Below are 115,310 nucleotides of genomic sequence, written 5' to 3'. Positions count from 1 at the left end.
CCCCAGCACTGCATGTGCCAATCATTAATCAGTGCTAGTGCAGCCTCTACAGCTCAGTGAGTGAATTCTAGAGGTTTTGAATCATGATCTGTACATATACTGAGAATGAAAAAAAACTTGTATGTGTCCCCCAGATATAGGACACATAGGTTGTGATTGTTTTTAAAGCAGTAAGAGTGCGAGGTACATATTGTTAAATAAGACCTTTTTTCTACTACTGTGTAAAAATATATAATAGATCATTATTTTGCATTGCATATTTTTATTCTCTGTAAAACACAAAATTGACCTTAAACAGGTCCATTGACTTCCTGTTGAAATAAGCAGAACTGATAGGCCTTGCATTTCACCATAGCAAGTAGCAGATTTTCTTTTTTATGTTTTTATTGTTGAAAATTGGCTACACGACATTTTTTAAACTTGTGTGTATGACCTGGTGACTATTTATTTCATTTTTATATAATCACAAGTTAGTATAAGGAAGTGGGTGGGCTAACATGTATGAATCGAAATACAACTGTTATAATATGGCTAAAAGTTGCGTAATATGTTCGTTTACCTTAACATGTTAGTTTTACTGGGCTCCCTTTTTTAAACATTTTTGATGTGAAGTTGAATCTACAGTTCCAAATCTCCCCACCTGATGCCGCCAAAACCTAAATATACTTGCATATATACTGATCCCTTAGTGCTCCCCTGCTGGCCGGTGCAGTAACCACACCCTTTATCCCGTACACAGAGATGAGAGGTATTAGGAGAGAGGCTGACACTGCGGTTCTAAACAGAAGAACTGCAGAGTGGAGCGGCTCCATTGTCTTCTATGTGACTGTATACAACTGGAATGTGTCATTATGCACATGGAATACACATTAGGCTTTAGACTACAATGGACTAGATACTAACGACTTTGAACTAGGGCCAGACCAGGTTCAGAGAGGACTCACACACAGACTGAAAGACATTTGCTTGAGTTTATTTTATTTTAAGCTAAATTATCTATGTGTTTATTTGATTGATTTAGTTAATATTTAGTCAGTATTTGCAATTAGATTACACCAGTTTTACAAAGTATCTAATTATTTTAAGTTAATTTAGATTTTTTTTTAAAAATTTCTAATTCTTCTACTTAAAATTTCACTCAACATAAAATATTTTGAGATTATTAAAAGATTACAAGTCAGTTAAAGTTAAATGTAACTTTTCTGATGGCACTTGCTTGTCTCCATGGATTTATTATTTATTTATGTTTTGTTTTACCTGGATTGTTTAACAGTATGTCATGAAACTATACAGGGTTAGAGTCAGACGACATGGAAATAAGAAGGTGACGGCACCAGGCCAAGTTATAGGTCATATCTGTGAAGATGCGAGCTCACACACTGTTAACATGTGTTTTGTGTAGATGTTTTTGAGCAATAAAACCTATGCAAAACTGATAAAAAGTTACATAGTCTACCTTTAATGTCAACATATATATGCGTTTGTCTTTTATTATGAATCAGTTATAGACCCATGTCTTTTAAATCTTTGTTTTTCTTCTTTGTGAGTAGTATTACTTGCTACAGTATTTTTAAATCCAATGGTGACTACTCTGCATCCACCATATTAATCCCACTCAAATGAATAAGAACTTATGAACACATTTTGGCACTTCCTCTTCTTTGTACACCTGCTTCCCTGACAAAACGCACAGAACTAGGGCTGGAAAACCTGCAGCTTTTGTTCACTTTCAAGCTCAGAAAGTTCCTACTATAGACCCGGGTCTTTGAAGTGGTCCAAGTGTGCTCAGTGGAGTGGTCCGCGTGTCCAGCCCACAGAGGAGCAGAAGAAAACCACGGCAAAACGCAGGAATTTACAAATGAAAAGAGCAGCTTTTTCTCCTAATGCGATTAAATTTTTCCATCTCACTGCTTCCCCGGCAGAGCTGAAGGAGGCAAGGAGGCAAAACCAGGACTGTACAGAAAAAGGAGAGAGGAGGCATGGAGGGTGAAGAAGGGGGGAGAGAGAGGGGGAGGAGGGTTAAGAAGGTGAGAGTGCTAGGTAATGGGGGAGAGAGAAGGAGAGAGTGGAGAGGGGGTAAGGAGGAAAGAGAGACAAAGAGGGGGTGCAGAGAAGGAGAAAGAGAATGAAAAAAGAGTAGAGGGGTAAGACGGAGAGAGAGGGAGAGTAAACATGGGGAGAGAGAGGAAGAGGAGAGGCGGAGAGGGGTAGTGGAGGAGAGAGAAGAGAGAGGAAAGAGGGGGTAAGGAAAACAGAGAGAGACAGAGAGAACATGGCGAGAGAGAGGCAGACAGGAGAGAGGTAGTGGAGGAGAGAGGAGAGGGTGTAAGGAGAAGAGGGAGGGAGACAGAACATTGGGACAAAGTGGCAGGGAGGTAAGGGGGTAAGGAGGTGAAAGAGGGATAGAAAACATGGGGAGAGAGAAGCAGAGAGGAGAGGGGTAGTGGAGGAGAAGAGAGGAGGGGGAGATGGAGAAAGAAAGAAAAAAGGGGGAGGAGATGGGAAGAGAGAGAATAAAGAGAGAGGGGTAGAGAGAGGGGGTGGAGAGCGAAGGGGAGAGAAAGAGGAATTTGGTGAAAGACTTTGACAATGAACTTCCACTGAGCTCTGTCATGCTCCTTAAGGATTATAAAGTTGATGATTTCAAATAAAACACGCTCAGTGATTTAAACAGTGCCTCTTTAGGGAAAGATAGAGGCTTGCAGATGAGAGATACAGTTTTGCCTTTTTTTTAAATAAAGGTGTTTCCTCCTTTTTTATTGATTCATTTAGTAATCTTGTATTGTATTGCACTTGAGGCATGAGTGCTCCGAAAATTCCTGTTTTCACCTACCCACTATCCCCACCTACATAGCTGTACTTACTTTCAGTTCTATGAAAAAATCCATAATCCATAAGTACTTTATTATAGAAATCCTACAGAAATCCATTTACTGATTTTTTCACCCAAATGCCAGAGTCATGTGACATGTGGCAATGAGAATGCAGTGAGTAGTGTCTGACTCACTCTTAGAGTTCACTCGTGTGCCAAAGAGTGTAGCACTATAAAGTGTAATGTTGTAAGGATGCTAAAATTTCAAACTCTATTTCAATACTAAGGAACAGACTTGATACTCTCTTACTACTTTCTTTTATTTTACCATGTGGTCTTATATCTGTGCAATCTCTCAGCTCTTGGTTCCAAATTCACCCCTGTAGCCGCTAGCTTCAATAAGCTTCTAACTTTAACCGTAGCCGAACACTATGGGTGACGTCACACTCCCTTAGTCTACTTCTTTATATAGCCTGTGGTTCTGATACAGCTCAAGAAAGGTTCATTTCTGTGAATGTGAGTTTTTGTCTACTTTTCAAAACTAGTATCGATTAGTATCTGATTTTCTATACTTTGGCATGTAGCCACTATTCAAAACTAAATGGTAATTCACTGCTTGCTACAGTGAAATGCCACTTTGAAGAGGCAGGCTGTTTTAAATCAATATTGCAGTTTACAATGAACAATATGTAAAATTATGAACTACTGCTGCTGCATTTTGAGCTTTGGAGATGTAGACAGACTAATATTGCAGGATTACTCAAACATGTGTGAATGAAACAAAACAACTCCATGGTGTGTTAACAACATTCTAACATGGTTTAAAGATTTGCGTAATATAGGACCTTTAACTGTATTTCCACAGTCTTTACAACCCTACAACTTCACAACTCCTCACCAGTCCTCGCCCTTTGTGTCAAACCTCCATTAACTCCTCTCTCGCTCTCTCTCTCCTTCCTTTTGTCCCGACCTTGACTCCTTGACGACACGCGCCTCTCCGTCCCCCCGTGCACGACCTCTGACCTCCGACCCCTGTGACACATCCATCACGACCTTCAAAGGCCATTACTCAAACCCTCTTGAATGGACCACCCCTCTCTCAGCTCTCTCAGAATCTTTTATAATCAAAATCTACTGTCTTCCAATGGGCCTCAACTTTGAATGCATCTCAGATATATCATTGAATCATTTTCGGGGCCGAACCACCACGCGCGCCTCCCATTGTCTCGCCCGAAGGTTATGGTTGACAGATATTGTGCACCTGTCATGATAGATGCCGGAGTTCTTTCAAAAATCTGGAGATGTTTTTTTGGTGGAGAGGCGCCAGAAGAGAAGCCTGGGGTCCCTTTACTGTCCTAGCGTCAATGAGGGGGTAACAGTAAATGACTTTGTTTGGCACTTCTAGGCCACCATCCATCACAGCAGCAGACAGGCGGGTTGAAGAAGAGGAGGAGAAAGAGAAAGAGTGAGGGAAGTAAAGCGAGGATGTAAAAAAAGGGTGAGGAGGAGGTGATTAACTTTTGACCCGTGTGACCTGAACTCAAAATGAGGTACAGTGTCCTTTAAAGAAGGCTATACACAAGACAAAAAAATAAAAAATAATTATATATTTTTTCCCTTTATCACCTAGCCCTAGGGCAAATTAAGAAACAGTGGTACCATGTGACTTCAAATGAAGAGCAGCAAATTATAAGTAATTTGTGTATATGGTAAAAACAAGGAACACAAAATATTCCAGTATTGCAATAACAACAATAATGAAATAAGAGTTCTGAAAATGTGCTGCGGAACTTTTCTGATAAGAGTGTCTGCTTGTCTCCATGGAGATATTATTGCTTTGCCATGACAGTTCCACACAATGACACTTAAGTTAACACATCTATCTAACGTTTCATTTTGGGTGTTTTCATTGCTCAAAAGCATCCTAAAAAACATGCATTCTCACTATGAGCGGGCTTGCCTCTCCACAAAGCTGACCTGTGACTTGGCCTGGAGCATGTGCTTATTTCCCTGATAAGATTTTGTGTAGACACCTAAGAACAGATCTAATGTCACACAAAACTAGATTGAAATCTAGATTGTTTTAAAAACTCCACCCATCCTCGAATTCCACTTTCCTCACAACTGCCCTATTCAAAGTGACATTGACAGAGTTGTGGGTTGCAGCAAGAAACCAGGGAGAATTCTGATGTTTGACTTAAAATGCACCGCAGACAGGAGGTAGATGCTTGGGAAAGTAAACACGAAAAACAGACTAAACAAAAGGATAGGGCTGGAGGGGAGCTGACACAGGGACAGTGTTGGTAATCAATAGTCAGTAATCAGATTACTTTTGCAAAGTAATCTGATTATTGACTACTGGGGGAGTCAGTAATCACTACTACTAGTGAAATCTAATTACTACTCTGATTTCTTTATTATAAGTAAGTAATGTGAATACTGGTTGCTATAAATTACATTAAAAAAGGAAACATACAGCTCAGGAACCAACTTGTATAAAGCATGAATTCTTCACACTAATGACATTTTCTATTATAGAACCTGGTTTCAAGTAGAGACAACGTGCACGCTTCTCCTTAAAGCTACGTTTGTATTGTTTTGGTTCACAGCTGATCCGTGTCTGATACCAGAAGACACAGATCCTTATGACATAGATCTATAGATTACACACATTTTTGGCAGGTAAAAATGAAAAAAAAAATCTGTTGTAACCAGTTACATTACTGCATTACTAAAAAAAAGTAATCTGAATACAGTAATCCCTTACTTTGCAACTTGTTACTGCCCAATATAGCGCACAGAGGAGTGGAGTGGCGATAGCAAAAGACCAGAGCACATTAAAGGATAGAGGGGCTGAGACAGTTTGATGGGACGACCGAATGTGGTTAAAAATCTCAATTCCAAGACAAAAACCATGTGGAGCCCAACAACAGCTCCTGTCTACCAAGTTGTTGGATATATACTGTGGTAATTAGACTGCCACAAGTAGTATAGTAGTATCATTTTAATGGTGCATTATGCAACATTATAGATTAGGAGTCCGCCACCTTATTGTCTCCATAGAGATGCCCTTGCTTTGGCTGGAGTCTTACACAGCATGTTAGAAAATAGCCTGCAAGAACTGTTTTGTATACCAGTACAGCTAATTTGGTGTTAAGTAAACAAAGAACCAATTTGCATAATATAATTGACAACTGAAATAATCTCAAGTGGTAAAACAATGGCCTTCATAAGGTCACTTGGATGCTATGGTCTTGTAAGAAGCTGTTTTGTGAGGTAACATCAGTATCCACTCTTTAAGGGGACCACATGAGAATATATACTTTTACACAACTAAGGAAACTATATTTGTCTCAGATGAATAACAAAATATTCATGTATGTTCCCTGTCTGAGAAAATAACACATTAACTTTAAAATGCAAATAAAATAAGCATCATATTGAGTACACACTGAGTCATATCATTATTATGTTGAATTATATTATTCTTCTTTTCTGAGCAGACTACAGGCTAATAAATGATCCAAAGTCAAGATTTAAACTTGCTTGGTACAGCAAAGTAAGTATGAAGAATGGGGGTGTACATGCTTCACAGTTAAAAGGCTGTAAACTGCATGTTAAGTGATCTCATGGAAGACCTGAGGACTGTTACCATAGCAATTAACAATTTTAAACAAAATCTTTTGAATGGGGGAGTCTTCAAGATGTCACATACATGGACGCATGGATGAGAAGTGTCTTGCCAATGGACACAATGGCTCAAAGCATCTTAAACTGAAAGGCCAATGACTGAGCCACTGTGTAAACCAGCATCTTTAACTCCAAAAGTTAAAGATAGAAAGTAAATGCAGTCAATACATTGGGGCCCTTCTTTGAGAATTCCTAATCACTCTCACTAAACCTGCTTCGTTCTGTTGCCATTTTCTCAATGCTCACCAAATTTCCTCATAATTGCCTGAACACTCAAACCCTTGATGAAATTGTGGCTCCAAATTATCACTTTTATTTTTCGTCTGCTTCAACTAAATGAGTTTTATTCCCAAATCGCTCAGAACAAAGCATTTTAATATGTCCACTGGAGACATTATAAGAACTGATTCGCTCGCTGAATTGTTAATGTTTTCTTGTTTTATTGCTGATTTTATGGAAATTGACAAGAAATTGTAATTAGGACTTTTCTTACTTGAAAAGAGCGGGAATTATTTGAGAAACGACTTTTGACAAATGTAACAAATTCAAATTTATTTAGATTTTTAATCCAACTAATGATAATCTTATGATGGTTAATGTAGTTTTTATATTAAATGTCCTTTCATAAAGATCCTTCTGCATTTAAATGGGACAGACACAATGTTTACACTTAAAGGTGGACTATGTAACTTTTCTGATGGGGGGTTTGTTACTTGCTTGTCTCCGTGGGGATATTATTTTGCCTGAATTGGAATGTTCCTCACTATGGTATTAAACTTATCTTGAAGTTATTCAATTACACACACACTTATTGCTCAAAAATGTACCTTTAAAAACATGAATTCTTACTGTAAGTGGGGTCACCTCTCCACAGATCTTACTTGTAACTTGGCCCGGTGGTGCATCTGCTTGTTAAAATAGATACATTCCAGACATTAACATCTCCATAGAGACAAGCATGATGAAGTGTGATGTGTTCCTTCCACCAGAAATGTTACGTAGAACACCTTTAAATATATAGTCACAGTATATAACTGAAAAGCTGTAGTTTTGCCAGCAAGATGAATTTTCGGCTGAGTCGTTTGCATGTGGCCAATCACAGGGCAGGGTGGTTTGTAAGTACAACATACTTCAGACTATTTTGTTTCTGAAAATGTAGAAGCGATTTGTGCATTTGTGGACAGGTAAGATGTCTATGCTTCTCTCTCGACTGGATTTAACTAAAGTTAAATTTTTTGGCCTGTTCCGCTGTTGTTTCAGCCAATCACCATGGAGTTTTTATTTGAACACTCTGATCATTGCTTCTGATCGCTTTCAGCAAGAGCCAGTCCCCCAGTGGAAAATGTGTCCTCTGAATCTGATGACCAAAGTGTACCCCCAGGGACCCATCTTCAGATCTTGACCTGGATGTTCGGTCTGGAGTAGGCTTATAGCTGGAGGGTTTGTACTTTTTGGATTGATGTGAGAAGCTAGAATGAAAAAAAAATGCTAAGGGAAGTAGAGAAGTAATCTTCTCGAAGTTCTTGCTGCAGTAGATAGCACTACCCACTAAGGCGCTGTCATTTCAGCTTAATACTTTGCTAATTACAACAGGCGTATTGGTGGTTTTCAGATTCTACAATGTAACGGGGTCAAGAGCCACTTTTCCATATTCATTACATAGGAAATTAGCCAAGAAATGTCCAGGAAATATCCACAAATGTATTAGTTGCTGTTAGGGAAAATGCCAGCTCAGTCCTTGTCATCTTGGCCGACATCAGTGGTATAATACTCCCTACAACGGAAGCCTAGCCAGACTAAGACAGTGATTAGACCAGACTGTGACCAGACTGGACTAGACAGGAATGGACAACACTATTGCAGATGGTTGAGGGTTCATGTTTCCATGTCCTGGGTCCCGTACTGATGGCAATCTTCTCCTGCGTTAGAACTCCAACATCACATCTCTTCTCTTCAACAATCGGCCTAATACAGTTTATTATACAACGGCCCTTCAACTTGCTATACCGAAACAAAGAACTGAATATTAATAAAAGTGATTTTACCTGCTCCTCCATTTCTATTAGAGGAGCTGTAGCTATTAGATATTAAAAAAACAAAATGAATGTGTAAAAAACTAAAACTATTTTCAAACCCATTCCTTGCATTCACAGTTTTAATGAGTTTCTAAGCACAGGCCAAAGCACAGTTTTGGCCTCATGGGAAGTTTAACACTAGCCTGCTAACAGCGCACACGAACTAGCCTGCTTCTGGATTTGTGATTGTTTAAATAACTTTAAAACTAGATCCACTCCTATGTAGATTATCAGACAGGATCTAGTTTTGACTATATTTCAGCTGTTGAGCGAGTTTTTTTATCCATACAAAATTGCAAACACATGGGATTATGACTACAATTTGTACACATTGACTTTACACTGACAATTTTTTTCAGTTTATTATAAGACTTTATTTTTTCTTTTCTCTTCACCTCTATGGCCCCATGTTCTGTCAACCTCTCAAATAAGAAGAAAGGCGTCAGAAGAGCGGGGAACACAAACAGACACATTCCTCCTGCAGCAGCCGTGACCCGGGCACAAAGGCTCCTCCTACTTGGTAACCATGGAGAAAGGGAAGCAGCGTTACCATGGAGGTGACCTGTTCATGCCCCCGTCCCACAGAGAACACATACACATCAGCTCAGAAGACGTTGCAGGAAAATACAATCTGCACAAAAAATTTGATCATTTCAAATATTAGGAAATTCTGAACCAAATTTGTCCGATTTACTCAAAATGTCCTCCAATATATATTATATATATATAATTACATTTATTACATTTAGTAAGTTTTTGAGTAGTTTTCTGTGTTCTTCTAATTCTACTTTTAAAACTAATATTTTCTTTAAAATAACAGTACCATTTTTGGAACTTCATCTGATCAGATTAACTTCTTTCAACTCTCTACCTGGTCTGCAATCGCTTCCTTCACAATTACAGTATATCTATAAATGACAAAAGCATTATGTTGACAATATTAAATCATTTGAACATTGTCATTCATGCAGCTTACAGATTCATTGGGTCTCCTTTTGTTGTTGAAATGCCAGAATCTGTGCATTATTTAAAGTTTTATCTGTTTGATTTAAATTTTTTAACTTAAATATGAATCAGATGTTAGCCAAACGATTAGTTGCAGTGCTCAAGCCATATTTTCTGCAAACTAAGTCATTATTTTGGTTTGTATTTGTACTTAAGTAGTTCAGTAGTAAGTAGCATTACTCTCACTATTGGACACATTTAGTCTATTCCAGCCACCTCTGAACTTGTTCATTTTAAATCTCAATCTGAGATGACTCATGCTGAAAACGATCAGAAAACGCAAAACATCATGATGATTATTTGAATCTAATTGATTGAAGTGTCACAACAGTGTAGCAAAAAAATCTAATTTTTGTTCAATCTAGTTGAAAAAAAAGACATATTCCCTGTCCACAAATGTACAAAGCTCTTACTTTCTGCATGTTTTTCACAAACAAAATATTGTATCTGTATTTCACTAGAAGTTCATCTGTCTGCATCACCATGTTTGTTGCGGTTCATTTGGACACTTCCACACAAACCTCAATGCTGCTCAGTGACTGGTCTGCGCGCCTCTTAAACCTTACAGTGGGAGCACGCCAACATGGATTCTCGTGAGTTTGCAAACTCATATATATATTGGGAGGATCCATCTTACTGTGTGAGGTAATAAACCATTTGTGGTGATCCAAAGTTATTCCTCACTTACCTTATACATTCTGAACATGGTAATTGTTCACTGTACTGAGTTAACGAGTGCTTTTCAGAACGCTCAGAGACCAGAGTGGAGCTTTGCTGTGATCGTGAAGCTAACAACAACTAGTATGCTAACAGTGTACTTAGGCAAGGCAAGTTTATTGCACATCACAATTCGTACATAAGAAAGACATAACATACATAATCATTGTAAAATTACCATTAAAAGAGAAAAGTGCAAAATAAAAACCTTTCAGTCATATGCACAGCTAAACAGAACCGTTTTGAGTGTGGATTTAAACATTGTCTAAGTAGTGGCCTGAGTCCTGAGTTCCTGAAGTCCTCAGAGTGTGAGATGCTTCATAACATGTCAAAGATGCACTTTGGTGCTAGGCCATGGAAAGACAAGCAGAGCTGCTTTAAAGTCTATTCTCTAAGTCACAGGAGCCAGTGCAGAGACCTGAGCACAGGACTTATGTGCTCGTACTTCCTGGTTCTAGTCAGGACCCGAGCAGCAGTGTTCTGGATGTACTGCAGCTGTCTTAACGCTCTTTTGGAGAGGCCAGTGAGCAGGACGTTACAGTAGTCTAACCTACTGGAGGCAAATGCATGGATGTCTCTCCAAGTCTAGTTTACACATTATACCTTTGATTTTCACTATGGTTTTAGGTGGTAAAAAGCTGACTGAGTCTATTATTACTCTTAGATTTCTAGCCTGATTTGAATGTTTTAGAGAGAGAGACTGAAGGTGGCTGCTGACACTTTCTCTTTGTTTCTGTGGGTCAAAGACTATGACTCTTGTGCGAGTTTAACTGGATAAGTACTGGATTGTTTTGCATCCACACACTGATCTGCAGTGGCAGAGTGAATCCACTGGTCGTTATTCACCTGCTGCCAGTGAGACATAGATCTGAATGTCATCTGCATAGTTGTGGTAGGATATTATTATTACAGCATATTAACTGGCCTAATGTCAGCATGTGGAGGAAGGGTCAAATTAAAGGGGTCCCAGGATTGACCCACGGGTCAGGGCCATATGATTTGAAACACAATCTTAACAAAGCACATCCTGTCTTCTAAATAGAGAACAAGTTTAATGCAGTACCAGAGATGCCCATCCAATCCTCTAGTCTCTGTAAGAAGAGTCCATGATCGACAGTGTCAAAAGCAGCACTCAGATCTAACAGGATCAAAACTAAGACTTTTCCTGCATCAGTGTTCAGGCGGATGTCATTTGTCACCTTGATAAGAGCAGTCTCAGTGCTGTGGTGGGGTTTAAAACCTGACTGGAAAACATCAAAGAAGTTGTTCATTTGGAGAAAGTTAATAAGCTGTTGGTAAATAACTTTTTCAAGGACTTTACCTAAAAACATCAGATTTTGGATGGGTTGGAAATTGTTCAATACTGTAGCATCAAGACTGCTCTTTAGGAGAGGCTTGATAAGTGCAGTTTTCAAAGTCCAAAAAATACCTCTCCCTTGTTCTACATGAACTGTGGTTGTACCTGTACATCTTTTCTCTGTAAATCTCATAATGAACCTGAAGCTTTAACTTGTGCCATTTCCACTCGGCTTGTGCCTCTGAGTCATCATTCCTCCATGGAGCTTTCTGCTTATCTTTAACCATTTTAACCTTCAACGGAGCAATGATGTTCAGAACATTCAACACACTCGAAGTCACAAAGTTCAACAAATCATAGAACATGAGGCATTTTCAAAGTATATCATTTCTACGGAGAGTGCACCTGTGTTATCATTTATGTGTCTCCTTCAAACAACTTACTGATTATTAGACAACAACATGCTTTTTAATTAGATGCAGACAACACACAGCAGACTTATTTTGACGTCAAGAGTTATCTGTATTGGGGCACGACAGATTTTGCTCGAATACATGGTGGAAAAAATCAGGTACAGGGGTTTTAAGTAATGCAGACAGTTTGTTAAAGGGTTTATTAAATTTGCATAACATTTTTATGTTTGAAAAATGAAACAAACAACTAGATATCCCCATACAAAGCCACTCCTGCTCTGTTATAACCTTCGATGACTATAGTGGAAAAGAGGTCCTATAAAACCCAATGAAAAATACTTACTTAGAGAAATGGAAGCAGTAAAGTTATGACGTATTGTTCAAAAGTGTAATATATTTCTAGTTTTGGAGCAGACTCTGGGATGTGAAGACTCTCTCAGTTTGGTGAATGTGATTTGAAAGAGCTGCCCTCATCCATCTCCAAAGCAGCTGTCTCCACCAGTTTACCACAATATAAGTCTGAGAGCCGAGGAGGCAGAGGGTTCAGAGCAGAGGAGCGGCCCATCAGTCTGACAGAACAGGACTGTGCAGTGGAAGAGGCTCGAGAGATAAGGTTATTCAGACACAACTTTCAATAGTCACAATCATCAAATCCCAAAGGTTGTATTTATTTAGGTGATAGAATAGTAAATACGCTCTTTTTGTGCTAATCTAATTTAGACCTATACAGACACATTTAGCAGAATAAAAACCCAAATCTAATCGTAATTGCAAAGCTGAAATATCCCTGAAATATTGTCTGTAGTTTAAAATATCTCACTAATTTGTCAGTAATTATCCTCTTGTTGCCAGTTTTTTTTTATATACAAACAGCAGGGGGTGCAGGGCTGCATCTGCTGGAGCACTGAAAAATGAGACAATTTGCATCAAGTTAAGATTGCACACTAGAAGATTGTGAAAGCTTCCGCAATTTTAAAACGTGACATGAAGTGTAAAAACCAGAGCTCTGAAAAGCAAGCTTAACGAAATATACAGAATTACTGAAACAAAACTCAACTCCAGGTATGTTTTTGGTTATTCCTCTGCTTCTGTCCTCTACAGCCAAGTTCTTTCACTTTGATTCAGTTTGATCTTACATTTCTATAGTATATCTCTTAACCCAGAGTCAGCACAAGTGAACCCAACTTGGGTGAAATACTTGAAACTCCCTCGTACGTGGCATTCAGAGTGTGTTGGAGATTTGAATATTTCTAATTAAACCTTCTCACTCTGCAAAAGGTCATCACCATTAATCTCTGTGTGGGCCCAAAATATAACTCAAGAACAATGTATGGAGACATTTGGTGGCATATTCGACTCGTTCTGTCTATGAGAAGAGGGGGAAACTAATGATGGTGATGTTATTTAAATGGTTATTATGCATTCATTTTATAGCTTAACTTTTAATTTGAAAGGTTTTAACTGGGCCTGGTTTAAAGATCAACTGACCTTTTTGATTGTGCTGTGCAATGCAATAAATAAATAACTATGTGGGTAGAAATTGCAGCTGAGCAGAAATTTTTGCATATGTTTGGGTTTTCTGATTTTGATCCTACCTCCAACTGAGGACACAACCTGTGACTGAATGAGACAGTGCATGATCTTTTTTCAGTATGGAGTGATTCACCTTGTTATGCTATGTGAACTTTGTGTGGGTTAGGGAAAGGTAATGTATACTGACTGTATAGGTACTCATCATTGAGGCCCTTTTCAAATTGAACACTTTTCACAACACTTTTTTCTTTATAAAGCACCAAAGTGAATTTCTGTAGCAGCAATGGTCAAACTATTCATGAATTTAAAAAATATATATTAAAGAAGTTTTAATACATAAGGACTGACACCAAGTGGTTTGCATAGAATCTTTTTAGTGCCAGTTTAGATAATCCCAATATTTAGTTTTCTTCAAAATGCATGTAAGAATAGTAATGATGTTTTTGTTTTCTTTTTACTATGATATAACATTGTTCCCTCATCAAAAAATGCCTAAGGAGGTTTTAAATGTCATCCATGCATGTTTGAGTATTTTAGTGATCTCTCTAGCTATAAATCTTATGATGTCCTGTATTCTGATGGGTTTTAGATAGACAGATAGTATCTTAACAGCTCAATGCCCATTCACATGGTTGCCTGAAGTGGTTTTATTGTTAATGCCCCGCCACAGCACCGCCCCTGCTCCAGCACTCACTCACAGCCTTCATCCTTCTCCTTCACTCTGCCTCTGTGCTGTGGACAGAGGCTCCAAAACACTTCAGATCTCACATTTTTTTCCTCAGGACAAGGCTCACTTTATGTTTTACGTTGTAGGTCAATTTGTAACATTTTTGTAGCACTTCCATACATTGGCTGACAGGTCTAATTTCATTCATTCACTCACACTTGTCACACTTTTCTCTTAAAGAGCATTTTGTGGCTTGACACCAGTAGAAAAATTCTAGTAATTTCCTGGCCCTGATCTACAGAGCATGTCTTTTATCCTTTTAACCTCATCTGCAGCACGCTTCTTGCTGCCTGCACCCAGTAGTGATGCATGGGTCAGCTTTTTTCTGACCCGGGCTACTCAGCGTCAGAGTCAAAATTCAATGCGACCCACCTGGCCAGAAGAAATGGGTTCAAATGTTGTAACTCGATCCTACCCCATGCACAGTAAAACTAAAGTGTTGCGTGCCACTGCAGCTGGCCGTTGTTTCTGCAGGAACGCACCTCGCTAATGTGTGATTCTGTGGCCTATGCTACGTGTAATGTATTAAAATCACATTTCATTGTACAGTTTATAGTAAATGCACTATGTACTAGGACACATTTGAAATTGTTTATGCACACACAGGAAATATTGCAGGTAGAAGCTTTTGGGAGAGTGATGTGTATATACGAATCAATTGGGAGAAAATAAAAAAAGAGAAGTGGGGTTGGCCAGAATGCTGTCTGGATCTGATCTGTCATCCACGGATGACATAAATATTGGTCGATTCTGACCCCAGTCAGCTCAAAATTAGAGAGGACATGTCCACACCAGTCCTACATAAAGTTATATTTTTGCTCTTTACAGTTCTTTTACAGAGACTCAGAGCAACAAAAATGAAAGTGAAATGTTAATACATATTTTTTGACGAACATAGCATTTTCAAAACAATAAAAGGTAACATGATGATCAAAATATGTTGTGTTAGCAGTTAATAGCCCATAGACGTAAAATAACCCTTCTTTAACTTTAAAATAGTGTGGGTTACACGTATCAAACTTTGTAGAATCTTAAAGGTGCACTATGTAAGTATCTAGTGGAGGGTCTGCCACCTGTTTGTGTCATGGAGATATTATTGCTTATACAGTGTGATATTAAACTGAAAACATTTACAGGTAGTTTTAGTGTTCACAAATACAAAAACAACAATTGAAAATAAGCCAGGTTGCCTATAACTTGACTGCTTGTCTTAATTGAGATATATCTTAAACTAAACTAGCCCTATTCACCTGTAACACAGTTTTATCAAATCCAGTTCTTCCTGATGAAGTCTATATCGGGTGATTAGTCCCTAAATGAGAAGAGCAGTGAAGTTGGAGCAGCTGTGAACCTCTCCGTATCGCTCAGACAGAACATTAGGACGTCTGGCCCCACCCTCTCTCATTCTTAACACACTCATTCATTATTATCAATCCTACTCACATTCATCTGAGGACAGCCACAATCACCTCCAAGTGTCCAGAGACTGCTGTCTGGAGTCTGCAGGGGCGGGGGATGTAATTAAAAACATTGTGGATGATCTGATTATATTGGTTGAGTGTAAACATGTTTTTAGTTTCATTCATTAGTTTCAAGTACGTGTTTGAAAGAAATGTGTTTTTCACTAAAGCTGAATGTTATGTGTGTTTTTTTTTTTCTCTCAGTTCAACTCAAAGATTGAAAAATAGCGACCTGTAGATTTGTCTAACATTCAACTCATTCTTTTTTTTCAACATTTGAAAATTATGACATGCTGTAAAAAATTATAATATTTTTTCCACAAAATTTGAAAAATACTTATAGAGACATAAGTGTGCTGGTTTTGGGACTTCTCTCGTGTGATTTGCATATGAAATTTGAATTAGTCTTTAAAGGGGTCATATAGGAAATCAACTTTTATAAGCTAAATGTCTCCCTAAATTCCTCATCATTAGCTTACTCAGATTTTTATATAGATTGACTAATGCATGTTTTAGTAATCCTGTATTGTCCTGCATTTGAGGCCTGACTTCTCAAAAACATTTCTGTTTTCGCTTACCCCCTATCTCCACCCACATATCTGTAATGTGACCTGTAGTTGCGATTATTCAAACATTTCGGACTCTGGATCGTACATGTAACAGTTAAAAATGTTACATAACCATTTTTCAACATTAAAAGCATATGCAGTTTTCAGTGAACAAAACATAGGTTATAATTTCACACTAAATACGCCAAAAATATAATAAAATACAATTATCTTCAAATACCCTTACCACAGACAACGACCTTGAAATGAAATCTTATCCCCTGGTGGAATACAAACAAGCTGCAGACAACAGTGCTAATAGCAGACGGGCAGACCAATACAAAACTGCAGTCCCACCAGAAGAAGAGTCCGAAAGGTCAGAGGTGAAAGGTCTGCACCCGGAGGTATGAGACAGGAGACGCGACAGGGACGTTTAATGAGAGGGGATCACACAGATACATGAGAGGAATCAGGAGGAGTTTTGGAGGAGCAGAAGTCAGGGAGTTTGATGCCGACTTTTGATTGGGATAAATGCGGAATGTTTGGTGATTGGTGGAGGACAGGTGAGCTGGGATCACAGGAGACAGATGTGAAAAGGGGCAAATAGTTGTGCTAAAAAGTTTAGTTTGACTGTTTTTTTCTGGTGCTTGCTATAGTATTTATGAGTAGTCAAGCTTCAACGCAAGGAGGTTTGGGTTTGACTCTCCTGTCTTTCTGTGTGGAATTTGTATGTTACTTCCTGTGTCTGGGTTGCCTGATCCGCTAGTCCCTTCCATATTCTGTCTGAATCCAGAATGATCTTGAATCGAACCACAGAGTGTGAAAAACCTCTGTCCTGACGGTCCTGCTGATAATTTGTATCTTGTGTTTCTCAAATGTGGATGACATCTCCTCTCCAAAATTCTTGTATCATTCAGAACAAAATATTCAATACACAAAAACTCTCCTTTTTTACATCTAAGCCGGCATGTTTGTTTTGACACAAATGGAGCATGTGTCTCTATGACTGGTTCATCTGCCTGTCAATCACACCCTCTGAAATTGGGGAGACAGAATTTGGTTTCTGATCCACTCTTCTTTGAAAAGTTTTGTCAAAGTGTAGTTCTGGCTGGCCAGGTAAGTGTCTGGTCGGTTTCTTCCAGGAACTCCGGTTTACCCCATCAACTCAAAACTTGCACAACAGATAAAATCCCCCAGCTAAGGCCGTCCTGAACAAAACTAGCTCAAGATCTGGGTCCCCAAGTGCTGTATGGCAGTAGCCTACTGTTTCTGACAGGTTGCCCCAGCGGCACTACTTGAAAAATGGGTCAAATGCAAAGAAGGATTTTGCCATTTTAAAAGGTGAAAATCTAATGGCTGGGACATTCTTCATTTGCTATTGCACCAAAAGAAAAAAAGCAGAAAATAGAACAAAGTATGATGCAAACTGTATGTAATTCAGCAGTCATGTGACAAATGTATTAATCCACAATACTGAGAAGCTGTAGAAGGACAGGTTACTACACTAAAAAATAATAAATAATAAATAGTGTTTCAGGATTAATTTTAAGTTACATAAATGCATTACTGTTTCTTAAATGTCTTAATGGTGTTGGGCCTTCTTATCTTTCATAAGTGCTTTTATCCTACGACCTTCGCGGACCCTGTGCTCCTCCGGCAGCGGTCTCCTAGTCATTCTGAAAGTCAGGACTCACAGTCACAGCCAGGCGTCTTTCCATTACTACGGCCCTCGTCTATGGAATAGATGAGGGCTGTAGTAATGGGCCAAAATTGATGTTTTTAAGAGCAGGCTCAAGGCCCACCTTTTTAATTTAGGCTTACTATTTTATATTATGTTCTTGATACTATTTTATGTTCTAGTTCTTAGCTTTTAACTCATATAGTTTTATCGCTTTTAGGATCTCTAGTATTTCCACTGTTGGAGTCCTCTGTGCCAGGAGCAGTGGTTGGCTGCAGCTGTTGGGACCTGTCCTTTACACTCCAGGTGTAAGGTTGGTGTTTTTGCCTCATCTTTCCTTGGGCCCCGTGTCGGTGTCCTTGTGGCTGTGGGTGACTCTCTGCTCCTGACGTAGATGGCTCCTCTGTTAATTCTTCCTCAATTGGTTTGTCTGTACTAAGCCTCATTTATCTGTACATAGCCTTATGCATTTCATCTTGAGTGTGTGTGTATTTACTTTGCCCATCTAAATAAATGCCTATTCTCTTTCAGATCGTTACTTCTTATATACAGGCTTCAAATAGTATGGAGACATCAGTAAGATCCCTAGTTTATGTCGGCATTGTGTTGTTGTATACCTCTCTTTCTGTACAGATGAAAAAGAGTCAGTTCAAGGTCAAGGCTGAGAATAAAGAATAAGAAATCCCTGTGAAGAGGAGAGGACGCTGAAGGACGTCGCATCTGGAGAGGAGCTGGTGTGAGTGTAGTACACACTTATACAGGACAAAGATAAACACTAGTGAGACAGACAGAAGGACAGAGGTAGAATGGAGACAATAGACACAGAGCATCCATTCACTCTGCAGATAACACTGTGATGAACTGCACAGCTGCGACACTCAGGCAAACCGATATAAAATCTAATTAAAGTGAAATCCATAACCATATAACCTCTGACAGTTTTGTTATTCACTAACTATACTTACTTAAAGGCGTTGTACCTGATTTTTATTGTCTAAAAAACACAATGAACAAAACTAGATTATTTGAAACAGTATTCACAAGGCCAGAGAAGGGTTCATCACAATAAAGCTAAAAACAACTAATATTAATAATGCCTTACACTAGTGATTATATCAACTCTATACCCAGTGGTTGTAAGCTGCTACCTCTGTCGTCACAGCTGCCCTGGGGTAGACTGATGGAAGCAAGGCTGCCAATCTGCACCCTTGGCCCTACTAACCACCCCCATTCACTCACACACATACCACATTCATACTGGGCAACTTGGGTGAAGTGTCTTACCTTTGGACAATAAAGCGCACATCGATGCAGCAAGTCCAAGAGCGAATCGATCGTCCGACCTTTGTGTTTTGGAGACTACTGATCTAACCACTGAGCCACTGTCACTCCTTGAGGCACAACTAGTTAAGAGTTAACAGTGCACTTCCTGATTCTCAGACAATAAAAGGCTTTATCATGATCTCATTTTGATCCAAAGAGCTTTTACATTATATCTGTCCTAGGACAAAATTGAATGTATCATTATTATTATTATCGTCTCCCTATACTTGCTGTATTGTATAGGACGCACTATTTAATGTTTGCTTGACAATGATTATAAGATTTATCAGATAAGATTACATTATCATGCAGAGATACATTTTTCTGTCATATTAATAGACTCCGGGAGCGTTATTCTGGGTGATACATCTTATGCTGCCGTAGCTTCAGAGCTTATAGCGCGTTATATAGGCTACAGACGGCATTATTCACAAGGCACCGAGCGCTCATTATCTTCAGACAGGGCTCATCAATGCACAGAAACCCACACAAGTCGAAGCCTAATCACATATATATCCATGCATTAGACCCGGCTTTTGATCAAGACTGCACCAAATTATCGTCCTCATACCTCCATCTCCTTTGACGGCTCGGAATGACTGTCGGGAAGCATGGGGTAACATCAAAAACCAACAGACCCTTGATTCTTTCATTAAAATTCTCAGTCTATCTCCACAGTTTGCTCTGCACTATCAAACTGTGAGTTCAGATCGATAAATTTGTCACGGGAATCCTACGTCGTCTTTGATAGCGTTGGTTGGGAGCCCAGACTCTGAGTTTCAGAGCCAGATTTGAAGGCGGAGGTTACATTTACAAGCAGTGAGTCTTATATCTGCGCCCCGGCCTTGGATAGAGGAGACGTCATAAAGAATACGGGAGTCTGGTTGTAAACTGTGTGTGAGTGAGTGGAGATGGGATAGAAGGGTCTGAAAAGGAGGAGGAGGAGAGGAGAAAATCTGATTGAAAGTTTGGCGGTGAATGAAAAGTAGTTTGTAAAATATTTGAGGTGTGAGATTGAGAAATGTGGCAAGAGATTCTAGTGCAAAGACTAAATCGTAAAAAAAAATTCAATAATAATAATAACAATAACAATAACAATAATAGTAATTGTAATGCCCTACACTGCTAAAATTAATATCCTATTTTTATTTAGAAATTTCAATGGACTCTACCTGAATTCTATGACAATTTAAAGGTCTTATATTGCACAAAATTGACTCTTTTGATCTTTAAGTCAGGTTATAATACTGTTTCCTCCCCAAATCATTCACACATGTTTGAGTAATCATTTATTATTATTCTGTCTACATGTCCAAATCTCTAAATTCTCTGTTCCACCTTGTGATGTCATGTAGTGGTAGCTTTCAACTACTTTTTTTTTTTACCTTTAATTGGCAATTCCAGTGAGCTTAACAACACACTGGAGAGCTTCTTGTATTACCACATGACATCACAAGGTGGAACAGAGTGTTTTCTGTTTGAGAGAAGAACTCAGCCTAAATATACAGGATTTGAGTGTTAAACGTGTGAATGAAACAAAACACAACTGAAGGTATGTTTGTGATGAGGAAACAACATTATGACATAGATCAGAAAATAGCTCAATATGGGCCCTTTAAGTTAAAATTTGTTTTGCCCCAGTGCAAAAGCAACTGTTAGGATCAAAGTGAGCCACTGTAAGAATTATAGGCTTGATTGGTTCGATCCCAACTCCAACCAGTGATAATGTTGTTATGCCCTTGAGCAAGACACGTCACCCACCATTAATAAATGTTAATGAGTTTTGTGACTAGATCATTGGTGGTGGTTGGGAGACTGCAGACAGATCTTTGACAGTGAACCCCAGGGTGGAAGTGGCTACAGATGGCAGAGTGACTGGATAATGCCAAGTAAAGCAAAAAAAAAAAAAAAAACCCAAACTGATTTCAATGCTAAAGACTCAATACTCAGTACTGATTCTGTTATAATAAAAACACTCTTTGTTTAGACAATAAAATGTTCTTTGTAATCCCTCAGTCATCCAGGTAGGTTAGTGGTCCATGGGCATATATTAGTTTATGTGGTTCATTTCTGTCTCGTTAATGTGGGTTTTTTTGTTGTTGTTTTTTTTTGGGGGGGGTTTTTTGGTTTTTTTTTATCAATACCTGCTCAAATGAGTATAGTTTTGATACAAATTTTAGTGTTGATTATCTGAATTGTGCTACTTTTGACAGCTTTATTTATTCCCTGCAGCCTGTGATGCTGTACCTTTACTTCACTACCTACACCTATACCTGTCACCAATCACTCACACTCACAGAATGATATTACAGCCAAAAAGCTCCAAAAACCCAGTTCCAACCCCAGACAAATGTATTTATATTCAAACTCCTATCTTTGAAAATTGCGGTGTTGCATTTGATCAATTCTCACCTTATCATTATTGCGATAAACTGGACTCCGAAATAACAACCCGAATCACGTTTCATTTTCACATTCATTGTCTGTCCATCTCTGCAGGCTCTCATCTCTCTCCATTAAACTCCTATTAATACTGGGTCCTATCTCTGGAGCCATTACCACCGGAGCTGGAGAGGGGCCGTGCTGCTGATTGCACCCAGGCCTCGCAGCTCGTTTCTGGGCTTCTATACCTGGACAAGTGCCTCTCTGGGTGGGGGCCACACTTAGCCACCTGCCACAGTGCTACGCGCCGCTGGGATTCTGGCTTTAGTCATTAATTGAGCTTTTAATGTGCTGTTGTTTAATTGTGTGAGACTGAGATAATGATTAGGGGAACATCTGGTGGCTATAAATGAACTGGTTGCAGACTCCTGGTTTCAACTGATATGACTTTGAGATGAAGGATTAAAATACTGCGTAATAACTCTTTCTGATACAAGGGAATCATTGCTGCTAAGTATTTTGGGGAATTAAAGGTGCACTATATAACTTTTCTGGTGAGGGCTTTCATTGTTTGTATGGGATGTTCCACAGAGTCATTTAACTGTTTATTTGATTACGATGTCTTTTTATTGATTATAAATACATGCATGTTTAGTGGAGTCACCCCACCACAGAACTAACTTGTGTCTACAGAGATAGTTAATTTAATGCCATACTGTGGAACAATCCAGTCAAAGCAATACCATCTTTATGGAGAAAATAGTACATTTCTAATCGAACATTAGCCAGACCCATTGCATTACAAAAAGAAATGTTAAAATGCAGTGCAGAGTAAAATAAATGCAGTAAAAGCTGCAGTAGTGTCTTGTTTATTCTAGCTTTAGCCACGGCTCACCGCACCACAAACCACTAAAAGTCTTTTTGAGAATTGCTAAGATTGGCCTTATAATTAAAAAGTATAATCCCCTTTTCTCTCTCTCTCTCTTTTTTTCTTTTTGTAATGAAAGAAAACATTGGTTATGTTTGGTTGACTTCAGTTGCGCAGCCCTGCCCTGGACCCATAGCCTTGCCTGGAGTATGGAGACAGCTCATTTGGACGTGTAAATGTTGTTAATAAAAAATAATAAAATCTGAAAGGTGAACCCAAGATGGTGTTGTATTGTTTTCAGTGGCCTGTGCTCATTGGTGCATGGCCCCAACAATAATTTTCTCTTCCGCATTACTTCCTACCTCAGTATGGGCCATTTGGTAGGTGCCTCCACAATGTGACATCAGAATCAGAGCAATAGCTGCTAGAGCAGTGCTCAAAGAGGGACTAGACTAAATCTTACAAAGCAAACATTATGCACTTTAAGGATTTAAAAAATGCAAATGTTCATGTTGTGAAAATAGAGAAGAATCCCTATAAGTTTGATCATTGTGAAAGCTGTGGATGCCCTGTCAGCCAAACACGGACAGTCTGAAGTCCTAAAAAAATGCATTGTGCTCTATAGGAATTCTTACTAGACCCGAGCTGCAGTAAGAGAGAAGTCACTAGTCGATCTCACTCCTAGACAGACGGGGTATGTCTTGTCCAGTTCTTATTATAGATCCATGGACCAGACTCAGTTTATTATTGGTGACATCAAAATCCAGACTTTCCCAGATAAAAGCACATGAACGTAAACATCCGGGGACCTCATGAACGAGGTATTAGCAAGTGGAAGCACATCAGCCCATCTTTTGCTAACGACTAGCAGTTATTTCTTTAGCCTTATCTTAATGGCACACTGTCAGCTGACCACAAAAATGTGCGAAAAATCATAATCACAGGTCCGCAGTGTTAAAACAAGAAATTTAAATACTTTATATAGACCTAATACTGCAGTACCATGTTCTCACAAAGTGCTGCTTTTACACTTTACTGTTTGGGTGAAAACACAAAATTTACTCATTAAAAAAAGTCAGGTACCCCAGCTTTAAGTCAGAAGAAGTATTACGCAAAAACCTATTAAGAAATCCTGTTTAGAGGTGATCATGACACATAAAAGCCTAACACAGTCCCTTGAATAAACCCTTCGTCAGTTCAAACACATTTCCCTGTATTTCTCCATAACCAGTCATGTGAGGTGGTGGTTTCTGATTGATCGGGTTTAGCCTGCTGTGCTTGTGTGCCGTGTGGAGGATCCTCTCAAACCTCAGCGTGTAATGAGATAGACCCAGGTGAGCAGCGGCAGCACACTTAAACAATCCCACTGGGAGAGAAATAACACCAAATAGGTCAATCTAAGGATCTCCCGTATGTGTGACAGAAACAACTGGTTAGACATGGATGACACAGCTAACTAAATTCATATTGCAATTTACATGAAGCTTATATGGAGCGTTTTCCCATTACATTTTCCCATATGGTTTCCAAAATGCTATGTAACTAAACACCACAAGATCTATAGCCTATTTAAAAATCTTACTCTTGAACTTTTTAAAACACCAAGTTATTAGAACATTACAGCAAGTTTTAGATTTAAACTTAATTTTTTTGAAAGGTCTGTGGAAAGTTTACTTCACTGTTGAGCTCCACAGGCCACACCTTGATCACAATGCATGTAGTGTACACATTGCTTTATTTAGATGAGCCAAAATCAAAAGCTATTGAGACTTCACTATAATTGGTTAAATCCTCATGTCACTCACTCAGAATGACATGAGAGAGGCAGACAAGAATGAGGAGTGAGTGGGGAAAAATGTCTATGAGCATAGGTAAAAGCACTGAGTAATCATGTAACCACTGCTGCAGAAAAGCAGATTGTCACAGGATCAAATCACAGTTTTTGTCATCATCTGTTAAACTATATGACCCTTATACTACAATCAGACCACAGCGTCAAAATCTTGTCAAATGCCTCGTGGACGATTTATATTTGAAGGCAGATACTTGAAACCATGCAAATTTGGTCAAATGTTCTCCAAAGTTTTTCCAAGTCTGGCATTTGATGCAGGACGGGTGAATGCTCCAGACACGCCACGTCAAACGCTTGACATGAGCTGCAGAAGAGTTCAAACTTTGCTCGTAAACAAGACACCAGCATTAGTCGTCCAAACTGTCGAATTACAGTTGTCATAACTTTACTTAAGCTTATCAAAAAAATGAATTGGGATGGAAACCAACAGTAGTGTAAAGTTTTGTTTTCAATCTCCAAAAGTGATTGTATTTCAGAACACCTTTAAGAGATCAATCATTCTAAATACAAAAGCTTAATATTTATCCTTAATGAATTTGTGAATGTCAAACTCTCTGAGCACTGCATGCAGCATTAGCCCTCTGTGGGCTCAAAATAGATTCCAGCACACACCTGTGACTAAAGACTCATAAGGACATTTGGATGAGAGAGAAATGGTAGATTATACAGACAGAATCTTCTCTGAGCAGACCCTTTGAAACTGCTCCAGCCCCAGAGCAGATCATCATCCACATTTGGAACTGAAAGCCTGGGCAGCAGTCCACCTAGAGACTGTTCAACCCCGGGAGGGAGGGTGGATGGATAGTATGGAGCAACAGTCATGCTCAGGCTCTTGCTTCCAGTCTCCCGTTGTTGACCACCACGCTCAAGTAGTATGCAAGATTCAATGGTAAGTACAAGATTCAGTAGTAGTTGTAGTGCTGACAAAGTCTATTCAAGTAGCGCTTGCTGCCATGGGCCCATGCTGTTTGATGTGACGCTCGTGTTGCATACCGCCTGAACTAGTTCTGTTTTTGACATTTTTAAGACAGTAAAAATCAGGTACACTGCCTTTAATATGCATTCAGTAGAAACAAAAGTGTTACCACTGTTTTTGCCAGTGCAGTTTTTTGGTAACTTGGCCAACAAGATTCATTTTCACAATATTTATGAGTTCACAAACTCACGAGAATCAATCTGACCAGGCTCTCGCCGGTGCAATTGGGCTCGGGTCACCAGTTCTTCAGACCAATCACAGAGCCACACTGTCATTTGGGTGGAGGCCAAAGGTGAAGTGTCCAAAACAAACATGGCAATGCCAATGGACACTGGGCATTTTCTGGATTAAAAGTTTGATTTATGATTGTTCCACTGTTGTTGATGCTTCAATCAGATTAATTCCTGATCGTGTTAGACAGGTTAGCTCTGGACATTTTGCCAGCTTGCAACAAAGATGGAAGACTTTTTCCATAACATTTGATTTTACACTAAATGTTTTTGTATATTTTGCTATTTTTAGTTGCGTTGGGGAGATTATTGGTCCATGAGTGAGTCCACTGGGTCTGACCTGGTATGTGTTGATTGCAGTACTAGTACTTGTGGTGCAGGTTTCTTCCGTTTTGGGCGTAGTTTCTGTGTCTGTCAGAGTCTGTCACACTGGCTCTGATCAAAGCCTCAGCAGGAGCCGCTCTGATCCACTCCACTGGACATGGGGCAGGCACGCATTAAAACCTATGCACACGCACACACACAACACACTCACAGATAACACACACAGCTCACCACCACGCATCACAACCTCTGCACGCGCACACATAACACACTCACAGATAACACACACAGCTCACCACCACGCATCACAACCTCTGCACGCGCACACATAACACACTCACAGATAACACACTCACGGATAACACACTCACAGATAACACACTCACACATAACACACTCACAGATAACACACTCACAGATAACACACACGCACACCACCATGCATCACAACCTCTGCACAAGCACACACATAACACACTCACACATAACACACTCACAGATAACACACACACAGATAACACACTCACACCACCACGCATCACAACCTCTGCACACACACACACATAACACACTCACAGACAACACACATGCACATCACCATGCATCACAACATTTGCACACACAGATAACACACACGCATACCACCAAGCATCACAACCTCTGTACACACGTACACACACATAACACACTCACAGATAACACACACTGATAACACACACGCACACCACCACACATCACAACCTTTGCACACACACACACACACTCACACATATACACAGATAACACACAGATAACACACATGCACATAAACACATGCACAAATCCACACATCACCACCTCTACACACCCAAACACACATAACACACACAAAAAAACACACACATGCACACATTCACACATCAAAGCCTGCACACACATGTAACGCACACACAGAGATCAAACACATGTACAACACCGCGCATCACAACATCTGCACACACATGGACAAATCTAGACATCACCACCTGTACATACCCAAACACACATAACACACATAATAACACACACATGCACACATCAGACCTCTGCACACACACACACACACACACACATAACACACACACCACACTCTACTAACGTTCAGCTAAACCACTAAAAAGATCTGAATTTCATAACACAGCACACTGACCAACTCCCTGATTCCAAAGTTCTCTTGATTTTTTCCTGTTTCGTCCTCTACACTTCCTTTTACAAGCCTCACACTTACATTCTGAATAGCATTAGCTTTGGTACAAACTTTAAACTTAATCACTAAAACAAAAAATATGGCCTAACCAGTGACGTAGCGATGGAATTGACTTTTTCTTAGTGAAGTTTTAGAGGCACAATCCAACACACAGCCCTGTATTCTGAATGATAATTTATGAGAACTGCTCCCATCCCACTGCAGGGAGCGAGCAGGCACCCCACGGAGGGTTTAGACTTTTCATTTTATCTTTTTACTCTTTCAATTCGCACATTCACTTGACTTCTAAAAGAGATTGGAGTGGAAAGTAGGACTCCAGTTTCCAAAATAGCATTACAGGGCCAGTGATTCAGTCTCGGTGAATGTTATTGTATAAATACGTCTGCAGAAAAAAAACAAAAAACGAAAGGTGCTGCGGATTAAGGGAGTCAAGCTGGGAATATTACAAAATGGATTCTCCTCCTCTGACTTGGGGTTTTTATTATTTACTTTTTTGTTTTTTTGTTTTTTGTTTTGGTGAGGGGGAATTTTTGGGGGTGGAATGAATTGGCAGAATAAAACATGGGGAATTTTGAAGAGGAGCAAAGAATCAAACACAACTTCACATTCACATTGTTTGAATATTGTTGACTGTAGATTTTACTACTATAGGCCTATCTATCAAAATAAATAAAACATAAAATTAAATAATAATAATAATAATAATAATAATAATAATAATAATAATAATAATAATAATAATAATAATAATAATAATACACAAGACCTCGTTCTCTGATCCAAAGTTTGCCGGTTCAAATCCCGCTCTAAACATAAACATCATTGGTAGAGCGGTCAGATCCACTGACTCAGAGGTTGGTGGTGCAATCTCAACCACAGATGAATACTGGTGTTGTGTCCTTGGGCAAGACATTATTACACCCACCTCACTCACAGTACCGGGTGTGTCTGAATGGTGAGAGTGGCTCGTGGATAAAAATCGCTACGCAAATGTGTCAATTTACCATTTTTACCATTTAACGGGGCAGAGTGGCAAATATAACCATCAGCCTCTCCAGACAGACAAATTAATTAATGCAACAAATAGTAAAAGAAAAAAAACAAAATAGGATTAACTTTGATGCTTGGACCTTGACAGAAAGATTTCTCAAATGATGAAATAACGAAGGGAGAGATTGAAATATATTGTAATGTTTTAAAGCGGTTGTACTTGATTTTTTCACGTAATAAAGTAGGCATCTAATTGATAAGCCCCCAAACCAGGAAGTAAGGCTGGTGCACTGTTTGCATGCTAGTTGTTGTCAGCAGTATGGCGTCTGAAAGTTGAAAATCACTTATAAACTCATTGAGTGAATAACAAGGGTGTTCAGAATGCGTAAGGTAAGTGAGGAGTAACTTTGGACTACTGCCAAAAAATGAACTTGTTGTGTTTTTCATGTTTTTGAGATTGTAAAAATTGCGTATAGCACCAGGATTTTTTTAGTTTAAAGCCCCGTTTTTATCATGTTGTTGTTTTAGGTACAATATATTTCAAACACTATCGTACATCTTTATTTCTTTTTATGTACTACCTCTTGAAATCGTGTCTGTCCTCTGCCTGTCCTTTCTCCTTTAGAGCATTTGTCTCACTTCAACACCTCCTGACCAAACCACACACCCCACCATCCTCCCTCCTCCTTTTTTTTCTCTCTCTCTATCACTTCCTCCTATCTCTCCATCCATCCCCTCTCCTTCTTTCACTCCCGCTCTTTTCTTCCCACCTCCACAAGAGCCCATTTCACAGACCCGGTCCCCCCTGTATCCCCGCATCTCCCACACCTCTGCCTCCCCCTCCTCTCTCTCCATCCCTCCCCTACTTTCTCCTCTCTCCGTCTTCCACTCTCTTCTCTCCATCTTTTTGACCATTCTGGAGGTTTCACATGAGGCAAAACTTGTATGTGTTCAGCGCTGACAACCTGCAGATACAGTCTCATTCAACACAGTTACATTATACTAACATTCAACACAGTTTCTTCTGAACTCCTCCACCCCTCTCCTCCTCCTCCTCTCCTCCTCATCCCTCCCTCCCTCCTCCTGTCTGTACCCTCCACTTGTGTAGCCGTTGATCTGCAGTGGACCTGTTGAAGCGGCTGTTGCCAGGAGCTGAGCGGAGGAATGCAGCCCCAGCAGAGAGAGAAAGGAGGGGAGGGAACGGGACATGGGCACTGAGCTAAGCAAATGCTAACTTTAACTGTACTAACGCTCACCAAAACACCTTTTCTACACACAAAAACACTCTGCATATGAATACTCTCGGAATTCAAAAGGAGAAAACCAAATATTTGACAATTGGTATTTCAAAATATATGGAAATGTGAGGTGAACTTAACTGAAATAAATGTAATAAATACAAATTTGAGTCATGTTATGCGAGTCTCATCACACTAAAAACAAAAAAAAAATAAACCACATGTTGCGCAATACTTCAGACAAATACTATTACTTTTACTAATATAATTTTGAAGTAACAGTGTATTCTTACTAGTAACATTTCTGGCGACTTTTTGTGCCGTTTTCTTTGCTCTCTTTCCATATATTTGCAACCAAAGTAAATGCCATTGTTTCCCCACGTTTGTGCAGTCCCCTCTCCCTCCCTCCCTCCCTCCCTCCCTCCCTCAATCTTTCTTTTTTTTTATCTCTCTCGCACTTTCTGTATATCCCTTTCCTCTCTCTCTATACCCCCCTCTCTGTGTTGAAATGCCCTCTCTGCACTCTCCCTCTCCCCACCCTCTCTCTCCCTTTCTCTCTCTCCGCTCTCCCTCTTCTCCCCACCCTGTCTCTCTCTCTGCTCTTCCCCACACCTCCTCTTCTCCCCTTCCCTCCCTCTATACTCTTTTTCTCACCCCTTATCTCTATATTACCCCCTCACTCTTCCCGTATGCCCTCCCTTCCCTACCTCTATGCTCACTCTCTCCCCCTCCTTCTCTCCCCCTATCCCCCCTTCTCCTCTCCTCTCCTCTCCCCTCCCTTCCCCCTCCCTCTTTTTCTCTGTCTCTCCATTCTGAATGAAAGTGCTGGGCGGTGCTGTCTGCTCTGGTCTGGTCTGTGAGCGCAACAAACGCCCGGCTCAGCTCTGCTTTTATTAACACGGGCCCGCTCTAAAGCCCACTTTAGCCCCCTCCTCACCCCCCATCCCCCTCGCCTCTCCACTGTCCGCTCTACACACCGGAACTAAAGGGACACCACCACATAATGAAATATTTTATCGGCACAAAAGTCAATTTAGAAGTGATCTTTATATGCTCCGGGGATGGCATTTAAAAGCACTCGACGCTCTGTAATATTTGCAAGACGCTGCGTTTTCTTTGCTGTTGATACAAGTTTATGAATTCAGGTTAAAAGTACTGCTGGTGTATTTTGACTATTCATGTTTTTCAGCCAAATGATTCTTTCCTCGTTTGAAAGACTTTGTAAGGACCCATAGAAGACCTTTCCTCATTCAAAAGATATAATATTTTCACCCTAATTGCTTTATTGCTACGACAACGGAGGATGGTTGCCACAGCTTGAAACCCATGAATAGTTGTCTTAGTCTTTTTGAACAATTTGTGAGATTGAATGCCATATATACTATCTGTACTTAATATATTAGTTGTAATAATGTAGTAGTGGAGGAAGTTCTCAATTTTGGTACTTAAGCACAAGTAGTTAAGTACCCGTTTAACAAAGTACTTCAATAGTAAAAAGTAAAAGTATTTCACACAAGTGTTGTTAATTTGTCTTTGTAGTGGTAGTGATTGAAAATGATACAGATTTTGGTTAACAGTAGCATTACGAAACAGTTTCTTATGAATTTTGTGTATTTATTTTTGTTTGCCTAAAGTCAACTTGAACTACAAAACCCTCAGTCAGGATGTTACCACGAACATGGTGAAAATAGCCCCTCAAAACATAGAAACTTTTCAGTCAGTTAAAAAATGTAGTGGAGTAGAAAGTACAGATACATGCGCTCAAATGTAGTGAAATAAAAGTAAAACGTATTCACTATAAAACATACTTAAGTAAAGAACAGATACTTAAGATTTGTACTTAAGTAAAGTAAGAATGCACAAACAAGTACAAGTAAAAGTCAAGGTTTGTAATTTATGAATTCAAAATACTTCAGTTATGTTTTTTTTACTTATAATAAAATACAGAAACAATTTAGATTAATTATATTATAGTATATAAAAACATCTATATTTATTTATTGTTATTTTTGTTGAACTTATGCAGTCTGGGATTAATCAAAATTATGTCTCAAAAAAATCTGTAGAAGTAAAAGGTAAAAGTATCACATGAACAAATCTACTTGAGTAAAATTATTAAAGTACAGTTTAAAATGTACTTAAAGAGAAAAAGTAAAAGTATTTCATGCAGATTTTGAGATCTTATGAGGCTTCAAATGTAATAATTTTGATAAAGATGTGTCCTGAATTTTGTTCAACAGAAACAACTCAATTGAATATTTTTCCTTGCAGTTTTTACTTTTATATTTTTCTTTGCTCAGATCATGAACATGTTAAAAAACTGCCTCTCAGTCTTTTCAGCAGATCTCAAATAATAATAAAAAATGCTTTTACTTTTCAGTCCTGTCACAGTACAGTACAGATACCTGCTATAGTAAATAAAAAGAATCCACTTTAAAATGTACTTAAGTAAAGTACAGATACATAAAATTTGTATTTAAGTACAGTACTTTACTATAGTACTAACGCTCCGCCACTGCATGGAGGCATATAGAGCACAGATATTTGACTAGGATCAAATATAGTCTGTGTTCTGCAGAATAAACAGGAGCATCATTTGTACTACAGGTGTGCATTTGAAGAGCTGCACAGCGCCTTCAAGCTATACTAAAATTGAATTCTTCACAAAACTAGTTCTTCTGTCTTCTTCCCCCCTCCAGTCTCCCCCTCCACGATCGATCCTTTCATTTTTCTCCCTCCCTCTTTCCCTTCTTCCCCCTCTCCCCTAACTTCTCTTTCCCTCTTCTCCTCCCCCCTCTCTCATCTCTTTCTTTTTTCTCTTCTTCCTCTCTCTACCCCCCTCTCTCATGCCCCCTCCTCTCTTTCGCTCTCTCTCTCTTCCCCTCTCTCCTGCCCCTCTCCCTCGCTCTCTCTCCTGCACCCCCTCACTCCTCTCTTTCTCTCTCTCTCTTCTCCTCTCTCCTGCCCCCCTTCCTCCATTTCGTCACATTGAACAGTAGCCGGAACCCCTTTCTCTCTCTCTCTCTCTCCCCTCTCTCTCTCTCTCATTCTCTCCTCTCTCTCTCCTCTCTCACATTCCCACATGCACCTCTCCTCGTGCCCATCTCCTCTCTGCGCCGCGCTCCGGATTTTCTCATTCAACTCCCAGAACCGTGGAGAACTGACCAGCCAACCACACATCCAACCAGACCCAGAGGGAGGGGGGGGGGGCACCTGTCCGCGTCCGCATTCCAGCTCTCGCTCCTGGGTTGAACTGCAGCAACGTCCCCCCGGGCTCCCTCAGCTCCCCGGATGATCTTCTCTCAACAGATTTGTTTTTCTAACCAGCTCTGAACATTTCCAAATTCTTCTAAGGACAACGTTTATATTTTTTTCCTGAATTTTTAATCACTTTTCCCTTTTTTTGCCAAAATCTCCGGGAGTTGCTCTAATTAGGAGCCTGACTGACAGCTCAGTAATTGGATTTATTTTATATCCTTTGCCTTGAAGTTGAAGGAATGTTTTTTTCCCTCCACTTTTCAAAGCTTCTGCCCTGGTTCAATATATTTCAATAATCTCAAAAACCAGATTATGAATTGTTTAATTTGAATTCCTGCTTATTAATCTTAACTTGAAAGGAAGAATTATATAAAAGATTAGTCTTGTTATAAATGGCTATACTTTTATGAAATATTAACACTGTTGGGGTAATAAGAGCAATGTCAAGATTAGATCCCCAATAACTGAACTTTATAAAGTCAGAATTTTCAATTGATGGATATATAGATTACTACTGTCAGTCTTTGCATGTAACAAAATAAGGTAAGTTCAATATTTATGTCTAAAAGTCCAAATTTGTAACATAGTGCTAAATAATATACTCAGTAATTACCACCTCATGAATTGGTTTAGCCCTGGTTTGTCAAATGTACCACATACTTACTACTTTTTTAAGTATAGTACATCTTATTCAATGGAAAGAAGCAAAATCCGTGTTGTATTTTTTTCTGTAGTCTAAAAATATCGACAAAATCAGCTATACCTAACAGCGCCTCGACCAAAACCTCTCAAATAAAATTTTATCTTATTCCCAATTGGCCTCAAAGTATCCAGACTTCTGTTTGCTAATTTAACATGCAAGAACAGAACTCAGTTTGAGCAAAGTCTTAAAAACACCCCTTGTGGTTTCCGACTTAGTTCTGGTGGATTAATTTTGCTTTAATCCAGGTTTAACTGTGGATTAGTTCAAGCTATAGTTTTGATTCTTGTTCAGTGTTTAGTCTTTTATTGCTTTTTGTCCAAACAGTGAGACAACGGGATTTATTCTCAACTATATTATATTTTTATCTTCAAAACGGTTCCAGAGACCTGCCTTTTTTTTTTTTCTTCCTTTGCACCAGATGCCCTTCCATGTCACAACCAGCAACTTAAATGTGATTCTAGGTTAAATGGGTGGAGTGTCTTGCTCAAGGACACAGTAACAGTATGCACTTGGTCAAAATTATTAATGAGGTTTTACATAGTCATTGCATTACATTGAAATTAATTGCTTAAAGACGCAGTATGTAACTTTTCTGATGAAGGTCCACAACCTGCTTTTTGTCTCCATGGAGATGTTATTGCTTTGTCTGGAATACTCCATAGTATGGCTTTAAACATATCTACCTCCACAGAGACAAGAAGGTGACACCACTAGAGAAAGTTCCAAGTGTTTTTGAGCAATAAAAATACTTGCAAACTGGATTGATTTAATGCCATACTCTGGAGGTAAATCACCATCTTCACTGAGAAAGGCAGGTGGCAGACCCCGCACCACAGAAGTTACATAGTGTACCTTTAAGCACATGTGTTTGTATTGAACCCCATTGTAGACATATTGTTCTCTATTGTGGTGTTATTTTTAACCTGTAATGATGTAGTGTGACCTATAGGGGAGTGAGTGGGCGGTCTCAGGTGTGACTTTGCTGTGAAGATAGAACAATCTACACCAGATAACAATGTTTTTCAATGAAGCGCAATCTAATTTTCAATTATACGCAGACGCACAGGGAGTGAACTAATATAGAAACACCATAATAGAAGAAGGGTGGGTTTGAAGCTAAGTGTCGGAGCCATAAAGGTATTGAAGGATGGGTCAAATGCAGAGGAGAAAATGTACTATGTAGGTATTACAGGGTACTTATATCTGGTCACATTCAAAGTTACACAATTACAATGTACAATTTGCTACATTTTATTTGAAAATATCAGGTTTTATTTTATTTTATTTTATTAAAAAAGAGTTTGAAAACTAAGATCTGGAGAACTAGAGCCACTTAAGAATGGGTCAAATGCAGAAGAGACCATTTGCTATGTGGACATTAAAGTGTACTTATATATGCCACATTCACTGTTCTATAATTAACTACACTTTTATTCTATGTTTGGTTTACAAAAAGTTACGGTTGAACACTAAACCCTAGAGCCCAAAAGGTATTAAAAGATGGGTCAAATGCAGAGGACAAAATTTCCTACATGGACAGTATAACATGCTTATATCTCACATTCACAATTCTACAATTTACAATTTAAACATTTTATCTAAAAAATCTGGTTGTATTTTAAAATTGATTTTCAAAACGTTAGGTTACAAGCAAAGATCTGGAGCCCCAAAGGTATTGAAGGATGGGTCAAATGTAAATGGTTATTAATGTGTTTTGGCTATAATCTTTTCTTTTAAACTGTAATCATTATGTCAATTATCCAAAAGTTTTAAAAAGATATGGATAGGAACACCCTACAACTTTGAGAGTGCCAAAGTTGCTTCAAATCCCTTATACTTCCCAAAATCCACTTTTACATGGTATTGTGCTATCCCTGGGCAAGACATCTTTCCTATATGAATATGTGAATGATGCCATTTGTAAAACAATGTTTTATCCATATTAATTACAATTTTGGTCCATGTTGGTATTTTGTGAGTGAAATACTTTAAATGTCAAATGCTAATTTAAATTGTTTTTCTGGCTGATGAAATCCACCAGAGTGAAGCCCCAGTGCTGTGTATGGCTTTTTATTCCTATCTGATTGTATGAGGTTCATATAGGGATGGAAGCCATGCACAGAGCTGGGGATATAGCGCCACCTGTGGGAAGCAATCTCTGATATGAATTTTGTTGTATTTCACTACATTGTAGTATACTGACAGAACAAATATGCATTTAATGTTACTAAAGACGACATGTTGAGTGTTGGAAAGTGAATCCAGTTTGTGCCAGTTCCAGGCCAGGATAAATTGTGAGTTTTGGTATTGCATGATGTGGTATAACGCAAGAAAAATAACTACTATACAATGAGAGGTAAATCCCACATAAAGTATTTTAATAGACATTGAAATACACCCAACCAAAGGTTGCTGGTTCAATTCTACATGCTGGCATTGCACTATTCTCTTTGGAGATGTTATTACTTAGCCTGGGATGTTCCACCTTATAACATTCAACTCCTTGCTATGGAGATAAGTAGGTGATGCCACCAGACCAAGTTACAGACCAAATCTGTGAAATCTGTGACAACACTGCTCATAGTTTGAAAACATGTTTTTAGCAATATCACGTGTAATGTAAGAGAAATAGGTTTAATGTCAGACAAGACATCACTATGAAAACAACCAGCTAATATGCCCTCTACTGGAAAAGTTACATAGTAAGATATTTGGGTTTTTTTTCATTTTGTGTTAATATCAAATTCAGTCAAAATTATTAACAAATTCAAGCAAAAATTACCAATTCAGAGCAAGTCACCACCAGAGGTGAAACAGAATGAATGGATAATCTTCAGATCTTCTTGAAAACCACATCATAATACACTTGAACAATGCAATATCAATCCCAGCTCTTGTTTCTCTGAGTATTTTGGAGTGTGGAGGACCTCCAGAGACAGTACTGTTAATGTGAAGTGTTCTGTGAATGACAGCGTAGCAGAGGGGACATGGCTGGGAGCAGATGGATCAATGGGTGCTGATTCGGAGTTAGATTGGACTGAAATGATGTGATTTGAAGAACCCCGAGCTCTCAGCCTGCGCCCTGATGAGATTCATGGTTTTAGACCGAGAGCTTGGGCATGAGACAGAGCGGGGGACGCAATACAATGTACAGATCCAATCATGTTTGCTAGTTCTCATTCTGCAATAAAATACATCTGAAAGTGGGCTTTGTTGGTGTCGATTTCAAATGTTGTGAAGAATATTGGGGTTTTGAGAGTGGAAAAATAGAAATGTATTGCATTTGTACGAGTTGGATTTTGAAAATAAAATTAACTTGTTACAAAGTTCAAAATGTTTCTCTTTTTTTTTTTAAGTGGACAAGGTGTTTTCCTGTGATGTCCAAAAATGTTGACCTGGTCTATGGTTAATATATCCTAAGTATATCCCTATTGACATGACAAGACATGAAACACAATATGCCAATTATTATATTATCTGCCAAATAGGTCTGTTAAAGGTGCACTTATAGGTGTAACTTTTCTATTTCCATGGAGACAAGCATGTAACCACACCAGACAAAGTTACAGGCAAGATCTGTGGAGAGGCGACCCTGCTCACAGTAATGTTTTTCAAGGTATTTCTGAGCAGTGAATCACCTGTAATTGAATAATTTACATTTATGGTTCAATGGTTTAATCCAGGGGTGGGCAAACGTTTTGACACATGGGCCACAATGGATTCTAAAATTTGACAGACAGGCCAGACCATGATATATATATGTATGTAATACATTAGAGCTTTCTCCTGTAACATGTAACAAAGCATGAATTTGCAAGGCTCATTGTACAAATTGTTTTCCAAATGCATTAATTAAATCAATAATTTATTTATTAAATTTCACCTAAATAAACACAGCAGAAAAACTTTGTACAAGGTTTACCGTTACCCATTTTAATATAATTTGGTCACATTCAGTGGGCTGGATTAATAAACCCAAAGGGGAATGTGTGGACCCCGGGCCGTGATTTGCCCATGTCTGGTTTAATCTCATACTATGGAACATTCCGGGTAAAACAATAACATCTCCAATGAGAAAAGCAGGTGACAGATGCGGAACCTTCACCAGCAAAGTTATGTAGTGTGCCTTTAAGCATATTTTGTACTGAAACCCTTTGTAGCCATTTTGTCCTCTATCACAGTAATAGTGATGATGTGTTCTCTGTCAGTAATGTATCTAAAATTATGGTATTATTCAATCAAACAGGAGCCTTTATAGGCCATTAACAGAACATTTTCAGACATAATTGAGTGAATACTGATGACAAATAATCAGGTTCAGCATTTGTGGACATTTTACAACTCCCTGCCAGCCATCTGAATTTTTGGAAAAGGTACTCTGACCCAAATGATATTTCAGGCTACCCCAATGGAAGCAATGTAAATGGTTTGAGTATAAGTAGACTCAGTGATTTCCACTCTTCACTGAGACTAGAATTACCCATCTCCTTTAGTCAACTCATATGAAGGACAAAACACTGCACTGCCCTTTAGTGGTTATATGATGCTATTGCACTGGTCTGGATTTTCCATTAGGACTGGATATGCTCCTGAAAATGCAAGTTGAAACTCTACATTAATATTATTATGTAAATTATTAAAACAGTCAAAGTCAAAGTAAAAAAACAAAAACAACAAAAAACAACAAAAAACAACGAATTATTTTCATCCCTTTAACTAAAATATTTGGCCTAATTATTAAGAATCAGTCGTAAAAAATAAAGAACCTAAATGTGTACAACATTGTAAGAATAGGCTAGTTTGTATTTATTAAAAATACAATTTTTAAAGGATTTCTGAAAACAAAAAGCGATAGACGGAAGTGACATCACAGCCCCTCCTGAAAACATCCGGCGCGCACTTGTTCTTCTTATGAAAGCTTCTGAATGGAATGTTAAGTAACTCTCGTTTTTTCGTTCTTACTAAACCTCCATGTGGATCCCTCTGCTCCTCTGCTGCCCTAGTGTGCATGTGTTTTAAACAGTAAAGTATAGATCTCAAGCAAACGAAATGGCTAAAAAGAAAGAATCAGAAGCTTCATGTAAGAAAGCTCCAAAGAAGAAATTGCAGCAGCCGCTAAAGGCGAGGAGAAAGAAAGAGACAGGTTTGGAAATCTCATCATTTATTGTTTTATGCATAACATTTAAACTTGACCCTAACCCTGAGTCTTATTTTGTTTTTACCCTAGCATATGCATACCCTTCTGCAAAGCCAAGTTGAAATCCTACCTCCTCATACTAAATCGCTCACTATTGTGCAAATTATTCCAAATCAAAGTATACTCTATCCAAGTTTGTTTGTTTTTTGTTTAATTAAAAATGCTTTAAAATATTTTACGAATCCATTTCAATTCTTATCTATTTTTCAATAGCTTTCCACACCATGGAAGACAGACAACAGTTCTGTGGAAAAACAAACACACACACACACACCTACACATATATATACACATACATACACACATACACGCACACCACCAACAACAAAAGCAACTAAAATACCAGTAAGTGAAAAGCAGAAAAGTAGTTGTTTGAAGTTCATTTTTAATGTCGCGCTCATTTGGCATGTGCTGCTATACTAAATTAATTAAAACCATATAATAGTCATTTGACACTGATAACTTAAAAGTCTTGGCGAATAAAGACTGGCAAATTAAAACACACACACACACTCACCCCCACACACACACACCCACACGTTTTTTTAAACGGTGTGTGTGTGTGTGTGTTTAAAAAAACATACACACAATGAAATTTATAAATGATTATTGTTTGTAAAATACAATAAAACATGAAAAAACATTGGACAAATAAAATATATTGTGTAATCAATTTGGCATTTAGGTATACAGATTAAGGATACAATCTAAATTATTCCCCTGTTTTCCAGTGAACAGTGTTGGAGATGTAGAAGAACCCATCAAGAGAAAAGTCCAGCCCAAATCACGCTCCTCTGCTGCTGCTAAAACTGATGCTGAGAATGCAAGTAAATACTTTAAGTCTCCAGTGAAGGAGATTTGTGAAGATATGGAGGTCCCACCCATCACACTCACTGGGTCTGGAGCAGAGGTGAAGGAGGAAGATGACGACAGTGAGGATGACTGGGAGGAGGTGGAAGGTCAGTGAATATTGGGGAATAGGAACATTACTGAATTGTACTTTAACTGCTTAATGATCAAATTGTAGTATCTTAAAATTGTGAGTTGTTGTTGGTGTTGTTTGTTAGTGTAAAGCAGTGTTTTTCAACCACTGTGCCATGGCACACTAGTGTGCCGTGAGATATTGTCTGGTGTGCCATAGGAAATTATCCAATTACACCTAACTGGTCTAAAAAATATCAGGTTTCACACTGAGTGAGTAGAAATATTTTATTTTATTATAAAATGCTTTTTTTGTGTGTTTATTTAATTCCTGTTCAAAATAATCTGATGAGAATTACTTTATATTGTAAATATAGGATGCAGAGTTTCATTTTTTTAACATTTTCTGCTTATCGTGTGCCTTGTGATTTTTTCAATGAAAAAAATGTGCCTTGGCTCAAAAAAGGTTGAAATACACTGGTGTAAAGAATGTTGAGGGAAATGCATAGAGAGTGATCCTTTGATATTATAGGTTTTTTATTATTCTTTTTGTCTTAATTTTTAAAATATGATGGCAGCGATTGAACGTTAGTCTCACTATAATATTGCAGTAAATTATTGTCATTGAAGAATCATCAGCATGTTAATATGTCAAATCAGACTTAAAAAAATAATAGTCATTTGAATACTATTTATGCAAATTATTGCTGTAAAGGAGCTTAGCAGTAATTTGTCCCTTGTTTTGTTTATATTGTTCAGAGCTGGAGGAGCCTCTTGGTCCAGTGGAGCCCTCTGCTGCAACTCTCGCCATCCCTGAGTCTGTAGAAATAGAGATCGAGACTCCAGAAGTCAGGAAGAGGTGAATGCTGACATTACAAAGTTTTATTACTAAGTGCTCATCCCTCTCATAAAGTAGAATAATCTAAACATAGTTATGATTATGCAATGGACTTCCTCAAGGTTTTTGTTGTTACAAATAACAATTGTTACAATTTGGTTCAATATAGCTGCAATCATACCAAAATTACTACTAATAATAATTATAATATAGTCTTAAATAGCATCTTTCTAGATTCTCAAATTTGCTTCATAATTTCAGGCATTTTTCATTCACTTCATATTTGGTGCTTTAAAAGCCAATTGACAGAAGTGAAGTTGCCACTCTGTGCCACCCGCTCTCTCCACCATTAATCACTCACACACACACCCAACATTATTCTGCATTTCTTGTACAATTCCCTGATCATAACATTTGTAATTAACAATATCTCTTGAATATGTGCTTTCTTCTTTTTTCACAGAAAGAAACAGCAGGCCGAGCTGGATGCATACCTGCGGCGAATGGTGAACCGATACAAGAAGGACCTACTCATAGACACTCATAAGGTTTAATACATTTACATTTTCAATTCCATCCTATTTTAGCCCTCCAACTCAATTAGAGATTATATTATGTTTTGGATATTGTATAAACCCAACCTAATTGTTTACAGGGCTAACAGATCTTAAATCTTGAATTTTCTCTATTCATTGTTATTCTGTCTAGGTGCACCTGTTGTGTCTGGTGGCCAATGCGCAGTTCCGTAACTCTCTGTGCAGTGACCCGGATCTGTTGGCCATCAGTCTGTCTTTACTTCCTGCTCATTTTGGAAATGTGCCCAAAGAACGCATAGACCAGAACTACATTTCCGGACTACACAAATGGTACTTCACCTTCAATAGTATTATGTTCTATACTACAACCCCAATTTCAATGAAGTTCAGACCCTGTGTAAAACTTAAAAAATACAATACAGAATACAATGATTTGCAAATCCTTTTCAACCTATACTGAACTGAATAAACTACAAAGACATGATATTTATTTTTCAAACTGATAAACTTAATGTTTTTATGCAAATATTCACTCATTTTCAATTTGATGTCTGCAACACGTTCCAATAAAGGAGCATGTTTACCACTGTGTTACAACACCTTTCCTTTTAACAACAATCAATAAGCGTTTGGGAACTGAGGACACTAATTGTTGAAGCTTTGCAGGAGGAATCCTTTCCCATTCTTGCTGAATGTACAACTTCAGTTGCTCAGCAGTCCGGGGTCTCTGTTGTCATATTTTGCGCTTCATAATGTGCAACACATTTTCAATGGGAGACAGGTCTGGACTGCAGGCAGGCCAGTCTAGTACCCGAACTCTTTTACTACGAAGCCACGCTGTTGTAACACACGCAGACTGTGGCTTGGCATTGTCTTGCTGAAATAAACAGGGATGTCCCTGAAAAAGACGTTGCTTGGATGGCAGCATATGTTGCTCCTAAACCTGTATGTACCTTTCAGCATTAATGGTGTCATCACAGATGTGCAAGTTCCCCATGGGCACTAACACACCCCCAGACCATCACAGATGCTTTTGAACTTTGCACTGATAACAATCAGGATGGTCCTTTTCCTCTTTGGCCCGCAAGACACGACGTCCATGATTCCCAAAAAACAACTTGAAATGTGGGCTCGTCAGACCACAGCTCACTTTTCCACTTTGCGTCAGTCCATCTCAGGTGAACTCAGAAAAGCCAGCAGTGTTTCTGGGTGTTGTTGATATATGGTTTTCGCTTTGAATTGTGCAGTTTTTATTTGCACTTGGAGATGTAGCGACGAACTGTGTTAACTGACAATGGTTTCCTGAAGTATTCCTGAGCCCATGTGGTAATATCCTTTACACATTCATGTCTGTTTTTAATGCAGTACCGCCAGAGGGGTCGAAGGTCACGGGCATTCAGTGGCCTTTCCTCTTACATGCAGAGATTTCTCCAAATTCTCTGAATCTTTTGATGATATTATGGACCGTAGATGATGAAATCCCTAAATTCCTTGCAATTGTATGTTGAGAAACGTTGTTCTTAGACTGTTGGACTATTTGCTCACACAGTTGTTCACAAAGTGGTGAACCTCACCCCATCCTCGCTTCTGAATGACTGAGCCCTGCCATGATGCTCCTTTTATATCCAATCATGACATTCACCTGTTTCCAATTATCATGTTTACCTGTGGAATGTATTTCAAGCATTCCTCAACTTTCCCATTCTTTTGTTGCCCCTGTCTCAGATTTATTGGAAAATGTTGCAGACATCAAATTGAAAATAAGTGAACATTTGCACAAAACAATAAAGTTTATTAGTTTGAACATTAAATATTATGTCTTTGTAGTTTATTCAGTTCAATATAGGTTAAACATGATTTGCATTTTGTATTTTTTTAAGTTTTACACAGCATCCCAACTTCATTAGAATTGGGGTTGTACTTCTCTTTGTGCTCCTGAGATCTCTGGGCATATTATGCATATTAGTTTCACAAAAGATCTTAGTATATAGTTTGCAGTCACACTCGGCAGGGACTTCTTATTTCTTAATTGATACTGTGTCCTACACATAAAAATGCTTTTACGATCTTGAAAATTGTCATTAATGAAGTTATTAGTGATTCTCAGTACCAGTATCAACACAATATTTACCCTTCTGAGCATTACTAAATCTAAACCCAGTTTAAAACAAGATTACACAATTACTATACTAGTTCTTACTGCTATAGATTTTACTTTGATTGAAAAAAGGTCTTAAACTGTTCAGTTTTGTATCAAAATATGTAGGGCATTACTTGCACACACCCAGAGACTTAAGAATTTTTCTTTTTTTCTTTTTTTTTATCAGGTTCAAAGCAACCTTCACTCTAAACCCCAGTCTCCCCTATGAAGAGTGTCCCATCTCCAGGTCTTTACTGGAGAGGAGACTGGCCAGTCTGTCAGCTAGGAACCACCAAGAAATGACCCATGTGAGAGACTTTATTTAATTTGTCTTTTTTCTCTTGAATTTTAACATATTAATGATATGATAATGATTGGGATCTGATTCCTGATATTGCAGTTGTTCCTACTGATGCTCAGGTCCCTGCAGCTTTTCTGTCGACTTGTTTTGTCTCTACAACCTGTACCTTTTAAACCTCCATCCACAGCAAAGGTAGGACTCAAAGTATAGATATAAAAATACTTGTTTAGTTATCATATTGTCACAGTCTTTATACATAAAAAATGAATGTCCATTGTTGGGTCTATCACAAATCCTATTCATTCTATTCAGCTTCTTGTTTATAGGTAATATTTAGTAAACAGCAAGATGGATTTTCGCAATATTTGTGAATTCGCAAAATCATGAGATTCCATCTTGGGATACTCCCGTTAAAATTCACCCAGCCAACCCAATGACAGAGCAGCACTGAGGTTTTGAACCAAAACAAACATAATATGACAGGCGTACTACAGCCTATTTTAGAGAAAATATGGTAAATTATTATGTGAAAAATGTGCAGAAGGTAAGCACTTTGTGCATTTGTAGACAGGGAAGATGTCTGTGCTTTTCACTCAACTGGAGGTAACAAAAGTTTGATTTCTCAGCTTGTTTCACTGTTCTGAATCTTCAAAGAATTCAATTCAAATATTCATCATGACGTTCTGCCTTTTCCCGATGGTTTTCAGTGGGAGCTGTTCCAGATAGATATATATGTAGAACCTAATTTAGAGAACAACACATACAAATCTATCAATCAATCTAGCATGAGCCAGGTTAGATATTTGCAGGATTTTTGCCCATTCAAAATAAAATATTTAATATAATGTAATATTTTATTTAGGTTAAGTTTCTATATGTTTAAATTTTTATTTCTTCTAGAAAATATTTTCTTCTAAAAATACCATGTACTGTATTTTCCGGACTATACGTTGCTCCAGAGTGTTAGTCGCACCAGCAAAAAAAGGCGTAATTTATTTTACAAAATCTGAGAACAAGAACAGACATTTTATCTTTAAAGGCAAGTTGTGATAAAAACAATAAAATAGAGAACAACAGGATGAATAGCAGTACAGTACGCTAAAGTCACACATTTATATTTATTCAGCTACATGAAGCATAGACAATGACCTGAATACGTGTCTGGTATCTTAACGTAAGATATTAACAGTTAATCAGATATGCTATGCTAACGTAACATATGCTGGTTTGTCCACAAACACCAGAGACAGGACTAGACTTATGATAAACTAAACATTTACAATATTGTTCCAAATAAAAATGTATCACCTTTATGGTCTTACAAATGAAGGGGAAATAAATAAGGGGAAATTAAATATTAGTATAAACGAAAACAAGTAAATTTTCTTACAGGTATTACAAATATACCACCACCATCTAGTGGTCAAACAAGTGAACTGTAGCATGGATAATCAACCGTTACATAACATATATTTATTCAGCTAGATGAGGCATAGACAGCAACCTGAGTATGTGTCTGGTATGTTAACATAGATATTAACAGTTCATCAGATAACTAAAGCATAAAAAACAAGCTATCTCACTCCAAATCACTATATCCTTTGAATTCCTCATCCTCGGTGTCACTTCTGAAAACTCTGCCTGCTCCGGAAGTAGATGAAGCACCATTTGCATGGCTGCCATACTGTTACACAAGCCTAGAGTGCCCTCACGCAATCGTCAATGTGACAATAACGAAGGTGTGAAATTCTATCTGAGTATAAGTCTCACTGGAAAATGCGGTAATCATTAAGGGAACAAAGGCTTCAGCCTGTTGATGACCAGTTTTATTCTTTCTCCAGGGCAAAGGGAGTAAAAGGCAGAGCAAACCCAACTCCAAACAGAACTCCTCGGTCGAGTCTAGTCCCACTGAACCTCAAGTCTCCCCGGGATCTAAGAGACCATCATCAGGGGAGAAAAAGGAAAGAGGAGGTAAAAAAGCCAGGAAGAAGTTAGTCAAGGAGGAAGAGGAAGAGGAGAAGAGAGCAAAGCCTGTGCAGAGACCTAAGAACAACAAACGCAGAAGTGTGGCCTCAAAAGTGAGCTACAAAGAGGAGAGTGCCAGTGATGGAGGGACAGATGGGAGCGAAGAGGAGTTCAGAGCTGTGAGTGAGGAGGACAGCGAGGAAGAAGAAGATGAGCAAAAGGCTAAGAAGGTGAGATCAACATAAAAAAAAAAAGTTTGGTTACTTTGTTGTGAGTACACTTAGCTCTGAAATTGCTCATCTCTACTGAACTAAAGGTAAAAGGAGCTGTTAAATTGAAAACTACAGCTTCATGACATCACAAGGTGGAACAGAGGATTTTGAGCTTTGGAGATATAGACAGATTAATTATGCAGGATTGATTAAACATGTGTGAATGAAACAAAACACAACTCCAGGTAATTTTAAAAAAATTTTTTTATGAGGTAACTGCAGTTTAACATGGCTTAAAGCTCAGATTGTGTCTTTGAGATTATTTTATTACATTTTAGTCAGAATAAAAAACAGAAATATGTTGATTGAATTAAAGATTTTTCATCAAAATGTATAATTCATATTTCATTCTCATGAAATGTGTGTGTACAATCCCCATAACATTAATTGATTTGATTAAGTTATTGGTGATTAATCTGTGAGTTTTTATTTAATTTTTTTCCAAATTTGATTCATTGTTGCCACCTAACTTTACTGTCACTACTTATGTGACCCTACAAAAGAATAACAGAATGTTAACTAAATGTTTATTATAATAGAAATTATTAGATTAGATTAACAGTGGGAAATGGAGAATTAGTTGATAGCATAGGGAGTATTTAAGCCTGTAATAAAATTTGCAGCAATATTTAATTTCAAATCCATGTGTTTTATAAAGTTATTTGCATCATTGTTGTTCTCTAGATTTCATTGGACAGCTCATTTGGAATCACTGTTTTTTTTTATTTGTCTAAAGGGCAAGAAACCTGCAAAAGCCAAAACTCCACTTCCAAAAAGACGAAGCGGTGGCAAGAAACAAGACAAAGAGCATGAAGAGAGCGATGAAGAAGTGACTGTGAATGAGCCTAAAAAGAGGAGAGAGAAGGACAGTCCTGGAGTCGATGAGTGGTTGGAGGTGTACTTGGACAAAACCCAGTCTTGGGTCTGTGTGGAGGTGGATGTGGGGGTGGCGTCTCCTCAGGTCATATCCCAGAATGCATCACAGCCGCTGACATATGTGATATCTGTGAACGGAGACGGGTTCCTGAAGGACTTAGGCTCCAAGTATGACCCCACATGGATGACATTGTCCAGGAAGAGGAGGGTGGATGACGAGTGGTGGGAGGACTCACTGGAGCCATTCTTTGGACCTGAGGATGAACGGGACCAACAGGAGGACAAGGAGGTTTGATTCAGTTAATGATTATATCAATAGTAGCAGTTATTAACAAATACTTAGTAACTCCAATGCAGAAATTGGTAGTAATGATATACATTTACTCTGTTACATTCACTTGAGTAAGAGTCCTTTTCTTAGACCCTGCATTACTTCTTATTGAGTAATATTGAGTAAAAGCTCTGCTATCTGGTTACTGGCTGTGTCTGTAAGTGACAAAATGTTAAGATTCAAATATTTTTGTTTGTGCTTACTATCTGAAATTACTGTTTTGTCTCTTTTACTGTATATTTTATATGTTTAAGAAACTGGAGAACATTTTTGCCACCATAGTCTACAAGAAATTGGTAAAACTAATTATTATGCCTGTAGTATTATCACAGACATAGTAACAATATTTTATCTGTATTTATTTTTTTCAGCAGAACCAAAAAGTCTCATTTATTCTCCCATATTTTAATCATTTTATTCAATACAAAATATAAACGCTTGTGCCACCACAGTCTCGGTATTAACTTGTGGGAAACACTGCTATGCATATAAATGAAAACTAAAACAGAGCTAAATGTGCCAGATTATAGCCCTTTGTTCATCTGCAGACCTCCTGACAGGTTGATGGCTCAAAAAATAAAATCTTGTATATACGCATACTATTTTCAATCCACTTTTATTTTACATGCACATAGTGTAGCAATGTAGAGATCATTACTAGCTTAATTTTGTTTGTTTCTTCCCTCAGCTGCAATCAAAACTGAGGAATAAGCCTCTGCCTGTGTCAATCACAGAGTATAAGAACCACCCTCTGTACGCCCTGAAGAGACACCTGCTTAAATATGAGGCCATCTACCCAGAGAGTGCCGCTGTGCTGGGCTACTGCCGAGGAGAACCAGTCTACTCCAGGTATGTGTGTGGAGATACTCAATGGTTCACGCACCAAGTACCACCTAAGACAATAATAAAATAAACCAGGTCTAAAACAGGACTATTCAGGTCAAACAATTTCTGTACTGGTTCTAAACAAAGACCTGGTCTCACGTGCCAAAGTTTGAGAACCATTGTACTTGACAATAAAGCCAGTATGGTTCAACAACAATTAAACACAAATAGTAAGCATGTTTTTGGTCAACAGATTTTTTATTATCTTCTAGGGATTGTGTGCACACTCTTCACTCCAGAGACACATGGCTGAAAGAGGCTCGAACAGTCAGACTGGGAGAAGAACCATATAAGGTGCCAATCAATGACTTTTTACAACTTTTTTTTTGATTGAACTATTGCTTGTGCTAAACCACTATTACAATGTACAAATATGTGCTTTTGTCCTCCTAAGATGGTGAAAGGTTTCTCCAATCGCTCACGTAAAGCCAGAATGATGTCTGATAACAAAGATGAAAACGACCTGGCCCTGTTTGGAGAGTGGCAGACAGAGGATTACCAGCCACCCATTGCTGTAGATGGAAAGGTATAATATAATATAGGACACATAGAGCTGAATTAATCCATTATTAAAATAATCAAAATTGTATTTTGATAATCATAACTGCTATCTGAACTATACATACTCATGCCAATAGACAGTGGCATAATTAAATCAAAATTACAACCTCTGATTTTCATCAATAATACACAAATTTTCTCTATTTTAAAACCTTCAGTCATCATATTTCAAACTTTATTTGATTGAAAATTGTATTTTTTTTTTTAATTCCGTATACAACAGAAATAATTGTCCCACTAGTTCACTACTAAAATAATAAACTACAGTTTGCACTAGAGCCACTGCTGCCCCACTGTGGCATTTGGTAATCCCAGCGGTGTTCTAGCCAAGTATTAACCCTATACTAGTGCCTCATTTGTAGATTTTATACTGACTTAGTATACATCCCAAACACAGTGTCAGTGCTCCTGCCTGCTTACTCCAAGCTCATATTTATTTTATCTATCTGTTTCTCTCTTGTGTAGGTTCCCCGGAATGACTATGGAAACGTGTACCTGTTTAAGCCTTGCATGTTACCGGTGGGCTGTGTTCATCTGAAGTTGTCAAATCTTAACCGCGTCGCACGAAAACTTGACCTAGACGCCGCTCCGGCTGTCACTGGCTTTGACTTCCATGGAGGATACTCACATGCTGTGTAAGAGAAGATCACTGTATTTTTCATTTTACACTTTTTAAGTAAATTGTATATAAGATTAAAAATTATTATTAAATGAGTCAAGTATTTACTGTATATTTTTTTTAGGACGGATGGGTACATTGTGTGTGAGGAACATGAGGAGATTCTGAGAGCGGCCTGGGTCGAAGAACAGGAGCTCTACAAACAAAAGGAGAAGGAGGTAAGACACATAATTTGGATCACAAAGAAAGACAATAATGATAATAACACAGTGGTTTATGTTATTCTGTCTAATACAATTAAGAGGGAAGAAAATATAATCAAAATTACAACCTCTGACCAGTACATAATCATGAATACAGGTTCAGTTTCGTTACAGTATTTTTTTTCTTCTTACAAATTGTGTTTTACAATCTAAGGTGTATGATGCAATTTTGTGTTTTGAAATAAGTTATTGAATTGACAAGGGCTCTTCTTGGAGATGAAAGAGCTTTATCTGTTTTCACAGAAGCGTGAAAAGAAAGCGATTTCCAACTGGACTCTGCTGACCAAAGGCCTGCTAATCCGGGAGCGCCTAAAACAGCGCTACGGTCCTAAATCTGTAGCTGATGGATCTAAGGATGGGGCTGAGAGGGAGACAGGGGGCTTCTCATCTGACGAAGACCAGGACCACGATGAGCTCAGTCCGAAAGGAAAGACTGCCTCTGAAACTCTGGCTCTGTCCTGGCCACAGAACAGACAGACCAAGGAAACCAGCAAAACAAAACTGAAACGCAACAAAAAAGGACAAGAGCAGCATTTGTTTCCATTTGAGAAAGTGTAATTTAGAAATAGTCTAAGAAGCCTATGTATTTCAGTATTTCCAACTGAATACTTATGTGGCTCAGTACACACAAATATTTTAATTTTAATTTGACATCAATCTGGATGACAATGGAAAATCACATAATTAAAAAAGGTTTATTAATAAACAACAATTTTGATAACTTGTAAATGTGCAAATAATACTCTAGCACATTAACATTTACACAAACAAGGGCCTTTCATTTCAAATTTATTTTTCTGTGATTCTGCTGAATGTTTAAGCAAGTAATGACTTGTCAGCTATTGTCATACTGTCAAAATTGTTCTAATGTCACTATGAATGTATTGTGTGTTATAAATAGAGCTGTGTTCATCATGTTTTTGTACAAAGTATTTTTGTAAGAAACTAAAAACAAATATAAAGAGCAGTTGTTTCCATACGTTTCTTTCTTTAAAAAAACATATATTCAATTATTCTTACATGCAATGTAAGATAGTTGCTCATTTCAACTGTATTATTGTCATTTTAATGCCAGGTAATCATTCTGAAATACTGAATGTTCATTTTATTAGTTTTGACCATGAAAAGCTCTGTGTGTTCTACGTAGTCTCAGGGGCTTCAATTGGGCATTTACTTTTCTTGACAAGGGCCCAGTTTCATGAAGGAACTTAAGTTAACTCTGGGCTTAAGAGTGAACTCCGGGTTAATCTCCCAGAGACAGACAACTCAAAGTTTTCTGTTTCATCAAACAGAATTAGAAAACTCAGATAGTAAACCTTGCAGAAGATACAAGACTTTATCAGTGGAACCAAGAAAAGAGCCCTCCATCCAGTGGGACATGTCCAGACAACTTCCCCAGGGAGGTGTCCAGGAGGCATCCGGAAAGGATGCCTGAACCACCTCAGCTGCTTCTCTCCACGTGGAGGAGAAGTGGCTCTACTCCAATCTCCTACCATGTGACTGAGCTCCTCACCCTATCTCTAAGCCACCCTATGGCGGAAACTCATTTCGACCACCTGTATCTACAATTTTGTCCTTTCAGTCATTACCCAAAGCTCGTGACCATAGCTGAGGGTAGGAATGTATATTGACCGATAAATCAAGAGCATTGTATCCTACATAAATCAAAATTTAAAAGTGTACATGATTTAAATTGAATGCTTTGATTTCCACTTCTGAAGACAATTGCAGAAGGGGATGAAAGATCATGCTTGTAAGTCATTTGAGTAAAATAAACTCCTGTTAAGTCTTATTATGTGTACCTGAACCATCTGTGACTGACCAATCAGCACTCTCCTTCAGGAGCAGACTCTTGTTAAACTCAGCGTTACAGGAATAAAAGCTGTTCTAGCCCTGGTTAGGCTCACAGAGCGATTTAATATGGTGACTTACCCAGGTTTTAGGTCAGCTGTCTCTGTGAAACAGAAACCTCTGAGTTGACCTCTTTTCAGGGTTAACAAATTCTGAGTTTGGCCCAAACCTACTTCTAGAAAGAGGGTCAAGGTCAATGCTCTGGAAACACTGGAGTAACATCAGCTTGTTACTCCAGCTTGTTACATCAGCTATGCATTGTGCACTCTGCTGAGAAGGTGATTGGCTGCAGCCTTCCATCGATACAGGACCTGTACGTCTCCAGGACTCGGGGGTGAGCAGGCCGCATAGCAGCTTCTCACCCTGGACATGGACTATTTGAGCCACTTCCCTCTGGCAGGAGGCTACGGTCCATTGGGACCAGAACCTCTCGCCATAAGAACAGTTTCTTCCCCTCTGCCGTTTGTCTCATGAACACTTTATAATATCTGCACTAAACTGGACACTTAATAACACCGGTCACTTTAATAAGCCATGTTGCACTGTTGTTCTGATGCTGCTGTTGTATATATTTTCTCCCTTTAAGTATTTAATTTGATTTTTTAAGCATATCTTTTTAACTTTGTGCATGCCCTTATTTGTATTTGTATTTATTCAGTGTGTTTATGTTGCACTTTTTCACCGAAGCAAGTTCCTAGTTTGTGAACTGTGTTCACAGACTATGGCAATAAAGGTCTTCTGATTCTGATTCTGATTGTTAAAAGTGAGTGCCTATGATTTAGTTTTACAATACATTATCAGTACAGCACGGCAGCAGTCCTTGTACTTGTTAGCCACTTGTTGTTTTTTTGGGGGGGGGTTTAAACAAATTTTTAGTACTCTTTCTTCCAGTGACAGCAGCTGGACATGAGAATTTAAAAAAGTGCGCTAAAACAATGGGACAGATAACTTAAAAATAATAATAATAATAATAAGCCCCTAATACTAATAAAAAGATTAAATGGAAGAAGAAATAAACTAATTGTGTTTACATAACTTTCCATTAATAATAATTTTCTCCAGGACCTTTGATTTGATTGACAGGGGAAAGCCGGATGTGACGTAGTGCATAAGTCTGTGTAACCGTGTAACTTCCAGGTTCCAGCCCCGCGGACTGAGTAAAAATCGCTCTTTCCTCACGTTTCTCCGCCAAACTAAGCTACTTTGGGTGTCATCGCGGGTCGGACCAGAGGTGCGGAGCCAGGTAAACCTCACACTTTCAACCCCGTACCCACTTACCCCTCCGCTGCTCCCCCCGGATCCTCCAGCACTCAGCCGCAGCGGGCCTTGTTTACATCGCCATCCCCGGGCTCGAGTGGCCGAGAGGCGGAGGCACAGCGGGAGGCAGACGCGCTAGGAGACGGCTGGAGGACCTCATGTACACTTATTTATTATTACTCTTTGTGGAATAATGCAAATCTGACAACTATATTAGCTCAAGTCTTTAAAAATATTGATTTGTCTCTTTTGATTCGCTGCCAGATTATAGAATACAGCAAGTTAGCACACGAGCTAATCCTGCTAACGCTTTTAGCCAAACGATCAGTGACACAGCGGTGAAAATTGATAAAGTTTTAAAGAGATTATGTGACAATGTTATGAGTATGACAGAGATTGGCCTGTTTATTTTTTGTAGGTTAATGTCTGAAATTTCCTGAAAAGAAACAATTTTCGTCAATTTTAGTCTTATTGGATCTTGCATGATGTTGTATTGATTACATCCAGGTTTGTCAATAATATGTGGTTACAGAAGGTTGCAGGCACATACCTGCCAATTAAAGTTTCTTAATTGAATCATTATCTTGTTGCGTTTTACATAATTTGAGGATGCTGATGTGCTTTGCTTCACTTTACCCTACATTATAAATAATTTTTCGTCATGTCAGCAACTATTTCTACTACTCCTTTCTCCAATTTCTTGCATTTTGACTAAGAAAATAACACGATTGCAATGAATAGACAAATCATGTATATCTGGTCAATACAGTATTATGCAAACTGTTTAATCATAATAACAGTAATGTGTCGAATAGCATCTTTTTACCACTTAGTCAACTTTATAATGGCTTACAATTGCATCTGTAGACAGTAAAAGTAATACTACTGTACAAACATACCAAGAAGCTTGGGGGAATAAAACAAGAAAATTAAAATGTTGAAAATGTAGGTTCTGCAATTATCTGAAAGTTCACCATTGTCCATTTTCCCTAGAAACTTGATGCAATGCTGATGTAAACGGTTCAATGTTGAAATATTGCCCAAACCATGCTTCCTCACATGATTTACTGAACCTAGCCAAACAGTTTATAGTGAATAGTTAAAATTTTTGTTTTCTTTAATTTTTTACTCTACTTTTTGCTAATTTGTCTTCTGTCACTCAGGTTAGTCCTTCAGATGTGGCAAAAATTTGTTTGTAGGGATGTAATGTTATCCAATGTTCTCTGCTTTTTTGATATAAAATAGGACACATTCATTTCAGTTATCCAGCTAATTATGTTGAATGTGGTTCGATGATTTATGCAATAGATGTTCAAAAATCCAAAGTCTTCAGCTAAGTAATTATCTTCTGAGCATCCAAATTATTCAACAAAAAAATCCTTTTATCCTTTTTGACGTACTTTAGTGATATTCAAATTGTGTTCTTACTGGTGTTAAGCCAGAATTTTAGATGTTGCTCGGGTTCTCCTTTAGTTTAGTTGTATGTACTTAAGGAATGGATCATGTTATCCAAAATTGGAGTCTCAATAGTTGTTACATTATCTCGCTGACAATATTCAGAACATATTTTCTCATTGTGCCAGGAGTGTGCTGAAATTTGCCTGTAAATTTCTTGATTGTGGTTTCAAGTATCAACATGAACGTACCTCAAATTTAAAAACAAAATGTCACTTTTTTACTAAACACTTTCTTTATTTTGTAATAGTTTTAATTAAAGACAATATATTCTATTTTGGCATATCTTCAAAAAACAATTATGTTATTATACAATCACCAGTTTGTTTCTCATCTCTAGTTTAGTAAGTTTACTCTTTAGTACTGCAGTTTCCTACCCAAGTAATGAAATGGAAATCCAGTCATTACCCTATCAGTATTGAAATCTGACACTTAATAAAGGCCTTGCAGTCTTTTCCCCCAATCCTCCCCTCCTCCCCCTCCTCTGCTGGCTGTGCTCTTATCAAACCGCTGATGACTGTAATGTTTTAGCTGGATCTATGTCACTCTGTCTATATTTAGCCCTGGACCTTCCCTGAGCTATGTGTGAGCTATGGTTTGGGGCTTCTCTCCAAGATAAGCTCCCTTCTGGTTTGGGAAAAAATATCTTGGTTTGCAATTTATTTATTGAAATCAAGATTGTGTTCACGCCATGCACTTTTTATGCTACCTTATGTGGTCCCTGGGTGAGGTTCTAACTTGTGTTCATGTGCTCTTGTCTCAGAATGTCGGGATTTTGATGTCACTTATAATACAATAACCAAGTCCACTCATTAACATCGTAATAACACTAGCATCTAAAGAAGCTAATCAGTGGAGAGCTGTTGTAGTGGCCTTCTCAAAGGCTAAATGTTATTTGGTGTAAAAAATATCCATCCATTTTTGGTCTTTCTTGCGCAAATCTGTTGCTCTTATGCAACTGACAGTAAACCCTTAAATGTAATGTTTAGTGAAAGCCATAAAAGTTGCATGGTGCACCTTTTAACTTTTAAGATTAAAAGTTAGGGTATTCCTCTATCAACATTTCAAAAATGGTTGGTTTCAAAGAATTTCATGTTGGCTTTAAATTTTTATTTATTATTTACTCTCACAAATGTCACTTTATTTGACTTATTCTTTTCAAATGATAAGTTGGTATTTCATTATCTACATGCAAATACTTTTTAATATGATTTCCTTCCAAGGATCTTGTGTTATGTCTCTGTTTTCCCTGTTGTTGCTGGCTTGGTTTCTGTCCTCATGTGGACTGCAGCTTTAAGCCGGTCCAGTTAATCCTCTGAGCGGTGACCCTGAACTGTAGCACGTGTTGACTGGGATTAAAACCTGTGGGGAAACTCGTGGGAAACTCTTGCCTCTTTACAAATGACATTTCTGTAAACTAAAATTAATAATTGTGTTTATAGTCCTAAAAGGCAGAAAGAAGGTAGGACTGAATAATTTGGGAAAAATGTCTGTTTCTGACAAAAATTGTGGTTAGATTTGTGATTTTGTTCTTTTATAGGATTCTGTTCAGAGTTCACATTTTGCTAAGAATTGGCAAAGACTGAAATGTGAATTGACAAACTAATACAAGAATCACATCTCAGAACATGTTTGTACAGATCTAAACTACAAGGACAGCAGTTTTTATGCAGAATACAACCAACTGCAGCCTTTGCAATTTGCTAATTTGTGACCATTCAGATTGTGATTAATCTTGCAGCCCTAAAATAAGGTGATTTTGCTAATAAGTATGTCAGTAAAAACCTATTCATGGGTTTCAGCTTCTACTTTCAGTTATTGGCAATGATCCTAACGTTTCTTCATTCTGAAACCCATGGCTAGGTTGATACTACACCAAACATTATACTTTAAAGTTGGCATAAAAACCTTGGTGGATAAAAAGAGTGAACATGGATCATAGTGTACAAAGACCATGATTCTTTTTAGATATTCATTTTGTAAATATCACTCCGCTCCTAGTCCCAGGAGTAATTACATTTGGATTATAAGAATATATAGAGCAGTTTAGGAATATAATTATTAGCAGCTGTAGTAGTCATTAAATGAGTTGTAACTGAGAATGTCATTGGAGCTGGTACATTGTGTGTTGGCTGAGTCATTCAACTTGGAGCAGTTCACACATAACCTTATCTGACCACTCTGTTTACTGTCAGCTGTACTGATTACTGATCTAATGTAATCACAAGTAAGACCAGGTTTGGATTTGTCATTAGTCAGGCATCAGGCTCAGGCGTCAGTGTCTCAATTTACAAATATACCACAGAGTCTGTTGTTCTTATCCATTAACATGTTCTGCTTGCATTTTTTGGCTAATGCTCAGCTGGATGAAACTAGAATGCAAAGTAAGCACATTTTCCAACTTTTTTTGTATAAAGAAGTAAATGGTGTTGTGCCAAATATTGTGGACAAAATCCTTAATTTGGTCTGTAATTGACACAATGCAAGCCTAAATTCTAAGTGGGGCCAGCGAGTCAAACTTTGCCATCCATAGGTTCTAATTTGGTCCGCGATTGGGTGTTGAGATTTGTAAAAACTATTCATTTTGATAATTTTTTTGTGATGACGAAAGGGTACCTCAGTATACCCTCCTTCGCATACCAACTTTTTACATGAAAATCATGAATGGATTTGGAATTCTGCTCACTATTTATTTTTGCCTCAGCACCACTCTTAGGTGATTGAAATGCATGTTACCACGTTAGATTAAGACTGGTCACTAAATATAGAACATGCATATTTGCACTATGCACTATTTTGTTTTATAATTGTTCCCATTAGTTACATTTCTCTTTTCTCCCCAGAGTCCCATTTTGTCCTGGATTGAGGCCACTATAAAACTTTCCAAATGAGCGACGGGGAGTGCGACTTCTTCTGCTTCTTCCGCTGCTGCTGAGGAAGAGTCTTCGGACAGGAAGGGAAACATTTCAGCCAATTGGAGAGGGGCGTGCGGGCGGGTAGGCGAACCGTCTACCTGTCTGGGCCAATTGGAGCGTGGATGTCTGTGGACATGAACAGCCAGGCGTCAGACAGCAATGAGGAAGACTTCGGGGTGAACTCGGAGGAAGAGGAGGAAGATGGCGGCGAGGAGGAGGAGGCGGGGGACATGGAGGGCTATTATGATGATGTAGCGAGTGATGTGGAACAGCAGGGGGCAGACTCATTTGACCCGGAGGAGTACCTATTCACCTGTCTCACCTATAAGGAGAGCCAGAGGGTACTGACGGAGGAGGTCAACACTGTGGCGGCCGCGCTCAAGGTGGGTTTATGTTAGACATGTGAGACAGCGCAAAACAATACAGTATGTAATAAAGGGCTTAGGATTTATAGTTTTCAGTTTCATGTTAAATTTGAAACCAGAAGTTTACATACACACATACAATTTTTCATTTCTTCAAAATCAGATCTTTACATGTATTTCATTCATATTTGGTACCATTGCCTTTTAAACTCTATGATTTGGCCAAACATTTTGGATATCCTTCCACAAGTTTCTCATAATAGTTGGCTCAGTTACATCAGTTCTCTCAAGGGCCAAAATTCCTGCCAAGTTTGCAGGCCACCTTGCTCGCACATGCCTTTTCAGGTCTGCCCATAAATATTCAATAGGATTGAGATCAGGGCTTTGTGATGGCCGCTCTAAAACATTGACTTTGTTATCCTTAAGCCCTTGTCAATACAGTACTCGTTTCACTGTGGATAATGGCTTTACCTTTTGAAGATGCTGGCTGAAGCTGGTAATTTTGTTTTGTTCTTGGGTTGATATACACATTTTGAACCAGACCAAAGTCTCCTTCTTGAGCGGTATGATGACTGGTGTTTATACTTGTATATAATTGTTGGAGCAGATGAACATGGTACTTGCAGGCATCTGGAAGTTGCCCCCAAGGATGAACCAGACTTGTGCAAGACCACTATTCTCTTCCTAATATTTTGACAAATTTCTTTTGATGAACTCAACTGTTGCCAATAAACCTATCAGAAGCTTCCAAAGACATGACATCAGTAGCTGGGTTTTCCCAAATTGTTTAAATTAATAGTAATCTTGCTGTATGTAAACTTCTGACTTTGAAGAAATGAACAATTGTCTAAAAAAATCCTCATTATTCTGACATTTAGCAATTAGGATTACCAAAATTATTTCTAACTGGAAACAGGAAAAGTTTAGTCTGATTTCATGCCAGTGAGGAAAAAAGAGCATACTTGACTTTTTATATAGTGTATCCAAACTTCTGGTTTTAACTGTATATGTAACATATTGGGGACATCTTTGTTCCATTCGAAAGATGTAATATTTAGTTTTAAATTGTTCATTTTTGGGGATGGCTGATGTATCAGTTCCAGTATCAATGGTCTTTTATCATTATCGGACGATATCTGTGAGACAATGTGTCATTCCTTGTCCTTACTGCATCAGATGTCTTTTTGAACAGATTAGTTTAACTGATAAAAAATATGTTTTCAGTTAGTTTAGTTTTATAGGTAGGCTTTGTTTGAGACTTGTAACAACTGGACTAAATAATTGTACCGCCATTCACTCTTTTCTTGTAGGTTTTACCGTCTGAAGCAAAGCTAATCCTGGTGCATTTCCACTGGCAGGTTTCACAGATAATAGACAGGTATGTTAGGTACAGTTAAGTAAAACATGCATTTACTGTTACCACATATTAAAATTGCTTATTTGACTGCCTCTTTTGCTGACTATGCCTGTTTCTTTTTCTCTCAGATACAAGTCGAACTCATCATTGGTGCTTTCAGACGCTTTGGTTCAGCCCAGCAGCAGCAGCAGATCAGTATCTGTGAGTGACACTCCACATGTTGTAACACAAGCACTACTTTACATACAGACAAATGCAGAGCCAAATTGAGCTGTTAGAGGTCAAACCTATTTTCTTACTTAAAAAAAAAAAAAATTATGTATATTTCGTAATGTTACGTTTTAACTTGCTAATCACTATGGCAATGGTCCAAATTTTTTTATAATTATGCAACTAGATATGGATACAGTGTAAACTCTGGACCAATGGCAGGGAACTCTATAAACATCAGTCTACAAGTTAAAAGTTTGTGCTGTTAAAGAGGGGTTATTATGCAAGGTTGACTCTTTGGAGCTTTCTGCAGTGTTATAACATTATTCTCACATTAATCATCCATTCATGTTTGAGTAATCTAGTGATCTCTCCCGGGTACTATTCGGACCCTCCTTACGGTTAGGAGTACGATCCTGCTCCCACACAACAATTTTCCTTAGTGAGGTGCACACTAATTGTGTTGTAATAGCCAAAAATGCACTTACTAAACATGTTAATATGGCATTTCGGCAAACATGGCATTTTTAAAACCATAAAAGGTGGTCACAGGTAAACATGGTGATCTAAATATGTAATGTGTTGGCAATTAACAATGAATGTTTGTCTTGAAAATGGTTGACTTTCTGAATGACATGTTTAAATTTCCTCGTGCAGAGCCTCCCTCCGCTGCAGTGTGGCGTGTGCCTACAGGTAGTTCGCAGAGACGCACTCCTGGCTCTGCCCTGTCAGCACTCCTTCTGCAAAGCATGCTGGGAGCAGCACTGCACCGTCCTGGTCAAAGATGGCATGGGAGTCGGTCAGTGTCTTTTCAGTGTCAGTTCACTTTACACAATTTAAAAACACAGAGCAGTGTTTCTCAAACTGTGGTACACAAGCTCCTTCAGGTGACACTTGGACAGCTCTTTATCATGTGCGTTTGCTGAATTTGAGCTCATTTTATCCACTTTTTGCCCTGATGTAGATCATTTCTTGTTTAGAAATTTAGTTTTCCTTGGAAATGATGTAGTCCACTTTTAGACCTGAAATAGTCCTGTTACTTACACTTTATTTAGATCTGGTGGAATTTGGAAAACCAAATCTTTTCTTTGGCGGTACTTGGTGTGAAAAGTTGGGATAGCCACTGGAATAGAGCATTAAAAGTTTCATGCGTGTAGTTTCATATAGCCAAGGGTTAACGGTAGGATATTGTCGGCAACCAACTGAACTTTAAACTTGTACATACATTACCTGGGTGCAAACGCATTATTTCAGTGGGCTAGCTATCGCAATGAAGGAAACAAGCCAAAAAGGAGAAAAATCATGTGGGGAAAAAAGTTGGAATAGTTTTAAGTGATGATGAAACAATTTGTTGTCCTTATAAAACAACCATTTCTAGTATATGATGCACCTCATCAAATAAAACATTCTGAATAAAAACTGAAATAAACTTCCAGCTATTTTTTTTATTAAAGTTACTGATCATCTATTATATTGTAGCATAAATAATAAATTGTATTGTGTTCCATGCCACAAAGCCTTGGGACTTTGCTAGCTGTACTTTAAATCCCTCAGCTGAACTATAATTGGGTCCTTAAGTGTGATAAGTGGCTGCTATCTGCTCCACATGACGGTGTTTACACAGGGTTTCTGGGTCAGTGTTACACAGCTGTACAATTCTGATCTTCACAGTGTACTGTGACAAGGCTGTAGTTGGCTTTACATGGGCTTTGGGTATGGTACATATTCATAATCTTAAATGTAAGCACATAACCTTAAAAACTACAGTAATATTAAAGTTAAATATGTGAGAGACTATGGCAGCATTTGCATTTGTCAGTGCTTACCATTTCCAAAAATAACTGTAGCGCTTTGAGAGGCTTTGAAAAGTGCATTACAAGTGTAAGCCATTATTATTATTATTATATTGTTCCAAAAATAACATCCAATAATGCCATGAAAGGCAAGTCATTTGTAAATACTAAATTACAATATCACATTATGCAAAGTAGATTGAAGTTGCATATGCTTATAACTGTTCAAGTACAACCCACCTCCTGACTTAAAGCAATTTGGCACTCATACTATTCAATAAGAAAATCATACAGTGACCATTTGAAAATAGCAGTAAGATTGCTTGTGTGATCTATTGACAAAGTGCTAGCTCTCGCCTCCACAGCAACAAGTTCCGGGTCTTGGTGCTCAGGCCTTTTTCTGTGGAGTTTGCTTCCGTCTTTCTGTGGAGTTTGCTTCTGGGATAGTTTCCTCTGGACTCTCCAAAAAATGGGCATAGGAAAAATCCTCCAGCAAGCAAATTGTCCTGGCCAAGACTAGCTTAAGATCTGGAGATAGGTCCACAGGTTTCCCCAATTGCTTTGAAGGATGAGTCAAATGCAGAGATTCAATTTCCCCTGAGGGACGATAAAGTGTACCTTAAATTAATACATTTTACAGGTAATCATATTGTGATTTTTATAAATCACCCATTTTTAACTTAAAATGAGTTTTGGAATGCAAATGGAAATAAAACTGTAGATTGGGGGGAAAAAGTATCTAAAAATGTATGTATATATAAATTGTCTTTGTGTGTATAGTGTATAATGTATGTATAATATGTGTGTATGCCTACTTTTTACAATGTAAAGATGTGACGATCTGACATGTGTTGGATTGTTCATGTTTTATGGTATTTTGCACATCTTTTTGCATGTGATTTTTACAGGTATCTCATGTATGGCTCAAGACTGCTCTCTGCGCATGCCTGAGGACTTTGTTTTGCCGCTGCTGCCCGGAGACGAGCTGAAAGAAAAATATAGACGCTACCTCTTCAGAGACTACGTAGAGGTGAGTCAACATCACTAAAGACCATGTGCAACACTGTTTGCTCTCTCCATACACTTTAATAATCTGTAGTAAGTAACTGGAGTGTGGTCTGAAAATAAACTTTGTGTTCTCAAACTGCCTTTTAGGCCTCATTGGTCTTTGGTTTTAAGTTTAGATACATTTTGATTCCTCTTTGTGGTCAACTCTAGAAAGTGAATGTGTTTCAATGTTGACGACGAATGGTATAGTCCAAGATTTGCCCTGGTAATCTTGTTACCAGGTTTATTTTATTTTTCTGGTTGGTGCATTGTTAAACCAGTTTTTGTAATAATCCTACTTTGTATTTTTTAAATAGTGTGTATATATTTTCAGACAATATTTCATAAACATTGCCTGTCATTTAAATTGGAAATAAAATGTAATGTTGATTTATTTATAATTATGAAAACTTTTTATGACATGATAGTCCAATCAGAAATGAGAATGAGTTTCTCACCTTAGGGCTGCTACATCCTGCAGCTTAAGTTAGCAGTATACAGTATATGATGTGTCCTCAGTGTGTGACAGAAGTTACACCTGGTTCAGTTATGCTTACTGATGTTTATAAGCATATGGATGCATATTCTTTTAAGAATCATTACAACATTAAACTGAATGCAAAGATGTCTATGCTAACAATAATGCTAAGTTGGCTGCTTTCTGGATGTTTGCTGTCTCGTGTGTGTGGTTGGTTATTTTCATAATAAAACCTTGCTTGTTTTTGTCCTTTTATGCAGAGTCACTTCCAGTTGCAGTTGTGTCCTGGAGCTGATTGTCCCATAGTGATCAAAGTCCAGGAACCCAGAGCACGCAGAGTGCAGTGCAGCCGCTGTTCTGAAGTATTCTGGTAACAATCATGGTTCTCATTTATTAAGAATAACAAAAATTTACATCCTGAGAAAATTCCTCCTACAGTGTTTAAAATCAGATATGTATTACTGTCCCAGGCCAACCCATTGCAAAGCACCTAAAGAGTGGAAAATTGTTGGGCAAATGAGCAACATATATTTCCGGAGTCTACTGTGCATCTACTGTATTTATCTGCATTCACAGTGTGGCTTTACTCAAAAATGTAAAGCAGCTTCATAGAGGAAAATTGGGTTGAAAATGGCTACGCTTGAATACTGTAGAATACCATATTAGTATTAAAGTGTTCTCTGTCCTCTCTCCTGTAGCTTTAAATGCCGTCAGATGTACCACGCGCCCACAGACTGTGCAACCATTAGGAAATGGCTGACCAAATGCGCAGACGACTCCGAGACTGCCAACTACATCAGCGCTCACACTAAAGATGTAAAATAATATTTACCATATTTACCAAATGCCATGTAGCTTATATGCATTTGCTGTCCAAATGGATAAGGATCATTGATTAAAAGTCAAACTTTCTTGGAATATTTGAAGACATATTACAAAAAAGTTTTAATAAAGGTTTTTACACAAATGTTATAAAATGTTTAAAAACCTTAGTAAGACTTTTCCTCTTCTTTTCCTCTGCTTCAGTGTCCTAAGTGCAATATCTGCATTGAGAAAAACGGCGGGTGCAATCACATGGTGAGTCATTGCCACACGTCCAACACAAACTGTACTGAGAACTTGAAATGTTGTTGTTCAACTGACAGAATCAGTAAGTCTGTGCTATAGAGCTTGTGATCTGCATGCTATAGTTTGTGAATTTTGTCCAAGTTTAGTGTGTTCACAGTATATATACAGACTTTCCATGATAAACATTAGCTCTACATCTAAAACATAGTGAAATACCAGAGGTAACAAGTATGACTTGTAAATTGTATCGGCAATGACTACTTTTATCAACATATCACATAGAAATCCAACAGTTTTTACTGTAATACAAGAGGCCTTATTAACTTTCCCTTCTTTTTCTTCTTTACAGCAATGCTCCAAGTGCAAACATGGTATGTACCTTTTCTACATTTTCAGAAGCTTGGCAGAACTTTGAGAAACTCTTTACTATATAAAATGAGCTATAGATATCCCTTTTTTCAAATAGTTTAACCATGTTGGTAGAAGCGATGTTTGATGTTTTGAACTGCACTATAGCTGTTGTTCATTTTTGTCCTATTTTTACTTTTCCATTCTAGACTTCTGCTGGATGTGTCTGGGCGACTGGAAGACTCATGGCAGTGAATATTATGAATGCAGCCGTTACAAAGAGAACCCCGACATAGTGAACCAGAGCCAACAGGCCCAGGCCCGAGAGGCCCTCAAGAAATACCTCTTCTACTTTGAGAGGGTGAGAAGAAGTCTTCTAAATGTAGAATTTAGAAGACTAAAACATGGTGAACATAACATATATTTAAGAATTTACAAAAATTACACTAATTGAGCATAAATTGTCTCTGCAATTTTGATGGAATTTTCTGTGTTGGACATTGGTAGAGGTATTAGATTTTAGAACTCACTGCTACTTTCTGTATTTTTGTATTTTTCTTCTCAGGCTTTCTTATCAGAATCATTACCTCAGGCCATTTTCCCACTGCACCAACAGACAAGGCGCAGAGAATCTGGGCAGGATCATGTCCCGACAATTTCATTCACACGTGCTGTTATAGCAGGCTGTTGGGCGTATACTGATACACACACCTGGGGAAATGAGCTGGGTGGGGCGGAGGCAAAGACCTAAAAGCTTTGCGCTGAAGGTAGCCTTCTGAGTGTTTTGTGGGCAGAGGTTTGTGTGGAAAACTCACTGACCCAGTTTGCGTTTTTACTATGATTTGGAGCTTTCACGCATCCTTAGAAAATCATGACAGCTGATCAAGGGCTCCACGTGGCTCACAGGAGGAGGCATGCCTGCTGCAGGCTGTAGATCACCTTTCCTCCTGTGCAGCGCTGATTCTAAACCTCCATCAGTGCACCCTTTTGTGTCCTGTTGTTCTGGTTCTGTTATCCTGATTCAGATTCTTCAAATTCTGCTTCATGTAGTCCATACTCTGTCCTGGACTCAGCAGTACTAGTTACTGTTGAAAGTTTAGCCTGATTTCCCCACACTTCTCCCAGGCTGTGCCTGCACTTCTGCTGAGGCAGTTTAGCTCTGGGTGACGCTGATGGTTATTAAATATGGGCTATACTTAGTGCTTATTGTGAATATGTAGGCCCTGTGTAAAGCGGCAGATTAAAAAGGGGGGGGGGGGGGGGAGTCCCAGAATTTGATGAAATTGCAGCTAGTTTATTAGGCCTATTAATTCAAATTTAAATTGTCAAAATTAAATTTTGTATTTGCCATGGTGGTGCAAGGAATAATAAATTAGGACACTAGTTACAACTTTCATTAGCCTATTAAACAGGCTAAATAAATACTCAAATCTGACCATCTATATAACTAGGCTAAATAAGTGAATCACGCATTCTCTCAAATGCCTGGTGATTGTTCACAGCATAACACACTGCTCAATGGATTTCAACATCAGGCACATCATCAACTCCAATGTCATGATCTGTCCACTTTGGTCAGGAGTTGCCGCTATATAATATATAATCCAGAGAGGACAAGGTTGGTGCACGCATTTACACCAGTGGGCTGTCAGGATAATGTCTGGAGAAGAGTCGTGTGGCATTGTGTGGGTTAAAATGGCCTTAACTGATGTAAAATTATGATAAATGCTTTCCACATGTACTATCTCACCAAAGAAAGTATTTATTAGAAAAACATGAAAACCTGTCATGTGCAGTTTAACTTTTTTACAGGGGTTTTGTTTTCCATTTCACATTTTGACTTGTGGTTTGATTGTTGTTCAGTGGGAGAATCACAACAAGTCTCTGCAGCTGGAGGCTCAGACGTATCAGAGGATTCAGGAGAAAATCCAGGAAAGAGTCATGAACAACCTGGGCACATGGATTGACTGGCAGTACCTGCATAATGCTGCCAAGCTGCTCGCCAAGGTACACAGCAGTCGAATCTGGGCCTTAGCCAAGTGCCTCTAAACCATAGTCTGGTGCCATCAGGCCAGCACCAAAGATCAGAAATTATTAGATCACTGTTTGACAATTTTGACAAGTAGTGTTTAATCTTGGTCTGTTTTTTAGTTTTAGTCAAGATTTGGTTAAATAATTGTAAGCCATCCTTTTCATTTATGTATGTTTTTAGTTTCTAGTTTCTAGAGCCAGATTTCCCTATTGATTACATTGTATTTCGCCATGAAATATCCAAAACTTTATTTCACAAATGTTGAACCTGATCATTTCTGTTATTGGCTACTAGACCCTACAACTCGCTGTATTATGACAAAAACCTGCAGTTTAACAATATTTATTAATAATATTGATGTTTTGTTTTTTCTCTAGTGTCGCTACACATTACAGTACACCTATCCATATGCTTATTACATGGAGTCTGGTCCCCGCAAAAAACTGGTGAGTTCAAATCAGACTTGTGTAATACTTTTTTGTGTACACACTGAAATATTTTTGTCTGTCCAGTTTGAGTACCAGCAGGCTCAGTTGGAGGCAGAGATCGAGAATTTGTCATGGAAGGTGGAGAGGGCCGACTCGTACGAGAGAGGAGTGGTGGGAGGAGAGGAGCTCAGTGCCAGTGACAGAGGGGTCAGTATAACCAGTGTACCTTATAACTCATTTGGCCAGAGAAACCTTGTGAATCAGTGTCGTCCGCTGGTCTAGAAGGCGCAGTACAGCTCTCTCATACATTTCACTTTATTATAATTAGGGATGCATGATAATATTGGTTACCGATAATGGCAATTATGGATTCGCAGTGATAATTCCACTAATAAAAAAAAAAGACCAATTAGAATCACAGGATTCTCTGATTCAGCTGCTTTTCCTTTGAGGTTCTCTCCATTCCATTATCGTGCATCATAAATTATAATCCTACTATTGAATGCCACAAGATCAAATAAATTATAGCCTGTACCACTTACCATCTGCTATTATATTTAAAATGTGCATATTTAACAGATGCTGTAGCTTGCTTCTTTCAAAACTATTCTCTCTCAGATGTGAGGAGCATATTTTTCCCTAGAATTTAAATATATTTGCTGTAGTAAAAATGAATTGGCATTTGAAGTAGAATGATGAAGTTCTATGACATTTGTCAGATTTGGTTAATATATTCTTCTTCCTGCAGTATAGAGCGCAGGGCTATTTGATTTATGGCAAAAATCAGTCACAATTATTGGCTCATTATTGAAATCACTATTATATCAAAACAATTACTTCTACATGATCCATATTATCCTAGAGAAAGTATAGACTTGACCCTGCTTTGTTCCAGGTTTTGGAGGTCAGAAATTGGCGTACATATCAGTCTGAAAATAAGTGAATTGTATTTTCAATTACATTATTTTGGAATGGTGTATATAGTAATATATGAAAAACATGTTTTTATTTTCTTGTTGAGTGGTAAATATTTGAGAGTGACCAAGAGTCTGGACTGAATTATATGTTTTCACAAGCTGCATTTCCATATTAATTGTATGACTAACTCGTATTTTGATGTCCTCTTCAGGACTTGGAGAACCAGATGCACATCGCAGAGCAGAGGAGACGCACACTGCTCAAAGATTTTCACGACACATAGACTCCTCCTTCATACCACCCCTTTCTATCTCTCCTCCTTCCTACTACCTACAGTGCTCTCCCTCCATCCCTTTTTCACTTCACCATTTCTTCTTTCATTATTCTTTTTTTTTTTTTCCTCTCACTCTCAAACAGCTGCAGGGTTCACTATGGCACGATTGTATCTTTTTATCCATCTTTTTATTTTGACATGTACAGTTACACTTATGGCTTCACTAAACATAACATGCCATTTTGCTTATCCAATAACCTATACTCTAAAGTTGAAAAAATAATCTGCAAGCTTCCGGAAAATCTTCATAAGACAAATGTAAACGGCCAGGTTTTATATCAGGGGTCCTCTATTTAAATGCTTTTAGGCTAAATAAATATGCACCAAATGAACTGTTATAATGGTGTTTTTACGAGGTTTGCATTGCACTTTATGTACCTGCAGTGCTACCATTATCAATGACAAAGAGCAGTTGCCAAGTACAAAACATGTGGATTTTTGTCATTTTGTTTCTTCCTAGAGGTAGGTAATATGGTGATGCAAGAAAATAAGTTATATTAATTTTTTAACCATTTCAAGTTTAGCATGATGTACACTTAGTATTTTTCTATTGCCTTTAGAGGTGAAGTCACTTGCTTCTTCTGAAACTTCCAATCTCACTGGGATTGCTTGTTCTCACTGGGTGGGGAAAAGGGTGTATGTTTGAGCAGAGAAGATGGAAAATTTGTTCACATTATGTATACTTTTGGGATTTGTAACACAAAATCTCACTGCATCTTGTACTCATTTTGTTTTGGGGTTTTTTGGTTTGTTTTTTTTTTTGTTTTTTTTTTTCAAAATTAGAGGCTGATGATTTGGGCAATGATTTCTAATTTAAATGTTTTGGACAAGGTCTTAACTTTGAATAGAGGACCCTTACTGTATTAACTGTAACAACATTTCATAATATTGCAGCTTCTTTCTGGCAGTGAGTTGCTTCTGAACTGGTCTGCAAATATCTTGACTTTACTTTCCTCCATATTCTTTCCGATGTTTATTTTTAAATATTAAACATCTACTTAGCCTCTACAGCTTCTACAACAATGACAGATGACCTCGAATGTTGTTACTGCTGTAGCTAAACTCGCTTAAAAAACATAATTTAAGAGTTAATTGTGAAATGGTGTTCCCCATATAAACACTAGATATGGGAATGACAGTATTTTCCTACTTAATTTGCATGCCCATGTATAATACTTAAATGTATGTGTATAAAGAACCTTTTTTAAATATATTTTGCCACTATTTCACAATTAACACGTTTCTCATTTGCTCTTTAGACCATTTGACGAGCTCCACTGCTAAGAATGAAGTTGTAATTTTGAAATTAGTCTAGAATATATATGGCATTTTGGATGAATTTCTGGAAAAGTTGATTAATAAAGCTATGATAATTTTTTTTCTTATTACAGAAACAAAATTGAGATTTATTTTGACGCTAGCTTCAGTGTCCCAGTACCCCCAAATAGTCTGTGTTCATGTGACATCAAAACGATAGTTAAAAATTGAGCTGGAGGACAGGTCTGAATTCTATGGTGGAATTTGCTGTTTAACTGTCAGATTGCAGGTTTGTAATCACTGGGTTATGCACATGAAACAAAAACTGGCACAAAGTTCAACATCTTCTGTCAGTATAATAAACTAAAGTGAAATTTTTTTTATCACAATAGTTTCTAAAAGTGGTGCTGCCACTCTCCAAAGACGTGATTGTTGTCAGTTGAAAAGACTTTAAGCCACAAGATTAATATGGTTACATTTTTTTAGCCAATCGCAAACAAATGATAAGGTTCAACCTTTGTGGATCATGAGTAAATCTCTTGTAGAGTTATACCTGCCCCTGCCCTCCAACTGAAATTATGGCATCAAATTGTGTTTCTTATACCAGAAATTCAAAATCTTGCAAATAAACTTAAAAATAGCCTTGTTAAGTATTCAAGCTCTGTTCATAAGTTTGATATTCACCATTTTACATAATCGACTTTCATGTGATGTTTCTGAAGCCTCAAGTGTAACTCAAGCCTTTGTCACACACTACAGAGCCCCCTACTGACATGGCATGCACAAACACTCCGCAGCAGCCTACATCTCTCTTCACTCACTTCTAATTTACATTACACACAATGTCCCGCCTCTCTTTGTTTTGTTCTTCTTGCTCACCCATCTTTCACTTCTGGAAAATGGCTGTTGATAGATAGATCGTTTAAAAAAAAATTTAAAAGTAAAAAATACGAAAAAATGGCTGTAATTTTCAACGGTTGTACATTAATACAGAAATAGAGTTACTGAGAGAGTTTTTAAAACCGGTACCTGGCTTTTGTGTCTTCTTTCACACAATTCCCTTACTTTGATAATTGCATATGTTAAAGGCCTCCACCAAGGCACTGAGTGAATGGGTTCCCAGAAGATGAATATCTGGGCTATTGTTCATAGAATTCCTCCAAGCATTCATTTATTTTCCATTACTGACCCCTTGTGGTTGTAGTTGGTTTATTTGAAATCTTTGGGATACAATTAACAGATCAGAACCAATAACAAATGCTCACTGGCCTCTCCAATAAGGGTAGAGTTTAGTTTTTTTATTATCTTTTTGTACATAGTTTATTTCCATCATGTTGCATTTAAATTTGTTGGTCTGAGCTTGCTGGTTGTTGTGTCCTGGAGCAAAACACTTCTCTTATACTTGCTTGTACAAAGAGGCCATAGAAGCAGAATGGCAACCACAACTTTATCAGTCTGCCTGCATAGTGATGGGGACGTTTGATACAATTTCCCACGGCAAAAGAGTAAACAAAAAACTAAGCTCCCTCTTGAAACCAGGGTATTATTAGCTCAAGCAAATATTATCATAGCTTAAAAAAGTCCCATCTGACCCTTGGCCTTTGTGAATTAGCAGCTTGTTTTATATGTGGGTCAGAGAGTGGCAGCTGAAGATTGCATGACGTGGTGGTGGACTCAGGTCTGACCCAGTTTAAAGTTGGAATGCTTTTTAGAACACATGTCACTTATGTGTTTGTGAAGGATACTGCAAGGACGAAGCTGCAGTTTGACTCATCAACTGAAACTGGGGTTGGACTATTGTGCAACTGTTGTCAACATCTAATCAAAAATGAACATGTACAAATTTATTAAAAAGTAAACATGGTTAATACTTTAATATTTTGTAAAGAAATTATTTCCTAAAATAAATAACTATATATTAAAAGAAGAATCATTAGCATCCTTCAGAAAAGTATGATTTTGGCTGGTCAAGCAAAAACGTAGCTAATTTGTAAACATCTTGACTAATTTGTGTATGCATAAAATAATCAAATATGTATAAGTGTAAAAAAAAAAAAAAAAAAAAAAGCATGTGTTGAACTCATTTGCTGCAGTGTAAATTTGACTTAAAATGGTCGAGGCTCTGAAAAGTCCTTTACATCCAAGTGTACTGTATGCAGAGACCAGAGGCAAGGTGAGTTAAGTGTCTTGCTTAAGGACACAACAATGTATTCACCTGTGGGAGCTGGGACACAGCTGGAAATCTGAGAAACACCAATAGCTGACACATGGATTTCTTTTGCTTGGGGTATTTTTTTAAAGCTGTATTGGATATTGATTATTTTGATTTGACTGACATTTACCGCATGGTCAGTGGGCGTGTTGTTTCGGAAGTGACGTCACCTCTACCGGAAGCTGGTGTCAGGACCATAACGCCACACGTGTCTCCGCAACAGCAGTAGCCGAGGATCATGCGAGCTTTGCCCCAACGAACATCCAGACTGTGCACCGGAGAGAAACACGGAACGGGGGCGTTCACCAGATTTTAACCTTGAGGTTCACCACACGGACAGAGCGCGGGGCGAGGGCTTTTCGGACTGACGCAGGCTAACGTAGGTGTGAATCTGCAGACACGAGGAAAGTTCTGGCTCATTTGACCCTATCCGGCGTGCTTTAGAGGAGATCTCTGCTTTTACGTCGGCCCGGTTCTGCATAGAAGCGTGCCAGTTTGGGACTCAAGTGGGTTATCCCGGTAAAAAACGGACATTTCGGGGGCGTCATGGCGGAACTTCTGATCAGCGGGCAGACTGGCTACGTACCGGACGACGGGCTCACCGGACAGCAGCTGTTCAACGGAGGAGACGGCCTCACGTACAAGTAAAGCACCGGCCTCCTGCCAACAGATCATCCCAGTTTGGCTACAGCATTTACATAAATTATCCCTTATATCTAATGTAATCCCCACGAGAAATTAATGCAATAAAAATCTATCATTCATTCGCCATAATTTTGAAATCATAATAATTACTCCAGATTAGGTATGTTAATTGAAATGTGAAGAAACCAGTCAAATTTAATGGAACTAGTTTCTAAAATAAAGTCTCATATAATCTTAATAAAATAACTGCATTGGACCCTGGAGGCCACTTCCGTGATCTGGATTTTATGTCTGACTAAACTGTATTAAAATAGCAATAGTCTAATTTGTGCCATTTATGCTGAAGGTAAAGGTCCACACTGTAACTTTTCTGTGGAGGGAGGGCTTCCACCTGCTTGTCTCCATGGAGATTTTAGACAGCTGATGGATAAACTTTTTTGTTGCTTTGACTTGAACATTGCAGAATGATATTAAACTTTTCTTTTTTTTTAAGTTGTGCAAAAAATACCTAGAAAAATATATATTCTTACTGTAACTAGTCCTGATCCATAAGAAATAAATGTAATGCCATACTCTGGAACTTTCTAGTTAAAGTCTCCATGGAGACAGATGGCAGACCCACACCAGAAACGTTACATATTTCACCTTTTAATTGAAAGTGTTGGGGTACATTTTCACTGACCTCAACAAAAAAGTAATTTGTTGCTAGAAGGTGGTGAGCTTGTGAAGCGTCAGTGCACAGTGAAATATTTAACTTTTATGGAGATGCTGTCACTGTTTGACAGATGAACAATTCTCCACACACCAAACATGTGAGAGTCCCGAGTCACACGAGACTAAATGTGAATGGGTCTGGTACAGTTCATTTGACTTATATTAGTTTTGGTGGATGATCCCAGCTGACCTCTGATGTTGCCTGGCCTATAGTGGGACTGTAAATAATATACTACTACGAATACTAACACCACTAAACTACTACTACTGGTACTACTATATTGTTTTAATTTTATTTTTTGTTTCATTCATTTAAGATGGATATAAACTAATATTACATACATCAATGTGAATGACGGAAGTGTAAACATGTAATTTCTGCCCCCTTTTCACACAAAATGTATTAACGATTCCAACTTCTTGAATCTGCAACTGCGGCATTTACAAGAGACTTATTTAAGTGACATTACACCATATTAAGTACTCATTAATACAGAAGGACAGCTTCTTTTGAACACTTGAATACATTTTAAAGTAGTTTTATTTATTTTCTTTATCTAGACCCTTCCATATACTGACACGTCAGATTGAAACACATTTTTCCATTGTTCTAAACCTTTAAATTGTAATGACTTTCTTTCTTTGTAAACCTTTTTTTTTTCGATTGGTGTGCAAGATTGAAGCTGATTTGCTTTGTACATAGTTTTTAAAACATTAAGTTCTACCAATTTTTAAAATTTCACTGTCTTTAATTCTATTTCACTGACGATTCTTACAGCTGAATTACAAGCACTTTCCCATACTTCAATACAATAGGTCAGATATGGAACATGATCAGATATGTGAATTATACAACAAATACAGCGCACTCCTATTTTAAGATTTTTACCAGTAAAACAGCTATTACTTGCAATAATTTTAATTTTGACATAATCTATATGGGATTTCATGTCAGATATTGCCGATCATAATACCCAAAAACTTAAACTGATGCCCCTTTCAGTTTCTTCATCTCCAATGAATAATGAAGACTTGATACTTTTTTCCTACTACTAAATATCATAAATTTAGTTTTGCTGATATTTAAGGAATCTCTATATACTTCAAAAATGTTTTATTCTAATAATTATTGTATAGTATAGTAGCGTCATTGTAATGTTCATACCCAATAATTCAACTTTGGATTTCTTCAAAGCCACATTTACATTATACATACAAAACAAATAATAATTCAATTCTAGTATATAGTATAAATCTGACCTTGTATTCTGTGTATTGATCCTGAAGTAGTCCCAGATTTGCACCCATTTTGATTTGGCTTTAAAGGTCCTATATTATGATCTCTTATGAACTTGAATGTTATAATGCAGTTACCTCCTCAAAAACATACCTTGAGTTGTGTTTTGTTTCATTCACACATGTTTGAGTAGCTCATTATTATTAGTCTGTCCACATTTTCAAAGCTCAAAATGCTCTTGTGATATCATGTAGTGTTTTCAAGTAAAGTGCTTTCTTTTACCTTTAGTTCAGTAGAGACTGGCAATCCCATGGGTGAAATTATCCAGTTTGTTTGTGTGTTAAATATGTGTGAATGAAACAAAACACATCTACAGGTATGTTTTTGATGAAGAAACAACATAACATAGATGATTAGCAGCTTACAGTTTAGTTGAAAAAACATAATGATGTTGCATTGTTTGTGTAATATTAATGAATTACCACATTTTCTACACCAGCAGAGGTGTTAAAGGCAGGCTCAGGTGCAGACGTGACAGAGGAGGACTTGCACTTCCCTTTAACACGAATCCATAAATAGACCAGGATCACGGCCTGGCCTCTGCTACCCCAATATTTTTAGACTTCAAATCCCCCGAATATGAGGGTCGGGTGGACTCGGGTACATACTCTGAATACAGAACCTCAAAACATTGCCTTGTTGGGTGTACACACAGTTACTACACACATCAGATCATACATCAGACTTAATTGACTGACACATTTCTGTTCCTTTATCTAAATGTAATTAATATAAGTTTTTGCAAATCATGTTTCAAAATGCTGAATCCATTACAATTTTCTGTGTACTGTATTCCTGTGGTATCTCATTATTTGAGAACCATTATCACTAAATACTACTATACAGTATATACATTTCATATTCTACAATTCTGTTGTTCTGAATCAGCAGTCTGAGCTTGTGTCTCTCTGTCTTCAGTGACTTCTTGGTTCTTCCCGGGTACATCGACTTCACAGCAGACCAAGTGGTGAGAATTTAACTCATAACACATCTACTGACCGGGCACACCATCTGGTACTGTGGGGAAATTTATTTTTTGTAGAGACAATATTCTCCATATAATGTGTATGCAAATAATTTCAATACATTTTGAAGCACTTTTTTTTTTCTTGTAGACCATATACTACTCTGTGTGCCCATGTGTCATTCCAGTTTGTCTTCAGTGCTGGATATTTACACAAACATGTAGCAAACAATCTTATATCTTAGATATTGTTAGTTAATATTTTTTACCAAAGAGAAAAGTAAATTTGTGATCTTTACTTCAAATTAAGATACAGTTTTGGGCCTTGGTATGAATTTTAAAAGCTAAATCAAGGTATTGGCAATTATCAGTTATTGATCAATCAACAGACCAAATATTGGATATCTGTATCTGCTAAAAAATCCATATCAGCCCATTCCTAGAAAATAGATTGTATTTGAACCTGTGTTTTATGGATGGTTTAGGTATGGTGTCTTCAGATTGCAGTAGTGAACAATGGCTTTACGTTACCTGTCACTTTTTGACTGTTTAGCTGTGTAGGTTCTTGAAATAATATCCAAATATTTTTTTATTATTCAGGACCTGACATCAGCACTGACCAAACGCATCACAATGAAAACTCCTTTTGTGTCTTCTCCCATGGACACGGTCACAGAGGCCAGCATGGCGATCGCTATGGCAGTGAGTACAACAAACACTTTCTCTGTAATGTGTCCTCCTCCTGACAGCAGCAACACTGGACAGCTCTGACCGAGCCCTGTATATGAACTAGGAGGCTGTCAGTTCTGCAATATAGAGTAACACAATACATACACAATAGTAGACCCGTCATGATTTTCAAGTGTGATGTGTCACATTAAACAGTATTATAAGCCCTGGCCTGAAGCTGGATCACAGTAATCCTAGTAAACTATACAATATAATTTTATTATATATAATAAAACAAGCTGCAATAAGCATATTGGAGAATGAAACTCAGATCTTATCATATTAAAAAAAAAACACCATTAGTGCAAAGAAAAGGTTACACACAATAAGTATTAAGCCCCAAAATATATTGCTTCATATATACTTTATTGAACGATAAGATTATATAATAATAATAATAGTGAGGATAACACTCTCACCTCACGGCAAGAAGGTCCTGGGTTTAATTCTCAGACTAAATGATACTTTTCTATATGGTGTTTGCATTCCCCTGCATTCCCTCCTTCTCTATTATGCTCTGGATCCAATCACTGCTATCAGTATTTCTATTTGGCTTATGATTTCTAATACACAAATCTTTTTACTACTATTGTTTTGTACAGCTGACCGGTGGAATTGGCTTCATCCACCACAACTGCACTCCGGAGTTCCAGGCCAACGAAGTTCGCAAAGTCAAGGTACTGCTCTTATCACACAGGATCTGTGAAGCATCTGTCTGTGGGCACCATGTTGTTGATATCCCTAAAATTGTTTTTATTATTTTAACAATGAACTATTTTGTACCTTTTTTGTCCTTCTATTCCTTGCTATACCCGTAGCTTAGAAATAGCCAGTAGCATCCCGTGTAGCCTCATGTTTGTCCCTGTGCCCCTTGTACTTGTCCTACAGAGATACGAGCAGGGTTTTATCACTGACCCTGTGGTAATGAGCCCAAACGAACGTGTGAGGGACGTGTTCCAGGCCAAAGCTCGTCATGGATTCTGCGGCATTCCCATCACTGACAACGGGAAAATGGGAGGCAAACTGGTGGGAATCATCTCCTCCAGAGATATCGACTTTCTGAAGGAGGAGGACCATGACCTGCCACTCAACGAGGTGTGGAAGAGATGTAGCTATAGTTAAGCCTAAAGCCATTGTCATTACCAAATGACAGTATTTCTACTAAACCCAGATAATTGTTTATTTTTGTAATTAGTTTTTTGATTGTCATGTGGAATAGTCACAAAGAAATACAAGAAACAAACAATTCATAACACATTGGTTATTCTACAGACCAAAACAGTTTAGGCTGAAGTTTAACTCTTTTAACATTTTTATGCCTAACCCTTATTACATGTGTCAAGGCCATTATCTACCTATATGCTCACAAGCAAGTGACACCACAATAGAAGGTAAATGTTGGAAATAAAAACTGCTAAATCTATACATCTTGATTGCTAAATTATGATTAATTATTGATAATTGTATTAAGCTCTATCCTAAATTACTTCCAGAACCCGTCATTTACAATATATTGGAGCCAGCCACTCGATAAACAAAATAAATTTAACTTTAAAATGTTTATCATTTTTAGTTTAACATTAATCACATTGTTAAATCCAGGTGATGACAAAGAGGGAGGACCTGGTGGTGGCCCCAGCAGGAATCACACTAAAAGAGGCCAATGGGATCCTTCAAAGGAGTAAAAAAGGTAATGTATTTGAATGCTGTTCTAAAGGAAACCACAAATGTGACATAAAAGAATAATAATTGTGGTCTTTTTGTCCAGGGAAACTACCTATAGTGAATGAGGAGGGCAGCCTGGTGTCCATCATCGCCCGCACAGACCTGAAGAAGAACAGAGACTTCCCTTTGGCGTCGAAAGACCCCAGGAAGCAGCTACTGTGTGGAGCAGCCATTGGGACGCACAATGACGACAAGTACAGACTGGACCTGCTGGTGCAGAGCGGTGTGGATGTGGTGGTCCTGGTAAGAGGGGTGCAATGTGTTCAAACAATGTTCACTTTAGACATAAGTAGTCTGGATACCGTTCAAATGTGTTTAGTAACAAATGATACCAGTACCTGAACAGTATTTCTCTCTGGTATCTGTGTTGCGCTAATCACCACAAATACATTACACTATTAAAATTCAAAAAAAAAAAAAAAAAAAAAAAATATATATATATATATATATATATATATATATATATATATATATATATATATATATATAAAATCTCACACATACAGTTTCTTTGAGTAAAACTAGTAGTCTTCATTATTTAAATTTGTGCCTAGTGACATTCAAACTAAACTTTTTTTTTTCCCCTCATTTCCCACACTCCAATAGCACCCAGCCCTCCTATCATTTTGTATGTGTGTGTGTGTTTAATACGTATATACATTAAATAGATATATCAATTATAAATATGCTTTTCTCTCCCCAGGACTCATCTCAAGGAAACTCCATTTTCCAGATTAACATGATCAAATACATCAAGGAGAAGTATCCAGACCTGCAGGTGATCGGAGGAAACGGTCAGTACTCAGTCAGAACACCAGGGGGCAGAGTTTCTGTTTCTGTTTCTTTATAATGATCTCTTCTATTTATCTGCAGTGGTGACAGCTGCTCAGGCCAAGAACCTGATTGATGCCGGAGTGGACGCGCTCAGAGTCGGGATGGGCTCTGGCTCCATCTGTATCACACAGGAAGGTCGGTCTCACTCAACAAGTAATACTCAGTGGTAAAATTGTGTAAATTCTTTCTTCACATAACCAATATTTGCCCCAAGCCAACATTATAAATAAACTAAAATGTGTTCTTAATATTTTTCTGGGTAAAATAAAGGTTCAACAAATTACTACTAAGTCATGCTGCTTGAAAACATATAACTAAAACTATCGTATCTACTTTTTTTTGCGAGGACTGATGGCAAAATGGTATTGTACTTAAACAGTTCCTTTCACTGTAAGACCAGTACCTAATATTATGCTTCCCAAGTACCACTAAGGCAATATTAAAATGGAACTATGAACTTGGTTTAAACATACAAAAAAAAATGACAAATGCTCTACTAAAGCATACACAAAAAGATTGAAACCAGCAGGGGGCGACTCAAGGGAGCTTTATGTTCATAGTCTGAATGTCTGTCACTGTCTTTTATTAATTTCATTCCTTTTTTTTATTTCTCCCTGTCCATTCTGAAATTCTTCTTGTATTGTTTTATCCATGCCCCGTCCATGTTGTCCTTAGCACCTCCCTCTGTCCCTCCTGCCATAAAGCTCCACAGCCCCAAAACCCCAACCACTGTTACAGGATACTCCAGTAAGTCCCGCCCCCTCTGGCCTGCGCTGGGCTCCTACTGGCTGTACTTGCAGAGAGTGCCCGCCCACCTCATAGCCTGCTGCACTGATTGGTTAACAGCTTTGCATCGATAGTGGTTGTGTCAAGGGCCTTGCACACCAGACCCAAAGTCACAGTAAATGTGCTTGGTTTCCCTATATAACATAATCCATAAGTTGTGTAAACTGGTCCAAAAATTGTCTTTCTAAATAAAGAATATGATACAAATTTGCAGAAATTCAACAACCAGAAACATGATGAATCCACTTACTACAATAGAAGGTTACCCTCTGGTGTGTAAGGACTTGGAGGTTTTGGGGTTGTGCCTGTTCTGTTTTTAAACTAATGTCAGACCATCCAACTAGTCTCACTGACCCGTCCTATGACCAAATCCCAGTGTCCTCTAAAATAAAACTGCTGAGAATTTTTTTTAAATAGGAACTGGTAACTAACTTGGAGCACTTAACATATTTTGATTTGTGAACAGCAAAATAAACGTACTATATGGTAATATATTCTACTATATAACTGCATATTATAATGTATTACCATACAAAGTAACATAAAAATCCCTATGTTTTTTCAAACTTTTTTGGCATAACATGTGCATTTTAATTTCACATTTTATTTCTTACAGTAATGTATACAAAATGTACAACAATTTAAATGTTGACAACAATGTTTTGATCAGTTGGCAACATTGGGGAAAGGAGCTTGTCTAATTGATTTGATAACAACTCAGGTATTGTGATGCACAAATGTGTTGTATGGAAATCAATGATGAGTCAGGATGAGTTTGATGGTGGTGTGGACTTTCTGAGGGAGGCGGAGCAATTAGGTCAAATGCAATAAATCAAAGTACATACATCTATGTTACCAAATCTGACAGAAAAACTACTCCAAATATTATCCTTTTGAAGAATAAACTTAATTTTAGCATGATCAAAAAAAAAAATTTTTTTAGGACTCTTTCCACTGACTTAAATCCAGACGTTTGAAACGGTGGCTCAAATCAGAGTTGCACACATGATGATGCTGTCTGAAATGTAGGTTATCAATATTGTGCACTTAATTCAGTAATTTTTTATTTTTTTTTATACTGTTTGAACTGACCCAAAATTCCCCTATGGGCAGGTGTTGAAAATGAGCATTTTTGCTATAACACTTGAAAGAATGAACCTGGTTTGTATTTGCTATGTCCATATGTGATAAAAATCCTTCATCTTTCTCACCACTGCATTTCACCTCTCTTCTCTCTCCTTAGTGCTGGCATGTGGTCGTCCCCAGGCCACTGCAGTCTATAAGGTGTCAGAATACGCTCGCAGGTTTGGGGTTCCGGTGATCGCTGACGGAGGCATACAGACTGTAGGGCACATCGCCAAAGCACTGGCCCTGGGAGCATCCACTGGTAACACTTTAGTCAATATTAAGTTGGTTTAGCCAGGCTCTGCAATGTTTATAGTTTAACAGGTCTAATATTGTGGTATTTTCTGATCTATGTTATAATGTTTCCTCATCACAAACATACCTGGTGTTGTGTTTTGTTTCATTCACACATGTTTAACACATCAATCCTGCATATTTAGCCTGAGAAAACACTCTATTCCACCTTGTGATGTCAGGTAGCTGTTAAGTTGAAAACAACCACTAAATGACATCACAAGGTGGAATAGAGCATTTTAAGCTTTGTAGATGTAGACCGATTACTCAAACATATGTGAATGAAACAAACACAACTCCAGGTATGTTTTTGATGAGGTAACAAACAAATCTCCCAAGAATCAATATAGAACCTTTAAAATGTGCTGTTCAACTGTCAGATCGCTTATTGGCCTGGTTTATGGTTAATATCTAATTACTGGATCCACAAGCGACAAAAAACTGGCATCTTCTCTGTTAGCAGAAGCTGAACTTTTTTTTTTAACAATAGCTTAAGAAAGTGGAGCCATTATTCAGCTTTAAAGACACAACTGTTGTTACTTGGACTTTTTCTTTCAGAAATGGTAAATCTCCCATTGTGCCCTCTACCTGAAATGATCGCATAATTCAAATTCTAAAACTCACTGTCAGATCAAGCAAACCCAACTTATTGTTTAAAAAAATCACGTAATGTAATTTGATGTTACCACTTAATTTGTCTATTTCAGTGATGATGGGGTCCCTCCTCGCCGCCACCAGTGAAGCTCCAGGAGAATATTTCTTCTCCGACGGAATCCGACTCAAGAAATACAGAGGCATGGGCTCACTGGATGCAATGGACAAGAATTTAGGATCTCAGACCAGATATTTTAGGTACTACTACTGCTACCATTACAACAACAACAACAAACTTTATTTATAAAGCGCTTTTCATACAAGAAAAATGTAACACAAAGTGCTTTACAGTGCATCAAAATCAGTCCCACCCACCAAACCCACCCAACCACCCCACAGCCCAACAACCCAACCCCAACACATCAATAAACACAACCAGAGAACCCCCCACCCCAACACATGTTAAAATACCTTTGGTTTCATTAAAATAAAGTGTAATAGGCTGGATAAAGATGAACCAGATGAGAGAGCGCCACCAGAGGAACCATCTGCACCAGGAGCAGGGTCACCCGCAGCCACAGGACACCAGCCCAGGGCCCAGAGAAGAGATGAGGTCAAGACCAAACCTCCAGGGCCCACGAGCCAGGGCCCAGGAGCCACAGCCAACCACAGCTCCCGGTGCAGAGGGCTCCTCAGAGGAAACACTGGCAAATCTAAAATTATTAAAAATAATAAAATAAGTCAAAGCTAAACAAGTAAATAAAACATAAGTAAAACATGGATATCAACATAAACACACTAGCCAGCCTAAATAAGCCTAAATACATAGAGAAGTAAACTAAAGTGATAAATACTAATCAAAAGCTATGCTAAAAAGATGGGTCTTGAGCCTGCTTTTAAAAACCTGAATGTTCTCTGCGGCCCTGAGGTCCTCCGGCAGGCTGTTCCATAGACGGGGGCCATAAAACTGGAAAGAGGCCTCTCCATGAGTGTGTGTCCTGACTTTGGGGATGACTAGGAGCCTGCTGCCGGAGGAGCGCAGGGGCCGCGAGGGTTCATAGGATAAAAGCAGTTCTGTAAGATAAGAAGGCCCAAGACCATTAAGACATTTAAAAACCAGTAAAAGAACTTTAAAATCGACTACTACTACTACTACAATTACTACAATTACTACTGCTATAACACACGCATATGGGCACAACCTGCAAATCCCATAAATTCAATGATAAACAAAGTGTCCGTAGCCTTACACACTGCGTTACATTTCTTTTAAATTGTCAAGTAATGTTACAAAAACAGATGTAGTGATATTTTTCTCTTGTCTTTGCAGTGAGAGTGATAAGATTAAAGTGGCCCAGGGTGTCTCTGGGGCCGTGCAGGACAAAGGATCCATCCATAAATTTATTCCGTATCTCCTCGCTGGAATCCAACACTCCTGTCAGGACATCGGAGCCAAGAGTCTAACACAGCTACGGTAAGAACCTTTTCAGCAGGTGTGTACCTTGGACATCAAGTTTGTATATGGTCTGGTTTTGTACTCTAAGATTGACTAGTGAAGACTAGATCCAAGTGCAACTTGGATCTAGTCTTCACTAGTTCCTTTTATTTTTTTATTTATTTTTTGTTTTTATTATTTAGTAGACAGAAATATCTACATTTAGTATTTATGATTACAAAAACTATGATGAAAATAATTTATTCAGCAAAATGTATTGCAAAATATTGTTACTTAATCTTGTAGTGGAAACATGATATTGAAATAATTTCACTGTGCACTTCCTGTATAGAAAATTCCAATTCAGCAGATTTCAAGTCAGCAGTGGCCTCGCTTTTTACTCACAAACTTGTTTCAGTTTCCATTGGACCACAGTCTATAGTTGGCAGCGACACAGTGGCTGGAGCGTTAGTTCACCAATTCCCACCTTGCTGCATCCTTGGGCAAGACACTTCACCACCCTACATAATTTATGAATAATTATGTTTTAGTTATGAATGGTCGCATACGGGTAGACTTGTGTAACCTATAACTTTTTTGTACTTTTTCTTCAGCTGTCAGTGTACCTCAGTATTTCATGTTTGATTCTTCATTTATCCTTGTGATATATAGAATCATGATAATAGTGAAATTGATTAAGTCACATCCCTACAAGCTACAACCTTAAGTTTATATTTCATTCTGTCAGATGTTAAAATAGTGTAATACTGGTGTAATATTAACTTTTTGTGTATTCCACTTGAATAAAGCTCCATGATGTATTCTGGAGATCTGAAGTTTGAGAAGAGGACCACATCAGCACAAGTCGAGGGAGGAGTCCACAGCTTGCACAGGTTCCACCTCTTTCTTTTTAACTCAACTTCATTGGGATGTTTACATCCATTTATATTGGTTCATTATCTACAATTGAACGATATATTTGGGAAGTGATTTATCTACTTGTCTATTTATTTTTGTTAATAAATAAAAGGAGATACTAGGGTTGTCAAAAGTTTTGAAACTAAATACTGAAAGGCAAGTTTATTTGTATAGCACAATTCGTACACAAAGTAATTCAAAGTGCTTTACAGAATAAGAAAGACATTAAAATCACACAAATCAAAACATAAAAAATCACAGATAATCATCATAAAATTAACATTAAAACAGAACATTGCATAATAAAAACCTTTCAGTCATATGCACAGCTAAACAGAACCGTTTTGAGCCTGGATTTAAACATTGCCAAAGTAGAGGCCTGTCTCATATCTTCAGGAAAAAAATTTCAGGTTTTAGTTGCATAAAACTTAAACAATGATTCCCCATGTTTAGTCCTGACACATTGGCATCATATTCATCTGCTGCCAGTGAGGCATAGATCTGAGTGTCATCTGCAGAGTTCTGATAGGACACATTATTGCTGTATATTAACTGGCCTAACGGCAGCATGTAGAGATTGAACAACAGGGGTCCCAGAATCACCCCACAGGTGATGGTCATTTTATCTGAGACACATTTTCCAATTTCAACAAAGTATTTTTTTTCTAGGTAGGACTTGAACCAGTTTAGTACAGTACCAGACAAGCCCTCCCAGTCCTCTAGTCTTTGTAAGAGGATCCCATGATCCACAGTGTCACAGGCATCACTCAGGTCTAACAGGATCAAGACTGAGACTTTGAGACATCCTCTTGAACACTGATGCAGGCATTGCTGTGGTGGGGTCTAAAACCTAACCTAAAACAAGTATCAATGCTAGATACTGAGATAAACCTTTCCTGAATAGCTTTAGAATGATCTTGAGGCGTATTAGAACAAGTATAAGACATATAGACCAGTATACACCCATGGAACACTATGGAACCTACCTGGACGACTGAAGGATTACACAGATATAAGATTGCTTGGTAATATAAAAGAAAGTACTACAATTTAATGTTGAAAATCATATTCTATTGTCTAAATAAAGAGTGTTTTTATTATTAGCACTAGTACATACGTGGTAATGGGGTGGACCACATAGAAATTAAAATGTCATTGTAGTCTGTACCAGCGTACAGACTACAAATGGCATTTTCATTTCTGTCTCGTCTTTGCAGTTTCAGTTCTTACCACAGTCTGGATGGTTAGTGTGACTTCCCTCACCAGAAAATTTTAGTCTGTACCATTCTCACATCAGTCATATCTTTTGTGGTGCATTAAGTGGGTCCTCTTATTGGTATGGGTTAGTGCAGAGGTTGGCATTATGCAAACTCAACATTTTTTACCGTGACTAAATTGAATTCCCACATATTCACTCAACTCGAATGGCTTTAGATAAGATTCACATTTATATCTATTTAGCTGTAGTCAATATGTTGATGTAATGTCGAACTGTCTTTTTAGGATTTTTCACATGTATGGTATCAGTGAAAATCACATTTTATAATTATTTTTAGTGAACAGTTTATTTGTGAACTTTCTTACAATTTAAATTATGCAGGACTTGCTATAGATTTTAAAATTAGCATATCAGCAAAACAGATATCGGGTATTGTATCTACTGAAAGAAATCATATTGAACTTTCTCTCACATCTCAAATATATACAGCTTCAGTAAATGTTTTACATTAACAATAATTCTCTCTTCTTTCAGTTACGAGAAACGCCTTTTTTGAAACATAATTTCTGTCCAAAACCGAACAATATGCAAAAACACTACAAGAAACTACTGAACTGAACTTGAGTCTTCCACCAGCTCCATCTATGCATCCAACCATGTATACGTCTGAACCAGGGCTCAACTGTGTAACAGGCCTCTGCTGTATGGTGTGGTGTCTACTATCATATGTATGTCCAAGTAATAAAGATTGTGTTTTTCCATAAATTTCCCTTTCTGTCAGCATTTGAATGGACAAGGGTCTATTTCTGACCTGCCATAGAGTCCAACTATCAAGTAATGTCATACACTTCAGATAGACGTCAAATTCCATCAATGTTTTACAGACCGTTTTCGATATTTAAATTTACTAAAATGCCCAAAACATTTTTTCCCAATGCTGAGATGTTTTCTAAATAAAAAGAAAAATATATAATTTAATTTTAATTTGCAAAAACAAACATTTGTCGTTTATGAAATGTCCATAAGAGGCAGAAGTTTTGACATTCGTTTACAATACAATTACTATATAATTGCTTCGTTTACCTATTTTTATGTGTGTGAATATTTGCATTTTTTTGTGGGAGAGGAAACGGTGCGGAAGGAGGTCATGAATGGGTTCTTTTTAATGATCATCCTGTCCACTTTTATGTGCACTAATAATTACTGGTCTGTTTTAATTGGGCTCTTTTCTGCTAGTTGTTAAAAACATTTAAGGAAATGGGAGCTCCAGCATTCCCATAGGTCATAAAGGGTTAAATTATTGTATGGTTCATATCTTAGTTTTTTCCCAATTGTTTCTCATTTGCTAAAACTAGGTTAATTTTAGAAGAAATGCTATGCATCTTTGGATGTTTCACTTGTACATGTGTGTGGACATTTGGAGACGCCTCACCTGTACGTGTGTGTGTGGACATGAGGCACAGTTTATCTTGTTTCTTCCACTTTGTGCATTAACAAAGTGAGATTTTTCCGGACTTTCCAGCAGTGACCAGTTCCTGAGATAAAATTGTGGTTGGTTTCGGTCCGTTTGCCTCACCTGCCGCAGTCTTCACCGCAATGATCTGCTCATTACTGCACTGTTACTTTACACCATGTTAACGACTTTTAGGGGAGTTCACATGGGAAAGAACCACTCATCACTGGAATTATGTCCATGCAGCTGTTGCGTATTAATATTATTTAAAATTTATATTACTACTGTACTGCCACTTCTGGCAACTGCATCCGTACAAACCTACTGCAAGCCCTTAAGGCAGTCATTCCCAACATGGGGGTCGCACTCAAATTTGGGTCCCCAAAGTTTCTCAGGAGGTCCCCAAAGATTCTGAGAAAAGGAGTCCAAACTTGATTGTGTGAATTTGATGGGATCTTAATTGCTCCTATAAAATATTGTGTTCTTCTGCTATCTGACAAGCTACAGCTTACAAGGAGAAGGATGTTGGCATCGCCAACTTAACAACAGGTAAAATAGAGGTTACTGGGAGAAAAAGGTTGGGAACCACTGCCCTACGGCTGTAGTGTTGCATATTTGTAGATATTGGATCAAGCAATGAAAAGCAGATACAGGGCCCTAAAATATTTAAATGTCACTGATTAGAGCATGTTTGTTTCTTTAATTGCAAGTTAGTTAATGGTTAGAAAAATATAAACAAGCATTTTTCTATAACTAAAGATTTCTTGTTTTGAATCCAGGTCTGCTACATCATTTTTGTTGTCAAATGAAGACAATACATTGTGGTTTTGTATACCACAATATTGGTATACAAATGAAGATTTATACCAAAAATACTAAAAACACATTTTCTTTCTTGAGCCTCAAATGCAGGATTACTCCAACATGCATGAATCAATACAATTTTGACTTGGTTGACGATGAGATACTACCATTATATATTAAACTAACCCTTGAAAATTGAATTGGCTATGTTACATAGTCATCACAATGCCTTGTAACTGAGTACAAATATCATATAAGCAATTCAGATTTTTTCACCAAATAATAAAATAATCTTAAGCAGGATTGTATCTGCAAAGAGTTTGTGAATGAATGACAGGGAGGAGGAGTCATAACTGAAGAGAAAGTGAAACAAAAGAAGATCGCATATATAAGGAAGTACGTCCAGGGCATTCCAGGACAAGAGCCAGGACTGAGACCATCCAGGATTCAGACTCCGTCAAGACTTTACCCAGGTCCTCAACACCAGGTACCTTTTTTTTCTTGTATTCAATTAAATTTGTTAAAATATAATTGGATATTTTTGTCTAATACTATATGCAGTACTTTTTTTTCCCCTTATATTCAATGGAATTTGGGCTAAACCAGGACTAAACTGATTCCAAGATATGTTTTGTACAATGGAATTCTTTTGACTACATGCATAGGTTGCTGAAATTAAGAATATTTTTACAGTTTAATTTTATTTAATTGCACTGCTGATTGAAATCTGATTACCAAAAAAAAAAAAAAAAAAAGCACGAGTTAAAATGAAAGGGAAACATTGCAACAACAAATGAAGAGGTGTAGGCTACAGGAAGGATATAGAATCGGCTTAAATTCTGTATTTTGATAATTGTGGCTTGGTTAATGAACATTTTACTAACACAAAGGCTATGACAAATGTTAAATTATAAACTATTATTAAAATAGCCTACACTACTACTACACTATTCTATATTAGGGCTAAGGCAAAACAGAATTAGGATTAAATCATGCAGGGCTTTCAAATAAAATCAAACAGAACTAACTTTACTAAAACCAGGGTTAGCAAGATCTTAACCTGGTCTAATCAGGGATATAATTATACAGAGAGGACAGTTGACAGGTAAAATCAGTTATTCAGTCATACTTTATTGTTCCAGGAAATGACATTTTGACAATAGAGAAGTATGTGACAGAGGAGACAGTGGGTATCTGTGGCCACATCAGAACTGTGATAAGACTCTGGAATGAACAACTGGTACAGTAACATCTCCTGTCATGTCATCTCACTTGGATATTTGCATACGTATTTATATTAGCACATCTGTAAACCTGTCACCAGTGTTGAAAGAAAATCACATACTAATTGATACTAAAAAAGTCACATTAATTGGACAGAAATTAACCTTCCCTGAATGATCTTGAGCTGTATCAGAACAAGTATAAGACACATAGACTAGTGTACACCCATGGACCACTATGGAACCTACTGGACGACTGAGGGATTACACAGATAGGCCACATGGTAATAAAAGAAAGTACTATGATTTAATGTTGAAAATCACATTCTACTGTCTAAAGAAAAAGTGTTTTTATTATCATTGTGGTATCGGAATCGATATTGAGTATCGAGTCTATTCCTTTATATCGAGTTTAAAATTTTAGTATTGTGACAACACTAATTGTAACACAAGTTTAAAAAAATACATACGCAGATTTCAATAGAGAAAAAATACTGAATTTCTGTTAGCCCTTAAAGCTACCATCTGTAATAAAATTAGCTGACCTGACCCTGTTGTATTCTCAGAATCAGAAGAACCAGAAGATTTTTATTGCCATCATCAGTGAATACAGTTCACAAACTGGGAACTTACTGCGGTGATAAAATGCAACATAAAAACACACTGAATAAACACAAATAAGGGCATGCACAGAGTTAAAAAAGATATGCTTAAAATAAAATAAAATATTTAGAGGTAGAAAATATATACAACAGCAGCATCAGAACAACACCACTAGATGCTATCTACATTATGCTGACAGTGTGCACGCCTTGGCCTGACAGAAGTCAACCAGAAAACACAGGTGAGCCTGAACAAAAGCCAGGTGAGGGGAACAATTTTCACATCTGCTATCTGTTGGTGACAAAAAAAAAATCAAACTTACAGATGGTAGAAAAACATAATTTTGTGTTAATATTAAATTATTTGGATTTTAAAGTACAGCTGATGTGTTCCTGAGCAAGGCACCTCAACAATCTTGCCCACTTATGGATGTAGTGTGTGTGAGTGTTGATGGTGATCATAGGGGCCAATGGTGTTGATTGGCAGCCTCACTTCCTCCATCTACGAAAGGGCAGCTGTGGCTCCAGTCCTAGCTTATATGGAACAGCAGTTTGTACCACCGAGTACGGATTGAATGCATAATTTTGTCATTTAGCAGTTATATCATCACAACTCAACACAACTGTTCAAACCCGACTAAACCTGTTCTGAGTCCTTAGCTGTGCATCACTGCTTATACTGCAAAAATAGAGGAGACAGGAAACACGCCCTTTTATGGTAAAAGTTAAGTTAAAATGTAAAGGTTCACAACTTTTCTGGTTGAAAATTGTGGGTTGGACTCCTGATCTCTCTGAGTGGAGTGTGTATGTCTTTTATTGTGTTACTGTGGCAGAGTGGTTAGCATTTCTCTACCTTATGTATTTCTTTGTGTCTTGCAGTTTGTACTCAAGTCTATGCCATATCGTCCATTTGGTGGAGGCATTTTCTGGTGAGTGGGATCCTAACGGAACCCATAATGCAGCTGTGAAAGACATCGGCTGGTTATGAGCTCCGTTTACATCCCACATGCATTGCTCCACCTGAGGCCACAGCCAACCAAGAACTACAGAACAGACACCGCACCAAACAGGTAGAAGAAGTGGAACTCAAATATACCATTATCATCAAGAAAGAAAGTATGGTTTTCACACTATTTAAAACTAGATTATTTAACATGACAATATTCAAATTTTGATTTAAAAGATGTACATATTTTTAATTCAAACTGTGAATAACTAAACACTTTTTTTTTCCTACTACACTTAATCATTTTTTATTCAGAAATATATATAAAAAATATATATTATTATGTGATATACATAAGCTACACAAGCAGTCTTCAGTTACACTGCTGTCACTTCCTGCCAGACCAGATATTCCTTGCAGTATTTTTTAAGTATTTTGGTCATGACTGTATACTTTTGTTTACATTTTCTGAAAATAAATTGCAACTATGATAAATTATTACCCCCATGGCACTGGCTGGCAGGAATACTTGCTCTGAATATGAAAAAAGTGCCAATTTTTCTTAAGGTGCACTATGTAACTTTTCCAATGAAGGGATTGCCACCTGTTTGCCTCCATGGACATGTTTTAGCTTTGGCTGGAATATCCCACAGTAAAACAATAAACTCACCTATCTCCATGGAGACAAGCAGGTGTTGCCATCAGGCCAAGTGCCGGGTGAGATCTGTGTAGAGGCAAGCCTGCTCACAATGAGAATGCATGTTTTTCAAAGTCATTTATGAACCCAATTTCATGAATGAAAGATAGATGAGTTTAATGCCATGCTGTGAAACATTTCAGGCTAAGCAATAGTATCCTTTATGGGGAGTTTCAGTTTGCATTCAGTGCTGTTTAATTAGAGTGGACACAAAGCCTGTTCCACCTTAAATCCCTTGCACTTTTGTTTTCTTTCTGAACAGTGTAAACTTGCAGCAGGTTTGGATGAGGGCCCTGTCTCGTATGACACGTTTTCTCCCGGATTGCTATGATCCTGAAATGCCAACCGGGAATTTCGTGTCAGACAAGACAAGACACCCTTTTTGCAACATGCACAATTTTTCATATTCTTCATTGAAAGGATTATAAAGAGAAAGTCATTTTTATATTAAACTGTACATAAAAAATAAAAGTTTAATAAAATAACAATCATTTTTGTATGGCTGGTATGATTACAATGAAAATCACTATTATATTATCAGCTAAAGAATTTACAGTTTGTACTGCAAATTAATAAAAGGCACCACATTTTTTTAGAGAAAGACTACATTTTTGGCCGATGGTCTTCAAACTATGGCAGTGTTCAGATTCAAGCTCTGATTTTAGAGGCCATTATAGTCCTGATTTAGACCTTGTCCCAAAGTTCTCAATTAGTTCTCAGTGGCTAGAGCAGTGGTTCCCCACCCAAACATCAGAGGATCAATTCACTTCACCCACATTACCTCGTTTGGATGTGGTTTGTGTGAGGGTCGGTGGTGGTTGGAGGGGCAGATGGGGCAGATGGTGCAGATTGGCAGCTTCACTTCGGTCAGTCAACCCCAGGGCAGCTGTATGTTACTATCATCAAGTGTGGAGTTAATGAATAGACTAAAGTGTAGTGCTTTGAGAGGCTTTAACAGGCCTGTAAGTGCATAACAAGTATAACAAGATTTCTCAAATGTTTTTTTTTTTTTATTTATTGTCAGCAAATTGATGAAATAGCTTACATTCATAATGTAATAAAAGTTTACAATCTCCAAAAATTAAAATATATCAAATTCAGAACCTTTAGGACATTTAACAGGGCATGACAAAATAACACTGATGGTAGTAAGGTGTTTAAGTGATATGAAATGTCCACCTAATGTTGGCCACATTTTGAAACCTTTACATAGCTTTTCAATGGAGAATATAAACATATAACTTTTAATATGATTTTCACATCAATTATTGTCAATTAGTCTATTATGTACCAGATGACCAGCTTAAATATTTGAGATCAAGTGAAATTCTATTGAAATGTGGATGTAGTGAAAGACAAAGTTAAGTACTGTACAAGAGAAGTCATAAAATGTGAACAAGATCAATCAATATACAATTTGATTTAAAGGTTCACACATAGAACAGTCTAAGTACAACACTGCAAAGTTACAGTAAATAATTAATTTACAAAAGGCTGGTAGTGAAGAATTGAGGTAAAGTGACTGAATTATTATAGAAGACCTATATCTCTAACTTTATTTTAGTATACAGTACATTGATTTGAGAGTAGTGTTGTCATGGTACTAAAATTTCAAACTATTTCGATACTAAGGAATAGACTTTACTCAATACAGACTCTGATACCACAATGATAATAAAAATCATTTTAGGCAATGAATATCATTTTCACCATTAAATTATAGTACTTTTATATTACCATGTGATCTCATGTCTGTGCAATCCCTCAGTCACCCAGGTATATGTGGCCTTATACTTGTTCTGATACAACTCAAGATTATTCCAGAGCTGTTCAGGAAAGGTTAATTTCTGTTTTGAAACTTGCTCAAATTTCAGAATTGATTAGTATATGATTAGAGATAGTCCAGTGAATTTGGCTCTGCACCCAGTGTGATAAAACAAGGCCAAGGCCATGGATAGAATCAAGGCAAGTGCAAACACTGAAAAATAAGTGTAATTTTTAGAATGTAAAATGAGAACATAAAATTCTTAATATCTTAAAATTACCAAATTTTTACAGTTTGGGAAGATTTGACATTAAGACTAGTTCTGGAGTCAATTTCTTTTTAACCTCATGCTACAGGCCTGTATTATAGAAGCAGTCACTTATTTTAATTCAGACAGCCGTTATAAAGTAGTTGTGAGTGTGCCTAAAATGTGTATGTAGAAAGAATAACAATAACTACATCTGTATTGCACTTTACAAGCTTGATCAACCTCTCAAGCCTTTAAAGTGCATATGCCAGGTTAGACTGCCATTTTCAGTGATTCAAATACATTTCAGATTTTGCTTAAAAAAAAAAAAAGTTCTAGTTTTTAATTTTTTTTTTCATTTTCATTTTACTGCGTGGTTGGACACGGGCAGCAGATATGGATTTGCCTTCTACGCATATCATAACTGTAACCTAGCAACCATACCTCTACCTCATACCTCTTGCACAATAGTTGTGATTAAACATAAATTACAGCATAATTATATTGTTAAATAAATGTTTGAAAAAAGTTCCTTGTGTGCAAATTGTTCCAGCATTTTGGAAGGAATTTTTGGCATTGATGATATGGGTAGAAGTATTTCATTTCAGAACTAAGCATGACTTCCAATATTTTTCCATTTTTGTTTTCCACTTAATTGATGTTAAACTATGATGAACATTTATCACATGTACTATCCCACCAAACGAAGTAATAATTATAAAAACATTAGAAACCCTGTCATATGCACTTTAACTACACCTTCCTTCACCATGAGCCCCATCCACAGATGCAGCCTGTATATAGCCTATATTATTTTAAAGGGTCATGTTTGAACAAAGTCCGAGCTCATTTTCCGCATGTGTGAATAAAGCCAGAAAATAGCCAGTACCACTGCTTGGTCTCCATGGTTACAGTCTTGGTTGTCCTGGTTACACTGCTTGTTACATTTCATTCTCATTCAGTTTAAATGATGCAGCAGCACTGTGCTCTGAGTGAATGAGGGTCATTGCTGAGCACCATTTGGTACTCAGTAATTTTCTGGGAACTATGATATGCAAATGGAGCCATGGTTTGAAAACAAGAGAAATCAGGCAATAAAGTTTAAAGGAAGTCATATTTGACAAATACACTTGTATGTTAACAAATTATCCTGTCAATCAAAAGGCTTATAAAGGTTTCTCAAACTGTGGTACTCCTCTACAGGTGTAATTTATGCATAATTTCATTTCATCCACTTACTGAGCCTCCCTTAGGTAATGTGTGGGATGAGCTGCTGTAGCAATGATGCATTCCCATTTTAGACCTTGATTAGCCCTATTTTCTACCTGGAATAGTACTTATTGTATAGTATAATACAGTACAGTACAGTAATATTTGGTTTAAATCTGGTGGTAAACGGAAAGCCAAATCTTTTAAGGGTGAAAATTATGGCTTGACTTGATATAACAATATATTCATGTGTCTGGGTTCTGTACTGATGGTAAATAAACTTATTTAAGTCCCCAGAGTCCTTATTTAAGTCCTAGGCAACTTAGATTATTTCACAACATTAGCCAAGTAATGAAAAGACAAAATAAATTGCACATAAAAACAAAACACCAAAATTCAGCTGCACCAGATACTGCAATATAAAGAACCTGCTGAGTAGAGCTGCACAATACATTACAATTTTGATGAAGTCGAGTTAGCGCATTTCTCAAATGACAATTACTTTGATACTACCGGTACATTGTTCTCTGCAAAGAAAAATATCTTTTGTAGAAAAGTCTTGTACCTATAGTTTGCACCGCTACAAACATGAAATCTTCTATTAGTCCAGTATCAGTTCATGTTTCAGTCTCTCAAAATGTTAACACTCCTGGAGTTGTTTACAATGTACACTCAGAATCCTACTTCCCAAAACATTTCTGAAGTTGCAATACTTGTCAGAAAAAATGCAGTAGGTTTGCGTTCACTTCCTAGAATTTGATGACGTCATAATCTCAGATGGTGGGAGATTCACTGTTTTTATATCCAACATAGAAAATATTGTTTGGGATTGGCTCCACAAACCTTCAAAATGAATCTCATGGCTTAAAAGTCCTTAAAGTGATGACAATGATGCTTTTAATCCCATTAATTTCTGAGACTATAATGAAAAAATAATTTAACTTTTTATTTATACTGACAAAGACACTGAAGGTAGTGTCAGTTTGTTTCTTTGTTTGATGTAGATAGGCTCTGTAATTAGAGAGATAGTAGCAATAAACCAGGTCAACGAATATGCAATCTGACAGTCAAACAGCTAATTCTATCATGGATTCTGTAATGTTGTGATGTCACGTGAGCACAACCCATTTGATTTTTTTTCAATACTGTACAGCCTTATGCCAGAGCTCTACATCTTAAATCCTCTTTATAAAACATCGCAGGCCCATGCTGAGCTGCACCAGTCCATATCACCTCCATGTCCTTGTCAGAGCCCGGTTTGGGAGGACGAAGGTGGGATTTTGGACATGACCCTGTCCACAAGCTCCAGGTGTCTTTGATGGTTCTCTGCACTGATGGTCCGGTGCAGGGAGAGCATCTCCTGAATGAGGCTCTTTTGCATGTCCTTCTCGTGGTCCATCAGCCTCTTCAGACGGGCATCCTCCTGGGCCTGCATGGCCGCGTCCATTTCTTTGAGCTTGGACATGGTGGCATTGATCATGGAGTTCACCTGGTGCAGTATTGTGGTTTTCCTCTTCTTTGTAGGGATACCGCAGGCTGTGAAAAAAGATTTTATTGATAGTGGGTGTGATTTATTTCTTATTATCTACAAACAGGATAGAGATCCAAGCGGCTCCAAGCTCCTAAGACAATTGGACATTTTCCAAAAGGCATTACACAAAGTACTACTAAAATGGAGAAAAAACTACATATGTAAATATAATACAAAATTTTGCCTCCACTACGATAGGTGCACTGTGTAACTTTTATTATGGGGGGTTCACCACCTGCTTGAATGTTCCACAATATGGCATCAAAATGATCAATTAAGCATCAATTTAGTTATAATCTTTTTGTGTAAAAAAAAATAAATAGAATATTCTAGGTAAACATTTTGTCTCTATAGAGACAAATAAGTGAGTGATCCCCCTCCACAAGAAAAAAATACGCAGTGCATTAAACAAGTAGGGCATTCTGATCTCCAAATGATTCCTTACTCGACTGGACCGGCTCTTCTGGAGATCCATACTCCTCGTCCTCCTCTTCCTCAATTGGCGCCTGTTCTCGTTTCGTTGCCTGGTTCGGGGTCGGTCCTTGGCTTTGTTCGCCCCAGTTGCCCACCACCACCTGCTCAGCTTCATCCTGATCTAACGCAGCTCCTTGGTTTCGTACCGGGGCAGACGCAGGCACGGGAGCAGACTCTAGACGCTCCGCGAGCGGGGACAGAGAGTCCGGTGGTTCCGCCGGTAAAGGGTGGTCACCAAACGCGCGCTCTGCGTCCTCGAAAAACGGCCAGTACGCAGCGGATCTCTCTCCTCCTTTTAAAGAGATCTGCTCCTTGTAGTTTCGGTACTGCTTCTTCAGGTTCTTGAGCTTGCTGACGACCTGATCCCGGGACCGATGAACGCCTTGCTGGGCCAGTAGTCTTGCTATCGTACTAAAAACAACCGCGTCCTTTACGGTTCCTGTTATTTGGCCACGGAATTGCTCGTGGGCGCGAATACGGAGCAGCTCTCGGATCTCATGGTCCTGCCAGTTATGCATTCTCTACAAGTGAGGAACGATAAAAGGTGTAAATAGTGTCGCTCGACTCGAGAACAACAAAAACATCCAACCTCGCTGAAGCGGATGGTAGTCTTCTATGCGCTCTGTTGGACACCAGCAAACTGAGGCGCTGTCGCCGCCTACAGGACTGGTACAACACGACCAAAGAGTCATGCTGTCAGATAGATTGTTAATGGTTTGATGGTGTTGATTCAAGCTATTCAATCTATCCATAATGAAAATATGAACAGCAGGAGTACACTGTAGACAGGAAGACAGGACTACTAGACTGGAAGAACCCACCTGGCTCACTCATTGCTCCCTCTTGATTGCTGGGCTCCTTGTCGTTGGTGTCAGTGCAGGCGTCTACTCCACTGAACGGTGTGGGACTCTCTGCTTTGAAGACCGGTGTGCTGGGCCTGACACACACGGGGGTCTCTGGCTGCTCTTCTTCTGATTTCACCTCACTCTCCAGGTTGTTGTCTGCGCTGATGTCCGTGGTGGCCGGTTCGGGTTTGGCTGCGCGGTTCTCTCCCCACACGTCCTCGCACATTTGGAAATAAGTCCACCACTCCCGGCCAACCCCTGGGCGGCTATCGTCCACCAGACTCATGTACATCTTTTTCAGTGATTTCAACTTCGTTATGACCTGCATCTTGGTGCGCTTGATCCCGCGGTCCTGAAGACGACGTGCGATCTGCTGGTACACCACGGCGTCCCTCGCGGTGCCGTGCAGCTGGTGCACGATCCCCAGGTCCGCACGAACCGACAAGAGCGCCCGGATCTCCTCGTCTTTCCACGTAGCCATAATCACAGTGACAATATTAGAGAAAGTTGCATGAGGGAGCTAAACAACCTTGCGTTTTGCCGCGCTTGTCGCTGTAAATAAACGTCATCGGATTTACGCACTTGTGGACACGCCCACATTGATGATGCTCGTGCAGGCGGCTTTTATTTGTATTTATATTTTAAATATTGTTTATTATTATATATATCTATCTTTCTCATCATCCAAATAGTCCAAATCAAACTCTCGCTCAATAATTTAGAGAGAAAGTCCTTCTATTTCATTTCTGTAAGTTACAAAAAGAAGATCCATCACATACAACACAAGTGTCCCAACATGCAATATAATGGGCATTTATAATCGGTTATTATTTTAAGACACAAACATTAAAATAATTAAAATAATTGCGACATTTACCCTTAGAGGGTTAAGCAATACAAATACATGTGAAAAATATAGTTTGCAATTGTACAAATAAAGGATCTTTGATTTACCTTTCCTTGTACCATAAAATGTACTATTTTGAATATTGGCCATTTTGGATTGAAAGGAAAAGACAGGTCCAAGAGTTTCAGCCAAACATCAGCAGAAAGCCCCTGATGTGCTCTACAAAGTACATCAAAGTACATAAGACAGACTGGTTAACTCAATATTCTTTATACAGGACACGATTGAATGGGCCAGATCTCTATCTTGTATTGTATTGTATCACCATATTATTAGCAGCTTTAGTCAAACAATATAGTTATGACTAGATGTATTTGATTGTAATCTCTGCCTCCTATTAGCTTTTTTGTCACTCTTGAAAGTGCACCATGACAGAGACATATTGTGCATAAATAAATGAAAGTTGTGACATTGTCAGTAGCTTCTGTGTTACTTATGAGGAAAAAAGATGTGAAAAATGATTTGATTATTTAACCTTGATTTAAAGAACATTCAGGAACAGGAATAACTTAAAATCAGCTACAAGCAAATATATCATAGGATACATTGACTACGCTTATTTCGCTGTTTGGACTTCTATTTGTACACAAGGTGAAACTGAAAATGAGTCTTTGCATGTAGTGATTGTGAGGATCTGGAAAATGGTCACACTTCTGTTTCAAGACTTCATTGAAGTCTTGATCATTTTGACCTTGAAGCCAGTCATATTGACACTCTGGGGAGAGAAACCAGTAGCATATTGTTCAACATCTAATACAGCTGTAAAGTTTATCTAAAAGAAAGGTGTTTAGGGTATGAACAAAAATTGCACTCATAATATACTATCAAAAAATCTTGAAAAACTGAAACTGTATTTTATATATCAAAGGCACTTATGTCCTTTATTCGACATAACAGTAACTTTGTGGCTTAGACAGAGTTTGGTCGACAAAAACAACCCTGACAATTGATCGACTAAACAGCTAAAGGCCTACAGTACTAGACTCCAGAAGGCAGAATGAAGCTGCTGTTGCTGTTGTCAAACCACATCCAGGCCTCTCGGTCGGTACAGGCTGATCCACACGTATTCTGTGTTTGCCAAGCTCGACACTGCTTGGTTTTCAGCCACACTCTCGATCATGGCCAGGTCATGGTAGTGTTGTCTGCAGTGGTCCACAGATCCATCCCAGCTCAGCTTTGAGTTACTGATGGTAAACTGTTTGACGGAGGATTCAACTGAAGAGAACAAAGGAACTGGATTTTAAATGCAAGACTTCTTTTTTTTTGTCACTGAAGACATTTTACTATCTAGTCTAACCTGCAATTCACCGGTGTTTGTAAGAGCTGGTGAATGATTTAAATAATAGACAATTTAAACACTCACTAAATATGCTGCGAGTGTGTTTTTCCATAGACTATAAAATAGCTCCTAATGGATGTTACTCTGCAGTTATGCAGTATATATGCAAATGTATTTACTCTTTAAACTGGAAAAAAAAAAAAAAACTTGTTTAAAACCATTTACTTTTGAAAACAATGTTTCATTTAAAGGGGCACTGTGTAACTTTTCTGGTAAGTTGTCCATCACTTGCTTGTTTCTACATATATGTTATTGTTTTACCTGGAATGGCTCACCTTATCACCATACAATTATACCATGCATTTATTCAATTACTTTTTTAATACACTACAAATTATGCATTGTTACTGCGAGCAGGCTTCCCTCTTTTTAGATATGGTAAAATACTGGATATGACCAGTAACTTGGCCTGATGGCGTTTTTAAAAAAAAATTTCTATTGTTGTTGTACTTATCTCAATCGTACACAAGATGGCGTTGTCGGTAATAAATAAACGGTGCAGCGCAGTTTTGTCTCCGCGGAAACAGTACCCACAGTCCAATAGTTCCGGTTGGGTGTCTCGCTGAAACGCTGCAAAGCGAAGCTCCCAATATCAGCCATCGATTTGTGATTGACCGCGGTCTGGACACGGAGCTGTGGGTCACTAGTGAGGACCGGGACCTAATTACCACACTTCAGACCAATAACGTGATGAGAAGTGCGTGTATTTTACCCCTTTAGCGTTTGACAGCTCACTCGTGTTGTTGTGGTGGTGGTGATGGAGGAGGTGGAGGCTGCTTCTTGCCCGTTGCGTATCTCCGCCACTGTCCGGGCTCTGGGCGCTGCATTGCGGGGAAATCAGGAGAATGGACAAGCCAAGAGCCGATCTAACGACGGGGAGAGGTTGTTTCCCGAGCCAGAAAAGCTATGGTTCAAGGAGAGCAGCGCGAAAAACCTCCGCAATCGGGACTTTCTGTCACCCAGCACCATGCTCAACACGCTGTTCATGGACGGACAGGTAAGGACTATTTTTTTAGTGCTTGTCAAAATATGAAATTTTTTTTAACTTTAGATTTATTGTTTCATAATAGTTCTATCTGGTGTCATTTTGATCTACATTTTAATAGTCTAAAGGCAACGCAATAACATCTCTATGGAGACAAGTAACAGAGAAGTTACATAGTGCATGTTTATTTTATGTCCAGTGAAGTAATTATCCCATAAAAAATAGTGTTTGTTTTAGTGGTTAAAAAAAAAAAAAGTTTAAATGCCAATATCATGCTGTGTAACCACTATTTTATAAACCTAAATTACACCAAACTGTTAATATAAATCTTACAGTTATATGTAGTACAAGAATCGACCACAGTAACCCCCTAAAGGTCCTATTATTACCCCATGAGTGAAGCTTTATGTGGGTCAGACTCAGACATGTCAGACATAGACACAGACACACTCTACTGCTGCATTATGGAGCTACATAAATTAATAAGAGGTTAAATCTGTAGATAAGTACAGTACTCCTGACTTAAGAGTGGCTTAAAGGAGCTCTATGCAACTTTCTGGTTCAGGGTTCGCCACCTTGTCTCCATGGAGATTTTCTACAGTGTGGCATAGTATATATCTTTTTCATATATTCAGTCACAAGCGTTTGGTTGCTAAGACCTTGAAAAACATGCATTCTTCTTGTAAACAGCTAGGGTTGTCTTAAGGTTAATGTACTCTTTATTTTCCCTGTAGGGACATTTGACACATATAAGGATGGGTAATGCATTGAAGGATGGATAAAATGTATGGGTTCATTTGGTCTGTCTGTCTATCTATCTGATCATTAGTTTCTTATTGGTCTAATTGGTCTAAAATTAAACTAATTAGAGACAAGTGATTTTTCTTATGTCATAAACTTCCGAAAAATGTCACTATTTTCTAACATGTTAAAGGGGCCTATCCTTTTCTTTTTCCCAATGTAGTAAAGTAAAATTTTCTTAGGATCAAAATAAGACCAATACGGCCGTTGGGAAGTAATGTTGATGCACTGTTCGCATGCAAGTTATTGTTAACGTTAAAAAAAAAACTCTGTTATAGCCTCTGAAAGTTATAAAAAAGCACTTTTAAACTCATCACAGTTAATCATTAAGTTGCTTGTAGAGTGTTACGAAAGTGAGGAATAAGTTTTGAAATCGGATTTCTATTTTTACTTTAAAACCCACCACACTACAGATTTTTCTGTCTTAACAATTGTTAAACGTGTGACAAAAAGAGTGAGCTATAGACAGAAAGAGAATCAGATGAGATTTTAAATTTCTGAGTGCAAAGACCACAGCAGAATATGGCAGTGAAGAGACAAACCACCACAAGCTGAAGGTTGTGAGCACACCTCACATTAGCTGTAACCCGTTTACAGTAAAAAAAACGACTGACTTTGAGACTATAAAGTGTTCAAAAGAACAGAGTATTGCACTTCTAGTTTAGACACAAGTCAAAACTGTTATAATTTTTGCAATGTGGTGCAATACAGATACATATTTTAATGCACAGAAGGGTGGCGATAAATGACACTGTAAACTGTGGCTAATCTGCAGCTACCCAGTCCCTGCTGTGTGGATGTAAACAGACACACGTGACGAACTACTCTCGTTTTTTTACTGGGTGTCATTAAATTTCTAATTGACAATCCTGCTGTTAAATTTTACAATTTTTTGAGAGGTGAGTAATAAAGTCAGCCAATAATTTTTCACTATTTTCCGAGTTTGTATGTTCTGCCTCTGTGTCCATCATCATCATTATTGGATGATGCAGTATGTTTTGTGTTTATGATATGATGGAGCAGCTCAGAGTCACTCAGAGACCTCACACAAAAGGAGGGCAGCGGATTAAAAATCACATACAAAGACACAAAGTCAGGTCACGCCTCTCCAAAATTGGGGAGAAGCAAATCTGGGCCTAAATCGGGCAAATTATCCTGTAGTGTATGGCGGGCTTTAGATACTATTATTGTGATCTTTTCCCCTGTCCTATAGGTCCCACCATGTGTCCTGTCTCGTGTGCTCTCCCTCCACGGTTCAGGGGTGCTCCCTGTCTCTGAGGGGGGTGTCGTTGGAGAGGGGCTGAGGGTCAGAGTGGACCGGCCCGCCGCATTCCGGTCTGTCTTGGGGGAACATGGAGGACTGGAGGGGTATCTCAAAGCATCTACCCAAAAGGAAGCCAGCGTGGTGATCAACTGCCCCGCCCTGCACACCAAAACAAACGCACCCACCGCCAAGACGCTTACTCTGGGACAGCTACGCACAATCCTGCTGGCTGACCACATGGGGGCGCTGCTCAGAAGACAAGGGTGAGCTTGAAAAATTTAAATTTCCTATAGTTTCAAATTGAGCTGGAGGGTATTTCAAAATTCTGTAGCAAAATTTGGTAGATTATGGATTTATTGACCTGGTTTATGGTTAATATCTATGTACTCACTGGACCTATCCACATGAAACAACACTGCCACAAAGTTCAATGTCTTCTCTGTCAGCATAAATTATCAAAAGTTATCAAAAATTATTTTTTTAATTCAGTAGCTTGTTGTGCCATTATTCAACCCTTAAGCTGTGATTTGTCAAGCCATAAGATTAATATGGCGAGCCAATCCTTAACAAATAATGATAAAGTTTAACATTTGTGGATCATAAGTTTGGATATTTCTTTCAAAAACAGTAAATCTCCCATAGAGTTTTCTGGCGATGTGAAGCTAACTGTAGGCTCTAATCTTAAAGCATTTATTGGCAGTGTTTTCTAAGGCGTGCATTGTGTTACCATAGAAACATTCCATCATAGACATACCTGAAGAACACCCCCAGCATGATGTCACTGCACAGTATCAATAGGCCCCTGCCCTCCATCTAAAATTATGTCATTGTCAAATTCTACAACAGGAAGTAAACTATTGGTAGTTCTATGTACTAACTAACTACTGACTAATTATCCGGTCTGCCGTTTCAGTTTTTCAGTATCGTTTTGCCCCAAACTTGTTGAAGACAGTGACATCATCTGCTTTCTTGAAACGTTGGGAGTTGATTGGTCGACGCTCCCTGCCAGCTGGACCAATGAAAATGGAGAGCAGAGGATGAGGGAAGAGCTGGAAAAGTGTCCGTATCAAGAACATGATTCGGAGAAAGGCAGAAGGGTGAGCGGGGGGAGGAGAGAGAGTGACGAGAGCGATGGAGCGATCAGAATAAACCTCACCAGAGTGGTCCAGGAGCAAGGGCTGATGGGATATGACCCCAGCATAGGCACATGTACAGGTAAAGATGGGTACTGTTATACTTGTTTCAGAATGTATTATTAGTTGATAAAGTTAATGACCGTATGTAGTTAACTGTGAGCTTTTATGCTTTTAAATATGTTATTACAATCATAACTGAGTCTAGGTTGCCACTGCCAGTGGAGAATGCATACAAGTTTTTCTCATTCTCAGTGTATGGACAGGCCTCATGTGAAAACTCAGAACCTCTAGAATTCACACACTGACCTGCAGAGGCTGCACTAGCAGAGAGTAATGATTGGCTGTACGTGCTGGGTTTAGGTAGTGAGGATTCAGATCAGAGAATGTCCTTCACTGATTTTGTAATTAAGAATAAATCAACATTACATTTGTTATCAGTACAAGCTGTATTTGATTTGAACCTGTCTGCCTCATATCTGGGGACACAGATAGGTCTTGTTAATGATATTTAAAATCAAAACCTTACATACAGCACCTTTAACTTACTTTTTTTGTTTTTTTAAGAAAATTATGTTCATATGTGGCTTTTTTTCATTTTCAGTTCAACAGGAGAATCTTGCCCATCTGACTCAGCTGAAACTTGCTGCATCTGACTGCACTGTAAGCATTGACTGAATGTATCTATAAGCAGCTAGCAAAGTGTTGGGTTCACACACATTCTGAGGTGTTAAGATGGGGCACAAGACATAATTCCATGGTAGAGCCTTTTGCAAGCATTAGGCTTATCTACATTGAACAAAGCCTGCCACACAGTTGAACATTTTCTATATCAGTGAAAATAAACTTGAGGTTTAAGTTGAAATTATAGCTGTCATGGTCAGTTGGTGATTGTGGACAGCATTGCTTTAAAGGAAACCTATTATGCAAAATCGTCTTTTCAGAGCTTTTAACCATGTTATAGTTGTTTCCCATTTACTCGCCCGAAGGTGTATTCATGTATGTTTGAGCAGTCTTTAATTACTTATTTTCAAGACGCCACAAAATCATTTTGGTACAAATGAAAAAAAAAATCTAGCATGACCTGCAGCTTTGGCCTCTGTGTGGAGTTTGTATGTTCTCCCCTTGTCTGGGTGGGTGTCCTCCGGGCATTCTGCCCCCCCTTCCCACATGCACCATAGGTACAATCCTCCAGCTAAACTAGTCCTGACCCAGGCAAGCAACATAATCAGGGAGATGGGCTAAATGCAAAGGACTAATTTCCCTACAGATACAATAAAGTTTGTCTTACCTTACATTTACTTCACAGCTCTTTGTTATGACATTCACAGCAACGTCAGCTTCCACTGGGCACAGCAGTTTTCTGACACAGAAGACAGCGGGCTTGTTTTCTTTACTAAGCCAATTTAGATGAGTAGTGCGATTTTAAATGTGCAAATTATAACATAATGATCCACACCTGTCATAGACTATAACTATATAGCAGGATAAAGCACAATATTTTCTCTTTAAACCTTATGGACACAAGCATGAACAACAATTCACATTTTTCTATTTAACCTTTAATAATATTTTTTTTTCATTCATACATTTATACACACCCTAGCTCTCTGTCATACTAGAGTCCAGACAGACCCCTGTTCACTTTTTCCTGTCCCCTCATCAGGTTTCCCCAGCGACAGTGATCCACGTCACTTCCTGTCAGGACGAGTTCAGGCAGCAGCAGATTGCCATGTTGTGGAGGGCCAGTGGAGCAACACACAAACAGGTCACTGCAAGTCTAACACTCACTCACTTTGTCAATATACTGTCAAACAAATAATAATAAAATAAATAAAAGTACTAATAAATGTAGTGCTAATTTAGTACCAATATCTTCTTTGACCTTTGCAGAGATTCCTGGTGTGTGGTCCAGTGAAGACTCCAGGATGTCAGCTCACAGCTGCTCAGTATTTGCAGTAAGAAATATGCTTCAATTGATTTGAGCAATTATTAAAGAAGATATATTGTGCTTTTTGCTATGTAGGTACCACGACCCATTACTATTTAGACATATTGTAAAATTGCAAATTCCACTGCCGGCCCAAGCTGTCGGGCTTACCTATGGATAGCTACATTACATTGGCTACGCAACAGTTAAACCCACATGTATCACAGTGATATTTGGTAATTAAGCATTTTGGGCTGACCTGTTCAAAGTTCATTTTAAATGTGTCCAAAAGAATTGACAAAAAGAACTATGAACTGACAAACTTATACAAGAATCACATGTTTGTACAGATCTAAAATACAGGGATAGCAGTTTGATTGCAATTAATCTTGCAGCCCTATGAGCATCTTGCATATCCCCCTGCCATCAACGAGCAAAAACTACACTTGCAAGTTTGAGTTTCACTAAACAGGAGTTATTGAAGTTTTGTGGAAAAGCTTGTGTTTACAATGATCAGAAATGAAACAGCTAGCTTGTGTTTTGGCCAACCACAGTCAATGTCACGTCTCCCCTAAATACTGGTTAAATGTTTTTCTTTCTTTTTTTGTTGAATTAGATTAAGAAGAGACCAGATGAAGGAGGCCTCTGAGATGAAGTATGGAGACCAAGTAGAAGGTCAGTGAGACAGTAACAGGATTACACTTGACCTTGGACTAAACAGAGGTTGTTTTTTTCAGGTCAAAGTTGGGATGACATCATCAGGGTCATGACCTCTGCCACAGTCAGATTCGAGCTTCTGTCAACTGTCCACACCAGCCCAGTGAGTCTCACCTGTTTTCTTCTCAATGTATTACACTTATTTAGTTTAATATGATGGAAATAACAATTTGCTAATAAAAATGTGTGTACTTTGCTCATTCATAAAATTAATTCCCACAATTGCTATTAACATCATTTGTATGTATAAAACTGCTACTGATATGGAATAGTAGTTGGAATAGTAATGCTGGGTTCCAGTTGTCCTCAGAGGTCAGGACTTGGACACTGGAGTGACATTTCCTCTTGAGTTTTCCTCCTCAGTTGGCAAGTCGGCAAAACTATGTATGGTTTCCTATGGCAGTCATACCCAACCTTGAGGTCGGGACTTAAAGATCCTCTGGCTGTCCTCAGGGGATTTTAGAAAAGAGGTCCAAACTAGATTAGGTGAAATTTAATGATGCAATGGCATCTTTATTGTATCTATGAAGTATGTTATAATCTTTAGTGTTCTATTACATCTTTATTTACCTGAAAATAACACCAGTCACAGCCATGTTGGATTTTCAAACTCAATTCCAAGTAGGATTTCTGAAATCGAAAGGTGTTCCTGTTTGAATTTATGGGACTTGGAAAATTATGACCACTGATGACAACTACAAAAGCAGCATAATTGTGGCAATACTTGTGGTAGCGTACAAAATAACAAATTTATCTAAAAATGCAATGACAAAAAAGTGTGACTTTACTTCAAAGATGCATAAACACAAGCAAATTAACAAAAAATGTGAAATAGTCTGAGTGTTGGTCTGTGAAACATTGCGGTCATGTGCCCGGGGTGTGTTCAGGTGACTCTGGACGTACACAGAGAGGGCTCCGTCTCCACCAAAGGCCCCAGAGGAGGAGTGTTTGTCATGTACAACTGTGCCAGGCTCCACACTCTCTTCGACAGCTACAAGCGAGGAGTCGAGAAGGGTACGCAGAACTTGTTAAACAAAACAATAAAACTGGTTCTAGGTTCATGTTCATGTGATAACTCAACATTCTAGTACGTCTGTTGTAGAATAAGTTGATAAGTTAGTACGAGGTTTGGAAGAAGAGACATGACACTGAAGTTCTAATGCAGGAGTTAGAGTTTATTTACCGTCAGTATTGGTCTCTGGACCCAAAGACATAAAACCTCAAGACACTGTGATTGTATTGTCAAGTCCAGTCTGGTTAAAGTCTATTCTAGTAACCATCTGACTATGCTTCCCTTGTACAGAGTGTCATACCCCTGGTGACATAGGCAAGGCAAGTTTATTTGTGTAGCACAATTTGTACACAAAATAATTCAAAGTGCTTTACAGAATAAGAAAGACATTGAAATCACAATACAACAAATCAAAACATAAATAATCATCATAATATTAACATTAAAAGAGAAGAGTGCAGAATAAAAACCTTTCAGTCATATGCACAGCTAAACAGAACCGTTTTGAGCCTGGATTTAAACATTGTCAAAGTAGAGTTCAGGTAGACTGTTGTGGGTTTTAGCTGCATTAAACAGCTAATGGATGTACTGCAGCTGTCTTAACGCTCGTTTGGAGAGGCCTGTAAGCAGGTTGTTACAGTAGTCCAACCTACTGGTCTCTCCAAGTCTGGTTTTGACAGTATGCCTTTGGTTGGTTCGGCACTTTCTCTTTGTTTATGTGGGTCAAAAACTATGATCTCAGTCTTGTCTGAGTTTAGCTGGAGAAAGTTGTTTTGCATCCACACACTGATCTGTTGGATGCAGTGGCAGAGTGAATCCACTGGTCCATATTCACCTGCTGCCAGTGAGACATAGATCTGAGTGTCATCTGCAGAGTTGTTGTAGGACACAATATTGCTGCGTATTAACTGGCCTAACGGCAGGGGACATTTTATTTGAGACACATTTTACAATTTCAGCAAAGTACTCCCTCCCTCCCATGTCTTCTATATAGGACTTGAACCTCAAAGACCAATAGATTTCTTTGCATACATATCAACAAAAAGCTGATAGACTTTCTTCGGTTTTTAATCATAATTGTTTGTAGGTTTATATCCAGAAATCCCAGAGGGCTCCCAGCTGGACTTTTCAGCTCTAAAAGAAGAGGTATGTATATCCTAAAAACAGATATTTTAAAACAATAAATACGATAATGCAAAGAGATGCAAAACAGAAGTCTGTATTGAACCATTAATCATCAAGTAATTAGTACAGTACCTTAACATTATTTTTGTGACTCTACCTCAGGGAGAGTGGCTGCTCCTGTTCAATTACCTCATTCCTTTCTCTGAGCTGCTCGACCAATCAGGACAAGCTGTGGACTGTGAAGGGGGCGGGGCTAGGCTCAACATCAAAACAGAACAGGTCAGGAACAATACTAACCATACAATGCTTTTCATATCAAACCAAAAGCATGAGTTGTTATTACATGGAAATTATTTTGATTTTTTGTTTCAGATGTGTAAATTCCTTGTTTCACTGAGTAAAGATTTCAGTTCTTACTACAACAGAGTCCATGTACTTGGGGTAAGTGTGCTGTAGTCAGCAAATAAAGTACAATAAAGTAGGGATGGGACAAAGCACATTTCCACAAGAGGAAACACGAGATGCATGAGAATAAGACAAGCTGACATTTACATCATAATTGTGTGGATGAGTTGACCATTTTTGTCATTGTAGAACAGATTTTTTTAACTATAGCTTCTCAAAACGTAACTCATTAGTGCGTAAGTCTTCTGTGGGCAAATGTGAAGACATGCGGAAAAATCTCACAAGAAACTTTTCCACATGTTTGCTCGATGTTGTAATGATTTTATTTCATAAGATTTTGTCACACAAGATCCAAGATTGTCCCATTCATAATATACACCCTACGAGGGCTGGAACTAACAGTTATTGCAGTAGTTGACTAGTCAGTAATTCATTTTTATTTATCAACTAGTCAAACCATTATTTCTATTGTACATCGAGACTTTTTAAATACATTATCAACCAAATACCAAACCATGTGTGTGAATGAATAGTGATCAAATAGTTTTGTTTTTTGTTTACATTTTGATTTAATAATGCCAACGTCAGTAATAAAAATGTCTTTTCGTATGTGTTTTAAAGTATATAGCCCAGATAATGATTACAATTATCAAAACACAAACATGATTATTCTTTAGAATCTTACCACTATTGCTGTGTTGAAGAACTAGTTGTGTTTGTGCTGAATGTACCAAACTAATATAATTGCTCCAGGTAGCTTCTCAAGACCACTGACCCAAGTATAATCTACGGAAGCTTATACTATTCTTAAACAATCGCTTTAATAAACATTGTATTTTGTTTTTGTTTTTTTCCAGGAGCCCTTGCCTCACCTGTTTAACCAAATGTTCTGTCGTCTGTATTTACTGAGTGCTTTGAGAGAGTTGTACCACAGTGCTTTGGAGACACTCAACCTGCCTCCAGTCAGACAACTATAGCATCCAAACTACAAATGAAACAAGAGATGATCAACATAAGAAAGACATTAGACAAAAGGGAGAAGGCTTTAACACCTGAAGAACAAATTAGATATTATTACTACACTTAAAGGTACACTATGTAAGTTTTTGGTGTAGATTCTGCAAGCAGGAGACTTGTCTTCATGGAGATGTTTTAGCTTCGCCTGGAATGTTCCACAGTACATAAAGTGGCTGTGCCTGATTTTTGTCCCTGTAGTTGAGCAAAATTAGTTTAGCCTTCGCACAGATATATTGCAAGATGAGAGATCAAAATTAGACTGATGAGTGCTGTCTACATCTAATTATTAAGCGTTCAATGGTTCAATAATCAGGATGTGTGCTGTTGGCATGCTAGTTGTTGTTGGCATTACCGAGATGACAAAACTTTGCTCTGGTCTCTGAGAGATGTGAAAAGCATTTATAAACTCACTGCTGTGAATCATTAGGATTAGGGAATATATAATGTAAGTAAGGATTAATTTTGGACCATTGCCAACTGTAATTCAGATTTTCACATTTTGAAAACTGCAAAAATCAGGTAGAGTGCCTTAAACATATGTTGCATGTAGCCAACTGTAGGTGTTTTTATGGCTCAAACACCTTAAAAAACTTGCATTTCTACTGTGAGTGGGGTTGTTTCTCCTCAGATCTGACCTGTAAATTTGGAGATAGATCAGTTTAATGCAATACTGTGGTACATCCCAGGAAAAGCAAAAACCATAGAGACAAGCAGGTGGCAGAAAAGTTTACATAGTGCACCTTTAAATTGTTATGCTCAAGTTTTCATTATGTAAACTATTTGGTGCACACGCTGTATTTCCACAATCTTTTTTCTTTTTTTTAGCTAGATGTAAATGAATATGAATCACGACCACGTTGTTAAAGGAGGTGGCAGAGTTTAAACGTGTTTCTAGCTCACACAAACCATTCACTAAACCCGATAGTTCCTCTGCAAAAATTCATGCATTATAGGCCGTAGGTCAGTTTTAGTTCATCTAGTTCAGAATGACGCACTTTGCCCTACGCTGTTAACTGTAATAGCAGGACTGAATCATATGACCTGTGCAACTGGCATGTTACTGTATGAGAACCATAAAGGGATGATAAGCATGGCGCTCAATTCCGGCTTTTAGACATTTTATTGAATAATAGACAAGAAAGTAACAGCTAGACAGTTGTTTCTCTTTCATGGTGCAACATTAGTGTGAGAGAAGGAGCCAAATGTTTGCATCTTATAAGTCAAACACACAAATGGTATTTAGTCTTGGTTCAAAAATTGACTGACTTTGACTGCTTTAACTGTACAGAGCCTTTAAAGGTGGACTATGTAACTTTTTTGGTAGCTTTAACTTGCTTTTGTATATGGAGATGTTATTGTTTTGCCTGGAATATTCCACAATAAGGCATTGGACTTTTCTATGGTACCTTGCTTCATCCAATTACAGGTGCCAAAATACCTTGAAAAAACATAACTTCTTGCTGCGATCGGGATCCCTTCTCCACAGATCTGACCTGTAACTTGTAGCATCAGCATCACAAGTCTGTTTCCATGGAGATAGAAAGGTTTAACACAATTATATTATATAACCACAATTATATCTCCATACAAACAAGCAGGTGGTGGACCATTTTTAAACTATTATAATTTTAATTGAACGTCTTTCAAGCCGACTGCACCGAGACTTGTTTTATTTTCATGTTTTAAATTCTCCCCTCCTCCTCTTTCACCCACTATGTTCTTAAAATGTTCCATCTTACTACTTCACCAGTCAAACACACTCAGACCACGTTACAATAGAAATAGCTATGTTAAGTTGAATGGGTCCTAATTCTGCATGCCTGGGCATATTGTAATATAAATAGAAGTGTTTTATGCCAAATGTGCTATTTATTCATACAATACAATGCAGTTACAAAATTGCCCTGGACTGTGTGCAAAAATGGGCATACATTTTTTTGAATAGACAATATTTAAGTTAACTTTGTCGTTGACTTTCTAGCAACCAATAACTATAATTTAATTGCGTGGCTCTAAAATAATCTTATCAGTTTTGTACTATTAAAGAAGCTGTATTTGTTATCCCAATCTCTCCTTTAAATCAGTCAAATCTAGCACCAAATCACTTCTTTGTTAACTATTCATTGAACTAAACTGTTGAGAAACAAACATTGCTACCCAAATTTTGTTTTGTTTTGTGGAGCCACTTTGTCTTCAAGAAGATTTTTTTTTAAATTCATAGCTACTGTTACTTTGAGTGCATTCTTTTAATTCTGTCTAAATATTGAAATTTTGTTTCAGACTTGTTTGTATATGTGTTGTGGTGTTCTATGCCCACTTTTCATACAGTCCTATGCTTCAAACGTGCCATATTTTTGTCTTTAATTGTTTACAGCTGTCCTAATGTGAAATTAATTGTCCGGTCCAGTGCATGAACTGTCTCTGTGCTGCTTCTGTCTGAAAAAAACAAACAAAAAAAACAAAAAAAAAACAATAGTTTACCGTGTTCTGGGGCCACTCAGTATTAAAAATGTGTACAACAGCCTTTTTCTCATGTCTTTTTTTTTTTTTTTACTTATGCACTACGTAACCTTTCTGGTGAAGAGTCAACACTTGCTTGTCTCCATGGAGATATTAAAGCTTTGCCTGGAATGGTCCACAATGTGGCATTAAACTTATCCATCTTTTATTTATTCAATTACAGATGTTTTTTATACCTCACAAATAGCACATGCATTCCTACTGTAACTATATTACAGATCTGATCTGTAACTTGGCCTGGGGGCGTCACCTGTTTGTTTCTGTGGAAATCATTATGTCAAATGCCATAGTATTGAACATTCAAGACAAAGCAATGTCATATCCATGGAGACATGCAGGTTTGATCCTAAATGAGATAAGAGCCTTATTCTGACTAAATACAGTAATTATATACTTAAAAATACATCAAAATTTAAATAAATGCATGATTTTTAATTTGAGCTAAAACTTAGATGGCACTTTAAATAATATCGGCTAAACTTGCAATTCAATTATGTCACTCCAGGAGGACTGAGTGATTACACAGACAATGTCCCCCATGACCAAAAGGTGTCACTGTTTACCCATTTGTCATACTTTCCTTTGGCTGCATAAAATCTTGCAATACTCTGCAATTCTTTCCCTACACAATTACTACAAAAAAAATCTTTATATTACATTAAAAACATTTATTCATGTTCAGAAATCACATTTTGTTGTCAATTAAAACAAAATGAGTCACCCTCCAGACTGTCCTGTCCTGCGCTCCTTTTAAAATAATGAGCATCTGTCTGAGTTTTCCCAGAATGCTTTGTGCCTCAGAGCTGTTTGTCTTATATAATGACTTTAATTAGCCCCTCTACACTATTCTCAAGAAATAGTCATGTGTTGAGTGACCCTGTTCCTTTGTGAATTGTTATTATCGGCATGTTTAGTGGTTTTAGACAGACTCACATCTTTGTAAACTATTGAAGAAGTGTGTATTCTGGATCCCAGGCAATATTCCATGCAATGGAGTAGTACAATATGGTCTAAAACACATGTGTCAAACTCAATGCCTGCGGGCCAAATGTGGCCCGCCATGTCATTTAATGTGGCCTTTACGCATTAAAGGAAAATTCCCAACAAGTGGAAGTGAGAAATATTTACAAATAATGATCCTGAAATATCCAGAAAGAGGAAAAATTATGCAGATGGAAGGCAGTTTCACGAAAGCTTGGAAGGTGAATACGTGTTTGTGCTTTAAAGAGAAAACCTGTATGTCTTTAGTGTTATGAGGCGGTGTTGGTTGACAAAGACTACAATCCACATTGGCATTTTGACACCAAACATGGAGCCAGGTATGCGAGTTAGCCTTCAAGAAAAACAACAAATTCTCAAAGAATTAAAAGCAAACTGTGATCACAGCAGAATATGCTCACGAAAGCCACAATGAAAAACTATGCAGCAGTGAAACTAGTTTTATTGAGTCATTTACTGAGAGGGTGTGTTTTTGAAGCACTGTTGAAGGTCTGTGTGTATGTGTGCACCCACCAGATACAGACTTTTTAAAATGTCAGTTTATCAGGCGATATGCAGTTACACAGACATATTATTTACATATATGAAAATGCATATGTTATATTTGTAACTTGAATAAGTAATAAATACAGAAAAAGTTATTTATCAAGTTAAAAAGTAGTCACATTTATTTTACATTAGGTTACATTTAGTTCCATTTATACTGCCTTACACCCCTGGTCTAAAATGTGTATTATAGTATAAATAGAACATTACAAGGTTCTATATTGATTTACTAATCAGTCTTTACATGTTACAAAAAAACATCTGCCACCCCACTGGCTCCGTGTAGCAAATGTAAATACATGAAAAATTGGAAAAATATGGCTCAACTAATTTAATTATCTCAATCTTTTCAGCAACAACAACACTGTTTCAGTTTGTGATATGATAAAGCCTGATACTATAACCTGGAGACATCTACATAATCTGAAATGCATGAGATTCTACCAGTTCATATTCTTTTTTTTTTTTTTTTTTCTAATATTAATGCTCTTGTACAGGTTCAAAATGTGCACCTATCAACAGAATTTGAAATCTTTAAATTGGAAATCTGATCTGATCTGATCTGATCTGATATGGTCTGGTATCTACAATTACCCCTTCTTTTGAGTAAGCCTTTGTGATGCATAAAATACCCCATGATTAATGATTAATATTTGCGATTACTAGCTCGGAGATAATGCATTCTTAATGAGAAGCCAGAGAATTAACTCATTTTTTTGTCCACAGTAGCCCAACTAAACACATTGACTTAACATTGTTTCCTGATTCCATTCAATCTCCAAATATTTGTCATATATTGCTGTCAGATTTTGGGGTCCTGTGTGAGCCTGCGGTTCTGGATTGGGACAATAATTGAATCATGTTGAAACATATCAAATTAAATAGTATAAATTAGTTTTCTGAAGGGAGCTAATTGCTGTGATTTGCTGGAGGTTTTTTTTTTTTTTTTTACTAGAGTCGTGGGGCGTTCAGTGGAGGCCCGGAAAATGAGAAAAAACAAAAGCAATAACGTGTTGCCCACAGGATACATTAAATTGCTTTTTATGACCATTTGAATGTACAGCTGCTTTTCATTTCAGTGTGAAAGAGAAAAAAATGAATCTTCTAGAAAGGTGGTGTGAGGGTGGAGGAGGACTGAGTGAGCTATACACCAGACCAGAGAACCAAGTTATGGGTAAGATCTGTGGAGAGGCACCCTTGCATGTTTTTCAAGGGATTTTTGAGCAATAAAACATCTGTAATTGAAAACGTCTCCAGAACATCTCCACAGAGACAAGCAGGACAGGTCCGTTAGTTCACACCCTAGGAATCAAACTCCTTCTGTATACATATAATCTCTGATAATGTAATGATTTATGAACCACAACTTAACGGTCAGTGCGTTAGTGCCGTCCTGACTACCACAGTACTTAAAATGCCCTCTGTCGCTTCTCTCACTTAGGGCCCCTCCCGTCACTGCGAGCGGAGATGGAGAGCTTTAATCTGATCAGCTCGGGTGCAACAGCTGTCGGCAGCAGTCATCCTGTCTCTGCCCCACTCCCAGATAATGCTTTGACCATAACTGTCTCTCTTTATACACCCACCCTCCCTCCGCCACCTCTGCCCCGCGCCCTTTTATCCAACATCACCACCCTTCACCCAGAGCTATTTACCCTGGTTCCACAATGGTCTGTTATAAGATGATAAATAAAAAAAATATTTACCAACAGTTTAGGTAGGGGATATATTTAATCACATATATAATAAAAATGTTACAATAATATTTGATGTTAATATGTACATAACTGCAACAAGAGATGATCAGAAAAACGATATTATTTTATATATTTATTTTAATTTTGGATGTTTTTACTGCACTGAAAAACAAAAACAAAAGCATATATCCTTAATTTGAGCTTCCTCCTACTTGTTTCCATGAAAATGTTGTTCTTTTGGTTATAGAGTCCAAGACACATTGCTTTAGCTATGACGTGTTAAAAGGGAATTGCAATCATTTAAATGGCTCATATTACGCTATTTTCTGATGTTATAATGCCGTTTCCTCATCACAAACAGACCTGGAGTTGTGTTTTGTTTCATTTACACATGTTTAACACACAAATCCTGCATATTTAGGCTGAGTTCTGAAAACACCTTGTGATGTCACGTGGTAATACAGGAAGTGCTCCACTGTGTTTTTAAACTCCATACGCCTTCATTAGAATCATTTTTGATGATTTCACCCCTGGAATTGCATCTCTACTAAAAAAAAGAGCATTTTTGAGGTTTGAAGATGTAGACAGAGTAATAATAAAGGATTACTCAGACATTTGTGAATTAAACAACTCCAGGTGTGTTTTTGAGGCTGTAACAATATTATAACATGGCCTAAAACTTCACAAGAATTCATTTTGTGTAATATAGGACCGTTAACGTTAACAAGGTTTAAGTGTGACAAAAAGTATACAGGAATGAGATAAGAAACTAGACTAAGTTAGCGTTAACGGTGATCACCAATCAGTGAGATATACACAACAGTAATCCAATTTAATGTGCAATTATGAGATATACCTAATTTGCATATCAGATACAATTTGTGGTTAAACATACATTTTCTCTTGTTTGAACAAAATGGAAAACTGGAACACTGTGGTATAGTGTCAAAAACATAGCTAGAAAGTAACTGTGAAGCTGCCAGTTGAAGCTAAAAATGACATTATCATTTAACAACCCTATAACATTCTACAGTACGACATAAAATTGTTCTCCAGCGAATGTTCCAGAGAGTATGGTGATAACTTTCTATTTCAAGGTGACGTGCCACCTCTAGAAAGTCACACGGTGGTGCTTTAAGAAAACAGATATAGGATGTATATGAGAATTGGAACAGCTTTATATTACTGTTAAAATAGTTAATAAAATAAGGACTAAATTGGGACTAAACCTAGTCTAGACCACGACTAAACCACGACATATATGACAACTAAACCAGGACTTAACCAGGGCTAGTGTAAACCCAACCTAAATGACATCTTATTTAAAGTTAGTCTTTTTGATAAAATGTCTTCAGCAATTTTCTCACTTCACATCTATAAAGCATCATAACATACTCCACTAAATAAATACCATAGGCTATGTGTTTGTAGGGATTGGGTCTGCCCTGTTAGCAACCCTTACCCAACCCTGTGTAAGTACAAAAAGA

General features: G+C 37.9%; 5 protein-coding genes across 8 annotated transcripts; 4 read left to right on the top strand and 1 right to left on the bottom strand.

Moving 5' to 3' along the window:
- Positions 1–38,196: 38,196 nt before the first annotated feature.
- xpc (xeroderma pigmentosum, complementation group C) lies at positions 38,197–49,976 on the top strand. The gene is made up of 15 exons (XM_033968838.2): positions 38,197–38,467; positions 39,253–39,480; positions 40,202–40,301; positions 40,744–40,828; positions 40,989–41,146; positions 43,144–43,264; positions 43,357–43,449; positions 45,099–45,452; positions 46,231–46,659; positions 47,390–47,550; positions 47,799–47,880; positions 47,981–48,112; positions 48,613–48,782; positions 48,891–48,984; positions 49,273–49,976. The coding sequence occupies exons 1-15, from the start codon at positions 38,374–38,376 to the stop codon at positions 49,585–49,587; spliced, it is 2,616 nt and encodes an 871-aa protein (XP_033824729.2). The 5' UTR covers positions 38,197–38,373; the 3' UTR covers positions 49,588–49,976.
- A 1,999-nt stretch (positions 49,977–51,975) lies between these two features.
- Positions 51,976–69,168, top strand: arih2 (ariadne homolog 2 (Drosophila)). 2 transcript variants are annotated; one of them, XM_033969637.2, is made up of 15 exons: positions 51,976–52,123; positions 56,436–56,890; positions 58,183–58,250; positions 58,358–58,430; positions 59,097–59,238; positions 61,141–61,262; positions 62,018–62,127; positions 62,456–62,573; positions 62,784–62,834; positions 63,175–63,196; positions 63,383–63,534; positions 65,037–65,180; positions 65,583–65,651; positions 65,718–65,840; positions 66,763–69,168. In XM_033969637.2, exons 2-15 carry the CDS (start codon positions 56,630–56,632, stop codon positions 66,832–66,834), a joined length of 1,527 nt encoding a protein of 508 aa, XP_033825528.1. In that variant the 5' UTR covers positions 51,976–52,123; positions 56,436–56,629; the 3' UTR covers positions 66,835–69,168. The 2 variants fall into 2 exon arrangements, with proteins under 2 accessions (XP_033825528.1, XP_055078855.1); XM_055222880.1 differs by having other exon boundaries at positions 51,977–52,123; positions 56,460–56,890.
- Positions 69,169–70,518: 1,350 nt separating this feature from the next.
- Positions 70,519–84,397, top strand: impdh2 (IMP (inosine 5'-monophosphate) dehydrogenase 2). 2 transcript variants are annotated; one of them, XM_033969408.2, is made up of 15 exons: positions 70,591–70,998; positions 73,929–73,977; positions 74,575–74,676; positions 75,306–75,380; positions 75,592–75,798; positions 76,306–76,393; positions 76,472–76,671; positions 77,132–77,222; positions 77,302–77,397; positions 77,938–78,009; positions 79,292–79,435; positions 80,175–80,319; positions 81,392–81,535; positions 82,306–82,389; positions 84,168–84,390. In XM_033969408.2, exons 1-15 carry the CDS (start codon positions 70,901–70,903, stop codon positions 84,187–84,189), a joined length of 1,617 nt encoding a protein of 538 aa, XP_033825299.1. In that variant the 5' UTR covers positions 70,591–70,900; the 3' UTR covers positions 84,190–84,390. The 2 variants fall into 2 exon arrangements, with proteins under 2 accessions (XP_033825300.1, XP_033825299.1); XM_033969409.2 differs by lacking the exon at positions 77,938–78,009 and having other exon boundaries at positions 70,519–70,998; positions 84,168–84,397.
- A 5,980-nt stretch (positions 84,398–90,377) lies between these two features.
- On the bottom strand, positions 90,378–96,027 carry LOC117373868 (uncharacterized). Of its 2 annotated transcripts, none has more exons than XM_055222964.1 (2): positions 95,406–96,027; positions 90,378–94,115 (listed from the first exon to the last, which is right to left on the bottom strand). In XM_055222964.1, exons 1-2 carry the CDS (start codon positions 95,908–95,910, stop codon positions 93,826–93,828), a joined length of 795 nt encoding a protein of 264 aa, XP_055078939.1. In that variant the 5' UTR covers positions 95,911–96,027; the 3' UTR covers positions 90,378–93,825. The 2 variants fall into 2 exon arrangements, with proteins under 2 accessions (XP_055078939.1, XP_033825880.1); XM_033969989.2 differs by lacking the exon at positions 95,406–96,027 and adding an exon at positions 94,556–95,215.
- A 2,045-nt stretch (positions 96,028–98,072) lies between these two features.
- dalrd3 (DALR anticodon binding domain containing 3) lies at positions 98,073–110,587 on the top strand. Its single transcript, XM_033970181.2, has 13 exons — positions 98,073–98,672; positions 100,675–100,988; positions 101,639–101,940; positions 102,463–102,521; positions 103,525–103,626; positions 103,752–103,816; positions 104,405–104,463; positions 104,526–104,608; positions 105,393–105,519; positions 106,605–106,663; positions 106,805–106,921; positions 107,015–107,083; positions 107,905–110,587. Exons 1-13 carry the CDS (start codon positions 98,433–98,435, stop codon positions 108,022–108,024), a joined length of 1,716 nt encoding a protein of 571 aa, XP_033826072.1. The 5' UTR covers positions 98,073–98,432; the 3' UTR covers positions 108,025–110,587.
- The last annotated feature ends 4,723 nt before the right edge of the window (positions 110,588–115,310 follow it).

This window comes from Periophthalmus magnuspinnatus, chromosome 7 (assembly GCF_009829125.3).
Source record: "Periophthalmus magnuspinnatus isolate fPerMag1 chromosome 7, fPerMag1.2.pri, whole genome shotgun sequence".
NCBI classification, from domain to species: Eukaryota; Metazoa; Chordata; class Actinopteri; order Gobiiformes; family Gobiidae; genus Periophthalmus; species Periophthalmus magnuspinnatus.
The sequence above is the reverse complement of the archived record's forward strand: the minus strand, read 5'-3'. Positions and strand labels throughout refer to the sequence as shown.

Excerpts from the sequence above, each read along its gene's own strand:
- xpc (XM_033968838.2), top strand. The coding sequence starts at position 38,374 with ATGGCTAAAAAGAAAGAATCAGAAGCTTCATGTAAGAAAGCTCCAAAG. Across the intron at positions 41,147-43,143 it reads ATTTCCGGACTACACAAATG|GTTCAAAGCAACCTTCACTC; the intron begins GTACTTCACCTT and ends TTTTTTTATCAG. Across the intron at positions 48,985-49,272 it reads ACAAACAAAAGGAGAAGGAG|AAGCGTGAAAAGAAAGCGAT; the intron begins GTAAGACACATA and ends CTGTTTTCACAG.
- arih2 (XM_033969637.2), top strand. The coding sequence starts at position 56,630 with ATGTCTGTGGACATGAACAGCCAGGCGTCAGACAGCAATGAGGAAGAC. Across the intron at positions 61,263-62,017 it reads TCTTCAGAGACTACGTAGAG|AGTCACTTCCAGTTGCAGTT; the intron begins GTGAGTCAACAT and ends CCTTTTATGCAG. Across the intron at positions 65,181-65,582 it reads CTGCCAAGCTGCTCGCCAAG|TGTCGCTACACATTACAGTA; the intron begins GTACACAGCAGT and ends TTTTTTCTCTAG.
- impdh2 (XM_033969408.2), top strand. The coding sequence starts at position 70,901 with ATGGCGGAACTTCTGATCAGCGGGCAGACTGGCTACGTACCGGACGAC. Across the intron at positions 75,799-76,305 it reads ATGACCTGCCACTCAACGAG|GTGATGACAAAGAGGGAGGA; the intron begins GTGTGGAAGAGA and ends TGTTAAATCCAG. Across the intron at positions 80,320-81,391 it reads TCTCAGACCAGATATTTTAG|TGAGAGTGATAAGATTAAAG; the intron begins GTACTACTACTG and ends TTGTCTTTGCAG.
- LOC117373868 (XM_033969989.2), bottom strand. The coding sequence starts at position 95,102 with ATGCATAACTGGCAGGACCATGAGATCCGAGAGCTGCTCCGTATTCGC. Across the intron at positions 94,116-94,555 it reads AGAAGAGCCGGTCCAGTCGA|CCTGCGGTATCCCTACAAAG; the intron begins GTAAGGAATCAT and ends CTTTTTTCACAG.
- dalrd3 (XM_033970181.2), top strand. The coding sequence starts at position 98,433 with ATGGAGGAGGTGGAGGCTGCTTCTTGCCCGTTGCGTATCTCCGCCACT. Across the intron at positions 103,817-104,404 it reads ACAGCTGCTCAGTATTTGCA|ATTAAGAAGAGACCAGATGA; the intron begins GTAAGAAATATG and ends TTGTTGAATTAG. Across the intron at positions 104,464-104,525 it reads GTATGGAGACCAAGTAGAAG|GTCAAAGTTGGGATGACATC; the intron begins GTCAGTGAGACA and ends TGTTTTTTTCAG.